This window comes from Felis catus, chromosome X (assembly GCF_018350175.1).
Source record: "Felis catus isolate Fca126 chromosome X, F.catus_Fca126_mat1.0, whole genome shotgun sequence".
Taxonomy (NCBI): Eukaryota; Metazoa; Chordata; class Mammalia; order Carnivora; family Felidae; genus Felis; species Felis catus.
In genome coordinates this window covers 43,511,278-43,623,424 of record NC_058386.1, presented here as the reverse complement: position 1 = coordinate 43,623,424, position 112,147 = coordinate 43,511,278, and the positions used below count along the sequence as shown (strand labels likewise).

Here is a 112,147-nt window from a genome sequence, read left to right as displayed (position 1 = left end):
TTGTTTCTTCCTGCTCTTTCTTTTGGGGTGAATTCCTTGGTTTTGTCATTTTGAAGGGAGAAAAGGAATTAATGAGGTAGAAAAATTAAAATTTAAAAATAAAATTAAAGAAATTTTAAAATTAAACACACACACACACACAAATTGAATAAATGATGCTAGATTCTAGGTGTGTTTTGTCTGGGTGTTGAAAGTGGTTTGACAGATTAGAGAAATAAAGGGGGGGAAGAAAAAAAGGAAATCATTTGAGAATTTGAAAAAATGAATACACTGAAGTAAACTAAAATGAGATGATGGGTATAAAATAGAATTCGAAAAAATATACACAAAAGTAAAGAATAAAGTAGAAACAAATTTTAAAATTTAATAAAAATAAAAAATAAATATGAATCTTTTCCTGTATTCAAAAAGGAAAGAAATGAAAAAGAGAAAAAAAAAGATTAAAAAAAAGAAAAAAGGGGCGCCTGGGTGGCGCAGTCGGTTGAGCGTCCGACTTCAGCCAGGTCACGATCTCGCGGTCCGTGAGTTCGAGCCCCGCGTCAGGCTCTGGGCTGATAGCTCAGAGCCTGGAGCCTGTTTCTGATTCTGTGTCTCCCTCTCTCTCTGCCCCTCCCCCATTCATGCTCTGTCTCTCTCTGTCCCAAAAATAAATAAACGTTGAAAAAGAAAATTAAAAAAAAAAAAAGAAAAAAAAGGAAATCGTTTGAAAATTTGCAAAAGTCAATACACTGTATTAGACTAAAATAAAATGATGGAAGTAAATAGAATTGAAAAAATTTACATAAGAAAAATATAGTCAAAAAATAAAAATATTTTTAATAGAAATTGAAGGTAAACATGAAGTTTTTCTCTTTCTGCATTCAAGAAAAAGAAATGAAAAAGAGAAAAAAAAGAAAAAGAAAGGAAAAAAGGAAATTGAAAATTTGAAAAGATGAATACACTGAAGCAGACAAAAATAAAATGATGGAAGTAAAATAGAATTTGAAAAAACTTACACAAAAGTAAAAATTATAGTAATAAAAATTAAAGAAAAATATTTTTAATAAAAATAGAAAATAAAAATGTTTTTTCTCTTTCTGTATTCAAGAAAAAGAAAAGTGTAAAAGAGTAAAAAAAGAAAGAAAATTGAATAGATGGACCTGCTAACACATTGAAGTAGGACTGAAATTATTTCATTTTCCCCTAGAAGTCAGTCTATGTAGCGCTTTATAGTCCATAAACTAAGCCGGTGGTGAGACTTGTGTTCTTGAGAGCAAAGTTGGCCCAGTTGGGCGGGGCTTGTGTATCGTCTCTGTTCTCCACTCGATGGAGCTGCTAGCCTACTGGGGTGGATTGTTGCAGCGCTAGTAGGTGCATATGCACATGCGCAGTGATAATGATGACACCCAGTTACCTGACACCCAGCTACCCAGTCTGTTCTCCCAGATCAGCAATCGCGCACCTGTCCTCTATCTTCAGCTTTTGTCCACTCCCTGCTTTTTCACTCTCTGTGACCAGGCCCCAGGCAGTACCTCTCTCCTGAGTTTTGTCTCAGATGTGGCTGTCTTCCCTGGCCCCTGACTTGTGAAGGACTGCGGCTTTGACCTTTTCTGCCCCTCTGCGGAAGGGTCTCACCGAGCAATGCCTGAATGAGCAATGACCAAATGTCAGCTGCACCCAGGAATGCTTTCTGGACCCTCCTGCTTCCGGTGCCCCAAGACTGCGGCCAGGTGGCAGCCCGCCCCGGAAAATGTCCGAAAGATAGTGTAGCAGCAGCGTTTCAGGGATTATGGAAAATCACAACACACACCTGGCACCAGGCTTCACCCTTAACGACCCTGTTCCAGCACCAGCGAATGTGGCCATTTTCCGGGGTCTGCTGGGACCAGGTGGCTTCAACAGCCTCTACCAAATGTCCTTCCAGCAGTGGAACCGCTTTTCCCCACGTGGCCCGAGAACCTCCTGGACCCCACTCTGCTCCTGGGGATTCGCTCTTCCCACCAGAGCACCGCCAGGTATCGAGCTGCAGAGTTGCAGACTCTGCGCTCCCCTTGTTTACAGTCTTAATGGAATTTAAACCCTCCTTTTTCCTTTCTCCCTTTTTAGTTTAGTCCCTGCAACTGTTCCAATTTTCCACTTTGTCTCCAGCTGCTTTTGGGGAGGGGTGCTTTTTCCATATTCTCCCCCTCCACCAGTCTCCGTCCTCCCTCCGCTTGCAAAAACACCTCCCTTCCTGTGCCTTCTCACTCCCCAAGTTTACTTCTCCGTGCCTCGTACCTGCTGAATTCTGTGGTTCAGGTTGTGCAGATTGTTGTGTTAATCCTCCAGTGAGTTTTCTAGGTGTGCAGGATGGTTTAGTGTTGATCTGACTGTATTTCATGGACGCAAGATGCACAAAAAACTTCCATGCTCTTCTGCCATCTTGGCTCCTCCTATGACATCTCACTTCTGCTATTAAGTCTATTCATGATGGGATTTTTTAATGTTATTTTTAAAGTTTATTTAAGTTTGAGAGACAGACCACAAACAGGGGAGGGGCAGAGAGAGAGGGAGACACAGAATTAGAAGCAGGCTGCAGGCTACAGGCTCCAGGCCAGCACAGAACATCACATGGGGCTTGAACACACAAACCATGAGATGACCTGAGCCGAAATTGGACGCTTAACTGGCCGAGCCACCCAGGTGCCCCCATGAGGTGTTTTTAAATTTCAGTTATTGTATTCTACAATTCTGAAGTTTCCATTTAATTTCTACTTCCTTATATATTCTATTTATTGGATGAAACTTTGTATTTTAACATTTGTTCCAGGAGCATTTGCAATTGTTTTTTAATAGTAGCTGATTTAAAGTCTTTGTCACATAATTGCTATATCCATATCCTCTTGTAATTGATATCTTTTGTCCTTTTCCATACAAGTTCAGACGTTCATGGTTCTTTGTATGCCTGTTAATTCTGGAGTATCTCCTGGATATTTTGAGTATGACATTATAAAACTCTAAGTCTTGCCTCAATTGTATGGAAAACACATTTTTGTTTTAACAATTTGACTACGTTCAGGCCATATGCTTCCACCAGCCTTCTGTGGGCTGATGGTCCAATGTCAATTCAGTTTTCAATTGCAGTGTTCTTCAGATCTGTCTAGTGTGCATCAGTCTGGAACCTAGATGGATGTCCATTAACTCAGTTCTCAAATTCTTTGGTATGCTAATTAGGACCTAATCAACACATATACAGGTTAGTGTTGCATAGCCAGAAGCACATAAAAAAAAAAAAAAACTTTGAGGTCACTTTCCTGAGTTCCAATCTCTCCATGTTCTCCCCAATACTATCTAATTCCTGGGACTTCCTTTCAGTCCTGTGGTTGGAAATTGTTCATTTCTGCAATTGTGTCACCTCTGAAGACAAACAGTGGAAGGACAGAGATATAAAAAAGCAACAGTGTTTGTGGCTCTATTCACTGTGGCCACAGATCCATCAAATAAAAATGAAAGGTCCTTTGTCTAAGAGTATTGGTTCCAGAAAGTTCCCATTGCCACTACATAATTGCCTGGGGATTGAAATGTGAGGGAAGAGACAAATAAAGAAAAAAATGGGGAATTTTTGTCCCCCTCACTTTTCTAACCAGAACTAGAGCACTCTCCTGGAGTTCTCCGTGTCTGTACTCACTTCCAGGTTTTAAGCTGCATTAAGTTCAGGATGGAGCTTTTGAGAGGGGGTAAGAGTAGGAAACTCTCCACTGGTTTGCTGGTTCCTCAAATTTTGGTGTTCTCCAATCTGCCTTAAGCTGTTTACTTTTCAGAATTCTCAAATAGCTGGGCCATGTACTCTGTCCAGATCTTATGATTGTGTTCAGTGAGAGACAAAGAGTGGCAGGCACTTAACGGTTTTAACCAGAACTGTACTCAAGAAGTGAATTAAAAAAAAAACCATTCTGGTCATTGTATGGAGGGTAAATTTGAAGGGAACAAAATTTAAGATAGGGAGACCAGTTAGGAAAGTCTCATAAGTAATCCACAGAAAAGACAAGATCTCAAGCCTGGGCGGTGGTAGCAGATATTATGATGAAAATGTCAATTCAAGAAATAGTTGGAAGGTGAAATTGGCAAGACTTAATGAGGTCATCCTTTTATAAGGCCATAATCAAAATATGTAAGCAAGAAATTCAAAGTGATCAGGACTGATGGATCCATTAAAAAAATACTTAGGAATGGGGCACCTGGGTGGCTCAGTCAGTTGAGCATCCGACTTCAGCTTAGGTCAAGATCTCACAGTCTGTTAGTTCGAGCCTCACGTCAGGCTCTGTGCTGACAGCTCAGAGCCTGGATTCTGCTTTGAATTCTGTATCTCCTTCTCTCTCTACCCCTCCCCTGCTCACACTCTGTCTCTCAAAAATAAAGATTTTTTAAAAATTTAAAAAATACTTAGGAATAAATAGAATAGAAATAAAAAAAACTTATACTTTGATAACTATAAAACATTGTTGAAAAGAATTAAAGTCCTAAATAAAAGACATACCATGTTGTAATGCAATCCCTAACAGTTGGGTTGTTGTTTTGTTTTTCATAATGCAAGTGCCTGACTTAAACACACTGCTAGTCCCACCCCCTCACCTCTCAATGGTTGATTTTGATAACTGATCATTTCAGCCAATTTTTTTTAATCTTTTTTTGATGTTTATTTATTATTATTGAGACACCAGGAGAGACAGAGCATGAGCATGGGAGGGGCAGAGAGAGGAGAAGACACATAATCTGAAGCAGGCTCCAGGCTCTGAGCTGTCAGCATAGAGCCCAATGTGGGGCTCAAACTCACAAACTGCAAGATCATGACCTGAGCCAAAGTTGGACGCTTAACCGACTGAGCCACCAAGGCACCCCAGCCAAATGTTTTTCTCTTTCCATAATTTAAATTCTTGCTCTTAGGTTTTAAAGTCACCAATAAAGAATGAGCTCACAAAACCCTAGGTTCCCACCCTGACCCCATCAACCTAAATAGAAGCAGAACCCTAGTCCTGTGCACACAAGTGCTCTCCCTTTGCCTCTCCCTCTTCCCCCAGCATCCCTAGACCTTGCTGTGTGACTCTACATGTGCTGTGCAATTTCCAAGTAATAAACCTTGTCTCTTTTGGAGTTTCTTGATGGTTACTGCTAAGGGTGTCTTGTAATCATAATAATAACCACAAGGATCAGAGCAGGTCCAAACACAACACTGGTTATCAAAAGGCTGAGACTGGCACAAAATACACATTCATAGATTAGAAGATGTAATATGGATAAGATGGAAATACTCACTAAATTGGCCCACAAATTCAATGCAATCTTTATCAAAATCCCAGCTTTCTTTTCAGAAATTGACAAACTGATGCTAAAATTCATTTAGAAATGCATAGCCAAAACAATACTGAAAAAGAGGAGCAAAGTGTGAGAACTCACAATTTCCCGATTCCAAAACTTATTAGAAAGCTACAATAATCAAGATGGTATGGTACTGGTATAAGGATAAACATATAGGTAAACAGGATAGAATCAAGAGCCCAGAAAAAAGTGGAGAAAATATTAGTCTTTTAAAGAAATGGTGCTAGAACAACTGAATATCCACATGTAAGAAAATGAAGTTGGCCACCTACATTACACCATATAGAAAAATTAATTCAAAATAGATTTAAGAATTAAATGTAAGAGTAAAACTGTAAAACTCCTAGAAGAAAACATGGGAATAAATCTTCATGATCTTGGACTAGGCAATGGTTTCTGAGATGTGACACAAAAGCCAAAATATCAAAAAAAAAAAAAAAAGGATAAATTTGACTTCATCAAAATAAAAAACTTTTATGTTTCATTTTTTAAATTTTTTAATGTTCATTTTTTTGAGAGAGACAGAGTACGAGCCAGGGGAGGGACAGAGAGACAGGGAAACAGATTCTGAAGCAGGCTCTAGGGCCTGAGCTCTCAGCACAGAGCCCGACGCAGAGCTCAAACTCACCAGCTGCAAGATCATGACCTGAGCCAAAGTCAGACGTTTAACTGACTGAGCCACCCAGGCGCCCCGAAAACTTTTACGTTTCAAATAGAACTCTCAAGACTGTCTTGATAATGACAATATCAAGACAATATCAATTGTGAAAAGACAATCACAGAATCAGAGAAAATATTTGCAAATCATCTATATGATCCAGAATATATAAAGAATTCTTACTACTCAGTAATAGACAAATAACCCAAGTAAAGATCGGTGAAGAATTTGAATAGACATCTCTCCAAAGAGGATAAACAAATGGCAAATAAGCACATGAAAAAAAAATGCTCAACATCATTAGCCATCAGGGAAATGCAAATCAAAACCATAATCACATACCACTTTACACCCAGTAGGATAGCTATAATTAAAAAGACAAACAAGTGTTCAAAAGAATGTAGAGAAATTGAAACCCTCATATACCGCTCATGGGGATGTGAAATAGTGCATAATCCAGCAATTCCACTTCTAAGTATATTGACAAGAGAAATGAAAACGTATGTCCACACAAAAACTTGTTCATGAGTGCTCATAGCAGAATTACTCATAATAGCCAAAAGTGTGGGACGAGATAAAACAAAATGTGGTATATTCATACAATGGAATATCACTCAGCAATACAAAGAAGTGAAATACTAACACCTGCTGCAACACAGATGAACTTTGAAAACATTATGCTAAGAGAAAGAAGCCAGACACAAAGGGCTACACATTGTATTTAGTTTATATGAAATGTCCAGAATAGGCAAATCAATAGAGACAGAAAAATTAGTGGTTGCTTGGTGCTGGGAGTGGGGGAGTCGGGCGGGGGGGGGGGGGGGACTGGGATTAACTCCAAGTGGGTATGGGTTATTTTTGGGGGGGTGATGAAAGTGTTCCAAAATTAGATTATGGCTATAGATGTACAACTCTGTGAATATGCTGAAAACTATTGAATTGCATACTTTAAATGGGTGAATTGTGCAGCATGTGAATTGTATCTCAATAAAACTTTTACAAATACCTAAGGTTACAAAGAAAACTAGTTACACGGATCTAGGTTCATCAAAATTAAAAACAAAATTCTTGGGGCACCTGGGTGGCTCAGTTGGTTGAGCGTCTGACTGGCTCAGGTCATGACCTTGCAGTTCGTGAGTTCAAGCCCCACATTGGGCTCTGTGCTGACAGCTCAGAACCTGGAACTTGCTTTGGATTCTGTGTCTCCTTCTCTCTCTGCCCCTCCCCCACTCACATGTGAGCGCTCACTCGCTCTCTCTCTCAAAAATAAACATTAAAAAATTTAAAAAGACAAATTCTTGATAAAGAATTAGATGTACTTCTTTAAGAAAGAACTAAATAACAAGATCCAGGTCTCATAGCTATCTTCATTTTGATGTAGTGGTAAGTATAAATTTTGAGACATGTGCAAGGACAACACCACAAATGATTGATGGTTTCATTATCACCTCTAAAGAACAGAGTTGAAAACAGGTGTGGGGCAGGGTGGGGGTGGAGGGCAGAATAATCAAACCAGCTCATGTTTTCCTCTGATGAAGCTCCAGCATTAAAAAGCAGGTATAAGACACTTCCTTTCAGTGAGGCTGGAATTTGCAAGAGGGATTCCAGCCTAGTGCTTTTAGCATGTTTATGCCAAGTTGGCTATGCAAGCTGAATCACTGCCAAGCTGCTTAGATCTCTAGCTGTGCCCTGTAGTCACCTTGAATACAAGTAGAACAGGGCAGGTGGGAACCCAGTGATGTCTGGTTGCCAGGGAAAAGCAGGTTTGGAGGGGTAATGGAAAACTGACACAAAGAGAAAAGAAAGCACTAAGACATCTAAAGGTTCCGAATGCCCTCCCTCCTGTCCCCAACCATAAAAGATGATGTGACCAGAATAGCATGGGGCATCTGGGGCTAGAATTGGTGTGGTATTTTCCCCCAAATTTCTCCATGGATTGTCCCCTCTACCAGATTCCTACCCTCAGGACTGATATTCAAACATTTGACAAGTGGTAACAAATGAGCACAGACCAAGACTGGCAAATGCCAGTCATAGTACTAGAATAGGGTCCTAGAGGTCTTCCACTGTGACAGACATTACTTAACTGCAGTCACCAGATTGTGGGGAGGTCCCAGAGGTCTTAGAGGCAGGATTAAGGCAGTGGCTCTTTGTCATCTGGCATGAAGTAGATTCAACTCCTCTGCTAACAACTAAGATAGCTGTACTAATACACATCACCCCAAAGGTAGGATGGATAGGGAGAGAGAGGAGAACCTCCTTAAGGCTTTATAAATTAACGTTGTACAAACGGTTGATGCTTGCATTCATAGGACATCTCACTGATTGAACAGGTGGAAATTTTCCCTCTTGACAGAAGATAAGGTCCAAAAGAGGTTCTGGTGTGCCACTCCAAGCAGCTTTTCAAATTTAGACTCGAGAAAGCTGCTTAACTATGAAAGTAGGGTTATATTTGGGTTAAAAGTCTGTTCCCCACCTTTTCATCATCTAGGAAGAAACAAAGCAAGCAACTTGAGATGGGGACCAAAGAGTACTGGCCCACACTCCCAGCTTCCCCAGATCTGAACACTGAGACCTGTGTGTCCAGTAGGGCTCTCTCTCCTTGGACTGGGCGCTAACCCCCCTAGGATCCTCCTTCCACAGACTCATCCTTCAATTCATACCCTAGGTTCAATTCTTCTTCCCATAAAGAGCAAGTCTCCAAACAGAGAAGGAAATTGGATAAGCTAGATCCTTTAGGCACAGGGAAAACACATCCCTGGACTATGCATGGAGCTCCTGAGCAGTAAGAGAGGAGGTGAGCCATTTTAACGATAAACATTAATTTTTTTATTAAATTTCTAATCAAATACAACAATAATTTCTTTTCCTTCATTAAAAAAAACAACTATTTACAACATTACCAATTTGGGAAAAGATAAACAAAAGAGTAAAAAGAAAGAAAAGTGATTAAAAGACAAATTCCAAGACAGAATAAATAACAGCTTACTTAAATGCCTGCCTGGCCCTGGCTGCTGCCAGAGTGCCAGATCCTCAGCCTCAGAATTAGCAGTAGTTCAAGATATCCTCCAGGTTCAATGTGTCCAGGGGGGGGATTTTGGTGACTTCAAAGAAGACCCTGCAAAAGGAAGAGGGGCCTGCTCAGTGTAAAATGGGCCAAAGCAAACAGGGTCCATGGACTAAGTGGGACATAGGGCTCTTGGTTCGCTATCTTGCTTTAACCCTAAAGCAGAAAGTAAAGTGAACAGTACTAAATCTTTTTCCTTAAGTGAAGCTAGCCTGCCTCCCAATGGCTAAGCACAAACTCATCCTCACTGGAGCTTGGTACTTACCGGTGAGAATACTTGGAATGCACAGTCTTGAGCCTACTGCAAGGATGCAAAGTCAGCAGGATGTTTAGCTGCTTGACCAAGGGGTGAAGATCAGAGGTCTTGTAGCCACTGCAATACTCCAGGGCAGGAGCCTGGAAGAAGCAACATGAACAGTGACTTTTACCACAGGAAGTAGACCCTTCCTCTCTCTCTACTACCTCAAGTCCAAACTTCCTATACATGGTATACGTAGGGAAGATAGTCAAACACTTCAAAAATGCATACAGTGCAGACACTGACCAACAATTATAGAGTACTTCCTAGAAGACTAGGTTCCAGCTGTGAACTAGTGGTATGGCTATCCATAGTACGTATATACCATATACCTATACTTACCAGTTGAACATTAGCCCCGTGGTAGGTATTCATGTAAGTCAAAGTCCACTAAAGAATCTAAGGAACATGACTGGCTTTGTAATGTATTTGCTCTTAGGTGAAGAGCGGGTGGCCAGGCAAACCTCAGAATAAACTTAAGGTCCCAAATCAATAGACCACAGGAATTTAAGGCAGCTCCTCTTCCCTGGCTCTAAGAGCTATCATCCCAAGCATTTATTTTCTCATTCAATTTTAAGGCTTCCCATTATGTGGCAGAAGTAACATAGCAGAGCATTTGAGAGCAAAGGTTCCAGAGGCAAACTGCTTGGGTTCAAATTCTAGCTCTACCAACAGCAGGAACTTGAGCCAGTTATTAATTTCTTGGCGCCCCAGTTTCCCACTATGCCAAATGAGGATCATTACAGTAATTACATCATAGGATTAAATGAGTTAATATACACAATGCATATGGAACAGAGTCTAGCACATAGTAAGTGCCTGAGACATGCTAGCTAGGATTAATATTACCAAGTCCTGTGTAGGCTGCTGTGAATGCAAAGATGACCCAGGTTCCTGCCCCTAAGGAACCTGTAGTGGGGGAGACAGACATGCATGCAGAGAATTACAGAACATGTGGGAAAGGCTATAATGGAAGTGAGAATGGGACACTGGAGGAGCAGAGCAGCAGGACCCATGAACTTTCTCCAGGAGTCACAGAAAGCTTTGTAGAGGAAGACACATCTGCAATGGGTGTTGAAAGTCAACCTCCACAGGTAGAGAAAAAAAGGTTTATTCTGTAAGGCAGTGGTTTTCTAAAAAATGTCTTAAATTATTTTCCCTGAACTCCTTTTTTTTCAAACATCTTATCTGGAAGCCCAAATATCTTACCTGCAATTAGGGGTGGGAGCTGACAAACCCACCAGTTTGTATCCCTTTACCTTTTACATGGCCCCTGAGACACTTCTAAAGGAATCCCAGGGCTCTGCTAAATACTGTTTAGAAACAACTGCCACAGGGAAAGGGGAATCATTGGCATGCTGAGCAGGGGAGTAACACAAGGGGGTAACACATTATATTGAGTGTGTCAAATAAGATCAATGGCCCCATTGTCACTGCACAGGCTCAGGCCCCAATGCTTCATCTTGACTATTATGAAAGCCTACTCACTAGTGTTCCCACTTTTGCACTCTCTCTCATTTAATTCACTTTCTATACTGCTATACCGGTGCTGTTTCCAAAACACAGAAACACAAGTAGGTCACTCCTCTGCATAAAAACTTTCCAACGCCTTAGTATAGAGTGGGTCTCAGCTTGGTATCAAAGGTCTCTCACAATCTGATGACACCCTATTATTCTGGTCTCATCTCTCACTATTCCCTATTAATATATCCTCTGCTCTATCTATAGAAAGTGCCTTATTCTGCCCTGAAAACATCATACTTTTTTCTTATTGCCTTCACATCTTTTCAATTCTCATTCCCTCTACCAAGAATGTCTTCTCTCACACGTTCCTACGAATCTTTCAAGACCCAACTTAAAAGTACCCTCCTCTGTGAAGCCTTTCTCATCTATAGAAGCAGTATACACAGCACAGAGGACTGTGGAGCCATACTACCTGGATTCAGATCAGGGTTCACATTTAGCCAATACTCACTGGTACAGCCATGCCAAGTATTAAAACACTGATATATTTCTGTAGTGGTTAGCAAGCAGTTTGCTTCCCTGAACCCCTCAACTGTCTCCCTCAGCACCTATCACATTTCCCCAGGATCCAAAGGTCAAAGCCTGGCATAGCATGGGGCATCTGGGGCCACAGTTCCAAAGCTATGGCCACATCACTTCTGATTACACAGTAGGTATACAATGTGAACACTACTCCTAATCCCCAAAGACTAGTTCTGCCCCTCATTAGCAAAATCTGGGAAGTTATTTCTTATCTGTAAAGTATGGATAATTGTACTGATTTTGTGAGGATTAAACATTAATAAACAAAGTACTCACATCACTGTGCAAGCACTCAATAAATGCTAGCCATTTTTTTTCTTTTTCATCAACATCACTGCCATTTGTTGAATGCTTTCTCTGTCCCAAGAAATTTCAGTATGACTTGTCGAGTTCACACAACTGTTTATAAGATTCTTTCTCAGTACACATAGCTTTTCCCAACAGTAGTAGTTCCAGGATTTCTAGGTTGGAAGAGCTTAGGAGTTTTATTTTGTACTGGGGAAGAAGGCTTTAGGCACCTTCCTCTTCAGAGAAGAGCACCATACTGTACCTCTGAGTCCCCCATTAGACACATGGACAGTTGCTTTCACAACTCTGTTTTCTGGGTCTGTGCCTCTCAAATTCTGTTCCAATAAGCTCCCTCAGGGAAGTGGAGAGCAACCTTGCTGAGGGGACTGCATGGGGCAGGGATAAAATGGGGCTAGGTGAGAAGGGGGCCCATCCTACCCTCTGCTGCAACCAGAATAACCTCAAACGACTCTGTTTCGTGATATTGGGCTTTCTTTGGAACAAGGGGTACTGTGACTAAGAAAATAAAATAAAATAATTTAAAACCATTGCTGTAAAAGCCCTTTAGGCAGCCAGGCTCCTAACACATTGAGATGTCAAAGAATTTATAACCGTGGGTATGCAGCGGTTTTGTCACTGAGTTTCCCATGACCCTAATTTACACCTTCCTCCTGAATGGACCCTGTGTTTTTTTTCTTTTTAATTGAAGTACAGGCGACATACAATACTACATTAGTTTCAGGTGTATAACATAGTGATTCAACATTTACATACATTATGAAATGTTCACCAGGATAAGTGTAGCTACCATCTGCCCCCATACAACATTATTACAATATTACTGACTATATTCCCTATGCTGTACTATACATCCTATGACTTATTTATTTTGTAACTGGAAATTTTTACCTTTTAATACCCTTCACCTATTTCATCCATCCCCTCACCCCTCTCCCCTCACCAGTTTGTTCTCCATATTTATGAATGTTTGTTTCATTTTTTTTAGATCCCACATATAAGTGAAATAATACAGTATTTGTCTTTCTCTTAATTCACTTAGTATAATATCCTCTAGGTGTATCCATGTTGTCACAAATGGGAAGATTTTATTCTTTTTTATGGCTAAGTAACATTCCAGTGTGTGTGTGTGTGTGTGTGTGTGTGTGTGTGTGTACACACCACATCTTCTTTATTCATTCATCCATCAAAGGGCACTTAGGTTGCTGACTCTGTGCTTTTAAATCTCAACCCCTTGCCCCCAGCAAGTGTTTGTTTACCCAGTGTCCGAGTTTCTTCATGTAGAGGGCCAGGAGGAAGGAGCCAGCAGCTAGCTTGGAAGCCCTCTCCTGGATATAGTCGTATTCCTGCAGAGTCATCTCACAGATGAAGCGGGACAAAGTCAGCGTCTTCATGCTGGCATGGAGGCACTAAAGGTAGCAAGAGCACTGGCTCAGCAACCAATTCAGAAAACCAGCACCAAGCAGAAGACCCCCTGTACCCATTCTCTCTAGTTATCCGAACTCAGGCCTAAATGGTTCTCTGCCTGAACAAGTTACCTGTCCTGCTACCATGACTCATATGAAGGACCCTACCCGCCAAAGTATAGAATCTTTAGCGGGGGTGGGATTCTGAAATCGGCAATAGGATTTGCTCCCTTTAGGGTTTTTAGCCAATTTATCAATTTATCCAACTGTAACTCTGCACCTGGCTCCACCCTAGAAATATTCCATGCCTCAAAAGAACTTCTCTTTTCTTGTTTGACTCTTTTTAAAAATATATATAACCAATAACACACAGACAAAAGTACACACGTGTACTTGTATAATACAATAAATAATTACAAAGTGACCTCCCCTGTAACTAATACTCAGATGAAGAGAGCTTTACCAGCATCTCCCCCAAACTTCCCACATATTCCTTCCTGATCAAGGAATCTTCTTCCCCTCCCCTACGCTGCCTTTACCTAAACTTAAGGGCACGCCACGAAAATCTTCAACTTTGTTACCCCCACACTTCATAAAGATTGCCAATCTAGGAGGACAGATTGAAGAAGAAATTCCCCAGCACCCCCCCCCCCCCACCACAGCCCCTTTCCCTTTTCCTGCCACTCAGGCGGCCACTCTGGGTATGGAAAAGACTAACCCAGTAGTGGGGAGAATGTGGATGTGCCTCCTCCCTCTTACCCTAGCATATCTTCGCAGAAAATGATAGGCAATGGGAATGTTGATATCAAATTTGAGGGTCTGCAGGATGCTGATTTCCATGGTGAGCATCTCATCTCGCTGATAAATATCATCACAGATGTACAGGAAGTCATCCACACAAGGTGGGCAAGATTCCTATGGGTGGAGAGGAGAGACAGTCATAACCAGGCAAAAGCAGCCCACTCCTCTGTGCTTTGAGGTAAAAGGCAGTGGGGGAGAGAAGTGAAGGAGAGGAGGCAATAACATGTCCCAGCATAAACCTTCAGGGTAGCTCTGAGAGCAAACTTCTGTTGACTTCAGTGGTCCATCTGAAAAACAAAATCAGAGACATAGGAGAAGTCTGCCCCCAAACTGTACTACTGGAGAGAGAACAGGGCCTCTTGGGGTATATTCTTACTGTTAGAAGTGGTATAATATGACACAGTAACTGGGAGCAATGATCTCTCTATTAATGAGTGAAAACCTGGAATGGAAATCTAAGACTTGCTCTGGGGAAAGGGGGGGAGGGAGGGAAGGGAGGGAAGAGAGGAAAGGAGACCATGGAAAGTAGAGCTAGAGAGAGAAAATAAGCCCATACTTTGTTTCCTAGTCTAAGAAATTAATATGGATGTTTGGGAGGAGCACTACTAGGGTAGTAGGCAGTGAGAGACAGGCAGGCAGCCACAGAGAGAGCCTAAGCAGAGACTGAGGAAGGACTCAGGGGGTGGGAGGATGTGCTTGGGGGCTAGACTGGAAAGATCCAGACCAGGCCAAGGGTGAGAAGAACCCAGATCCAGGAGCACCTTAACATGTTCTGCCCTCTGCAGGTTGAAACTTGGTTGTGGGGAGAAGACCAGGAGGCAGGAAGACCCCCTGAATCTTTTATGCAGCTACACCTAACTGCCCACCCCAGTGTTCTTCCCACATCTTTCTCTATTTTTATATCTCAGACTAGACCAAGCCTCTAGTCTGCAGACAAGGAAATTGAGGCACAGAAAGAGTATGCAAATAGCTCAAGTTAACACAGCACCTAGCACCAACACCAGGGCAAGAAACTCTCCCTTTCTTTGCTCTACTCACCAGTGGTTCCTTCCTTTCTTCTCTTCTCATACCATTTCCACACCTCCCCTTGCAAAAGTCTTTCTGTATTTCCCTACCCCCCACAGGAGGGGAACACACCCCTTCTCCAAAAAACATAGTGGGGCCCTTCGTCCTGATAACCAGAAGAGGAGTGCTCCTGGTTCCAAGATTTGCTAAGTAGTGCCTCTTTGCACTCTGCTCCTCCTTCTGCTGTTGGCCAGTGATTCCCAACTTCTTTTTAGCCCCCTTGGGGCTGAGGCATGGAGCACTTGCTAAGCCATAAAGATGGCCCTAGGTAGGGGAAGGAAGGAGGAGGGTGAGGAGGGAAGGAGAGAGGGAAAGAGAGCAAGGAATGAACCAGGGAGTGAGTGAACAGGGAAGGAAATGAGCCACACAGGGGAGCAATAAACGAGAGAGAAAGAGACACAGTGAGGGAGGAAAAAAGGAGAGAGGGAGAAGGGAAAGGAGGCTAGGGATAAAGGAAGGGATGGAGGGAGGAAGTGAGTCAGAGAAGGTGGGAAAGAAGGAGAGACCAAGAGAGGGAGGGAAAGAGGATGGAAGGGAGCATGGGTGGGAGGAAGTGAACATGTTAGAGGGAGCTATCAAGAGGTAGAGCTTAGAGGGAGCAGACAGTGAGGGGGAACAAGAGAACCAGGGAGCAAGTGAGTAGGGAAGGAAGTGAACCAGAGAGGAAAGTAGGAAAAGAGCAAGGGAGGGCAGGAGAAAAGAGCGGAGAAGCAAGGGAAGAAGATGAGAGGAGGATGGGAAATAGCTAGAATTAGAGACAGTCGTGGTGCCAGAGTACCAGGGAGCAAGGGTGGGAGATAGGGTGGGAAGGAGCACTCAAGGAAGGGAGAGAAGGCATTTACAGAAAAGGAAGGAAGGGAGGATGGGAGGGGGAAGCAAAATAGGAGGAGGGAGGAAGTCTGAAAGGAATGAGGTGGGGACTAAGGAGAGATGGGATGGGAGAAGAGAGCAAGGGAAGGGAAAAGAAAAGGAGGGAAGAAGTAAGGGAGGGTGAGAAGAAGATTGAGTGGAACAGAGTAAGGGGTTGTGGCAGAAAGAGAGACCAGAAGGAGGGATGGATGGAATTAGGTTGGGAGGAGGGGAGAGAGGGAACTAGGGAAGGAGAGAAACAGTGATAGAAGAAGTGATGCAGGAAGGAAACCCAGTTTGGAGTGGATGAGTGTATAAGACAGGGATGGAGGAATGAGGGAGGGATAGACAGAAGGCTGGAAAAAGGAAGAGAGCTAGAGAGCAAGGGCAGAAGTGAAGCAAGGAGGGAAGTGAAGCAAGAGCTGTAAGAAAGGGAAGGAGAGAAGAGGTAAGGAGCAAAAGAGGGAGGACTGAAATGAGGGAAGGAGGTCCGTGATCATGGTAGGGAGTGAGGGAGTGAAGGAGTAAAGGAGGGAGGGAAGCATGAAGCAAGTTAGGGATAAAGTTGGAGAGGGAGTGAGCGAGGGATCACAAAAACAAACCTACAGCTCTAAAGCTCTTCGAATGCAGTAAAAGTTGCTATCTCTCTGCTTCTAAATCCAAGGTTTCACACAACTAGCCTATCTATAGAAAAATAAGTTGAATAAGATCATTTAGCATCTAAAGAAGAGGAAAGAACCAGATAAATGAGATGGATTATGGTTATAAAGGAAAGGCCTGCTACTTGCTTTTATAATGCTACTTCAAAAATAACTATTTCACCTGGACTCATTACCATCTACACAAGGTCATTTTCTCTTAAATGTCTCCAGCACCCAGGTTTGGAACTGCTTTCTTATATATGAAGTTCAAGACTCCACTAGGTAGAGATGGAGTTGGCAGAAGAAAAAAAGGGTGTGGTAGGAGGGCACATAATTATGGATCAACAGGAAGATTTACAAAGAACAACCTATTTAACTAGGCACATAACCACATACACACGTCTTCAAAGAGGAAATGAAAGAACCCTGTGGACACCAGGAAACAAACACACCATGATTGCCACCTAACACAAGCTTCATTGCTAAGAAAGAGACCAAAAAAGGTAGGTAATATTATTTTTGTTTGTGTGTATGTATCTGTACACACACACACACACACAGGCACACATATATGCAAGTATAAGCATGTATGTGTTTGTGTGCATATACATGTATATGATACATGCACACATATGCCTACATACATACTGATTTTTGTAAACATACACGCACATACACATCTGACTCAGACAGAAACTTGATTAATTATCTCCAGGCTCTATGAACTCGGGCTCACCTCAAATTTTGCTGCAATCAGAAACGCAGTGGAACCAAGGAGTTGGAGCTTGTCCCTCTTGCATATTACCTCCATAAGGTAGTGATCCACCAGTTTCACTGCCAAGTACAGGGTCTCATGACTCATCTCAAAGGTCATCTGGAGTAATACACAAACAGGAATCTGCATATTGTCCCACCCCAAAGCCACACCCAGCAGATCTAACCACCTGGTCTGCAGCATGGTGGACAGTGGAGCTACCAGGCCTGGCCAGCCTACACTCTGCTATGAATGTGGGCACTCCTTCAGCTAGGTGCCTGGCCATATCTCCTGTGCCTTTGAGGACCTGGATAATTCTTGCCTTACACAATGAGGTAGATGATCAGTCTTACAAAAGAGATGGTCTGTCTTCTCTATGAGAACCTCGAGTAAACACACCCTCTTGCCTTGGTCTCCAATACCTAGAGTCTTGCTTTCCCCACTTGCTACTACATTATATGGTGAACTCCCCCAAAGAGATCATGTTTATTTAGCTCTAAAATACAGAGACCTGTTTATTATTCGTTCATTAGTGTTTCTTCCCAATTAGATATACTATTAGAATATATGAATTGGGAACAAGTACCAATAGCACCATTTGGAAGTGAGCTGAGGGACTAGAGAAACCAAGATGAGATTAAAGCATTAGTACTATAATCCTCCTTCCCCTTTTTCTCTTATCTATTCTTGTCTTGCCTTCACCAGCTTGAGGAAACCACCTCCTATAACTCTAGACCCAGTGTTAGTGCTGGCCCATATGGCCTACCTCACAGAGGTATCATCCTCAGAGAACTGCTACTTTCCATTCTTATCTTTTTTTCTTTCAGTAATTATTTGACCTCAATTTCTTAATACTTAAGGTGGTAGTCATTACCTACTTCATTTGCATGAACTCTGTCCATCTCTTTCTTATGATATTGCTTTGGAAAATGTGGTAGGCAGAATAAAATGTTCACATTCTAATCCCCAGGACCTATGAATATGTTATTTTACATGGCAAAGGGAAATTAAAATAGAATATGGAATTAAGATTGTAGTCAGCCAAATTTAAAATAGGGTGATTATCCTGGATTATCTGCATGGACCCAATGAAATCACAAGGGCTCTTAAAAGTGGAAGAGGCAGGAGAGAGTAATGCATTGTGAGAAAGACTCTTCTGGCCATTGCTGGCCTTGAGTTACCTCTGTGAGTAAATGACAAAGCCAATGCGTGCATAGCCTCTTTCCAGTACCTCACATAGGCACATGGTTACCCATGTAGCACACTGTTACAACATGGTAACATCTAAAGTGTAGGTAATATCTGAATGAATGGTTGAAATTTGGAGTCAAATATTCAAATGAGCAGCAGTGTCAGTTATAGTAATCCTCCTTCCTTGAATTTAAGACAGTACTCTTCTAAAATAATTCTACCACCTGGGACTACATAGAACAAGTATAATTGTTCTTGTGACAGCCCTTCAGCTACTGAAGAAACTTATCACATCTCCTATAAATTTCCATTCCAGACCAAATAACTTGACTTCCTCTATTCCTCACATGATATGGTTTTCTGTCCCTCAGCATCAGGAGGAGCCTAACTTTGTGCCAGTTAGAGAAAAGTGGCAGTGCTTTGGATAATTCAAGTAGCTACATTAAACAAAGACAAGAAGCCTTTCAGCACTATAAGCAAGGTTCTCTCCCTCATAACTGCCTTTGGCTAGCACACCCTTCTAATTGTTCATAAATGATTATGCTCCTTATCTGGGGATAAGCAAGAAACAAGAGGGAAGTAATAAATTAAAAAACCTATAGAAAATATAAAGATTACTCTTAGTCTCAAACTAGGAGACAAATCTGACAAAATTTATCACAAATTCCAAAACTCAAAGACCATCTTCTGCAAAGATAAATAAATGGAGAAAATTGCCCAAATATATAAAAAAGACCAACTAATTTTTCAAGGGGAAATGTTCTGAGAAAACCAGAGCAAGTGTCTATTTATGAAGCCTTTTCATTGCAAAGAACTGAAACAAACTTTTTAAAAGCATATCCTCGACAAGATCTGAGAGGACACTGAATCTAAGAAGAGAACACTGTGGGATCCGGAAAGACTAGTTTCTGATGAAAAATCACGTTATTAAAAAAAAAAATGTAATAGAGAAAGCGAACAGTACATTCAGTTATGACAAAAATCAAATCAATTATTCTAAAGGCTGCTTTAAGAAATTCTCCCAGAAATGAGAGGCAAGAGAGAGTTGAAAATATGAAAGAAAAGTTGAGATACAAGAACAGATTATGGAGATACACATGTACACATGCATATACACACACACTCAGAATGAGAGAAGAGGCAGAAGAGAAACAATAAGTAATAGTTAATAGATAGATAGATAGATAGATAGATAGATAGAAATTTCTCTAAGCCAGTCTCTCCTCCACCCATCCAAGATGCCAAAAGGCAAGAAGACTAAGGGGAAGAAGGTGGCCCTGGCCCCTGCTGTGGCAAAACAGCAGGAGGTCAAGGAGATGGTCAATCCCGTTTGAGAAAAGGCTCAAGAATTTTGGCATCAGATAGGACACCCAGCCCAAAAGGGACCTCATTCACTTGTCTAATAGCCCTGCTACATCCGGCTGCAGCAGCAAAGGGCTTTCTCTCTATATAACTATCTAAAAGTACCTCCTGCAATTTACCAATTCACCTAGGCCTTGGACCACCAAACAGCTACTCAACTGGTTAAGCTGGCCCAACAAATACAGACCAGAGACAAAGCAAGAGAAGCAGCAGAGATTGTTGGCCCAGGCTCAGGAGAAAGCTGCCAGCAAAGCGATGTCCCCACTAAGAGGCCACCTGTCCTTTGAGTTGGGGTTAATACTGTCACCAACTTGGTGGAAAACAAGAAGGCTCAGCTGGTAGTGATTGCACATGATGTGGCTCCGATTGAGATGGTTGTTTTCCTGCCTGCCCTGTGTTATAAGATGGGGGTTCCCTACTGCATCAAAGAGAAGGCCAGGCTGGGCGTCTGGTCCACAGGAAGACCTGCACCACTGTCGCCTTCACACAAGTTAACTCCAAAGACAAAGGAGATCTGACTAAGCTGGTGGAAGTTATCAGGACCAATCACAATGACAGATACGATGGGATCTGTCGACGCTGGGGAGGCAACATCCTGGGTTCAAAGTTGGTGGCTGCATTGCCAAGCTGGAAAAGGCAAAGGCTAAAGAACTGGCCACTAACTGGCTAAGTGTATGCTGTTGAATTTTATGTACACCAAAGTAGTGAAAATTCTATTATGTCAAAGTAATGAATTTTATGTACATCAAAGTAATGAAAAAAACCCTCTTTTTCAAAGAAAATTTCTCTGAAGCAAAGACAGATTTATTCTTCAGACTGAAAGGACTCACAATATAATGGACAAAGTTAAGGAAAACAGAAATGTCAAAAATAATTCTTTGTAGGGAAGGTAATGCATTAAACAACAATAATATGGATCTAAGTCTCAATTATCTTGACTACACATAGAAGCAAAAATAAACTACAAGTGTGCAAATTATCTTACTTGAGAGGCAATTAACAGATCAGGTTCACTAAAGGAGTTGATTTTTTTTAATGTTTATCAATTTCTGAGAGAGAAAGAGAGAGTGAACAGGAGAGGAGCAGATAGGGAGACAGAATCAGAAGCAGGCTCCAGGCTCTGAGCTGTCAGCACAGAGCCTGACCCGGGGCTTGAACTCACAGGCCAAGAGGTCATGACCTGAGCTGAAATTGGCCACTTAACTGACTGAGCCACCCAAGCACCCCAAAGAGTTGATTAAATAATAGACTCTATCCATATAATAGAATATTATGCAACAGCTGGAAAAATTGCTAAGACGTTCTTAAAAGAGCAAGTTGCAGAGCAATGTGTACAGCATGACCTATTCATGTAACAACAATATCACAAAACCCACACTCATTAAAAAGTGGTATTTTTAGGGACACCTGGGTGGCTCAGTTGGTTAAGTGTCCAACTTCATTTCAGGTCATGATCTCACAGTTTGTGGGTTCGAGCCCCGCGTCGGGCTCTGCTGACAGCTCAGAGCTTAGATTCTACTTCAAATTCTGTGTCTCCCTCTCTCTCTGTCCCTCCCCCACTTACACTCTGTCTCTATCAAAAATAAATAAACATTTTAAAAAAAATTTAAGATAAAAATTTAAATAAATTTAAAAATGGTATTTTTGTAAGTATATACATGTATATATATGTGTGTGCATTCATGTATTCCTCATAAAATGTAAGATTTTTAAAGAAAGATAGTCAGGGTGAGCTTGAGCCCCCCCATCTGGCCAGCTCGAGCCTCTCTGCCAGTAAGCACAAGCCCCACTTCAGTTTGGAGAGAAGATGGTGGCATAGGAGGACGCTTGGCTCACCTCCTCCTGTTGATCGCTTAGATTCCACCCACATCTGCCTAAATAACCCAGAAACCCGCCAGAATACCAGCAGAATGGAATCTCCGGAGCAAAGTATAGACAAGAGGCCCAGGGAAGAGGGTAGGAAGGGTGGAGAGGCGGTAAATGCTACAAGGACTGGCGGGAGGGAGCCGGGGCAGTGGAGGGGCAGCCCACCCGGCAAGGCAGAGCCCCCAAGTCTGACTTGAAAAAGCAGAGGGGCCAGACGGAGTGAGTTCTGACAGCCAGCAGGACTTAACATCTGGAATATTAAAAGTCAACAGCTCTGCTCTCAGAGAGCAGGGAGGGCGGGAGGACACCAGGAGGGAAAGTTGTTGAGCCCTGGAAGACAGAGCTCAGCTCGGCGGGGAACAAAGGCACTGGCCAGCGCCATCTCCCTCTCCCATCCCCCAGCCGAAATCCCAAACGGAACCATTTCCCATCACCAAACTTGCTTGCACCGTGCAAACGCCCAATGCTGTGCTTCTGTGGATCCATCCCGCTGACAGGTCTGCCTCCCTCCCAGTGCTGCAGGGACCCTCCGGAAGCAGACCACTGATGGCAAAGTGAGCTAAGCCTGCTCCTCCCACCCCTGTGCACCTTGCGGATCCACCCATTCACCCCGGCTAATACGCCAGAACCCATCAAAGCAGAACCACAAGCCTGGCAGTGTGCAAGTAGCCCAGACAGGGGCCTCACCACTCCACAGTGAGTCGTGCTCCTGGGAGAGGGGAAGATAAGCTACACACCAGTCTGACTGCGGCCCCGCCCACCAACACAAGTTACTCCAGAGAGCACAGGGGAAGTGCCCTGCAGTTCCACGCCACCCCAGGGACTATCCAAAATGATGAAATGGAAGATTTCTTCTCAAAAGAAACCCCAGGAAGTAGCAATGCTAACGAATTGATCAAAAACGATTTAAGCAATATAATGGAACAAGAATTTAGAATAATAGTCCTAAAATTAATCACCAGGCTTGAAAAAAGTATACAGGACAGCAGAGAATCTATTGCTACAGAGATTAGGGGACTAAGAAATAGTCATGAGGAGCTAAAAAATGCTATAACTGAGGTGCAAAAAAAAATAGAAATGACAACAGCTCGGATTGAAGAGGCAGAGGAGAGAATAGGTGAATTAGAAGATAAATTATGGAAAAAGAGGAAGATAAGAAAAAGAGAGATAAAAAAAATCCAGGAGCATGAGGGGAGAATTAGAGAACTAAGTCATGCAATGAAACGGAACAATATCCATATCATAGGAATTCCAGAAGAGGAAGAGAGAAAGGGGCTGAAGGTATACTTCAACAAATCATAGCTGGGAACTTCCCTGATACAGGGAAGGAAAAAGGCATTGAAATCCAAGAGGCAAAGAGAACTCCCTTCAGACGTAACTTGAATCGATTTCTGCACAATATATCATAGCAAAGCTGGCAAAATACAAGGATAAAGAGAAAATTCTAAAGGCAGATAGGGATAAACACACTCTAACATATAAGGGGAGACCGATAAGTCTAGTGGCAGATCTATCTACTGAAACTTGGCAGGCCAGAAAGGAACCACAGGAAATCTTCAATGTGATAAATAGAAAAAATATACAGCCGAGAATCCTTTATCCAGCAAGTGTGTCAATCAGAATAGGAGAGATAAATGTCTTCCCAAACAAACAAAAAACTGAAGGAATTCATCACCACTAAACCAGCCCTACAAGAGATCCTAAGGGGGATTCTGTGAGTGAAATGTTGCAAGAACCACAAAGTACCAGAGCCATCACTACAAGCATGAAACCTACAGACATCACAATGACTCTAAACCCATATCTTTCTACAATAACACTGAATGTAAATGGACTAAATGTGCCAACCAAAAGATATATGGTATCAGAATGGATAAAAAAACAAAATCCATCTATTTGCTGTCTACAAGAGACTCATTTTAGACCTGAGGACACTTTTAGATTGAGAGCGAGGGATGGAGAACTATTTATCATGCTACTGGAAGCCAAAAGAAAGCTGGAGTAGCCATACTTACATCAGACAAACTAGACTCTAAATTAAAGGCTGTAACAAGAGATGAAGAAGGGCATTATATAATAATCATAGGGGCTATCTATCAGGAAGAGCTAACAATCATAAATGTCTATGCGCCGAATACGGGAGCCCCCAAATGTATAAAACAATTAATCACAAATATAAGCAATCTTATTGATAAGAATGTGGTAATTGCAAGGGACTTTAATACTCCACTTACAGCAAAGGATAGATCATGCAGACACAAGATCAATAAAGAAACAAGGGCCCTGAATGATACATTGGATCAGATGGACCTGACAGATATATTTAGAACTCTGCATCAAAAAGCAACAGAATATGCTTTCTTCTCGAGTGCACATGGAACATTCTCCAAGATGGATCACATACTGGGTCACAAAACAGCCCTTCATAAGTATAAAAGAATTGAGATCATACCATGCACACTTGCAGACCACAGTGCTATGAAGCTTGAAATCAACCACAGGAAAAAGTATAGAAAACCTCCAAAAGCATGGAGGTTAAAGAACACCCTACTAAAGAATGAGTGGGTCAACCAGGCAATTAGAGAAGAAACTTAAAAATATATAGAAAATGAAAATGAAAATACAACAATCCAAACGCTTTGGGATGCAGCAAAGGCAGTCCTCAGAGGAAAATACATTGCAATCCAGGCCTATCTCAAGAAACAAGAAAAATCCCAAATACAAAATCTAACCACACACCTAAAGGAAACAGAAGCAGAACAGCAAAGACACCCCAAACCCAGCAGAAAAGAAATAATAAAGATCAGAGCAGAAATAAACAATATAGAATCTAAAAATATTGTAGATCAGATCAATGAAACCAAGAGTTGGTTTTTTTGAAAAAATAAACAAAATTGACAAACCTCGAGCCAGGCTTCTCAAAAAGAAAAGGGAGATGACCCAAATAGATAAAATCATGAATGAAAATGGAATTATTACAACCAATCCCTCAGAAATACAAACAATTATCAGGGAATACTAGGAAAAATTATATGCCAACAAACTGGACAACCTGGAAGAAATGGACAAATTCCTAAGCACCCACACACTTCCAAAACTCAAACAGGAAGCAACACAAAACTTGAACAGACCCATACCAGTGAAGAAGTTGAATCAGTTATCAAAAATCTCCCAACAAATAAGAGTCCAGGACCACATGGCTTCCCTGGGGAATTCTACCAGACATTTAAACCAGAGATAATACTTATCCTTTTCAAGCTGTTCCAAAAATAGAAAGGGAAGGAAAACTTCCAGACTCATTCTATGAAGCCAGTATTACTTTGATTCCTAAACCAGACAGAGACCCAGCAAAAAAAGAGAACTACAGGCCAATATCCCTGATGAATATGGATGCAAAAATTCTCAATAAGATACTAGCAAATTGAATTCAACAGCATATAAAAAGAATTATACACCATGATCAAGTGGGATTCATTCCTGGGCTGGAGGGCTGGTTCAACATTCACAAATCAATCAATGTGATATATCACATTAATAAAAGAAAATATGAGAACGATATGATCCTGTCAATCGATGCAGAGAAAGCATTTGACAAAATTCAGCATCCTTTCCTAATAAAAACCCTCGAGAAAGTTGGGATAGAAGGAACATCATCAAAGCCACTTATGAAAAGCCCACAGCTAATATCATCCTCAATGGGGAAAAACTGAGAGCTTTGTCCCTGAGATCAGGAACACGACAGGGATGCCCCCTCTCACCGCTGTTGTTTCACATAGTGTTGGAAGTGCTAGCATCAGCAATCAGACAACAAAAGGAAATCAAAGGCATCAAATTGGCAAGGATGAAATCAACCTTTCCCTTTTTACAGATGACATGATCTTATACATGGAAAACCCGATAGACTCCACCAGAAGTCTGCTAGAACTGAAACATGAATTCAGCAAATTCGCAGGATACAAAATCAATGTACAGAAATCAGTTGCATTCTTATACACAATAATGAAGCAACAGAAAGACAAATAAAGAAACTGATCCCATTCACCATTGCACCAAGAAGCGTAAAATACCTAGGGATAAATCTAACCAAAGATGTAAAAGATCTGTATGCTGAAAACTATAGAAAGCTTATGAAAGAAATTGAAGAAGATATAAAGAAATGGAAAAACATTCCATGCGCATGGTTTGGAACAATAAATATTGTAAAAATGTCAATACTACCCAAAGCTATCTACACATTCAATGCAATCCCAATCAAAATTGCACCAGCATTCTTCTCGAAACTAGAACAAGCAATCCTAAAATTCATATGGAACCACAAAAGGCCCCGAATAGCCATAGTAATTTTGAAAAAGAAGACCAAAGCAGGAGGCATCACAATCCCAGACTTTAGCCTCTGCTACAAAGCTGTAATCCTCAAGACAGCATGGTATTGGCACAGAAACAGACACATAGACCAATGGAATAGAATAGAAACCCCAGAACTAGACCCACAAACGTATGGCCAACTAATCTTTGACAAAGCAGGAAAGAATATCCAATGGAAAAAGACAGTCTCTTTAACAAATGGTGCTGGGAGAACTGGACAGCAACATGCAGAAGGATGAAACTAGACCACTCTCTAACACCATTCACAAAAATAAACTCAAAATGGATAAAGGACCTGAATGTCAGACAGGTTTCTCCTCAAAACCCTAGAGGAGAAAGCAGGAAAAAACCTCTCTGACCTCAGCTGCAGCAATTTCTTACTTGATACATCCCCAAGGGCAAGGGAATTAAAAGCAAAAATGAACTATTGGGACCTCATGAAGATAAAAAGCTGCTGCATTGCAAAGGAAACAATCAAAAAAACTAAAAGGCAACCAACGGAATGGGAAAAGATATTTGAAAATGACATATCGGACAAAGGGCTAGTATCCAAAATCTATAAAGAGCTCACCAAACTCCACACCTGAAAAACAAATAATCCAGTGAAGAAATGGGCAGAAAACATGAATAGACACTTCTCTAAAGAAGACATCCGGATGGCCAACAGGCACATGAAAAGATGCTCAACGTCGCTCCTCATCAGGGAAATACAAATCTAAACCACACTCAGATATCACCTCATGCCAGTCAGAGTGGCTAAAATGAACAAATCAGGAGACTACAGGTGCTGGAGAGGATGTGGAGAAATGGGAACCCTCTTGCACTTTTGGTGGGAATGCAAACTGGTACAGCTGCTCTGAAAAACAGTGTGGAGGCTCCTCAAAAAATTAAAAATAGACCTACACTATGACCCAGCAATAGCGCTGCTAGGAATTTACCCAAGGGATGCAGGAATGCTGATGTAGAGGGGCACTTGTACCCCATTATTTACAGCAGCACTTTCAACAATAGCCAAATTATGGAAGGAGCCTAAATGTCCATCAGCTGATGAATCTGTGAAGAAATTGTGGTTTATATACACAATGGAATACTACATGGCAAAGAGAACCAATGAAACATGGCCTTTTATAGCAACATGAATGGAACTGGAGAGTGTTATGCTAAGTGAAGTAAGTCATACAGAGAAAGACAGATACCATATGCTTTCACTCTTATGAGGATCCTGAGAAACTTAACAGAAAACCATGGGGGAGGGGAAGAAAAAAAAAAGAGGTTAGAGATGGAGGGAGCCAAAACATAAGAGATGCTTAAAAAACTGAGAACAAACTGAGGGTTGATGGGGGGTGGGAGGGAGCAGAGGGTGGGTGATGGATACTGAGGAGGGCACCTGTTGGGATGAGCACTGGATGTTGTATGGAAACCAATTTGACAATAAATGTCATATTTAAATAAAAATAAAAGTAATAATACAAAAAATAAACAATATCTGGAATGATACACGCTAATTTATTGTTGTTACCTCCGAGGAATAAAAGCGTTGTTGATTTTATTCATATACATATACACAAATATATATGAAAACATACACACATATTATAAACATTTATTAATTTTGCAGTTAAAAAATTGTATAGGGCAGAGTTTAGAGTGAGATTGAGGGGTTGAAGAAATGCCAGGACAAATGAACTAAACAATGATTGTCAATGGTTATCACACTGCCCTTAGACTTTGACAATATAAGCAGAAAAATAAGTTAGCATATAAATTATGTAATAATTAAATCAAAAATAATTGATACAATGATCTATGTATTCTAACGAGAATACCTATTTTCTACAAATATCAGTGAATCACTTATAAAAACCCATTATATCTAAAGCCATGAAGAAAATCTCATTAAGAAAAAAAGAAATTATTCAAGTCACTTTCTCAATATACAATACAATAAATCTAGAAATTGGCAATAAAAGAATAAACCAAATAAAGAAAAGCAAAGCATTTGAAAAAAATGGTAAGAACTATTTTTAAAGAAAGAAACAAAACCTAGGTCAACAAGGAAATAAAAATTGCAGTTGCAGATTATTGAGGAAAAAAAACTAAGATAGCTACAATGCTACTTTTCAAAATTAATGGAATGTAATCAGAACTGCTACTCAGAAGAAAACGTATGCCTTTAAAGCTTTTATCATGAAGTCAGAAACAATTACAACAGACTAAGCACTCATTTCAAGAAGATAGGGAAAATAAATTTTAATAAACTAAGAGTAAAATAAAGATGAAAGCAAATGTCAAAAATTTTTAAAAAGGAGAAGTTATACATATATCCATGAGCTGGTTCTTTGACCAGAAAACTGAATGAAAGTTTTGCAGGAACACTAAAGACAGCATGCACATGCATGCAAACCCATGAAAGCAAGCTAACACAACACACACATTTTTAATGAGAAAAGAAATAATTACAAAGGATTAATTAAAAAATACCATAGATAGACTATGATAATGACTGTCAAAATATCTATAAAATAGATTATTTTGGGGGGGTACCTGGGTGGATTAGTCAGCTAAGCATCCAACTCTTGATTTCAGCTCAGGTCATGATCTCGTGGTTTGTGGGTTCAAGCCCTGCACTGGGCTCTGCACTGACAGTGTGGAGCCTGCTTGGGATTCTATCTCCTTCTCTCTCTCTCTCTCTGCCTCCTCAACTCTCTCTCTAAATAAACTTAAAACTTTTTTTTCAAAAATAGATGATTTTTTTAAAGAAAATATAAAGTACAAAAATGACTCATGAGGAATAATAAAACCTTATAGGCCGGGCACCTGGGTGGCTCAGTCAGTTAAGTGTCCTACTTGGGCTCAGGTCATGATCTCGCGGTTCGTGAGTTCGAGCCCCATGTCGGGCTCTGTGCTGACAGCTCTGAGCCTGGAGCCTGCTTTAGATTCTATGTCTCCCTCTCTCTGTCCTTACCCTGCATGTGCTTGCTCTCTCTCTCCCTAAGAATAAACATTAAAAAAAATTACAGAAAAAAACCTCAGTAGGCCAATAACCATCAGTGTTATTAGAAAGAAAGGGTTATCCGAGAATGACTAAATGGTACCATGCATCAATAAATTCATGAGCAAGTTCATCAAGGAAAATAATTCTCATGTTAAACTTAGTATTGTAGGAAAATTTCTCCAATTATGTTAAGCTAGAGTAGGTCTGGCACCACAACTTAACAAACACAGCACCCTTGATCAAACATTTACAAAGGAATCTCATTTGTGAATATAGAAGCAAAAATTATAAATAAAGTAAAAGCATATCCAATCCAAGAGTAAAGTCAATAAACCATGACCAAGTTCAGAAAAGTAGATGAATGCAAAATAAATACAGAAAAAATACTGCTTTCCCAATATATGAATAAATTTAAAAATTAAAAGGATAGCATGGATAACATTAAAAAAATTCCTCAGTACCCAAGAAAAACCTTTTCACATCAGTGAGACCAATACAAAGACGACTTTTTTAAAACTTAAAATTGTAAAAGAAGACCTGGTAACTAAACAGAAACAACATAACTGACTTGGAAAATTTGGTACTGTAAAATCTGTGAATTCTCCATAAATTAATCCGAACAGGCTATTTCTAAAAAGTTGACAAAGCTACTCTACAGCCCACCTGGAAGAATTAATGTGTAAGAACAATGAGGAACATTTTGTAAAATAAGTAAAGAGGTAATAAATGTATTACAAAGCCATAATAATAAAAACAGCATACTACTGATATTAGCATAGACAAATGTAGCAAAGAATAGAATTGGAAACACCATAAACAAACCCAAGTATATGTGATTAAACATTAAGAGGTCCAAACTTCCAGTTTTAAAATAAGTTAAGTTACAGAGATGAGAAGTACAGCATAGGGAATATAGTCAATAATATTGTAATAATGCTGTATGGTAAGAGATGGTGAGTACACTCATTGTAGTGAGTGCAGAGTAATGTACAGAATTGTTGAATCACTGTGTTGTACACATGAAACTAACATGACATTGTTTGCCAACTGTACTTCAATAATAAAAAATACATTTCAAACTGCTAGATAATGAAAACAAATAAATGGTGTTAGAATGACCGGATAATCATTGGGGGGAAGTGTATAGGTGCTAACACCAAAACCAAAATAAATTCCAACTAAAGATTTAAATGTGAACATGAAACTATAAATGTTCTAGAAAAAAATTCAGAGAAATATTTATATAATTGTGACTGGATAAGACTTTTCTAGGCAAGAAACAAATCTTAAAACCATAAAAAAAAAAAAACTGATGGACCTGACTACTTAAAATGTCAATGCATCAACCTAAAGAAACACATTAAGTGAGGGGAAGGTGGGTGATGGGTATTAAAGAGGGCATCTTTTGGGATGAGCACTGGGTGTTGTATGGAAACCAATTTGACAATAAATTTCATATATTTAAAAAAATTATAAAAAAACAGAAACACTAAAATTTTTCATTGATCAGATGGCAAAAAATATAACACCTTATGTTGGTAAGATTGTGAGAAAACAATCACATTCATTCAGTAAAAGTACTATGGGCATGATATTTCAGAAGGACAGTGCCTACATGTATAAAACTCTAAATGTGTACTGCTTTGGTCTAATACTTCTATTCCACGTAATTTATTACAGAAAAACAACAATACAATTATCTACAATGTAAGCATATGCATGTTTACTACAGGGTTATTTCTAAGAGCAAATTTTAGAAATAACCTAAATGTCCATTAATAGGGGGTTGGATAAATAATGACGGTTGAAGAACAGAATACTATATAGTCAACAAAACTGATATAGAAATACATCAATTTAACTGGAAAGATGTCACAATTACATGAACACTGTTACATGAGAAAAAAGCAAGTCACAAAACACTATAAAGAGGATATAACAATCTTCAATGTGTATGTTCCTAATGTATTTTCAAATACACAAACCAACCAATGACACAACTGGAAAAAGAAATACACAAGTTCACAATTACAGTTGAAAATTTCAGTACTATGCTCAGCAACAGAATTAGTACACAGAGGACCCTGAAGGAAGACGGCAGCATAGCAGGACGCTGGGCTCACCGCGTGTCCTGCTGATCACTTAGATTCCACCTACACCTGCCTAAATAACCCAGAAAACTGCCAGAAGACTAGCAGAACGGAGTCTCCGGAGCCAAGCGCAGGCGAGAGGACCACGGAAGAGGGTAGGAAGGGCAGAGAGGCGGTGCGCGCTCCATGGACTGGCGGGAGGGAGCTGGGGCGGAGGGGAAGCCTGCCAGCCAAGCAGAGCCCCGAGTCTGGCTGGCAAAAGCGGAGGGGCCAGGGGCCTGACAGCAAACAGGACTTAGCATCTGGGAGGTCATAAGTTAACAGCTCTGCTCAGAAAGTGGGAAGGCTGGAAGACAAAGGGAGGGAGAGTTGCTGAGCCCCAGGACGACAGAGCTCAGCTTGGCAGGGAACAAAGGCGCTCACCAACGCAATCTCCCTCACCCATCCGCAGCCAAAATCCCAAAGGGAACCAGTTCCTGCCAGGGAACTTGCTCGCTCCGCGCAAACACCCAACTCTGTGCTTCTGCGGAGCCAAAACTCCAGCAGCGGGTCTGACTCCCTCCCGCTGCCACAGGGCCCCTCCTGAAGTGGATCACCTAAGGAGAAGTGAGCTAAGCCTGCCCCTCCTGCCCCCGTGCACCTTGCCTACCCAACCCAGCTAATACGCCAGATCCCCAGCATCACTAGCCTGGCAGTGTGCAAGTAGCCCAGACTGGCCACGCCACCCCACAGTGAATCCCGCCCCTAGGAGAGGGGAAGAAAAGGCACACACCAGTCTGACGATGGCCCCAGCAGTGGGCTGGGGGCAGACATCAGGTCTGACTGTGGCCCCACCCACCAACTCCAGTTATACACCACAGCACAGGGGAAGTGCCCTGCAGGTCCTCACCACGCCAGGGACTATCCAAAATGACCAAGCGGAAGAATTCCCCTCAGAAGAATCTCTAGGAAATAACAACAGCTAATGAACTGATCAAAAAGGATTTAAATAATATAACAGAAAGTGAATTTAGAATGATAGTCATAAAATTAATCGCTGGGCTTGAAAACAGTATACAGGACAGCAGAGAGTCTCTTGCTACAGAGATCAAGGGACTAAGGAGCATTCACGAGGAGCTGAAAAACGGTTTAAACGAGATGCAAAACAAAATGGAAAGACGACGGCTCAGATTGAAGAGGCAGAGGAGAGAATAGGTGAACTAGAAGATAAAGTTATGGAAAAAGAGGAAGCTGAGAAAAAGAGAAAAAAATCCAGGAGTATGAGGGGAAAATTAGAGAACTAAGTGATAACACTAAAAAGAAATAACATACACATAATTGGTATCCCAGAGGAGGAAGAGAGAGGGAAAGGTGCTGAAGGGGTACTTGAAGAAATCATAGCTGAGAACTTCCCTGAACTGGGGAAGGAAAAAGGCATTGAAATCCAAGAGGCACAGAGAACTCCCTTCAGACGTAACTTGAATCGATCTTCTGCACGACATAGCATAGTGAAACTGGCAAAATACAAGGATAAAGAGAAAATTCTGAAAGCAGCAAGGGATAAACCTGCCCTAACATATAAAGGGAGACCTATAAGACTCATAACTGATCTCTCTTTTGAAACTTGGCAGGCCAGAAAGGCATGGCAGGAGATTTTCAATGTGCTGAACAGAAAAAAATATGCAGCCGAGAATCCTTTATCCAGCAAGTCTGTCATTTAGAATAGAAGGAGAGATAAAGGTCTTCCCAAATAAACAAAAACTGAAGGAATCCATCACCACTAAACCAGCCCTACAAGAGATCCTAAGAGGGATCCTGTGAGACAAAGTACCAGAGACATCACTACAAGCATAAATCATACACATCACAATGACTCTAAACCCATATCTTTCTATAACAACACTGAATGTAAATGGATTAAATGCGCCAACCAAAAAACATAGGGTATCAGAATGGATAAAAAAAAACAAGACCCATCTATTTGCTGTCTACAAGAGACTCATTTTAGACCTGAGGACACCTTTAGATTGAGAGTGAGGGGATGGAGAACTATTTATCATGCTACTGGAAGCCAAAAGAAAGCTGGAGTAGCCATACTTATATCAGACAAACTAGACTTTAAATTAAAGGCTGTAACAAGAGATGAAGAAGGACATTATATAATAGTTACAGGATCTATCCATCAGGAAGAGCTAACAATTATAAATGTCTATGCGCCGAATACCGGAGCCCCCAAATATATAAAACAATTACTCATAAACATAAGCAACCTTATTGATAAAAATGTGGTAATTGCAGGGGACTTTAACACTCCACTTACAGAAATGGATAGATCATCTAGACACACGGTCAAAAGAGAAACAAGGGCCCTGAATGATACGTTGGATCAGATGGACTTGACAGATCTATTTAGAACTCTACATCCCAAAGCAACAGAATATACTTTCTTCTCGAGTGCACGTGGAACATTCTCCAAGATAGATCATATACTGGGTCACAAAACAGCCCTTCATAAGTTTACAAGAATTGAAATCATACCATGCATACTTTCAGACCACAATGCTATGAAGCTTGAAATCAACCACAGGAAAAAGTCTGGAAAACCTCCAAAAGCATGGAGGTTAAAGAACACCCTACTAACGAAGGAGTGGGTCAACCAGGCAATTAGAGAAGAAATTAAAAAATATATGGAAACAAACGAAAATGAAAATACAACAATCCAAACGCTTTGGGACGCAGCGAAGGCAGTCCTGAGAGGAAAATACATTGCAATCCAGGCCTATCTCAAGAAACAAGAAAAATCCCAAATACAAAATCTAACAGCACACCTAAAGGAACTAGAAGCAGAACAGCAAAGGCAGCCTAAACCCAGCAGAAGAAGAGAAATAATAAAGATCAGAGCAGAAATAAACAATATAGAATCTAAAAAAACTGTAGAGCAGATCAACGAAACCAAGAGTTGGTTTTTTGAAAAAATAAACAAAATTGACAAACCTCGAGCCAGGCTTCTCAAAAAGAAAAGGGAGATGACCCAAATAGATAAAATCATGAATGAAAATGGAATTAGTACAACCAATCCCTCAGAGATACAAACAATTATCAGGGAATACTAGGAAAAATTATATGTGAACAAACTCGACAACCTGGAAGAAATGGACAAATTCCTAAACACCCGCATTCTTCCAAAACTCAATCAGGAGGAAATAGAAAGCTTGAACAGACCCATAACCAGCGAAGAAATTGAAGCAGTCATCAAAAATCTCCCAACAAATAAGAGTCTAGGACCAGATGGCTTCCCAGAGGAGTTCTACCAGACGTTTAAAGCAGAGATAATACCTATCCTTCTCAAGCTATTCCAAGAAATAGAAAGGGAAGGAAAACTTCCAGACTCATTCTATGAAGCCAGTATTACTTTGATTCCTAAACCAGACAAAGACCCAGTAAAAAAAGAGAACTACAGGCCAATATCCCTGATGAATATGGATGCAAAAATTCTCAATAAGATACTAGTAAATCGAATTCAACAGCATATAAAAAGAATTATTCACCACGATCAAGTGGGATTCATTCCTGGGATGCAGGGCTGGTTCAACATTCGCAAATCCATCAACGTGATACATCACATTAATTAAAAAAAAAAAAAGAGAAGAACCATATGATCCTGTCAATCGATGCAGAAAAGGCCTTTGACAAAATCCAGCACCCTTTCTTAATAAAAACCCTTGAGAAAGTCGGGATAGAAGGAACATACTTACACATCATAAAAGCCATTTATGAAAAGCCCACAGCTAACATCATCCTCAATGGGGAAAAACTGAGAGCTTTGTCCCTGAGATCAGGAACACGACAGGGATGCCCCCTCTCACCGCTGTTGTTTCACATAGTGTTGGAAGTGCTAGCATCAGCAATCAGACAACAAAAGGAAATCAAAGGCATCAAAATTGGCAAGGATGAAATCAACCTTTCCCTTTTTGCAGATGACATGGTATTATACATGGAAAATCCAATAGACTCCACCAAAAGTCTGCTAGAACTGATACATGAATTCAGCAAAGTCGCAGGATACAAAATCAATGTACAGAAATCAGTTGCATTCTTATACACTAACAATGAAGCAACAGAAAGACAAATAAAGAAACTGATCCCATTCACAATTGCACCAAGAAGCATAAAATACCTAGGGATAAATCTAACCAAAGATGTAAAAGATCGGTATGATGAAAACTATAGAAGGCTTATGAAGGTAATTGAAGAAGATATAAAGAAATGGAAAGACATTCCCTGCTCATGGATTGGAAGAATAAATATTGTCAAAATGTCAATACTACCCAAAGCTATCTACACATTCAATGCAATCCCAATCAAAATTGCACCAGCATTCTTCTCGAAACTAGAACAAGCAATCCTAAAATTCATATGGAACCACAAAAGGCCCCAAATAGCCAAAGTAATTTTGAAGAAGACCAATGCAGGAGGCATCACAATCCCAGACTTTAGCCTCTACTACAAAGCTGTCATCATCAAGACAGCATGGTATTGGCACAAAAACAGACACATAGACCAATGGAATAGAATAGAAACCCCAGAACTAGACCCACAAATGTATGGCCAATGAATCTTTGACAATGCAGGAAGGACATCCAATGGAAAAAAGACAGTCTCTTTAACAAATGGTGCTGGGAGAACTGGACAGCAACATGCAGACGGTTGAAACTAGACCACTTTCTCACACCATTCACAAAAATAAACTCAAAATGGATAAAGGACCTGAATGTGAGACAGGAAACCATCAAAACCCTAGAGGAGAAAGCAGGAAAAGACCTCTCTGCCCTCAGCCGTAGCAATCTCTTACTCGACACATCCCCAAAGGCAAGGGAATTAAAAGCAAAAGTGAATTACTGGGACCTTATGAAGATAAAAAGCTTCTGCACAGCAAGGGAAACAATGAACAAAACTAAAAGGCAACCAATGGAATGGGAAAAGATATTTGCAAATGACATATCGGACAAAGGGCTAGTATCCAAAATCTATAAAGAGCTCACCAAACTCCACACCCGAAAAACAAATAACCCAGTGAAGAAATGGGCAGAAAACATGAATAGACACTTCTCTAAAGAAGACATCCGGATGGCCAACAGGCACATGAAAAGATGCTCAACGTTGCTCCTCATCAGGGAAATACAAATCTAAACCACACTCAGATATCACCTCATGCCAGTCAGAGTGGCCAAAATGAACAAATCAGGAGACTATAGATGCTGGAGAGGATGTGGAGAAACAGGAACCCTCTTGCACTGTTGGTGGGAATGCAAATTGGTGCAGCCGCTCTGGAAAACAGTGTGGAGGTTCCTCAGAAAATTAAAAATAGACCTACCCTATGACCCAGCAATAGCACTGCTAGGAATTTACCCAAGGGATATAGGAGCACTCATACATAGGGGCACTTGTACCCCAATGTTTATAGCAGCACTCTCAACAATAGCTAAATTATGGAAAGAGCCTAAATGTCCATCAACTGATGAATGGATAAAGAAATTGTGGTTTATATACACAATGGAGTACTACATGGCAATGAGAAAGAACAAAATATGGCCCTTTGTAGCAACGTGGATAGAACTGGAGAGTGTGATGCTAAGTGATATAAGCTATACAGAGAAAGACAGATACCGTATGTTTTCACTCTTATGTGGATCCTGAGAAACTTAACAGAAACCCATGGAGGAGGGGAAGGAAAAAAAAAAAAAAAGAGGTTAGAGTGGGAGAGAGCCAAAGCATAAGAGACTCTTAAAAACTGAGAACAGACTGAGGGTTGATGGGGGGTGGGAGGGAGGGGAGGGTGGGTGATGGGTATTGAGGAGGGCACCTTTTGGGATGAGCACTGGGTGTTGTATGGAACCCATTTGACAATAAATTTCATATATTGAAAAAAAAAGAATTAGTACACAGAAAAACAACAAGGATAATTATGAAACTAACAACATTAACCAACTGGATCCAACTGACATTTATAGAACACTTCCAACAGCAACAGCATACGCATTTTGTCAAGTGCACATGGAACAATCACCAAGACAGATCATATCCTGAACCCTTGAAATTTTTTAAAGAATTAAAATCATAGTAGTTTCCTTGATCACAATGGAATTAAACTAGAACTGATAACAGAAAAATAACAGTAAACCCTCCAAACACTTGGAAATTTAAAAAAAAAAACAACACTTCTAAATAGTCCAAGGATCAAAGAGGTTGTCTCCCAAGGTGCCTGGGTGGCTCAGTTGGTTAAGCACTGACTTTGGCTCAGGTCATGATCTCGCAGTTCGTGAGTTGGAGCTCCACATCAGACTCTGCACTGACAGTGCAGAACCTGCTTGGGATTTGCTCTCTCTCCCCTCTCTCCCTGTCCCTCCCCCACTTGCGCGCTCTCGCTCTCTCTCTCTCTCTCTCTCTCTCTCAAAACAAATAAATTTAAACAAAAGATAATAAAATTTCCTTAACAAAAGAAAAAAAGAGAATGTCTCCCAAATTTTGTGGCATGCAGCTAAAGCAGTGCTTAGGGAGAAATTTATAGCATTAACTGCTTCTATTAAAAAAGAAGAAAAGTCTTAAATCAATAACCTAAGCTTCCACTTAGAAACTAGAAACTTCCACTTAGAAACTAGAAAAAGAAGTACAAACTAAACCCAAAGTAAGAGAAAAGGAAACTATATAAATTGGAGTGGATGCCAATAAAACTGAAAACAGAGGGGCACCTGCGTGGTTCAGTTGGTTAAGTGTCTGACTTCGGCTCAGGGAATGATCTCACCCTTCATGAGTTCGAGCCCCAAGTCGGTCTCTGTGCTGACAGCTCACAGCCTAGATGGAGTCTGCTTCGGATTCTGTGTATCCCTCCCTCCCTCTAAGCTTCCCCAATTCGTGCTCTCTCTCTCTCAAAAGTAAATAAACATTTTTTTTAATTTAAAAAACTAAAAACAGTAAAACAGTAAGAAAACGAATGGAATGAAAACCTGGTTCATTGAGATCATAAAATTGATAAACTTCTAGAAAGATTGATAAACAAAAAGAGAGAAGACACAAATTACCACATATCAGGAATGAAACAGTGAATAATAATAGAACACATGAAGAACTCTATGCATATAAATTCGACTTAGATGAAATAGACCAATTCCTTGACACCCACAAACTACCAAGTCACCTGAAACAAAATAGGTAAATTGAATCATCTTATAACCATTAAAGAAATTATATTCCTAGTTAAAATCTTTCAGGAAAATGAAAATAGAAAACTTCAGGCCCAAATAGCTTCACTTGTGAATTCTACAGAACATTTAGAGAATAAATAACATCAATTCTACACATCTCTTCCAGAAAATAGAAGAGAGGGATACTCTCAAATTATTTTATGAAGTATCATTCTCATACCAAACCAGACAAAGACAGTGCAAAAAGAGAACACTAGAGACAAATGTCCATCATAAACATAGATACAAAAATCCTCGACAAAATACTAGAAAATAAAATCCAGCAATATATAAAAAGAATAACATACCAGGACCAAATGGGGTTTATCTCAGGAATAAGACTGCTTCAATATCTGAAAATCAATCAATGTAATCTACCATATTAATAGTCTAAAACAAATAAAATTATATCAGTAGATATGGGAAAAAAGCATTTGACAAAATTCAACATCTATTAATGATAAATATACATCAGCAGACTAAGAATGGAAAGCCAATTTCTCAACCTGATCAAGGGTGTCTACAAACACTCTAGAGTTTAAGATCATACTAGTGGTGAAAGACTACCTGCTTTCTTCCTAAGATCAGGAACAAGGTAAGGTTGTCCACTCTTACTGTTCCTATTCAACATTATAATGGAAGTCCTATGCAGTGCGATAAAACCCAAAAATGAAATCGAAAGCATGAATATTGGAAAGGAAGAAATAAATCTGTCCTCATTTGCAAATTACATGATCATCTATGTAGCTAATTTCAAGAAATCTATAAAAAAAAAAAAAAAGAGCTCCTAAGAATTAACAAGTGGTCCAGGTTCAATCTTCTGCATGTCACTGTTCTTACACCATATACAAAAATACTCAAAATGGATGAAATTGCTAAACATAAGACAGGAAGCCATCAAAATCCTAAAGGAGAAAGCAGGCAAAAACCTCTTTGACCTCGGCTGCCACAACTTTTTACTCAACACATCTCCAGAGGCAAGGGAAACAAAAGCAAAAATGAACTATTGGGACCTCATCAAGATAAAAAGCTTCTGCATGGTGAAGGAAACAATCAACAAAACTAAAAGGCGACTGACAGAATAGGAGAAGATATTTGCAAATGACATTATCAGATAAAGGGTTAGTATCCAAAATCTATAAAGAACTTATCAAAGTCAACACCCAAAAACAAATAATCTATTGAAGAAATGGGCAAAAGACATGAATAGACAACTTTCCAAAGAAGACATCCAGATGGTTAACAGACACGTGAAAAAATGTTTAACATTACTCATAATCATGGAAATACAAATCAAAACCACAATGAGATATCACCTCACACCTGTCAGAATGGCTAAAATTAACAACTCAGGCAATAGATGTTGGTGAGGATGCAGAGAAAGAGGAACCCTTTTGCACTGCTAGTGCGAACACAAACTGGTGCAGCCACTCTGGAAAACAGTATGGAGGTTCCTCAAAAACTTAAAAATAGAATTACTCTATGACCCAGCAATTGCACTGCTAGGTATTTATCCAAAGGATAAAGGTGTGCTGCTTCAAAGGGGCACATAAACCCCAATGTTTATAATAGCACCATTGATAATAGCCAAAGTATGGAAAGAGCCCAAAATGTCCATCAATGGACGAATGGATAAAGAAGATGTGACGGGGCGCCTGGGTGGCGCAGTCGGTTAAGCGTCCGACTTCAGCCAGGTCACGATCTCGCGGTCCGTGAGTTCGAGCCCCGCATCGGGCTCTGGGCTGATGGCTCAGAGCCTGGAGCCTGTTTCCGATTCTGTGTCTCCCTCTCTCTCTGCCCCTCCCCTGTTCATGCTCTGTCTCTCTCTGTCCCAAAAATAAATAAACGTTGAAAAAAAATTAAAAAAAAAAAAAAAGATGTGGTACACACACACACACACACACACACACACACACACACACACACAATAGAGTATTACTCGGCAATCAAAAAGAAGGAAATATTGTCATTTACAACAACATGGATTGAACTAGAGTGTATTATGCTGAGTGAAATTAGTCAGAGAAAGACAAATATCATATGACTTCTCTCATGTGTGGAATTTAAAATACAAAAGAGATGAATATAAGGGAAGGGAAGCAAAAATAATATAAAAACAGAGAGGGAGAAAACATAAGAGACTCTTAAATATAAACAACAACCTGAGGGTTTCTGGAGGCATTTTCGGTGGGGGGATGGGCTAAATGGGCAAGGAGAATTAAGGAGGACACCTGTTGGGATGAGCACTGAATGTTATATGCAGGGGATGAATCACTGTATTCTACTCCTAAAATCATTATTGCACTACATGCTAACTAACTTGGATGTAAGTTAAAATAACAATCATTATCATCATAATATAAATAAATAAGAAAATAAATAAATAAATAAGAAGAATTAACAAGTGAATTGTAGCAAGGTCATAGAATACAAAGTCAACATATAAATACCAATATTTCATACTGGCAGTATACAAATGGAAAACTAAATTTTTAAAAATATCATTTATAATAGCTGTAGGAAAAGAAAATATTTTGGCATAAATCTAACAAAACATGTATGATATCTATATGGTAAAAAGACAGAGATGAAAGAAAACCTAAATAAATGAGACACATACCACATTCATGGATTGGAAGATTCAACACAGAAGAGTCAATTCTTTTCAAATCGACCTACAGATGTGTATCAGTGGTCCTCAAGACCACCCCACAGTAAAGTGATTCCTAGACACAGGACTTGGCATATAGTCATACTCATGGCTATGATTCATTATAACAAAAGACAGAAAGTAAAATCAGAAAAGGGAAAAGGAACATATACAAAGCTTGCCAAAAGCCAGAAATAAGCTTCTAAGAGTCTTATCCCAATAGAGTCACTCAGGATGCACTTAATTCTTCCAGGAATGAGATGTGACAATACATGTAAAGTATTGTCTATCAGGGAAGCTCATTAATGATCCAATGCCTAAGATTTTATTGGGAGCTAGTCACATAAGCACTCTCTGCCTAGCATATGCCAAAGTTTCAGACTCACAAAAGGTAAGCAGGTGTTCACAATAAATCATATTGTTTATATAAAGAGTTTAGGCACAGTTATCATTAAGGGAGGGTTTTATAGCAGTGTAGGGAACTTTTTACCACTCAAGTTCTCAGATGCCCAGACAAGGGCCAACTCTGCAAACAGGACTTTTTAAGGAGAGCAGTATTTGGCCTGTTAACTCTTTTCTGCACAAGATATAAGTCACTTCTAACCAAACATTCAGCAGGATTTTTTTGTAGAAATAAAGTGATTCTAAAATATATAAAGGAACTATAATAGCTAAAACAATTTTGAAAAAAAAAGAACAGAGTTGGAAGGATCATACTACCTAGTTTTAAGACTTAACTATAAAACTACAGGAATAAAGACAGTGTAATACTGGCAAAGTGTCATGGACATCAATAAAAAAGAATAAAGTATAGAAGAATAGAAATAGATCCTCACAAATAAAGTCAATAGGTTTTTGACAAAGGTGCAAAAGCAATTTAATGGAAAAACCATATTTTCCCACAAATGGTGTTAAAACAATTGGACATCCATATGCAAAAATATGAACTTTGACCTCAAAAACCTCATAATATACAAAAATTCACTCAAAATGGATTACAACTTTAATGTTAAACCTATAAAACTTTTAGATAAAATATAAGAAAATATTCATGACCTACATTTAGGTAGAGAATTCTTAAAAAGCACAAACCACAATAGAAAACATTGAAAAACTAGACTTTATCAAAATCGAAAACTTTTGCTCTCCTTAAGACTCAAATAAGAGAATAAAAAGGCTAGAGACTGGTAGGATGTATTTGTAAATAACATCCAACACAAGATTTGTATCCAGAATACGTAAAGAACTCTCATAACTTGACACAATGAAAATAAACTACTAAATTTAAAAAGTAAGACTTAAAATACTTCACCAAAGAGAATATCTAGATAACAAGTAAGTATTATATTCAACATTATTAGCCCTTGAGGAAATAAATGCAGATTAAAACTATGATGAGAGGAGAGGAGTTAAGATGGCGGAATAGTATAGGGACCCTGTACTTGTCTCATCCCTAAAACACAGCTAGATAAACATGAAACCAGTTTGAACACCTAGGAAATAGAACGGAGGATTAATGCAACAATCTGCATAATTTGAGCTACAGATCTTGACAAGTATGCAATGCAGAGAGATGAATTGAAGGAGAGAAAAGTTTCAGTGCCAGGTAAGGGTAGGTGTGGGGAATAAGTTCAGGAATTCCCTGAGCTTGCACCAATGGGTTAACAAGGTTTAGGATGAAAGCATCCAAGATTAGGTAAACAGGGTGAAAATGCCCCTAGCATAGTACAAAAGCAGAACGCTGCTTTCATAGGATGAAGGTCCAGTAAAGGTAAATAGGTAAACAGGGCTATAGACCACCGCAGCAGGGTGAAATTGCCCAAAGCAGAGCTAATTAGCAAAAGAAAGGTGCCTTGTTGACCCTGAGGTACCATGCTCTATCTGCCTTATCCCCTAGGCAAGTTAAGATAAACAGACCCATGATTTTGTTTTGTATTGACCCAAACCCCTAATACTGCGTATCTTCAAAACTCCCTTTTTCTCACACACATGAATTAACGTTCCCTGTTTCATTGTCTCTGCAAATGTATCACATTTGTAAGCTTTCTGATCCTAATAAATATGGAGCAAGGAACCTTACTCAGGGCTCTTGTCTCCTCCCAGACATTAGCCTCTCTAGCATTTAATTCTGCATCTGCTCTCTTGCTGGACAAGAGAGAACTCCAGACTCAAATTCTGCAACAGGTAGGGAGCTGTTTTTGTGGGAGAGAGGATAGAGAGAGAAAGAGAAAGGGGGACAGAGAGTATGGCGAGTCAGGAATGTGCAAGAAAAGCACTCTCCAAGAAAGCTAGAGAGAAAGAAAGAAAGAAAGAGTGAAAACAAGAAATCTATTCCCCAAAACCACTGAAGGGGAAAAAAGGAGAGGGTTCAATACTGCCAGTTTTATATAAATAGCGGAGCAGAGTCTGAAGTTTTGGAGCTCAGTGCCTGGCAGTGCTCTAATGAGGGGGCAGAGTGAATCCCCAGGAACAGGTAGCACAGCCTGAGGGGGCCTGTTTGCCACTGGGGGAGAAGCAGTTCCCCTGCTTAGAGTGCATTTGGTATAGGAGAGGTTGCCTCTCCACAGGCAAAAGTCTCCGTGGGACCCAGAGAGTTGCCACTTTTACTGGTATAGGAACAAAGATGCCCACTGAGGGCAACAAAACCTGGTGCCGGCTGTGTTGCAATTTACCATAAACTCTGAGCCTCTGCCACTCCACGGTCTTGTGTATGCTTTCTGGAACAAACCAGAGTTTCTCCATTGCTTGGAGAGACTCTCTCCCAGAGGATCAGCACGGGTCTGAGGCGGGAGTCAAGGGAGTTTCTGAAGCCTGGAGTTTTGAAACACAGTGCCATCTGAGATAAAACTCTGGAAGAAGGCACTGCCTGGGAGGCAGACAGCTTGGACACAGGGTAAAGGCAGGGAGCAGATGGAACCCTGAGACAAAGGAGGCGTGACTGATCATGCATCTGTGAGGGTGTGAAATTCCCACTCCAGAGACTAGAGGGTGGGGTGAAGCAATTTTCACCTCTAGCACGCCCATACTGGTCGACCCCAGTGAGCTAAGCATAGCACCAAGGGGAAAATGGAGCTGTTACATTATGCCCCGCCCACCTGTGCCATCCAGACACATCCCCCAGAAGACCAACACAAATCCCTTCCACCCACTTAGTCTATAGATCATAGTGTGCTACCCAGGTTCAGTTCCAGGGGAAACTGGATCTAGCTTCATTTGGGATTTTGTTTGCTTGTTTGCTCATTTTCTTTGCTTCTCTTTTTATGTTGTTTTTTTTCTTTCTTTTCTTTTCATTCTTGAACATAGAAATCTCAAATTTTTTATTTCATCCTATTTTATTTAAAATTTTTTAAATTTTGGGGTTTTTTTAAGTGTTTTTTTCTTTTCTCTTTTTTCTCTTTTCTATCAAGCTTCTCTTAATTAGCAGACCAAAACACACCTAGGATCTAGATTCCCTTATTCTAATTTTTGTTTTGTTTTTCATTTTTCATTTTTATTTATTTTATTTTATTAATTTTTTTTTCATCTAACAAAATGACAAGATGGAGGAATTCACCCCAAAAGAAAGAACAGGAAGGAAAGACAGCCAGAGATTTAATCAATACAGATACAATACTAGCCAGGGTGGAAAAAAGCATAGAAGACACCAGAGAGTCCCTTTCTGCAGAGATAAAAGAACTAAAATCTAGTCAGGCCAAAATTAAAAATGCTATAACTGAGATGCAATCTCAAATGGATGCCATGATGGTGAGGATGGACCAAGCAGAGAAGCGAATAGGTGATATAGAAGATAAAATTATGGAAAATAATGAGGCTGCAAAAAAGAGGGAAACAAAGGCAAAAGATTACGATACAAAACTTTGTGACTTATTAAGAGTAATAACATTCCTATCACAGGAGTCCCAGAAGTTGAAGAGAGAGAAAAAGGGGCAGAAGGTTTATGTGAGCAAACTATAGCTAAAAACATCACTAATCTGGGGAAGGACACAGATATCAAAATCCAAGAATCACAGAAAACTCCCATTAAATTCAACAAAAACCGACTATCACCAAAGCATATCATAGTCAAATTCACAAAATGCACAGACAAGGAAAGAATCATGAAAGCAGTAAGGAAAAACAGTCCTTCACCTACAAGGGAAGACAGATCAGGTTTGTAGCATTTCTGTCCACAGAAACTTGGCATCCAGAAAGGAATGGCAGGATATATTCAACATGATGAATGGGAAAAATACGCAGCCAAGAATTTTTTATCCAGCAAGTCTGTCATTCAGAATAGAAGGAGAAGGGAGCCAGGGTGGCTCAGTCATTTAAGCATCAGACTTTGGCTCAGGTCATGATCACACGATTCATGAGTTTGATCCCTGCATTGGGCTCTGTGCTGATAGCTCAGAGCCTGGAGCCTGCTTTTAGTTTCTGTGTCTCCCTCTCTCTCTGCCCATCCTCCACTTGTGGTCTGTCCTTCAAAAATGAATAAACATTTTTAAAATTTTTAAATAAAAAAAGGAGAGATAAAGAGCTTCCCAGACAAACAAAAACAAAAGGAATTTGTGACCACTAAAGCAGCCCTGCAAGAAATTTTAAGGGAGACTCTTTGAGTGTAAGAAAAACAAAACAAAAAAATGACCAAAAGCAACAAAGACCAGAAAGGACCAGAGAACATCACCAGAATCTCCAACTCTACAGGCAACACAATGGTAAAAAGTTCATATCTTTCAGTACTCACTCTAAATGTCAATTGACTAAATGCTCCAATCAAAAGACACAGGGTATCAGAATGGATCAAAAAAACAAGATCCATCTATACGCTGCCTACAAGAGACTCATTTTAGATCTAAAGACACATGCAGGTTGAAAGTGAGGGGATGGAGAACCACCTATCATGCTAATGGATGTCAAATTAAAGCTGGAGGAACCATATGTATATCCAACAAACTAGGGTTTAAAACAAAGACTGCTAACTAGGGATGAAGGGGTCTATCCACAAAGAAGATCTAACAACTGTAAATATTTATGCACCCAACATGAGAGCACCCAAATATATAAATCAATTATAACAAAAACAAAGGAACTCATTGATAATAATACAATAATAGTAGGAAACTTTAATAACCCCCTTACAGCAACGGACAGATCACCTAAGGAGAAAATCAACAAGGAAACAATAGCTTTGAATGACACACTGGACCAGATGGACTTAACAGATATATTCAGAACATTTCATTCTAAAACAGGAAAATACACATTTTTTTTGAGTGCACATGGAACACTCTCCAGAACAGATCACATAGTGAGTCACAAATCAGCCCTCAACAAGTACAAAAAGATTGAGATTATACCTTGCATAGTTTCAGACCACAACACTATAAAACTTGAAGTCAAACCATAAGAAAAAATTTGGAAAGACCACAAACACTTATAAAGAACATCCTACTAAGGAATGATTGGGTTAACCAAGAAATTAAAAGAGGAAATAAAACAGTACATGGAAGCCAATGAAAATGAAAACATGACAGTCCAAACCCTTTAGGATGTGGCAAAGGCAGTCATAAGTGGGAAGTATATAGCAATCCAGGCCTTCCTAAAGAAGAAAGAAATATCTCAAATATACAACCTAAACTTACACCTAAGGAACTGGAAAAAGAACAGCAAATAAAGCCGAAAACCAGCAGAAAAAGGGAAATAATAAAGACTACAGCAGAAATCAATGACATCGAAATAAATAAAAACAGAACAGATCACTGAAAATACGAGCAGGTTCCTTGAAAGAATTAATGAAATTGATAAACCTCTAACCAGACATATCAAAAAGAAAAAGGACCCAAACAAATAAAACCACAAATGAACAAGGAATGATCACAACCAACACTGCAGAAATATAATTATAAGAGAATATTATGAGCAATTATATGCCAACAAATTGGGCAATCTGGAAGAAATCATTAAATTCCTAGAAACATATAAACTACAAAAACTGAAACACGAAGAAATAAAAAATTTGAACACACTCATAACCAGTAAACAAATTGAATGGGTAATCACAAATCTCCAAATAAACAAGAGTCCAGGGCTAGATGGCTTCCTGGGGGGAGTTCTGCCAAACATTTAAAGAAGAGTTAATACCTATTGTTTTGAAACTGTTGAAAGCAATAGAAATGGTAGGAAAACTTCCAAACTCATACTATGAGGCCAGCATTATTACCTTCATTCCAAAATCAGGCAAAGACCCCACTAAAAAGAAATACAGACCAATTTCCCTGATGAACATGGGTGCAAAAATTCTCAACAAGATACTAGCAAATCGAATCCAACAATACATTAAAAAAAATTATTCACCACAATCAAGTGGGATTTATTCCTGAGCAGCAGGGGTGGTTCAATATTCACAACTCAATCAACATGATATACCATGTTAATAAAACAACAGATGAGAACCACATGATCCTCTCAATAGATGCAAAAAAAGCATTTGACAAAATACAACATCCTTTCTTGATAAAAACCCTCAAGAAAGTAGGGATAGAAGGAACATACCTCATCATCATAGAAGCCATATACAAAAGGCCCACAGCTAATATCATCCTCAAGGGGGGAAACTGGAAGCATTCGCCCTAATGTTAGGAACATGACAGGAATGTCCACTCTCACTACTGTTGTTCAACATAGTACTGGATATCCTAGCCTCAGCAACCAGACAACAAAAAGAAAATAAAAGGCATACAAATTGTCAAGGATGAAGTCAAACTTTCATGCTTTGCAGATGACATGATACTCTACATGGAAAACTTAAAAGACTCCACCAAAAACTGCTAGAACTGATAAATGAATTCATCAAAATCACAGGATATAAAATTAACATACAGAAATTGGTTGCATTTCTATACACCAATAACAAAGTAGCAGAAAGAGAAATCAAGGAATCAATCCCATTTACAATTGCACAAAAGACCATAAGATACCTAGGAATAAACCTAACCAAAGAGGTAAAAGATCTGTTGGCTGAAAATTATACAATGCTTATGAAAGAAACTGAAGATGACACAAAGAAATGGAAGAACATTCCATGTTCATGGAATGGAAGAACATTGTCAAAATGTCTATACTACTACCCAAAGCAATCTACATGTTCAATGCAATCTCTATCAAAATAACACCAGTATTCTTCACAGAGCTAGAACAAACAATCCTAAAATTTGCATGGGACCAGAAAAGACCCCAAATAGCCAAAGTTATGTTGAAAAAGAAAACTGAAGCTAGAGGCATCACAATTCTGGACTTCAAGCTGTATTACAAAGCTGTAATAATCAAGACAGCATGGTACTGGCACAAAAACAGACAAATAGATCAATGGAACAGAATAGAAAACCCAGAAATGGACCCAGAAATGGCCAACTAATTTTTGACAAAGCAGGAAAGAATATCCAATGGAAAAATGACCATCTCTTCAGCAAATGATGTTGGGAAAACTGGATAGTGACAGGCAGGAGAATGAAACTGGGCCACTTTCTTAAACCATACACAAAAATAAATTCAAAATGGATGAAAGACATAAATAGAGACAGAAAACCATCAAAACCCTAGAGGAGAAAACAGGCAACAACCTCAGCCACAGTAACTTCTCACTAGACTGTCTCTAGAGGCAAGGGAAACAAAAGCAAAAGTGAACTACTGGGACCTCATCAAGATAAAATGTATCTGCACAACAAAGGAAACAATCAACAAAACTAAAAAGCAACTGATGGAATGGGAGAAGATATTTGCAAATGACATATCAGATAAAGGGTTAGTATCCAAAATCTATAAAGAACTTATCAAACTCAACACCCAAAAACAAAATAATCCTGTGAAGAAATGAGAAGACATGAACAGACACTTTTCCAAAGAAGACATCCAGACGGCCAACAGACACATGAAAAGATACTCATCATCACTCATCATCAAAACCACAATGAGATACCACCTCACACTTGGTAGAATGGCTAAAATTAACTCAGGAAACAACAGATGTTGGAGAGGATGTGGAGAAAGGGAAATACTTTTGCACTGTTGGTGGGAATGCAAACTGGTGCAGCCACTTTGGAAAACATTATGGAGTTTCCTCAAAAAATTAAAAACAGAACTACCCTACAATCCAGCAACTGGACTACTAGGTATTTATCCAAAGGATATAGGAATGCTGATTTGAAGGGGTATACGCACCCCAATGTTTATAGAAGCACTATCAACAACAGCCAAAGTATGGAAAGAGCCCAAATGTCCATCGATGGATGAATGGATAAAGAAAACATGGTATGTACACACACACACACACAATGCAATATTACTCAGTGATGGAAAAGAATGAAATCTTGCCTTTTGAAACAATGAAGATGGAATTGGAGTGTATTATGCTAAGCAAAATAAGTCAGTCAGAGAAAGACAAATATCACATGATTTCAAATATATTATTTCACCCATATGTGGAATTTAAGAAACAAAACAGATGAATATAGGGGAAGGGAAGGAAAAACAAAATAAGATAAAAACAGAGAGGGAGGCAAACTATAAGAGACTCTTAAATACAGAGAATAAACTGAGGGTTGCTGGAGGGGAGGGAGGTGGGGGGGATGGACAAAAGGGTGATAGGCATTAAGGAGGGCACTTGTTGGGATGAGCACTGGGTGTTATATATAAGTGATGGATCACTAAATTCTACTCCTGAAACCAATACTACACTATATGTTAACTAACTTGAATTTAATTTTTTGAAAAGTCAACAAACAAAATTAAAAATAAAACTATGGTGAGATTCCTCTACCCAACTGTTACATGGCTAAAATAAAAAAAATACTAATACCAAGTGCTGACAAGGATATCTATCCTTGTGTAGAACTCTTACACACTACAGATGGATCTCAAGGGAATTATGGTGAATAACAAAAGTCAATCTCAGAAAGTTATGTATTGTATGATTCCATCCATATAACATTTATGAAACTACAAATTATAGACACGAACAAATTAGGAGTTTCCAGGGACAGGAAGGTGAGGGGAGAATGATGGCTGTTGATATAAAAGGATAACATGAAGGATCTTTGTGGTAATGGAACAGTTCTATATCTCAACTGTGGCGGTCATGCTTACAAAATTTACATGTGCGATAAAACTATATAGACTAAACACATACAACAAATAAGTACAGGCAAAATTGATGAAATTTAAATAAATTTAATTATGACACTGTATTATAGTTCTGCAAAATGTTATCATTGAGAAAAAGTAGGTGAAGGGTACACAGAACCTCCCTATATGGTTTTTAACAACTTCTTGTGAATCTTATTTCAAATCAAATGTTAAATTTTCATAGAACTATATACCTAAAAGTCCACTTTACTGTTTACTTAAAAATGCAAAAATTAAAGTTATAAAAACACTATGTATATTTTCTAGAACTGTGATTCTCTATCAAAAGGTGTACATTAATATCACTTGTGGAGCTTTATAAAAATATATGTGCCCCTTTACCCAAAACATACAAAAACACTAATTCAAAGGAATACATGTACCCTGAGTGTGTGTGTATGTATGTGTATGTGTGTGTGTGTGTGTGTGTATATATATATATATATATATATATACATATATATATATATATATATATACACACATATATATATACACATATACATGCCTGAGCCACACCCCCACAATTCAATTCTGATTTGACAGTATATGGGACTTGGGCATCTATGATTATATGATTCGTGCACTAGAGGTACACCCCTAAAGTGGATGACCACCACTTTAAAAGTGGAGGGATAGGGTCGCCTGGGTGGCTCAGTCGGTTAAGCGTCTGACTTCAGCTCAGGTCATGATCACACGGTTCATGGGTTCAAGCCCCTCGTCAGGCTCTGTGCCCATAGCTCAGAGCCTGGAGTCTGCTTCGGATTCTGTGTCTCCCTCTCTCTCTACCCCTCCCCTGACTTGTACTCTTGTCTCTCTCTCAAAAATAAACATGAAAAAAATTAAAAGTGGAAGGATAATATACACACACAAATATGAATAGTAGCTGTGAGTTGTGTGATCAAAGGTAATAATTTATTACTTTGCTATAACAAATGTGAATTTTTGTGCAATTAAAATAACAAAAGCTTTTTAAAAATTTTTTTAATGTTTATTTCTGAGACAGAGAGAGACAGAGCATGAGTGGGGGAGGGGCCGAAAGAGAGATGGAGACAGAATCCGAAGCAGGCTCCAGGCTCCAGGCTCCAAGCTGTCAGCGCGGACCCCGACACAGGGCTCGAACTCACAAACCGTGAGATCGTGACCTAAGCCGAAGTCGGTTGCTCAACCGACTGAGCCACCCAGGCGCCCCACAACAAAAGCTTTTAAAAAAAAAGATTCAGTTCATCATTCCAGCTAGTAGAGATATTTTATCTCTGATATCCATTTATGTGCTATCTCTATTCCCAGTTTCATGCCATGCAATATCTGATGAGTAGATCTTTTCTGTTCTCATCTACATCACAACTAAATGTCAATTAGAACAAAGTCCACTGGCAGTCCTTCTTCTACCTTAATAACGATCAGCAACCTTTGGGATCACTTTTACTTACATAAGATCTACCCAAATTCTACTCTTACCTAATTTACTATTCTTCATCATTTCCATAAGATGAGAGGTATTTTCGTGCTCTGCTGATATCCAAATATACCACGTCATCCACATTTTCCTGGTCTGTTACTTTGAAGTGACCCTGAACCACTCCTCTGGTACTCAATAAAGGATATTAAACTATATGACCTTTTCTTCCCAATTACATAGTCAAGACTCTTCTGGGAATAACCTATGCCTTGTAATTCCTCACAAACTCCATAGCAAGTCATTCAATTCCATTAATTCAAGAAATACTTACTGATATTCCACTATGTGCCAGGTACTTCTCTGGACTATCCTTCCTTAGTGTAAAGTGGTAATTAAGTATTCATGGCAGTATTGCCTCAACATCCAACCCTGCACAAACAGCTACCTGCCATGTCTAGTTCTGCCATGTCTGCCACACTGTCCTTCCTGATCCCACCCGAAGCTTGAAAGACTTTCTCACTTACCTCTACCCAAATTACTAGATAGACTTTTACAAAATTTTGAGAATGATTAAACTACCATACCATCATTGCCTTTTCTAGAAATAGTCTCTCCTTCTACTGGGTTCTCACAGTATCTTATATATAACATTCTTATAGTACTTAGGGTATTCTACTTTTTATCATACTTATCTGTCTGCATATCTTATCTTGTCCCCTAGATCATAAGCTCCCTGAAGGCAGGAACCATGGCTTAGTCAGCTCTGTACACCCAGAAAATTTTTACCATGCTTGGCATCTGGTGATGTTGAATGATCAATAAAGAGAAGAGCAGCCCCTTAAAGCAGCAGTTGTCAGGCTTACCTGCACCTCTACCAACCAGTCCACAAGAATGGCCCTCATGCAACTGCTGATATCAGTCTGCCTGTGCATGTATTTTGTAAGTATGAACTTTTCCTGGCAGCAATAAAAAAGAAATATTAACAAATAAGTATTTCTTTTGGTTCAAAAATGGTAACTTAGAAAAAAATACTGCAACTCATTTCTCAGAAAAATAAATTATAATAACATAATTAATTTCTTCACAGTTCTACCTCATTATTTTCAGCTGGTATCAGATGGGGCAGATCAAAGTATCTTTTTCCAGATGAGTTCTAGTTATCCTTGGGAAATGGATGCACATCATATTCAAGTGTCAGGGTGGATAATGAGGAGTCCAGGATGTATATGGAATATGGGCAGGAATAGGCCTATGACTACAGAAAAATACCAAAGAGGTTTTGCCCCTTCTTTGCAATTCAATCCAATGCACAATCCCACACTATGTAGAGCAGTGCTTCTCAAACTTTAACATGTGTACCATTTGGGATCTTTAAAATTCCCATGCCAATTTAGAAGGTCTGGGGTAGGGCTAGGTTTCTGCATTTCTAACAAGATCCCAAGTGAAACTGACAGTGCTGAGCTAAGGCCCACACTTGTAGTATAACAATGTTATCTCTTACTTCCTCCAAGATATACTAGAAAAAGTGAAGGATCTGGAGTCAGTTAATCAAACATTACATCTCTAGAGAAAAGACAAGATATTCATCCTCCCTTTTATGTATGGCCTGCTAAAATTGTTAGCTGGTTGGTAGATAATCTTGGCCCCATATGTTCCATTGAGAGAGAGAAGAAAATTGGGAAATCAATGAATTTTAGTGGTCAAGCAGACTGGCAGATTTCAGAGGAAGAAAACTTCACCAGGCTGGAGAATGATTTTACATATGATGCCAGAAACTTGGATAGAGAAGGGAAAAGATTGCTAAGAGCAGCCGCCCAGAAAGAGACTACTATTTCTGTGTCTGAGACTGTCTCCTTAACAATTACAGGTGCAGGCTTATGGTCTTCAAAGTAATCAGACTTTAGCCCATATCCTAGCTCTACCATATACTAGTTATGTGATTCTGAGCAGTTTCTCCAATCTACAAAAAGGGGGTAATAATACCTACTATCATGGAGTTACTGGGACAATTAAACAAGATAATGTGTATAAATCCCTTAGCATAATGTCTAACTTATAATAAGTTACTAGTAAATGTCAGTTGTCGCTGTTGTTATTTTAATCATCATTACCTCCCCTTCAACTTGCATTTGAAGGATGGAGTGATGAGAAAATGAGACCTAGAAATCCTTCTTCTCCAACAGCCACCTACATACCTCTCTCTCCTTCATGTAACTGAAGATATCCTTGGCATATATTGAGTTGAAAAATGGATCATTATGGTTCTTGTCAATATCCTCCAATGGGGTCATCTGCTTGGAAATCACCAAAAAGACATTAGGAGAAGAAAGATTCCAAGGAAGGCTTAGCACATACACATAAATGATATACTCCTTTATTCCCACTGTCATCTTCTGCTAAGTTTCCTAAAGCCTTATATATCCTGGGCCATAACAGAGCACTGCTTGGTCCTTCAATACTCATACTGCTAACTGACCAAGAAATGTTTAGTCCTCCTTGTACATGTCTACTCTGCCCTAGCAACTAGACACCATTTTTATAAAATGGTAAGTCCAAGACTCTCCAATAAAAACACTTTTATTTTACTATTTCAACTTATGTTGCCTGTCTTCTTAGGTCACTTGTTTTGTCCCAATGCTTTGATCTAACCCAATTCATTTTCTTGGTAGCCTTTTCCTCCCATCTACACATTTACCCAGGTTGTTTTGCCTACAAGAAAGGCATTTCTCCTCCTGCTTGCCAAATCTCATCCCTTCATCCTTCCAATTTACAACTTAAATACCATTTTCCTTGGGAAATACCTCTGTGGACTTTACCCATCTTTGACTGAAGTCCACTGTAAATGCAGATTGCAATTACTAAGAAAGGCAATTTCCTGAAGGAAATTGGCTAACCACTACTGTAAAGACCAGTTTTATACACACACACACACACACACACACACACACACACACACACACATATTCCAGATCCTTGTGGGTATTCTTGGAATAAATACTTTCTAATTGTTTGGGTGTATTTCTATGTCAATTGGAAAGTCAAGAGATCCCACAAGGCTAACTTTATTTACTATAGCTTACTATATACAGATCAATCGCTTAGGAAGGCAAAAAAATCTCTTTACTGACAGCCACCTACAGGATAACAAAGAACACATTATCTAATTTAAGAAGGAAGAGAACACAATACCTCCTTCTGTGAACTCTTGCTCCAAGGTGAGAAAGGTCTATTAGAACTGGATTCACAAGCACTGGACTTGTTTGTAGTACTGAACTTGCCCACACTGGACATGGTAGCATTGCTGGACATGCCTATTCTGGATTCGGGGGCAGTGCTGGACACATGTGAGCTGGTTTCAACTTGGAGGATCAAAAAATCTTCGAGAAAGGTGTCTTCCTTGTGGATGGGATTCTCTTGCAAGGCCAGTGGCTCCTTCAGGGACAACTCCTTATCAGTGGTGGATTTCTCATTCAAGGCACATATCTCCTTGAAATGGAATGCCTCATTGAGAGTAGGCTTCTCTTGTATGGCCAAGGACTCCCTTAGGATGGTCTTCTCAATGCTGGGCTTCTCCTGCAAGGCCAAGGGCTCCCTCAGGGTAGCTTCTTCCTCAATTGTGGGATTATCCTGCAAGGCGAAGGACTCCCTTAGGATGGTCTCCTCAATTCTGGGCTCCTGAAAATCCAGTGGATGCTTAATAAGGGATTCTTCATTGGTGATATTCTCTTGCAAGGCCAACTGCTTCTTCAAGAGGAACACCTCCCCCTGAGCAGTGAGTTTCTTCTTTAAAGATAATTGCTTCTCAATGCTTATTGTTGCCACCTCAGTAGAGAGCTCCTTCTTCAGAACCAACGTTTTATTTAAAAGGGATTCCTCTTCAGTAGTGCTTTTCTCCTGCAAAGCAAACAGCTTCTTCAAAGAGTAATCTTTGGTATCAGTCTTCTTCTGCAAGCCCAAAGCCTTCCAGAAGAGGGACTCATCTTTGTTGGTAGGTTTAACATGCAGTGAAAATGGATCCTGAGAGAGGAATTCCCCCTCAGTTGTAGGCTTCTCCTCTAAGGCCAATGGTTCATTAATATAGGATTCTTCTTCAGTGGTGGTCTTTTCTGCCAAGGCCAATGGCTTAGTTGAGAGCGACACCTCCTGCAGAGTGGTGTGCTTCTCTTTCAGTGTAGATGGATCCTGGAAGAGGAACTCCTCTTCAGTTATAGACTTTCTATGAAAGGTCAATAGATTCTTAAAGGATGACTCTTCTTCAGAGGTGGTATTCTCTGAGACCAGTGGCTTCTTTAAGAGGAACACCTTCCCCTGAGTGATTTGCTTTTTCTTTAAAGATAAAGGTGTCTGGGTAAGGACTGCCTCCTCAGTTGAAGACTTCTTCCTAAATGACACTGGCTCCATACAGAAGGAATCTTTATCTTTGCCAATCATATTCGGCAAGTCCAACAGTTCTTTGCACATGGACATCGTTATTTGAGTGGCACACTTTTTCTTCTTTAAAGATAAAGGCTCCTTGGTGGAGACTGCCTCATTTATGCTATGTTTCTTCCTAAAGGAAACTGGTTGCATAAGAAATTCATCTTCACCATCGATATTCTCCTGCAATGACCATGGCTTCTTCAAGAGAGCCACCTCCCCCTGAGTGGTGTGCTTCTCTTGCAAGACAGAGGATTCCTTGAAAGGAGACTCCTCCTCAGTGGTAGGCTTCTTTTTAAATGTCAATGGCTCCTTAATCAGTGACTTCTCTCCAGAGGTGGTCTGCAATACTAGTGGCTTCTTCAAGCAGGACATCTTAACCTGAGTAGTACACTTTTTCTTCTTTAAAGAAAATAGCTTCTTGGTGGGGGTTGCCTCCTTGATGGTACATTTCTTCTTAAAAGCCAAAGTCTCCTTTAAAAGTGACTCCTCCTCAGTTGGAGTCTTTTGCAAGGTCAATGGCTTCTTCAAGATGGACATCTCCTCCTGAGAGGTGTGCTTCTCTTGCAACATGGACGGGTCTTGGAAAAGGGACTTATCAGTGGTAGGCTTCTTCTTGAAAGACAGTGGCTCTTTAATAAATGACTTTTCTCCAGAGGTGGTCTTTTGCGATTTTAGTGGCTTCCTCAAGTGGTACATCTTCCTCTGAATGGTACACTTCTTTACAGGTAATGGCTTCTTAGTGGAGTTTGCCTCCTCAGTAGTATGTTTCTTCCTAAGAGACATTGGCTCCATAAGAAGTGTATCCTTACTGTCTTTTTTCTCCTGCAATGCTTGTGGCTTCTTCAAGAGGACCTCCTTCTCATCAGTGGTGTGCTTCTCTTCCAATACAGAGGGTTCCTGGAATAGAGACTCCTCCCTAGTGGTAGGTTTCTCTTTAAAATACAATGGCTCCTTAATGAGTGCCTTCTCTCCAGAGGTGGCCTTCTGCAATTCTAGTGGCTTTTTCGAGTGAGTCATCTTCCCCAAAGTAGTACACTTCTTCTTTAAAGATAATGGCCTCAAGGTGAGGATTGCCTCCTTGACAGTAGGTTTCTTCTTGAAAGCCAGTGTCTCCTTAATGAGTGACTCCTCATCAGAGTTGGTCTCCTGCAATACTAGTGGTTTCTTCATATGGGACATCTTCCCCTGAGTGGTATACTTCTTCTTCCTTGAAGATACCACCTTCTTGGTGGGGGTTGCCTCCTCTGTTCTAGGCTTCTTTCTAAAGTTCATTGGCTCCATAAAGAAGGAATCCTCTTCAACACTGATGTCCTGCAAAGCCAAGTCCCCCTGATATGTGCACATCTTCTTTAAGGATAATGTTCCTTTGGTGATGGCTTCCTCCTCAGTTTTATTCTTCTTCCCAAAATTCATTAGCTCTACAGCAAATTCATCACTACTATCAGCCTCCTCCTGTAAAGATGGTGGCTTCTTCATGAGGGATACCTCCCCCTGATTTGTGGACTTCTTTAAAGATAATGACCTCTTGATGAGGGTTGTGTCCTCAGTACTGGGTTCCTCTTCTAAAATTATTTGCTTTTTGAAAAACAAAGCCTCTTCAGTAGTGGTTGTTTTGGAGATGGTCGATATCTCCACGTTTGGTACCAAGGTAGTAGAGACCACTACTGGCAAAGGTTCCAGCTTATAACTGTAAAAGACACAATGCCTGGGTAAGAAGAATGTAGTTCCTAGAATCTTCACCTACCATCTCATTTTGTTGCTGCAGTTACAAAAGGTATAGAAGGGGAAAGGGCTTCAACATCAAGAGACAGATTAAAAGGTAAAAATCAATGGGTACCATACTGAACCAACTAGGTAGCATACTGTATAGTTCTATGGTCTAGGTTCTCACACTTTTCTGAAAAATTTCTCCGAAAATCCATGTTATGTTTTTCCTATATATGACTTATTTACTTTATTTACATACAAAGTCTTTATTATAATACTTACCACATTGTACAAGTTATATACTATATAGTATCAGTCTCCCTCACTAGCTGCATTTATTTTTGTCTATCAGCATCAGGCATCTGGCAAAATGCAGGCTGAAATTAATATTGTTTGAAGGCTTATGAGAGAATTATAAGAGAGAAGCTTATGAGAGGTTTATGAAGGCTTATAAGAGAAAGGTGGGCTGGCACTTAATATTGGTGGTGTCTTTTTTTTAAGTTTGAACTACAGAATATTTTATTTTACATTATGTTTTTATTAATATTTTTCAAGTTAGTTAACATACAGTATTGTCTTCGCTTCAGGAGCAGAAGCCAGTGATTGCACTACTAGGAATTTATCCAAAGGATACAAAAATGCTGATTCACAGGGGCAAATGCTCCCCAATTTTTACAGAAGCACTATCAACAATAGCCAAATTATGGAAAGAGCCCAAATGTCCATTAACTAACATTGGTGGTATTTAACCACATCCCCTTCAACCTAGGCTATTCATGAGATACTTTCCCAGTGGAGATAATAAAAAAAACCAAAATAGACATTTGTTCACATGTGTCAGACTCAAAGCTTTGTTCTAAACAGGATTTCATGACCAAATCACTGGAAGACTCGAAATCAGAATAAAAGAGAATTGCAGAATGCAATAATCAATCTGAACAAAAATAAGTCTCTCCAAAAGACTAGATACCATATGATTCCACTTATATGAAATATCCAGAATAGACATACCCATAGAGGTATATCCATAAAGGAAAGCATATTTGTGGTTGACTATCGCTGGAAAGGGGTACAGAGGAGACTAGAAAGGGGGACTGGCAAAGGAAAGGGACTGCTAATGGGTTCAAGTTTCTTTGGGGTGGGGGTGTTGAAAAGTTCTAAAATTAGATAGTGGTGATGGCTGTACAACTCTATGACTATAATTTAAAAACCTCTATATTGTTTTAAAAAAGAAAGTGTTGGGGCGCCTGGGTGGCGCAGTCGGTTAAGCGTCCGACTTCAGCCAGGTCACGATCTCGCGGTCCGTGAGTTCGAGCCCCGCGTCAGGCTCTGGGCTGATGGCTCGGAGCCTGGAGCCTGTTTCCGATTCTGTGTCTCCCTCTCTCTCTGCCCATCCCCCATTCATGCTCTGTCTTTCTCTGTCCCAAAAATAAATTAAAAACGTTGAAAAAAAAATTAAAAAAAAAAAGAAAAGAAAGTGTTTCGAGAGGTTCCACATGGCCAGATAGATTCCAGGTCCCTCCTGGTGAGAATTTTTAAATGTAGTCTTCGGATAATCTAGTTATGATTAAAAGTATGCATTCTGGCTAGACAGCCTGAATTCAAATCCTGGCTCCTCCACTTACTAGCTGGGTGACCTTGGGCAAGTTGATTGTCTGTGCTTCACTTTTTTAACCCATACCATGAGAATCATATAACCTCCTTTGTAGGGTTGCTGTGAAGATCTACTTAATATGCAATAAAAACATGTAAAACAAAAAACTGTTTGAAACAACTGTATGCCAACAAATCAGGTAGTTTAGATGAAATGGACAAATTCCTAAGAAGACACAAACCAGCAAAACTGACTTAAAAAGAAAATAGGAAGTATGAATAGACCTATAACAAGTAAAAACACTGAATTAATAGGGGTGCCTGGGTGGCTCAGTCAGTTAAGTGTCCAACTTTGTCTCAGGTCATGATCTCATGGTTTGTGATTTTGAGCCCCGCATGGGGCTCTGTGCTGACAGCTCACAGCCTGTAGTCTGCTTCAGATTATGTGTCCCTCTCTCACTCTCTCACTTCCCTGGCTCATGCTCACTCGCTCACTCTCTCTCTCTCTATTTCTCTCAAGAATAAAACATTAAAATTTTTTTTTAAAAAACACTGAATTAATAATTGAAAACTACCCACAAAGAAAAGTCCAGACCCAGATGGTTTCACTGGTGAATTCTACCAAACATCTAAAGAATACCAGTTCTTCATGAACAACCCCAAGAAATAGAAGATATGAGAACAGGTCCCAACTCATTCTAGGAAGCTAATATTACTCTTATACCAAAACAAAGACATCTCAAGAAAAGTATAGTCTGATATCTCTTATAAATATAGGTGCAAAAACATCCACAAAATACTAGCAAACTAAATCCAGCAACACGTAAAAGGATTATACACCAAATGGGATTTGTCCCAGGAGTGCAATATTAGTTTAACATCCAGAAATCAATTCATGGATTAAGCCATATTAACGGAATAAAAAACAAAAGCCACATGATAATCTCAATAGATCCAGAAAAATAATTTGACAAAATACAACACCCTTTCATGATAAAAGTACTCAACAGACTAGGAATATAAAGGAGATTCCTCAACTTGATAAAGGGCATCTACGAAAAACCCAAAGCTAACATCAGACTTAACGGTGAGAGACTGATGCTTTCCCCTTAAGATCAAGCAAAAGACAAGGATATCCAACTCTTCTTTAGGGGATGGGGGATTGGTCAGGTAGCAGTAGATAACTCATATAGCACTGCTGACACTTTAGGACTAAACCCCTCTATTCTCTGAATAAATTCCAAACTCTTTGCCATGATCTGCAAGGTCCTGGTGACCTGGCTCTTATTTGCCTCTCCAAGTCCATTTCTTAAGAAACATTGGCATGGGAAATAAATATTGAATATCTATGATACCGTAAGTCTGGAGTGATCAGAGTAGGCTTTCTTGATAGAGTGAACAATGGTCTTTGTCTGTGACTGAGAGGGTTCCTGGGATGCAAGACTTTCAGTATTAAAATTGGGCAAATCCTATGAAAACCAGAATAAGTTGGTCACCCAATTATTAGAAGACAAGGATGTCCACTATTGACATTTCTATTCAACAAAGTACTAGAGGTCCTAGCCAGGGCAAGAAAATAAAAGGCAACCAGATTGGAAAGGAAGAAGTAAAACTATGTGTATTAGCAGATGACATGATTTATACAGAGAAAATCCTAGGAATCCACATAAAAACTATTAGAACTAATATATAAGTTCAGCAAGGTTCCATGATACAAGATCAATATACCAAAATCATACATATATCTATATCTTTGCAATGAACAATATGAAAATGAAATTACAAAAATAATTCTATTTGCAATAATGTCAAGAAGAATAAAATGCTTACAAATAAATTTAACAAAAGAAGTACAAAACTTATACTCTGAAAACTACAAAAATGTTGAAAGAAATTAAAGATCTAAATAAGTGAAAACACATCCCATGTTTGTGGGTTAGAGGACTTAGTATTATTAAGATGGTAATACTCCCCAAATTGATTTACAAGTTCAAGGCAACTTCTATTAGAATCCCAGCTGGCTTATTAGTGGAAATGGACAAGCTGATTCTAAAATTTATAAGTAATTGCAAGGAACCCAGAAAAACAAAACAATCTTGAAAAAGAAGAACAAAGTTGGAGGAATCACACTTCCCAATTTCAAAACATACTACAGAACAACAAGAATCAAGACAGTGTGATACTGGCATAATGATAGACATGTAGATCGATGGAATAAAACAGAGTTCAGAAATAAACACTAATATTTACTGTCATTTGATTTCTGACAAGGATGCCAAGATAATTAGGTAAAGAAAGAGTAGTCTTTTTAACAAATAGTGCTGGGACAACTGGACATCCACATGCAAAAAAATAAAGTTAGATCCCTAACATACACTACCAACAAAAATTAACTCAAAAAGGAATAAAAATCCTAAGAGCTAAAGCTTGAAAACTCTGAAAAGATAATCTTAAATCTTTGTAACCTCAGATTTGGCAATGAGCTCTTAGGACACCAAAAGCATAAGCAACAAAGGAGAAAATAAACTGCACTTCATCAAAATTAAAAAATTTTGTGCATCAAAGGATATGAAAAGAAAGTAAAAAGACAACCCATAGAATAAATGAAAATATTTGTAAATTACGTATCTCATCAGGGACTTGCATCTAGAAAATATAAAGAACTCTTACAACTCAATAACGAAAAGCTCAACAACCAATTTTTTTTTAATGGGCAAAGGATCAGGGGCACCTGTATGGCTCAGTCGGTTAAGCGTCCGATTTCAGTTCATGTCATGATTTCATGGTTCATGGGTTCGAGTCCCACATCGGGCTCTGTGCTGTCAGCTCAGAGCCTGGAGCCTGCTTCAGATTCTGTGTCTCCCTCGCTCTCTGCCCCTCCCCCACTCGTGCTCTGTGTGTGTGTCTCTCTCTCAAAAATAAACATTAAAAAAATCTAAAAAAAAATAAATGGGCAGAGGATCTGAGTAGACAATCCTCCAAAAAAGTATACAAGTGGCCAATAAGTACATGAAAGATGCTCAACATCAATCATCATCAGAAAAATGCAAATCTAAACCACAGTGAGGTATCACTTCACACCTACTAGCACAGCCATAATAAAAAAAAAAGAGTAAGGGTTGGCAAGGATGTGGAAAATTGGAAGCCCTCATACAGTGCTGGTAGGAATGTAAACTAATGCAACCCCAATGGAATACAGTTTGGCAGTTCCTCACTGAGTTCACCATAGAATTACCATATGACCCAACAATTACATTCCTAGGTATATATACAAAATAACTGAAAATAGGTGTTCAAACAAAAACTTGTATACAAATGCTCATAACCACACTATTCACAATAACCAAAAGGTCAAAGCAACCCAATGCCCATCAACTGAAGAATGGATAAGAAAAGTACAGTATATTCATACAATGGAATATTGCTGGTCCATAAAAGGAATGAAGTACTGACACCCGAAACAACATGGATAAACCTTGAAAACACTATGCTAAATGAAAAAAGGTAAACACATAATACCACACGTTGTATAATTCCATTTATACAAAATTTCCAGAATAAACAAATCTATGGAAACGGAAAGTAGATTAGTGATTACCTAGATCTGGGGAGGATGGGGGAACTGAGAGGTGACAGCTAAAGATACAGGGTTTGGGGGTGGTTTTTTTGAATTGATTAAAATGTTCTAAAATTCACTGCAGTGATGGCTGCATAATTTCAAATATACTGAAAGCTTTTGAACTATACACATTAAATGGGTGAACTGTATAGTATGTAAATTATATCTCAATATAGAAGTTAGCAAAAAAAACCTCACTTAGAATAAAATGTGATTATAGTGAGCTCTCAATAAATGTCAGCTACTAGCTCTAGTGCTATTATTAAGGTCCATTCCACTGAACCCTAAGTGAAGGCAAGAATGTTTATGGTATTTTGTCAGGATTTCTCTGCTAAAGTTAGACTTATAAAAGAAATTCAGGAGAAAATAATGCAGGGAATTAAAGTCAAAATACACATAGAAATCCCAGGAATTTCATTTCAGCAAGAAACTAAGTAGGAATAAATACTAATCTGGTTTGATTTCTTTCTCCTAGGTAATTAGAAAAAGTGACTCATGGACCTAACATGTTAATTTTCTGGAGTTACCCAAGCTTTTTCTCTTACCCTTTGGAACTCATGCTTAGGCCTGCTGTATCTGTTCAGCTAATTTATTCTCTTCTTTCCTGAAAGTAATTCCCACTGGGATGAGGAGAGGTCTCCTCCACTTTCTAACTCACTCCACTTTCTAAGGCCTCACTCCACTTTCTAACTCTTCTTCTAATAAAAGTTTTTCTAGGGGTAAATCCTTTTTCTAACCCAAATAAGAATACTCATACCTACTTGCAAAACCTATGAACAGTTCCCTGTAACATCTGGAATACAAATGTTTTGGGCCTAGAGAGAGAGAGCAATTTCTCTCCAGTAACAAGGAACAAGCCTCTCCCAAAAGCTTCTAATGAGATGAGCAGATTGGCAAACTATCAACCAGCGTCTGAGTATCACCTGAAAAGTTGCCACCATACTCTCAATAGACTAGCTCAAACAGGGACTTAATTACTAAAAGAGAGAAAAGATGAGCCCAAGATCTTTTGGCAAACTTCCCAATGACAACAGCTCTTTCAACATGCACATGCCATGGAAGGAGAGAAGAGGCCTATAACACTTCAGCAACCACAGCTGGGCCTACCTCAGCACCCAGGGGTTAATGTATAATCACCACTGTGGCACACTAAATATGTCTCAATGGGGGACAAAAGGAGGTCAAATGATATCACATACTCTCCTTTACCATCTAAAACAATGCCATCAGAGTCACTTCTTACTCACCTTTCCATATTCATCTCATTGTTTTTGGCCAACCCAAGAGCAGGTGTGTTCCCTTTTATCTTCTTGGAAACATCTTTAACAAACTCCTTACTGGCTTCCTTCTTGAGCTGGGCAGGTTGAATTTGAGAAGCCTGTGAAAAAAATGAGGTGGGGGTGGGCAGGGGAAGAAGGAAGCAAGGAAATCTGGAGAACCACAAATTATCTAATAGGTAGCTCTTATAGGAAATTTTTGACTCACATCCCCACCTTGTTTGGATATTCCCAAGAGTAATAATCGAAACATCTCACAACCAGTGTGGTACTGGTACCAACTAATCACAGCAGAAGCTAGCAGTACAATAGTACTGCTAAATATTAGCTAAATAGCAGCCTTAAATGATTCCAAGATACAAAAAATGTAGTTCTAATCTCCATGTCAGGCATACTGGCTGGCAAATTCCCAGAAAGATGTTTTGTTAATATCACATTCCACTTTGACTCCATAAGATGTTCAGAGGGAGAAAAAGGTAATATAACTGGCTAGGCTGCCTGGGTATACCAAAATCAACTAGTTTTTCAGGTAGACCTCTGCCACAACACTACCTGCAATACATCTATCCCATCTCATTGAGGGGAAATTTATTTAACATGGGGCTTTGGGGAACTCCACCATAAACTCTAATCATGACTAATTCTATTAAACAAAAGAGATCATGAGACTGTGAATATTTTCAGTAAAAATAAATTTAAAAGTTGTGCCTTTAAAATGAAACAAACTGAACATAATTGTATTCCAAATAAATGCCATAACCACATTAAGGGAAAAAGAAAACAGAAGAAAATACAACAACTAATCCAAGTAAACACAGTATTAGACTATATACCCTTAAGATACACATCTTCAGTCAGGATGGGTTTGTGGGGTGGCAAAGAACATTGCAAATAAAGCTGGAAATATTTTTAACAGGTTTATTATGGTGGTATGAATGAAGTAATTTTGAAACCCTTTTAGATGGGTTATAGTATTGAGTAAATGTGTTGATGTCCTTGGTTACAAGAGTTCTCACTGTAGGAGAAAGAAAATACAAATATGGATTAGGGAATGCAAGAAAAATCCCTGTGTATTGGAATAGGAACTGTCCAAATCCATGATTTCTTAAATAGGTGTATGTATATACATCTGAGTATATAGGTATATGTATACATGTGTGTGCATCTGTGTATACAGATATATGTGTATGTATGTTTAAGTACACATATGTATGCATGCATAGGCATATGCAGATATTTCCTAGTTCTGTCTGCTGAAAGGGCAGAAAAAGTAGGTGCTCCAGTAGCACACTTAGCACTGAGATCTTGGTCTCTAATACCATTCCCCACTAAAAGGAACCAGAGTTCTTTGGAGAAATGGTTGAATCCAGGGCTGAGATAAAACAGATGCAAGAGGAACCTAGAACATCTTGCTATGCTGGAAAGAAGAGGCTCAAAAACTTTCTGAGATGGGGTGCCTGGATGGCTCAGTCAGTTAATCATCTAACTCTTGATTTGAGCTCAGGCCATGATCTCATGGTTTGTGAGTTTGAGCTTTGCATTGGGCTCTGTGCTAGCAGCGTGAAGCCTACTTGGTATTCTCTCTCTCTCTCCCCCTCTCTCTCTGCCCCTCCCCCACTCATTCTCATTCTCTCTCTCAAAAATAAACATTAAGAAATTTTTTTAAAAATTTATGAGAATATGTCACAAAGACACAGCAGTCAGATTGAGGGGAACTCTACTGGCCAAATCTGGGACAATTTGAGCACCAAAATAATTAAGTACAATAACGAACAATAAACCACTGAAAAAATGGGAATTTATAAGTCCACACTAATAATAAATAAACAGGGAAGGAGGGAAGGCTCACACTTTAATAGAATACCAAGGGCAGACTGGCAAATGTGAAGTGAGTGCTATAGCTGGAAAAATCAGCATAAAGATTTGGTTTAGACAAAAATCATCAATGGATGTTAAATCTAGGGGAAAATTTTTATGTAGAGCAGGTTATTTGCAGGCTCTTAAGAGTGTGTCCCACAGACCACATATTAGTTGCAAGAGGAAAAATTATAAATAGTAATTACACAGTGGGAAGCCAGACAACATCTTGACTGCAGCTCTCCAAAGCCCCATGTTAAATAAATTTCCCCAGACAACATCTTGACTATCACCAGTGAGGGACAGATGGACATCATGTGCCTCCAGATGTGATATCGTAAGGACAGAACATCACCTACACAGTACCCCAGCCAAGTATGTATAATATCAATCTAGTCACATAGAAGCATCAGACAAACACAAAATGAGGAATGTTCTATTTTTAAAAAGGTGTCTAGGTGGGACTGTATTCTTCAAAAAATGGTAATGTCGATGAAAAACAAAGAAAGGCTATGGAAATGTTCCCGATTAAAAACAGCTAGAGACACAACAAGTAAATGATACTACACTGGATCTTTTACTGGAGGGTAAAAATACTTATAACATTGACCTTATAAGGTTAACTGAAAAAATTGGAATATGAATAGATGACATAAAAATATATCAATGTAAATCTATAAAGTTGTTAATAGTACTGTGGTTATACAATACAATTTCTCTGAGGAACTATACACTAAAGTACTTAGGGGTAAAGGACCATGATGTATATAAACAAATGGGATAAAATGTTAACTATAGGTTAAACCAGGTGAAGGGTATATGTATATTATTTGTACTACTTTGTATTTTTGCAACTTTTTGTAAACTTGAACTTATTTCCAAATGAAATATTAAAAAATATGCCTTTGTATCATCAGATCATAATAAGCAACCACAATTCAATAGGGAATTCTTTCTTAGGTCCCCAAGTCATCCAACTCTGATCCTCAAATAGCTTGGCACTATTTTCATTTTAACTTCTTACCTAAAGTCTTACAAACTCCCTATATGTGCAACCGAGATTCAGTATTAGAAAAGAAATGTATTCTTGGCAGAAGAGAGGTGGAGACCCCAACACTTAGGGTGAAACTCTCTACCTGCCATATGTGAAAGTTCAAAGCACTAATATTCTCAGATTTCAGCTCAAGGGGACCTTAATCTGCACTTCCTTACAATTGTTTCATTTAAAAAAATACAAAAATTGTGTCCTACTGACACAAAATCATTTAGGTAAATGTGGATACAGACCCTATCTCCTTGTCTACTAGCTTAGGACCAGTTCTTACATATCAAAAGTCCTTCCCATGCTTGAATGATAAAGAGGAAAAGAAAAATACAGCAGATTAATTACAACAGATAGATTCCTTTGGCAGGCCAGGACCTCACTGGTGAATGCTGAGGAAAAGATAGATGTATGGACATGGAGACTTAGTAATACAGACAGAAAGAAGCAAATAATCATATAGGGAATCCCCAAAATTCTGAGAGAAAGGAGCCCTCACCCCTCAAATAGATGAGCTCAGACATAGGAATGGTTTAGGCACATTGTAATGATGGAACTTTCTCTGGCAAGTACCAAAGACTATTCAAGGTGACCAAATTGAATCTTCAGAACTTATATGCAAAGGGGAATTCTGCTTTCTGAGTTTCTGGAAAGCTAGGGGTAGAGCTACTGCTGAGAGATGCCTTGCTTCTCCCACTCCAACCCTATATAAGGATGTGGCCTAATAGATAGTGCATCAGTTGGAGACCCAGAAGGATCCTGGATGATTTCTTTTCTATTTGTTTATTCGTGTTTGTTCTTTATGAATTGCAGTATAAACTTCATGGAGGGAAAAAAAAAACGACTGACACACAGCCAGAAATTTTCTCATATGCTGTAAGACCTTGCTTTGCACATTGTCATAACTGCTCTCCCATCAGAGACTCTGGGGGTCAAGAGAAGCCACACTAACATGGGCTGCATCCGCTTCCGATTTGTGTAGCTATCTTATTTCAGCTAAGTTTCTAGAACCATGGCTAAATAAGTCAGGAAACAAATCTAACCCTATAGGTCTGTGTGGGAAGGGTCTTTTTCAACCAATCAACAGTCAATCTGAAATTATTCAGAAAGTCATAACCTAATTATATATGTTGCAATCTGCATGGGAAAAAGACTATACTAGTACAAAGGTGGTCACATAATACCTAAAGAGGAGAGATCCAAAAGAGAGAACTTTGCCAATACTTATCCAATCTTGCTCAAGGGAGTAAAATATTGTCTAGTAGATGTATTCTGGTAGTCACAGAAGGACACTCTATTATGGAGGGCTGGGTTCTCTGTATCCTAGATAAAACAGGCTTCAAAAGCAACATTGGGCAAATCCTAATCTGTATACATAATTATGGTATCTACCTCATAGAAATAAATGAGGATTAAGTGAGTTGATACTGGAAAAAGTGCTTAGAATAGTGCCTGGCACATGGTAAGCACTCACTTGTCATCAGTTATTATTTTCTAAGACCAAAGATTACCTTTGGCCCAATTCTACATTCAATTAGTAACATCTTAACTATCAATTCTGGATTTTGCTACTTAATAACACCAGGAGGGAGGTAACTTGGAAGTGAACTCAACAATTCTCGTCAAAATTGAGTTTCTCAATCTCCATAGTTGAAGACCAGATAGATCATGGAACTGCGGTCCTCAATGGTTCCGTACATCGGGGCACATTTTTTTGTGGTCACTATGAATGGGCTGCTGCTGGAATTTAATGCCAGGAGCCAAAGATGTTATGGCTGAGAACAGTTCTACACAACAGAAAAAAACTACTGTACGAACTGCCCATAGTATTTGAATTGATAAATACTTCCCCGAACGACAATGACTCCATCAAGATACTTACTTCCAAGGCCTAGGCAGCTAGCTGAGCCACCTCTGGATTTTATCTAAATGCAAGATTCCATAGTTTTTATATTTATCTACAATTTCACATCTGATAATCACTGTCTGCTGCTTCCAGACAGCTCAACCAATTATTCCAGATGGTATGCATCAACAGAATAGCTCCTGCAGTTTCTGAAATTGGGTCATCCATTCCAAATAAAATTGGCTCTCAACACTCTAGAGAGGGTCAGGGTCTGGCAAACCAAAAAGGTCCCTTAAGGAAGAGGTTATCTAAGCCTTAGCAAACCACAGCAGAGGATTGAACTAGCATACTCACGTTGGTGAGATCTTCAAAAGCTGATCTCTTTTTGCGTGGTCTCTTAGGTGAAAATGAAGATATCTTTGCTTGGTAATTCTCCCTTCTCTAAAAAAGTAAAAGAGACAAATAAGTATATCCAATCATGAACACTTTTCAGGGACTTTGGATCATCTTTAGAGCTCAGGGGGAAGCTCCAGAATCTCCAAGCAACCAAGGATATATAGAATAAACCCTAGTGAACTACAACAAAATGAAATTTTGGCACTCGCTGATACTTAGAGTCCCTGAATGAGGTAATCACTGATGATAGGGACGAGGCTATGACGATGACCTTTAGTGTAACTTAGAATGAGCAAAATAGCTTAGTAAAGCTAGTTTTCCCTCTTAGTTCTCTGATCTTTACGGTTATCCAATCTAAGATTATCAATCACCACCACCACCCAGCTACTCCCAGTCATTCCTTTAATATGGATGCTCTCAAGCAAATTAGTTCAATAGTTTAACAAATAAGTGTCTCTTATGTTAAGTATTTAAAACATTCCCAATACAGACAATAACACATTATCTCTAGATCCTGGTCTAGGATGCCTCTCTACTAGCTATTGACATTGGACAACTCACGTAATCTCTCAGCCTCAGTTTTCTTATCAGTATAACTGGAATGATAAACTTCCTTATTTGAAGATCAAATAAGAAAATACATGTTTTAAAAAGTCTGTATAAACTTAAGTGTACATAAATCATATTTTTAAATAATATAGCCCAATATGATTTTAAGCCTCGTAAAGAAAATTCTGAATTTTTTAAGTATACATTTTCATGATTTAATTTTATTATTTTTTTAAGTAATCTCTATACTCAACATGGGTTTCAAACTCACAACCCTGAGATCAAGAGTCAGATACCCTACCAGCTGAGTAGACCAGGCACTCCAAATTTTGTATTTTGAGAAAGGAGTTTGGTAATCCATATTAACCTCTAATTTGTTAGTGTATATGAATGAGGGTTAGTAGAAGGAAGGAGAGGTGGATATTTTGGAGCAGAGGTGGCTTTCTTTCTAGCTATTGTTTACCATGCCTTACTCAACTCCCATGTGAATAAGGCCATCTCCATGGGGCTAGAGGTTAGGATGAATTATACCGTAGGACTCTTCTGCTCCCTAACAATTTTTATTTGGTAAAAGTCTCCTAAGTCTCAAATTTCCTTTATGAAATGAGAACCCTGCCCTACTTATATCAGAGAGCTGTTATAATGGGAAGCAGAACATTAGGGTCACGCCATTTATTTGCTCTGTTCCTCATCTAGGCCATGAAAAGTTAGTACATGACACAATAAGTGATCAGAAGTTTAAAGAATTGGATTAAAAACACAATAGACCCATCTAGTACAGCAAAGCAATCCTGAAAGAGAAGAATTACTTCTGCTTTCTAATTGATTAAGCTTGGAAATCAGAAAACTATTAGTCTTTTATCTAGTTCTTGATAAATAATCCTAGTGGAAATAATTAGCAAAACTAAAATATTTCGTGGTTACACAAATCTCACAAATTAGCTAATAAATTGTCCCAATTCCCATTTAATATTACCAGTAGAAACAATCAGCCCCAAATGAAATTCACAAGTGAAACTGAACTCAATAAAATGTAGATTTACAAAATGTGCCCCAAGAAAGTTGGATTTGGAAAAATAACCACCACAAAAGAAAACTCATTATGGCAGAGCTCTAATGTCTAATATTGACAAAAATCTGATCAATGTATCAAATCCTTCTTGCCAAATTTACATATGAAAAAAAACATTTAGCCCCTTCATGAAAATCATTTTAGTAAACCAAAAAATGAAAATCATTGGAAAATGTTTATCTGTACTGCAAGAAAACCAATCAAGGAAATTAAATTGGCCTAATGATGTTTGCTCTAGGAAATACTCCCTTAATGACAATTCATCAGTGTTAGTAAAACTCTGATTAAAATATGTATGATGAGGAACAAAGAACATCACAGGGTTGGAATGACACTGTCAAACTATCCACAAGGTCAAAACAGCAAAAGCAAAATGGATGCATTATTCAAATTTAATAGCTGTAAAAAGCACGATAATCCATTTGTTGATCTAATCTTCATATTCTCCCCAGGAGGTACTAAGCAGCCTCCTGGCAAGGTGCTTTGAACATCTCCCAGAAACTAAGAGTATAGATGTGATCATTAATGAGAGCTCAGTACTGTTTACGTTTGAAGACTGTGAAGGGTGTCCTTCATTTTAGGTATGCATTTATGGAAAAGTAGAATTCATGCTTAGAACCCAAGTTCTAATTTGCTGGTCTTCTTCAACTACAAGGGCTACCATTCCTTCCCAATTTCTCAGATTAAACAACACATATTCAGAAAGATTAGGGGTGGGGATAGGGACTGAGCCAACACAGGAAGAAGCTACTCAAGACACTGTTGGGAGAGACGGCTTGCTCTAACCTTTCCATATTGGCCATGATCGCTGGGCACAACGTTGCTGGACTGAGATTTCTTCATCTCAGGTTTGGAGCCTCGGGATGGTAGTGGTAGTGGCATCTCTTACAGATTCAGCAGTGTCTATCCAAGATAGGGCTGCAAGCAGAAAGCGACTCTTTAAAACATCATTCACCAGAAACATCACAGCATTCTCTGGAAACCCGTGAGAATACCCAAGCTCTCTCTAGCATCTCTAGGAGAAAACATACTTTGAAGTAGGCAAATCTGGGTTCAAATACTGGTTCTACCATAATTAACCTTGGGCAGTCTAAAAAGCCCAGCACAGTGCCTGCCATCCTGTGTGGGCACTGGAACTATGGCCTACCTCCTAGTTTAGGCCTGGGAATACTGGGAACAAATCACATGAACATTTTGCATTAAAAACAATCAAGAACATGACAGATCACATAGTATGGAAGCCAGTTGGAAGGGTTAATGTTCTTTAAAAGGCACAGGGTCCTGGCACAGCAATTATAATGATGCTACAGAGAAGACACAAGAATATACTGCACACACATATACATGATAGGCCAAAGTATTCAAACACTGCATTCCATCAGAAGAAACTGTAATCCAGTTCCAGACACGTGGCAAGAAAAAAATTCAAGATGAGATAATGATAGAAGGAACTAACTTATTGAAAAATCACTTGACATAAAAATTTAACCGTCATTACAGCCCTTGGGAGAGTCCTATTTTTGTCCCATCTCAGTGGTGGACCCCATTCTACATTCCTTAAAGTTCTTTGTGAGTCCTCAATAGTTAGGATACACTTATGTGACTCACAAGCAAATGCATTGTCAGGAGGAACCAGTTTTTGGATATACAGGAGACCTTTCCCACTCAGATACAACTGCCCTTCCAACCTCACCCACATTCAATCTCCAAGTTCAACTGCATTTGACAAATAATAGGCTCCTCTAAGAGAGACCCTAAAGGCAATGCAACAAACTTACCTGCCACTCTGTACCTGGTATTTCAGGCAATGGAGATACAAACACAAATCATTCATCTTATCCTATAAGTATTCACATGCACAGCTCTAACAGTAACATAAAAATGTGGCAATGATTTAATAAGAGTAACAAAGTACTACAGCAACATAATAGAAAGTCAGTAATCTTGTAGGGGGGATAAAGGGGTGGAAGAAGCCTTCATAGAGGAAGTTATATATGATCTAGACTTAAGTGACAAAGGGGATCCCAAGCAGACTGGGGAGCTTTTGCAGGCAAAGAAAGCCTGAGCGCAGGCAGAGGCTTGCACATGGCAAGCACAGCAGGTGCAGGGACTTCCCAGTTGTCTGGAGCATGGATACAAAGAGTGTATTGGGGAAGAGTCAGAAAGGGGCGGAATGCTAGGCTAGGGCCAGGCTGCTAAGAAAGGTTAGCAGAAAAGACTGCAGCTTGAGAGGAAGGTTTAAGAAAGGAGAAAGGCTGATTTGGGTTTTGCTTTGGATGGAGAAGTATTAAACATTTTGTCAGGAAAAATCAGTACAAGTATGTGCCTCCGCATTTATTACTTCAGTTGGTCTCACAACAAAGCAGTAAGGGTACGCAGTACAGATACAATTCGTTCCACTGTAGAGCCCCAGATGTGTTAAGTAACTTACTACCCAGGACAAAACTATTAAGCAGCATAGATCACCCAGCTCTTTCTAGGGCTCTTTTTAAAATACCATGAAGTCTCTCCAATCATACTCAAAAGCACTCTAAAACAGTCCATGGTCCAAAGCAAAAGGCTTTAATGTGGAAGTGTAAGGAGACAAAATGAGCCTAAAGATCTTTTAAAGAAGCCACTGGGTTTTTAAACCAGCCAACTTAGCATCTTTGAGCCTTAATTTTCTCACTTGCAACAGAGCAATACCACCATTTATTTGTAGAAGCATCATATGGCTCAAAAGGAAATTTGTATGTGCAAAGCCTAACATATGGTAGGCCCTCAAAGTAAGTGGTGCATCTTATTTTCCTTTTCATCCCCCAAAATCCAAACCTATTTTCTATCTCATCTCTCAAAACTCAGCCAAGCAGGAATAAAGTTAAATTGGGTGCACCCACCCTTAACCACACTGTCTGAAAAACCACTTACCTCCCTATTATTATTATTAACACCTCATACAATTTTTTTAATGGCTGACCAAAGATTCATGTTCTGAAACTTTTATCTTTCAAGGGGGAAAGAAAAAAATAGCCTGGAGTCAACAGGATAGAAAGCTTTCAGTTGATTACATCACAGAGTAACTAAGCCTGAGAGAATAAGTTTATTCAGATGATAATCACACACCACCTTCATTTTCCTGAACACTAATCACTTTCTTTAGGGGACACACACACTGACTTAAGTATTCTCTGCCATTAGGAGGGGGTAGGGGCTTGGCACCACCAAAAACAGCTTTCATTAAAGGACATTCTGCAGAACATTCTCGACTTCTACCACCTACAGAATGGAGCCTTGCTTGGACAAGAAAATCAGAATCCTTTCCACTTTCCAGACTTTCCATATTCTCTACATACACACTGGTAAGTGTTGGAGACCCCCTGAGCATCCCAGGGCTGATGATAAAACCCAAACAGGGGCAAATTGGCTCATTTAGAAGCCCAGGTGCTTAGACTCCAAAACTGTAGATCAAGACAGTCTATAGGAAACAACAGCAACTTCATTTTATATATAAATGCAGGTTATAGACAGCAAGACACTGGGGAGACAATGCAGCATGGTGTGCATGAAAGCAGTACCAGGCTGTGAAGGATGCCTAGGGTAGAACTCTGACCTTGCCCATAGCTGGCTGGATGACACTAGGCAAGTCTCTTTTCTTTAGGCCTTGTCTCCCCACCTTAAAAAATGAGGCAATGGGACCAGAACCTCCTAGCTATTCACCATGGTTTGAACAGACCAGCAACATTAGCATCACCTGCAAGCTTATTAGCAATTTAAAATCCCAGGTCCCAAACTAGACCTACCAAATCTGAAAGTGCAAGTTAGCAATATCCCTAGGTGAGTTGTATGCACTTCAAAGTTTAAGAAGCACTGTTCTGGGTCCTTTGACTTCTGACATTCTAGGATCCTAAGTGGACCAAAGCAGAGAGCAGTGGGAAAGCCAGCTGCAGCGGTTGGAGTAGGGGATAGAAGACAGCCAGTGGAGATCAAAGGAAGAACAAGGGAGAGAGCACACATTTCCATCCTCCTTCATATCCTACCACCTGTAGTTCAAAAGACATCCTGCAAGTAGCATTCTCTGACTTAAATAAGGGTCAGTGAAACTAATCTTCCACACTTCCACTTGTGAAAAGACGTTCTGTAAATGTACTCTGATTCAGGCATGTGTACTGGTCACTCTATCTAAAAGCTAGGACCTAGTCTCACTCGTTTTGCCATCTCATCCTCTAAAACACACTCCTGCCCAACTTCGCTCAGACTGCTGACATCAGAACAAAACAAAGGTTTCAAGGCAAGGATGCCGCGCTTGCGGGCGAGAGAAGACAGCGTGTTAACCAGGAACAGGAGTGGTGCTGAGGCATCAACCCGCGTGCGACTGGGCCGGACATTCGAGCGGACAGTACAAGCCCAAAGACGCCTACCTCACATCGAGACTGAGGGCAGAACAGGAAAGATCATGGACGCACTCCTAGACCAGGAGAGGCCCGGGAAATGAACGGAGCTCCGTGTTGTAGCGACCCGTGTCCTTCTCAACCTGGACTGTGCGGGCTGCAATCTGCCCAGTAGCGAATTTTGAAAATTACAGCCCCAGAAGGAAGCGCAGTGGTGATTGGCCAGAAGGAGCCAATCAGCGTGCACAGTTGGGACGCGTGCTCCCCCCAGCCAGGAGAGGCGGGGCTGGGTATTTTTAAATTGAACTCTGCAGCTAACAGACTTCGCATTGGGGCGTGGTTTCAAATACAATTGGTTGAACTAGGCAGGCCTGACCAGCGGAGTACTGGGCTCTTTAAAGAAACGTTTTCTTTAAATAATCCTGCTTCTAGGATGGGAGGGAGTGGCTGCATAGTGCAGATTCAAACTAACTAAAAAATTAATACTAATAACCCTTTGTAGAGTCAAATGTTAACTCCTGCTGGCTTCACAAATGGCCTTGTGAGGGAAGGGCAGTAATTTATTGCCCCTATTTTATGAATAAGCACCCAAAGTGCAGAGAGCTAATAGTAGTTAGCATTAATTTACCAATAGCTCTGTGCTAACTGCTACAAATTTTTGTTTTAAATCCTGTCCAAAAAGAGAGGTACCTTTATTATTGCCATTTTACAGATAACAAAATTGTAACTTGCTAACTGCTCAATGTCACAAACCTACATTGTGGCAAAGCAGGTATTACAACTCAGATATTCTTATTCATTTTACTCATTCATTCATTCATTCATTCAAGTTACTGAGCACCTGCTTTGTTCCAGGAGCTAGAAAAACTATAGATGAGTAATTGACAAAAGACTTGAAAAATTGATAGCCCTGCCCTATCCTCTAAGGATGCAAAGAGTAAATGGAGATACCAAAGATAAAATCCAGGACTTCCTGCATATACAGCAGATACCACTAAACTACATCCCTGCCTTTATTATCAGCCCATTCTCCTTTTAGTATCTCACAGCTTCTACATTAAAGGTGGAGTATTCATATGATCCCAGACCTTCTTCTCTTTTTAATCTCCCTAGTTTATTTCATCCAGATCCACGACTTTAAACATCATCTAAAAGCTGACCCTGAACTCCAGATTCATAAATCCAACTGACTACTCCACATCTGTACTTGGATGTCTGATAGATACCTCAAATTCAACATGTTCACAACACTTACCAAACCTGACCCTTCTTCCGATATCTCCCATTCCAAAAAATGGTACCACGTCAAAACTGTTAATCAAGTCAGAAACCTGGGTATCATCCTTGATTCAAACTCTCTTCCATAACCTTACCTTCCTGCATCCAATCCTTCAGCAAGTCCTGTACCTTAAAACTGTACCTTACATCCATCCACTTCTTTTTATCTCCACTGCCACCACGGTCTCTCATTTGGACCACTGCCATGAGCCTCCAAGCTGCTCTCCCTCTTTACAATATTGATCTCCTTTAATGTGAATTAGAGATTACAAGACCACTCGTTTTTAAAAAGAAAAATTATATCCCTTTTCTCTCATGCCTTAGTGGTTTCCCACAGAACACAAAATCCAAACTCCTTACTCTGGTCTACAAGGTCCTGCCTATACCATTAACCCCATCTCATACCACTCTTTCTTGTTCTCTACGTGATAGCCATATATGTCTTTCAAAATTTTCCATATAATAAAATCCCTCTCCTCAGAGTCTTTGCACATGATGTTCCCACTGCCTAGAACATTCTTCCCTCCATTCTTTAAATTGTTTTTTTCTGATGCTTCAGGTCTCAACTTAAATGCCCCCTCTTCAGAGAGGCCTCCCCTGACCATGTTATCTAAAATAGGATTCTTCTCCCACTCCTTTATACTATCCCAGCCCCTTACATTTATTTTAGACTAAGTACTGCTATTTGTAATTTTTTAACCTATCTCCTCACTCAAGAATGCAAGGTCCTTATTTAAAGACTATTACACTAAGTGAAATAAGTCTTACAGAGAAAGACAAATACCATATGATTTCACTTATATGTGGAATCTAAAAACCAGAAATGAACAAATAAAAAAACAAACAGATTCATAAATAGAATCAACTGATAGTTGTGGGGGGTTGAGGGGAATGGGAAAATAAATGAAGGGATTAAGAAGTAAAAGCTTCCAGTTATAAAATAAATAAGTCATGAGGATGAAAAGTACAGCATAGGGAATATAGTCAATAATATTTTAATAACTTTGTATGGTGGCAGATGGTAACTACACTTATTGTGATAAGCACTTTGTGATATATATAACTGCCAAATAACTATGTCATGCACCTGAAACTAATATATGTCAACTATACTTTAATTGCAATTTTAAAAATTCCAAAAAATCAAAAATTAAAATGTATAATAAACAAAGCAAAATGAATGCAAGGCCCATAACTATAAGGATCATATCCACTGTGCTCTATCTCCAGTCATTAGCATTGATAATAGTTCATATCTATCAATTGCTTACTATAAGATTGATGCTGTTCTGAGACTCACAATAATACAATGAGGTGTTAATATCCCCATTTTGCAGAAGAGAAACTTGGAGTACAGAGAAGTTTAGTAACTTTCCCGAGATCACACAGCTAGTAAGTTACTGGACTGGGGTTTAAATTCAAGCAATATGATTCCAGAGGCAAACACATAATCATTACCCTATACCTGCCTCCTTGACAAATGATTTAAAAATATTTGTTAACTAAGCAAATTAGTATCTTCTTTTAAGGGTAATCATTGTGAACAAGTGGCTCACTGGGATGCACTAAGAAAGAAATACAGTATTAGCCCAAGTCACTGTAAGTCTTATTTTCTTTAATTTTTATTATTGAAGTATAGGTGGCATACAATGTGATATTAACTTCAGGTGTACAATATAGTGATTCAACAATTGCATACATCACACAATGATCACCATAATAACTGTACTTACCGTCTGTCAATACACAACACGGTTATATTATTGACTATATTCCCTGTACTGTACTTTTGATTTCCCTGACTTTTTTATTTTAAAACTGGAATTTTGTACTTCTTAATCCCCTTCGACTATTTCACCCAGCCCATCCCTCCAGCAGCCACCAATTTGTTCTCTTTATGAGTCTATTTCTGTTTTTTCATTTGTTCATTTGTATTGTTTTTAAGATTCCACATATAAATGAAATGATATGGTATTTGTCTTTGACTTATTTCACTTAGCATTGTACCCTCTAGGTCCATTCATGTTGTCATAAACGGCAAGACCTCATTCTTTTTTATGGCTAACTAATATTCTGTTTTGTGTGTGCGTGTGTATACAAGATCTTCTTTATTTATCTACAGATGGACACTTAGGTTGCTTCCATATCTTGGCTATTGTAAATAATGCTGCAATAAACATAGGGGTATAAATCAGTGTATTCATATACTTTGGGTAAATACTCAGTAGTGGAATTATTGGATAATATGATATTTTTAAGTTTTTGATGAACCTCAGTGGCTGTACCAATTTACATTCCCACAAATGGCACATGAGGGTTCCCCTTTCTCCACATTCTTACCAACACTTGTCATTTTTTTGACACTAGCCATTCTGACTGGTTGTGAAGTAAGATCTCAGTGTGGCTTTGATTTTCTTTTCCCTGATGATCAGTGATGTTGAGCATATCTTGTCTGATTTCTATAGCTAAGACTTCAAGTACTATGTTAAATAAAAAATTGTAAGTCCTTCTTTAGTTAAGAGAGGAAAATTTCCATCCACTAATAGCAATATAAAAATTACAAAAGAAGCCATTTCATTTTTCCTATTTCTTCCCAGCTTTTCACAAAAACAAAAAGTTATTGACCAAAATTATGACATTTCCAAACTTTTTAAATTTGTTTTTCTCTCACCCTTCACACCTCCAGTTGACTTAACCTTTCCTTTATATTGAACTCAGAGAGAACACAGACAAAAGAGGAGATAGCCCTTTGAGTCTACCATTTTCCAATATTTTCCTACTCTTAGGCATATAACATTCTCATAAACTCTCCTTTCTCCTCCACCTGTATTAATACATCCCTGTGTTAAAACTTGATAGAAAAGATCTGTTATTGCCTACTTTACTTTTACATGAAAATACATTCCAAATGGATCCAAGATTTAATTGTGAAAATGAAACCATGGAAATACTAGACAAAATATAAAAGGATATTTTTATAATCTTGTTTTCTAAACAGGACAAAAATTTAAAGATAGCAAAAGACTCCAAAAATTTTAATAGGTAAAAACTGAAAATTTATTTGGCAAAACAAACAAAAAACAAAAACAAGCTTAAAAACCTAAAAACAAACTAGCAAAAAAACATTGGCAATACAAATGATAAAAGAATAATTTCCAAAATATACAAACAGAATTTCATGATCAACAAGAAAAAGATGAGCCATGCAGCAAAAAAGCTGTCAAGAAAATGAACAATTAGGAAGAAATACAAATGATCAACATAAAAATATGCTTAATTTTACTAAAAATAAATACAAACTAAAACAGCAATGCATTGTTTTTGTTTAGGACATTGGCAAAGGTTTAGTAGCTTAACAATAACTTCTGTTGATAAAGGGATGGGTAAACAGACACTTTAATTCACTGTCAGCAGGAGTAAAAATTGCTATAAACTTTGGGAGAGTTATTTGAAAATACCAATCAAATTTTATTTTATTTTATTTTATTTTTTTATTTTATATATGAAATTTATTGTCAAACTGGTTTCCATACAACACCCAGTGCTCATCCCAAAAGGTGCCCTCTTCAATACCCATCACCCACCCTCTCCTCCCTCCCACCCCCCATCAACCCTCAGTTTGTTCTCAGTTTTTAACAGTCTCTTATGCTTTGGCTCTCTCCCACTCTAACCTCTTTTTTTTTTTTTCCTTCCCCTCCCCCATGGGTTCCTGTTAACTTTCTCAGGATCCACATAACAGTGAAACCATATGGTGTTTTTCTTTCTCTGTATGGCTGATTTCACTTAGCATCACACTCTCCAGTTCCATCCACGTTGCTCCAAAAGGCCATATTTCATTTTTTCTCATTGCCACGTAGTATTCCATTGTGTATATAAAACACAATTTCTTTATCCATTCACCAGTTGATGGACATTTAGGCTCTTTCCATAATTTGGCTATTGTTGAGAGTGCTGCTATGAACATTGGGGTACAAGTGGCCCTATGCATCAGTACTCCTGTATCCCTTGGATAAATTCCTAGCAGTGCTATTGCTGGGTCATAGGGTAGGTCTATTTTTAATTTTCTGAGGAACCTCCACACTGCTTTCCAGAGCGGCTGCACCAATTTGCATTCCCACCAACAGTGCAAGAGGGTTCCCGTGTCTCCACATCCTCTCCAGCATCTATAGTCTCCTGATTTGTTCATTTTGGCCACTCTGACTGGCGTGAGGTGATACCTGAGTGTGGTTTTGATTTGTATTTCCCTGATAAGGAGCGACGCTGAACATCTTTTCATGTGCCTGTTGGCCATCCGGATGTCTTCTTTAGAGAAGTGTCTATTCGTGTTTTCTGCCCATTTCTTCACTGGGTTATTTGTTTTTTGGGTGTGGAGTTTGGTGAGCTCTTTATAGATTTTGGATACTAGCCCTTTGTCCGATATGTCATTTGCAAATATCTTTTCCCATTCCGTTGGTTGCCTTTTAGTTTTGTTGGTTGTTTCCTTTGCTGTGCAGAAGCTTTTTATCTTCATAAGGTCCCAGTAATTCACTTTTGCTTTTAATTCCCTTGCCTTTGGGGATGTGTCGAGTAAGAGATTGCTACGGCTGAGGTCAGAGAGGTCTTTTCCTGCTTTCTCCTCTAGGGTTTTGATGGTTTCCTGTCTCACATTCAGGTCCTTTATCCATTTTGAGTTTATTTTTGTGAATGGTGTGAGAAAGTGGTCTAGTTTCAACCTTCTGCATGTTGCTGTCCAGTTCTCCCAGCACCATTTGTTAAAGAGACTGTCTTTTTTCCATTGGGTGTTCTTTCCTGCTTTGTCAAAGATGAGTTGGCCATACGTTTGTGGGTCTAGTTCTGGGGTTTCTATTCTATTCCATTGGTCTATGTGTCTGTTTTTGTGCCAACCAATCAAATTTTAAACGTTTGAATCCTTTTACCCAGAGATTGTACTTCTAGTATGCTTGCCTACAAAAATACTTATTCCAAGTAATAAGGCTCAAATTTTTCCCAAATTTGAGAGAGACATAAACCTACATATTCAAGAAGCTAAGCAAACTCCAAATAGGATAAACCCAGGGAAATTCAAACAAAGACACATCATAATCAAACTCCTGAAAACTAAAAGACAAAAGAACCTTGAAATGAGCAAGAGAGAAATGACACCTTTCTAATTGGGCAAAATGTTTTTGAATGACATTGGATTTCTCAACAGAAACCATGGTGGCCAGAAAGATGTGACACAATATTTTCCAAGCACTAAAAGAAAAAAATATGTAAACTCAGAATTATTTTTTTTAATGTTTATTTATTTTTGAGAGAGAGAGAGAGAGACAGAGCACGAGCGGGGCAAGGGCAGAGAGAGAGAGGAAGACAGAGAATCCAAAGCAGGCCTCAGGCTCCAGGCTCCAGGCTCCGAGCTGTCAGCACAGAGCCCAATGCAGGGCTCAAACTCACAAACCGCAAGATCATGACCTGAGCTGAAGTTGGACACACAACTGACTGAACCACCTAGGTGCCCCAACTCAGAATTCTATATCCAAGGAAAATATCTTTCAGGAGTGAGGGGGAAATCAAGTCATTCTCAAATGCTCACCTTAAAAGAACAGAAAATTCACAAAGTAGAAAAAATAGTAATAAAAGGAATCTTGTAACATTAAGGAGAAAGAATAGTGAAAAGGGCAAAAATATAGGTGGACATAACATACTCTCCTGATGCTCTCTGTTCTCAATGTATGTGAAGGAAATGTTTAAAAAAAACAATATAGAGGATGGTAAAAGAATGCACAGTTTCTACACCTCCTTCAAATTGGTAAAATGTCAACTGTGATAATTTTACATATATAATGTAATACCTCAAACATGCATTAAAAACACTATAGATACATCAAAACTGAGTTCAAAAGAATGTTCAAGTAACTGGGTGGCAGGTAAAAGTAAATACATAAATGAGAAAGAGAAGTAATAATCAGAAAACAAAAAATAAATTGATGGATTTAAACCCAAACAGATCAATTATTACATTAAATGTAAATTGTTTAAGTAGAGGAATTAAAAAACAGAGATTCACAGTGGATTAAAAAAAAAACATGATCCGGGGCGCCTGGGTGGCGCAGTCGGTTGAGCGTCCGACTTCAGCCAGGTCATGATCTCGCGGTCCGTGAGTTCGAGCCCCGCGTCGGGCTCTGGGCTGATGGCTCAGAGCCTGGAGTCTGTTTCCGATTCTGTGTCTCCCTCTCTCTCTGCCCCTCCCCCGTTCATGCTCTGTCTCTCTCTGTCCCAAAAAATAAATAAATAAACGTTGAAAAAAAAAAAAACATGATCCTATTCAGGTCCTAGGGCCATTTTTTAATTGAATTATTTGGGTTTTTTTTATATTGAGTTATTTGAGTTCTTTATATATTTTGGAAATTAACCCCTTATCAATCATATCATTTGCAAATATCTTCTCCAATTCAACACGTTGCCTTTTCATTTTGTTGATCGTTTCACTGTACAGAAGTTTTTATTTTGGTGTGGTTCCATTTGTTTATTTTTGCTTTAGTTGCCCTTGCCTAAGGAACAGATCCAAAAAAATATTGATCACACTGATGTCCCAGAGTTCACTGCCTATTTCTTCTAGGAGTTTTATGTCTTTAAGTCTTTAATCCATTTTAAGTTTATTTTTGTATATGGTGTAAGAAAGTGCTCCTGTTTCATTCTTTTGCATGTATGTAGCTGTTCAGTTTTCCCAAGACCATCTATTGAAGAGACTGTCTTTTCTTCCCCACTGTATATTCTTGCCTCCTTTGTCATAGATTAATTGACCACATAAGTATGGGTTTATTTTTTAATTTTCTACTTTGTTCCATTGATCTATTTTTGTGTCAGTACCATATTGTTTTGATGACTATAGCTTTGTAGTATAGTTTAAAATCAGGGAGCATGATACCTCCAGCTTTATTCTTTCTCAAGACTGCTTTGGCAATTTGGGGTCTTTTGTGGTTCCAAACAAATGGTCAACAGACACACAAAAAGATGCTCAACATCACTAATCATTAGGGAAATGCAAATCAAAACCACAATGAGATAACACCTCACACATGTCAGAATGGCTAGTATCAAAAAGACAAGAAATAACAAGTGTTGGCAAGGAAGTGGAGAAAAGGGAACCCTCATATGCCATCAATCACTGTGGAAAATAGTATGGAAGTTCCTCAGAAAATTAAAAAGGGGGGTCACCTGGGTGCCTCAGTCAGTTGAGCATCTGACTCTTGATTTTGGCCTCACATCATGATCTCATGGTTATAATATCAAGCCCCATGTGGGGCTCCATGCTGAGTGTGGAGCCTGCTTGAGATTCTCTCTCTCTCTCTCTCTCTCTCTCTCTCTCTCTCTCTCTGTCCCTCTCTCCCCCTTGCTCACTCTCTCTCAAATAAAATTAAACATAGGAATACCATACGACCCATAAGTCCACTTCTGGTTATTTATCCAAAGAAAACAAAAACACTAATTCGAAAAGACATATACACCACTATGTTCATTCACTGCAGCATTATTTACAATAGCCAAGATATGGGAGCAACCAAAGTGTCCATCAACAAATGAATGGATAAAGAAAATGTGGTATATACATTTTTACAGTGTGAATACAGTGAAATATTACTCAGCCATAAAAAAGAATAAAATCTTGCCATTCATGACAAGAATGGATCTAAAGGGTATTATGCTAAGTGAAATAAGTCAGAGAAAGACAAATATCACATGATTTCACATATACATGGAATCTCAAAAATAAAACAAATCAACAAACAAAGCAAAACAGAAGCAGATTCATAGATACAGAAAACAATCTGGTAGTTTCCAGAGGTGGGGAGAGGGATGGTTGAAATAGAGGAAAAAATTAAAAGGTACAAACTTTCAGTTATAAAATAAGACATGGAGATGCAATGTACAGCATAGGGAATATAATTAACAATATTGTAACAACTTTGTACATTGACAGATGGTAGCTAGATTTATCATGGTGATCACCTTGAAATCTATATAAATGTTAAAGCACTATGTTTTACACCTTAAACCAATATAATATTTTATGTTAACTACATTTCAATTAAAAAACTGATCCAATGATACACTGTCAACAAGAAATGCACTTCAAATATAATGATATAAGTAGGTTGATAATTTAAAAATGGAAAAAGATATACATAAATTTTTAAAAAGAAAAAGGCAAGAGTAGCTATATTCATATCAGATAAAATAAACTTCAGAACAAAGTAAATCAGTAGGGACAGAGTGGAATATTACATAATGATAAAAGGATCAATCCACAAAGAAGATACAGCAACCCTAAATGTGTGTGCACCAACCAACAGAACTACAAAATACATGAAGCAAAATGTGATAGAACTGAAAGAAGTAGAAAAATCCACATTTATAGTGGGAGACTTCAACACCTCATCTCAATAATTGATAAAGAACTATATTAAAAAATCAGCAGGGATATAGAAGTACTTAACAACACCATCAACAAACATATCCAGTCGACATTTATAGAGTACCTCTCACCCAATATCAGCAGAATACACATTCCTTTCAAGCTCTCATGGAACATAAGCCAAATGACCATCCCCTCAATCATAAAACAAACCTCAGCAACTATAAAAGAATTGAAATCACAACTGTGTTCTCTAACCACAATGGAATCAATAACAAAAATAACAGGAAAATTCCTAAACACTTGGAAACTAAGCAATACACCACACCAATCAAAGAGGAAGTCTTAAGGCAAATCAATAAATACACTGAATTTAATGCAAACGAAAATTCAATGTATCAAGATTTGTGGGATACAGCTAAAGGAGTGCTGAAAGGGAAATTTATAGCACTGCTTATATTAGAGGAAAAATCTAAAAGTCAATAATTTAAGCTCCACCTCAAGACTAAAAAAAGAAGAGCAAAATAAAACCAAAGCAAGTATAAAGTATGAAATAATAAAGATAAAAGCAGAAATTGGTGAGATTTAAAACAGAAAAACCAATAGTGAAAATCAATGAAACAAAAAGTGGGTTCTTTGAAAATATCAATAAAATTAACAAATTTCTAGTAAGACTGACCAGAAAAAATACACAAATTAGCAATATCAGAAATAAAACAGAGGATATCACTACAGACCCTACTGACATCCAAAGGATACTAAGAGTATACTATAAGCTCTATACACATAAATTTGACAAATTAATTGAATCACAAACTACCACAATGCACACAATATGAAATACATCATTTGAATAGCTCCATAGCTTTAAAAAAATTTAATTTATGATTTTAAAATTCTCAAAAAAAGAAGTCTCTAGGCGCATATTATTTCACTGGGGAATGAAACTAAATGTTTAAAGAAAAGTTCACACTAATTCTACACCATCTCTTCCAGAAAATAGAAGAAGAGGGAACACTTCCCAACTCATATGAAAACACTTCTACCTTGATACCAAAACCATAAAAAGAAAGTACAGAAAAAGAAAGCCATATACTAATCTTCCCTCATAAAAGAGATGCAAAATCTTTGGTAAGATATTAGCAAACAGAATTTAGCAATATATAAAAAGTATTATTTACCATGACCAAGTGGGGTTTGTTCCAAGGATGCAAGGCTGGTTCAAAAAATCAATCCATGTAATCTACCATATTAACAGGCTAAGGAATCCATAAAAAAAATAAGAAAGCTATTAGAGCTAATAAATGAGCTCAACGCTGTAACATACAAAATCAATATACAAAACTCAATTGTATTTCTATACACTTGCAAGGAACAATCTGAAAATAAAATTAAGAAAACAATTCCACTTATAATGGCATCAAAAGGAATAAAATACTTAAAAATAAATTTAACAAAAGAAGTACAAGACTTGTACACTGAAAACCACAAAACATAATTAAGAAAAACTAAAGACTTAACTATATGTAAATACATCCCATGTTCATCGATTGAAATACTTAAAATTGTTAAGATGGCATGCCCCTCAAATTGATCTACAGAATCAACGAAATCCCTATCAACATCTGTGTAGAAAAGAGTTAACATAGCTGACCAGAGAGTGTTATCATCCAAAAATCCTGCTGGCAAGGTTGGCCCTTGGCTAGGATCTGGAAACTTGGATTTGGGAAGGGTTCCCACCACCCTAATGGATAAAAGTCACTGTACTTTAACTGTGCAAACAATATGGCTTACGGTGATCACCAGATTTCCTCCTGGGACTTTAGAGTTCCAGTAGGTACTAGCTAGAGGGTGCCTGCACCACCAACCTCCAGAAAAAATCCTTGGCACTGAGTGTCGAAAGAGAGTCACTCGTAAACATTTCACACATGCTGTCACAATTCCATACTGGGGAAATTTATGCTAAGTGAAAGAAGTCAGTCACAAAAGACCCACCTACTACATGATTCCATTTATATGCAATGTCCAAAACAGGCAAATCTATGCAGAAAGTAAATTAGTGATTGCCTAAGCCTGGGTAAGTATAGATTTAGTGGAGGAGCACCTGGGTGGCTCAGTTGGTTAAGCCTCTGACCTTGGCTAAGGGCATGATCTCCCTGTTTGTGAGTTCAAGCCCTGCATCGGGCATTGTGCTGACAGCTCAGAGCCTGGAGCCTGCTTTGAATTCTGTGATTCTCTCTGTCCCTCCTCTGCTCACTTCCCTCTGTCTCTGTCCCTCCTCTGCTCATGCTCTGTCGATCTCAAAAATAAGTAAACATTAAAGAAAAAAAATTTTAAAGCATATGGTTAGGGGAGATGGGGTATGACTTTTTTTTGGTGATGAAAAAGTTCTCAAATTGATTATGGTGATGGTTCCACAACTCTGAATATACTAAGAATCATTGAGTTGTACACTTTAAATGGGTGAATTATGTGGTATGTGAGTTAGATTTCAATAAAGCTGTTTTAAAAATAACTAGCTAATAAAATATATTGATTCTTTCAAAAAAAAAATTCTGTTTAAGAGTAGCAAGGAAAGACTCAGTAGAACCAGTTAGGAACTTACTGCAACAAGCCAGGCAATTTGGACAAAGGTGGCTCAACATTCTTGGCCATGGCAATTCTTGAACAACTGTTACCACTAATTTTCGTTATTTTTTAATTGATATATAATTGGTAGATAACATATTAGCTTCAGGTGTACATACTGATTTTTCAGTTATGTAAATATCCTTAAGCATATCCTTAAGCATATACGAATCTAGTGCTATCCCTTGCAGGGTAAATGAAAATCAGTAAAACACAGTCATTCTCCTCAAGCATTACCCCGTCTGGAAAGATAAAGCTCATGATGAAATACAATAGTCCCTGATTTCCTGGAACCTATAAACAACTTTTTTGAAGGAGACGCATCAATAAATATACACAAAAAGTGAGGTTTTTAGGATGGAGAGTGATTCTATGAGGGCAGGATCACCAATTTCACCTTTAATTTGAGGAATGCCTTGGCAAAACGGGTTTCTCTAAGGGATGATCTCACACTGTGTGGAAACATGTTTTCCAAGTTGCTGCGACCTCCTAGTGGCCACATGAACTCATTACCCCCATTTTACCCTCTTGATTTTAGAGTAACAGGCACGGTCTCAGCCTGACACCCCCACGGGGCAAGTACAAAACAAAGCGGAAGGAAGACTAGGCCAGTCTTCACCCCATTTTAACATTCTTCAAATCAACGAGAACCTTAAGAGAGTCTGGTGGTGGGGGACGGTAGGGGGTGCCCACCAATGCCTCGAGGGAACCCGAAAAGATTTATGCTTCCATATCCCCTTCCTCTCCTCCAAGGGTCTTTGTTTAAAACGTTCATTCACTGACAAAGATACTATGGGGGGGGGGGGCCTAGTAAAAACGTTGTTGCCAGTTAATGCTATATTTAAGTACTTTCCATCAGACATTGGAGACAAGTTTGTCGGTTTGATAAGAAAAAAAAATCCTATTCACAACCTAGCTCCCTCACCTAAATCTCCAGCTCGGACACAAAATATGTTTATATATTTACACATATAAGGGAAAAGACCCGTTTAATGCCTAGAAAAACAAGTTTTACTTTTAACAAGCTATAGACGGGCTGGAACAAACGCTATGTATTGAAAAGGGACTTCCCAAGTAGTAGGAAACGGAAACAAAACAAAACACAAAACAAAACACGGATGGGGGCAAAAGGGACTAACCGCCTCAGAATAACTTCCTCAGAGCAATCGCCTCAGAGCAACCCCCTCCAGAAAAAGTCGCCTCAGAAAATGGATCGCGGAGACAGGCGGTCCGACCTCACCATTCTCACCAGCGGGGGGGGGGGTAACAGATCAGCACTTTGTTCAGACTTGAAACCACCAGATGGGGCCAAAAGATCAGAGGACGTACCCCCTTATACTTTTCTTTTCCTCAAGAAATCTCTCTTGGGCGTTTTCAGCCCCTTCGAAGAAAGAAAAGGCGTACCACTCTGGGCGCGCACACACATACGCCCACCCAACCGTTAAATAATGTAATGGGTAGTGCCTCACCTAGCCTTACACCCAGCCAAATGGCTTCCCCCATTGATCCAGCCCCCCATTGAGATGAAATCGGGATTAAAATAGTACCCGTTTCTTAAAGCTGTGTGACAATTAAATGAGATGATGCATGTAAAACACAGTACCGGGCAAATTTTCAGGCCCCACTCCAGACCTGCAGAATTAAAACCTCTGGGACAGAGCCCAACTAGCTTCACAAGTCCTACAGGTGATTCTGAGCCGCACTAAAGTCTGAGAGTTACTTCTCTAAGAAGTATACTGCCCACTGAAATATTATTACAGATTCCCAGGACTCCGTGGCTTCTGAATTGTTTGCTACCTGAAATTCTAACACCATCATTTGTTCCCCGAGCCCAGCCGTGGGCTGTATTGCAGCGAATACGATGAGAGATGGGAAAAATTGGCTGCCTGCCCGGCTTTTGAAGCAGGTGATCCAGGAATAGAAAAAGTTAATTAACTCTACAAGGCCAGATCTAGTAAATGTCAGATGAATTATACAGACAAGAAGCAAATGTTCTAGGAAATCAGAGGAGGGAAATTTCCCAATTATAAGAGGGAGGAGCCTGACCAGAAATGGCAACTGTCAAGCCAAGCCCACCTTTCACAAATAGCTAATAAGTCATTATCTACAACAAGGCCACAGAACAGACCTTAGCTGCCTAATTAAGCCTCTGCCTAAAAGGAAACCCCAACATATCTAAGAACCTTCTTTTCTTTAACAGCTTCCCTCTGGAATAAAAAAAGAGAGAGAGAGAGAATATTTATAGCATTTTAAAGTCCTTTATTTTCTCCTTCCACTACTTCAATCACTCATAGGAAAGGCCAGGTATACCCAGTACAGATATAACATAAATACTTGACAGAAGTAATTATGCAGCACCGGTGCTGAGATGTTCAAAATAGCTATCTAATATTTCACTTTAGCATGGTTGTGAGAAGGTGCTGTAAATGACAGTGTGTATTCTCATGTCTGAAAAATAATTCAGGAGAACAGGAGTTACATTTATATTGCTCCACAATAAAGAATGTCTGTAAATCACTGGTATCACTGCACATTTTCCAAATGGTCACAGTGCCATCTCATAAACTAAATTAGGTAGCCTAATCTGAGACTGGAAGATACTTAGTGAGGCTAACAGGCAGACAGTGATTTCATGAAGGCTAATAGTTCAGCTCATTTAAATTTCATTTTGCCATTATTCAGAACAGTGACAAACACAGGTCCCATTTTTACTATCTTAATAGCTCTTTCAAAACAAATGTAGACTGAAAGCATATTTAAAGTGTTGATTTCTACAATTATTCACAAGTTTGTGTGGAAGAGATGTTTGGTTAGAATAAGCAAAGTTAGAAAATGGATGATGATGGTTTAAAAAAAAAAGACAATCAAAGCTTCTATGTTTAACTTCTCTATGTTCGGCTCCTAAAGGCTGATCTAAGTGCATGCCTTGTACCTTACAAATATTCACACACTGACACACCATATTCCTTCTTCTGACTCTTTCAACATCCCTTCTACCCCACCCATCTGTTGCCATCTCTAGTCAGTATACACTGGTCTGAGAATCTCAGGAGCTTAAGAGAAAGAAGAGGCAGAGGACATACCATAACCTATGACTGAGCCTCCTTACATTTTTGTTGTTGGTTTCCCATCCAAATGCTGCTCTTGTTTGCTCCTGGGTAGCCTCCAGGATGACAGGATTGGGGCACTATGGGACAGGGCTCTAATCATCCATAATAGTTCTCTTTTTGTCATTCAGGAGATTTAGTAAGACATTTTCCAGGCCCAGATCACAGTTGTTCCCTTCTGGGCTGAGAGACATAGAGGTTTTGGGGGCGAGGGTTTTTTTGTTTTTTTAATCTTAGGGATATACATTCTTGTGCTTGGAGAATAAATACAGTTTTATTCTTTGCTTCTTATTCCACAGACATGAGCCAGACACAGGAGCTCCAACTTTTTCTTTAATAATCAAAAGTCTTGACAAAAAAAAATGATACAGGGAAAACAAGTCTTGTACTGTGGATTTAATTCATCACCACTGACTTACAAAGACTCCCTCCTTGACCAAAATGCATTTTTAATAAAAATTGTATATATTTAAAGTATACAACATGATGACTTGTTATAGTCAGGCCCCTACGAAATTTCTTCTCAACTAGGCCTCAACCATAGCTGATAAGAACTGCAACTTTGGGTACAAACAGTATCATCCATTCCATACATTAAGAGACTTGAACAAACACTAACATAGTTTCTATCAGCTCAAGGCCATATCCCTAGGATGATGACCCCAGCATCCTTAAAAGACCTGCCTACGGAAGTTCAACACTGCCAGAAGAATTTACTGTTTGTTTCAGCCAAAACCTGATTATAGGCCCCTGACCTCCCTTTTCTTAGAGCATTTCTTTAGAAAACCTATCATTGTAAATCCTTTATCTGTTACTTTGAGATATATCTTCTACAACCCAGAAATATTTTTCTCAAGGACCTAGGAGCCATCCCTTTGAAAGGTAATTATCAAGAAAGATAGGACCCCTGTCTCCTAATCTCTGTGAAAGGATAGGAGCCTAACTTCGATAAGAACCAGTTAGCAAACACAGTTGCCCTAATCACATTGATCACCCCCCCACACACACACACAGGCTTCCCTCAGCATTTTTTCCTTTAGCACACCCCAACATTTAAAAAGCCTTCTGCCTCTTGTTTCAGTGGAGTTGAGCTCTGTTCATTGGAAGATTCTATTCCTTACTGCAGTAGTCTGAATAAAATCTGTCTTGCCACTTTTAACAAATGTCCAGTTCTGTTTCTTTTTGATGTCATAAACTAACAAGATTGAAATTGTACATCAGGGTTAGGCAAGACATGCAGTCTCGGGGGTAACAAGAAGAAATTGAAGTAGAATCAAGAATACAAAACTCTATTATTTAGGGGATCATCTCGACTTATAATTAGTTCAGATGCATTTATTCACATGTATGAGGTTAAAGTGGAAACATATGGAGGAAGGAGAGGAAAAAAGATGAGACTTGGGCACAGTGTGAGCCATTTGGTTATGGACTAATGTTGTGAAACTGAGGCTAACCTAAAGGCACCTCAAAGTCTAATGGATAATCCTTTAAAGAATATGGTAGCCAGAAATCCAGCACGGGCCATATAATGAAAAAGAGTAAGTGGGGCTCAGGTCCTTTCATAACTTAAAAAGTCTGTGCAAGGCTGACCCTGTCCTAAGTAGACTAGCCTTTTTTTCTTAGAAAATTATGTCTCATGATGAAGGTTAGAGTTTGCTAGACATGCATAATCCTAAGAATAAAGCTCCCATTTTTGTGCTGTCACTGTTCTCCATAGAAACAGTGATGTCATTAAGTAGGAGTTCTGGGGCCAGCTGGTGGGGAAGGCTTTAGGAGAGTATGGAGGGTTGAGGAAAGAAGCAACATCCTGTGTCAGACTAGAAGGGTCATCACAGCATCCAAATTAACAAGAAAAAAATCATCCCAAGGTCCTGTGAAACAGCCTACTCTGATACTACCAAGGTAGGGGCATTTTCTAACTTCTCCTTGTTTTAATATAATTTATTGTCAAATTGGCTAACATACAGTGTATACAGTGTGCGCTTGGCTTTTGGGGTAGATTCTTGTGGTTCATCGCTTACATACAACACCTAGCACTCATCCCAACAAGTGCCATCCTCAATGCCCATAACCCATTTTTCCCTCTGACTTCTTTTTGACTAGCTAAGGGGGTGTCTTCGTGGTGAGGTGAAATCACAGAAGCTATTAAGGCAGCCTCCAACTTTCTATTTTCATACTTTTATTCAGGATATCTGGAAAGGACTTCAACATTTTTTGTTTCTACATAAATCCAAAGATCTCTTGCTACATAACTCTGAATCTCTAGTGGGAAACCCAAAGAGAAATAAGCTAAGATGTGAAAATTAATAGTTTTTTATTCATTAAGGCTGGTGGCAATTCTCTATGTGAAAAATACAGACCCCCACCAAACGGGTAACTAATATGATTAGATTGTTCTGGAAACAAGAAGAGGAAAGAGAATGGAAGTCTCAAGGGATTGTGAGCTGGACAAAATGTGAAATAAATATGTGTACCTTCCTAGAGAGAACAGAAAAGGGTTGTTGTACAGCAGACAGCCTGATGTGCTTTTGATGTGAAGGGCTACTGAGTTTGCCATATTGCCACACCTTTGCTGAGGTTGCTAGTCTCAGGCATTGTGACCCAACCAATTATGTTGTCACATCCCCGGGTCAAAGGCAGCAGGGAAAAGCCTGGCCCATCAGTCTCATCCAACAGCTGACTGGGGTGGCAGCCAGCCGCAAGTGCCCAAGAACTTGGCACTGCCCACTTCCATCTAAAGGGGCACATCTCCCTTCTGGGTGGCACAATTTCAGCGAAAAGCCTAAAATAACTTCATTATCAAGGTAATGAGTTCACAAATTTTATTTTTTTACAATTCTTTTGGATTTGGACTAAGGCTATATCCAAATCATATGAGGGACCTCTATGACTTTCCTTCTTTTTTCCTATGCTAGTGATCTCTAGTTTTTTAAAAAAGAAACTCCCTCTTATGAGTGGGTATGGGAAGCCCTTTCCTAAAACTTTTTCAGGGGTGTGTAGACATTCTTGAAGTGAGAGCCCGAAAAGATCTGGGGGCAGGCAGTTGGGAATGGCAAAGGGTAGAAATGCAGTATCGTGTGAAAAGATAACCATCAGAGGATAGCTGTTATAAAAATGTTGAGAGAGGGAGAGGGAAGGAAGGAGGAAAGAGGAGGGCAAGGGAGGGAGGGAAGAAGGAGAGAGGAGGGAAAGGGAGGGAGGGAAGAAGGAGAGAGGAGGGCAGGGGAGAGAGGGGAGGGAGGGAAGAGAAGGGATGGCAGGGGAGGGAGGGAGGGAAGGAGAGAGGAGAGGAGGGAAGGAGAGAGGAAGGGAGGGGAGGGAAGGACAAAGGAGGGGAGGGAAAGAGAGAGGAGGGGAGGGAAGGAGAGAGGAGAGGAGGGAAGGAGAGAGGAGGGGAGGGAAGGAGAGAGGAGGGGAGGGAAGGGAGGGGAAGGAAGGAGGAGAGAGGAGGGCAGGGGGGAGGGAGGGAAGGATGGAGAGAGAGAGGAAGATAAGTAGGGAAGGAGGGAGAGAAAGGAAGAAGGGAGGGGGGAAGAAGAGTAAAGAGAGGGAGGGGAGGGAGGTAGAGGTTAAAAGGGTCTAAGTTTTTAAGGGAGTTGGGGAAAAGGAATTCAACTGCCCTCTAATAACTTGGCAAAAAGGCTTCTCCTGTTACATTTTAAAAAGAAATCAAATTCAAGCTCCAGAAACCAAAACAATTCTACTGAGCTCTTAACGTGTCTTCCTGAACATAGATCTGAGGTCTTACATAGCAAAAATCAATCAGTGGCCTCTGCCATTTCCTTTTTACTTTTAGTTCCAGGCCAGGGTGGGAGGTGGTGGGGGGTGGGGGGTTGGAAGAAGTTGGCAGAGATTCTTTTTTCTTTCAAACATAAAATTAAACTTGGTCTATGGGATCAGGGTCTGGTCTTCCCTCAGACATCTGTCTTTTGGTTATATTTACACCTATTAGGCAGTTTTCTCAGCATTCATAAACTTGTTTTATGTTGGAATCTTCTATGTTGTTTTGATTAAAAGGGCTATTTATTTACTCTACTGGTGTTGACTCTAGTCTTTTCCAATGGCCCTATGTAATAAGTATTACAGCTATTTACCTAATTTCATTTTCTTTGATGTAATGAGAAAGACTCTGGTTGAACTGGAGTTAGCTAAAATTCAGTTAAATAGGATGAGATGAGCTTTGTTCTTTGAGGTAACCTAGAGTGGGTAAACAGAAGTGGAGACACATGAGATCTAGTAGAGTTGGGTAGAAGTAAATCATTGAATTTAATTCCTATAGTCCCTAGACCTCCTTTAAATTTGCTTCACAGCCTGCCATTTTTCCTGACTTGTTTCTCACAAATTAATATGATACTCCCATGATTCCAAATACTTGATGTGGGAAGTCTAAATTAAAGGAGACTATGGACTGTGCTAAATGATCCTGATTATCAAGTTCAAACATTTCATAGTTCCTTCCCCCATTGTTCACCCTTCCAGTTCCTAGTCTAAACCTAATTGAAACATACAGATGGGTTTCAGGAAGCCCTTCAGAGATTCTTACCCAAACTCAGCCAGTTTCTAAAAGCATATATATAGTTATATAGTTATATAGCTTAGTTATATAGTTATATATGGCTTTTAGAAACTGGCTGAGTATATATATATATATATATATATATAGTTATAGTTATAGTTATAGTTATAGTTATATAGCTATATAGTTATATATTCAGATTTCTTTCCTTTCTCTTTATAGATGTCTGATGATATTGACTGGTTACATAGCCGCAGGGACGTGTGCAAGGTTGATCTCTACAGCCCAAAAGGACAGCAAGATCAGGACCGGAAAGTCGTAAGTATAAAATTACCCCTACCAAGGAGTGGAAAGGATCAGTGTAGGAATATAGATATATTGGAGCCCAGAATAGACTAATGGAGAGTGATACTGTGATGTCTCCAAGCAACCAAGCTCAATGACACAAGGACAAAGGGAGAGTCAGGGCCAGGAGTGATGTAAAGGACCGGGGCAGGAAGGTTAGGGGGGAGTCTGAGGGGGAGGGAGAAGTGATGGTTGCCTAGTTACCAGCCCTTATTACCTAACACTTCTGAAGTCACAATGTCATCTAGCTACCAGTCAGTTACACTAAAGTGGGACTCCCTCAGGAGGGCAAAATACTTCATGCTCTGTTTCCCAAACTTCAAGTGATTTGCATAGTACTTCACATTTTTTTTATCTTGTTCCAGCACCACTCATACTATTATTTACTTAATACATATTTCTGCTATGTTTTTAAAAATGAATTTAAAATTCAAATACATTTAAAAATTACCATCACCCTAAGCATTATTGTCTGTAATACCACAGGTTTGATGTTTTAGTATGTATTTTCCAAATAAACAACAGCAAGTACACCTATTACATACAAACATCTATTTACGTACCACCTAAAATATTCTATATCATCAGTAGTAAAAATGCCACATTTGGGGAACACTATAGCAGAAAGTGCTGTAAACTGGGAATCAATTAGAATCAACTTCTAATGAAAGTTCCACCTTTGAGTTTGTGTCGGTTGGGCAAGCCACCTCTCTTCTCAGTTTTCTTAATAAATGTGGATATTATATTTTGGGCTTCTGTCTGACAGGTAGGTATTCTCATTTATGAACTACAGGAATGCTTAGATTCTGTCTGCCTAATAATAATCATATTAACATCTATTGAGTACTTACTGTGTACCGGCACTCTGCTAAAAGCTTTACATTCAGTATCTTAATTAGTCCTCACAAGAATCCTATAAGGTAAGTGCTATTGTCATCTCTCAGAAAGAAATTACAGTCTTTAGAGTTTTTCTAAATTCACCCTCCTAATTTGATACAGATATGCTTTGTCGATGTGTCTACCTTGAATGTGGAAGGTAAAGATTCTAAGGTGGGTATTCTCTGCTCCCCTCCCTTGGAATGGGTGGGAAACTGCTGAGTGGGTTTTATCAGCCATGGCATGAGAAAAGCGAAAGGCTGTAGCAGAGTGTGGAAAGGTGGAGGAGATTCAAATGGAAGGTCATTGTTCTTGTGAGCCCAGGATCCCTGGTTCAGAATTTACTGTCACTCTAGATACCAAATCTCATTTTAGAAGACACTTAAGTTGTTGGTAGGGCTGAAAGAATTAACACATGGAAAATAGCATGTCAGAGAAGCGAAATTTAAAAAAAAAAAAAAAAACCTGTCCAAAAGTTTGATGATTAACAGAATATGATTCCTGAGACTGACAGCTTTGTGAATACCTTCTGTGGGGCTTGGGAAAGAGGAGTAGTAATTTGTGGAGGGAACTTTATCATTCTTCAAAGACTAGAGAGCACTACAGTCCTACCTCTCCTTCAGAAAGAAAAGCATAATAGGAGACATAACATTCATACTTTGAATGGTAGCCTAGGAGGGCAGCCTAGAGAAGTCTCAAAAACCAACTGTTCATAAAAATCTTATCCCTTAATTCCATAGGATACTGCTGGTTCCAGTTCAGAAGGTGACTTAAACCTGGGGAATCTAGAAGAAAAAGAGATTATTGTCATCAAGGATACTGAGAAGCAAGACCAGTCTAAGGTATACTTAGTCTCTGAGCTCACCCTTTCTAATTCTTAGACCTGAATGCTGAGTCTGAGGACTCTGGTTCACAGATAGTAAGAGAATTATTGTCAAACATGCCCATAAATTTGAATACTATGACATTCTAGAGAACACAGTCCTAAGTTCAGAGTAACGGTAAGTTCAATGCTCAGGTATCTGACAATGGCACTAATCACAAAGGCTCATAATGCCCTTTCCTGATTTCAGGTACGTACTCCAAACATAACTTTGCTATTCTTATCCTAATTAGGGTGTGGGCTTATAAGCAAGATCCTTTGCATTATTGTTTGCTGGCTTGTAATAGACTTGTGTGCCCCACATTGCCCAAAGACCAAGAAGGAAGAATGAGGATATGGAGCAGAGAGAATCCACAACAGCCAAGAACTGTAGTTGCCTGGTTCCTACCCTGTTGTCCAAGAGATTACCTAGGCTATTGGATAGCATAAAGTCAGAAACAATTAGAATTGTATGCCTCTGTCACATATAGAATCCTTTTGTTTTTGTGTAAGGATTATATCTGTTGGGCCTCTGGTTTGGGGTAGGCATTAGAGTACATGACAAGTCATCCCCACAGTCCTACAAGCTCAGAGCGGCTGGTATTGGCACAGGATATTTGGCTTTAGTGCAAAACAGTCAAATATTTCTTGTTCTATGTTCCTAGGCTCGTGTTATAATGAGAAACATCATTTCTCGCCCCAGGCACCTTTTGAATGATGAGTGTAACCCCTAAGGAAGGAAAAGCCAGTTGCAAAATATTCTCTAAATAGTTTTGAGTTCAGTTGGGGGTGGCCAACTCAATTTTGGAGCCTCAAGAAAGGGATAAATTATACCTGGTGTTTATTTTTAAAAGAGCAGCCCATATTTCCTACACACAAGGCAGATACTCTTGATTGTATCAAGCCCATTTGAAAAAAGTTGAACTTATCATGACCTCACGTTTCCAGGAATTCCATGAAAAGACAGATGAAGCAATCAAAGGGGCAAAGAGGGCCATGGCACTTAGCACTGAGTAGAAAAAGTATATAATACATACACACATACCCAGACATGGGCATACACAGTCACAAGCATATAAATCTACACAAAGTGACATATACATTGATACATACATCTATATACATTAACAAAAATGAATTTATACAAGCAATGACATACTCATGCCTGGCTACCTGTGACATTGACAAACACACATAAGCACTAATCTAATAAATTTATGCATTTGGCCTATTCATAAACAGTGACTTACACACATACACAAAAATATACAGTCATACAGAGTCAGATACCTTGACACGCCCACATGTGACACACATAAACATCCACATATATATATATCCATGCACACTATGCATAAACATATACTCACACACATTAACACCCATAACCCTTGATCAAAACATTGGTGACCATACAGACTCAGGTATAAGCATACACACCTATAAATATGCTTCATGTTGATACACACCCATACAAACTTTTTTTTTTTATGAAATTTATTGACAAATTAGTTTCCATACAACACCCAGTGCTCATCCCAAAAGGTGCCCTCCTCAATACCCATCACACACCCTCTCCTCCCTCCCACCCCCCATCAACCCTCAGTTTGTTCTCAGTTTTTAACAGTCTCTTATGCTTTGGCTCTCTCCCACTCTAACCTGTTTTTTTTTTTCCTTCCCCTCCCCCATGGGTTCCTATTAATTTCTAAAGGTCCACATAAGAGTGAAACCATATGGTATCTGTCTTTCTCTGTATGGCTTATTTCACTTAGCATCACACTCTCCAGTTCCATCCACGTTGCTACAAAAGGCCATATTTCATTTTTTCTCATTGCCACGTAATATTCCATTGTGTATATAAACCACAATTTCTTTATCCATTCACCAGTTGATGGACATTTAGGCTCTTTCCATAATTTGGCTATTGTTGAGAGTGCTGCTATGAACATTGGGGTACAAGTGGCCCTATGCATCAGTACTCCTGTATCCCTTGGATAAATTCCTAGCAGTGCTATTGCTGGGTCATAGGGTAGGTCTATTTTTAATTTTCTGAGGAACCTCCACACTGCTTTCCAGAGCGGCTGCACCAATTTGCATTCCCACCAACAGTGCAAGAGGGTTCCCGTTTCTCCACATCCTCTCCAGCATCTAGAGTCTCCTGATTTGTTCATTTTGGCCACTCTGACTGGCGTGAGGTGATACCTGAGTGTGGTTTTGATTTGTATTTCCCTGATAAGGAGCGACGCTGAACATCTTTTCATGTGCCTGTTGGCCATCCGGATATCTTCTTTAGAGAAGTGTCTATTCATGTTTTCTGCCCATTTCTTCACTGGGTTATTTGTTTTTCGGGTGTGGAGTTTGGTGAGCTCTTTATAGATTTTGGATACTAGCCCTTTGTCCGATATGTCATTTGCGAATATATTTTCCCATTCCGTTGGTTGCCTTTTAGTTTTGTTGGTTGTTTCCTTTGCTGTGCAGAAGCTTTTTATCTTCATAAGGTCCCAGTAATTCACTTTTGCTTTTAATTCCCTTGCCTTTGGGGATGTGTCGAGTAAGAGATTGCTACGGCTGAGGGCAGAGAGGTCTTTTCCTGCTTTCTCCTCTAAGGTTTTGATGGTTTCCTGTCTCACATTTAGGTCCTTTATCCATTTTGAGTTTATTTTTGTGAATGGTGTGAGAAAGTGGTCTAGTTTCAACCTTCTGCATGTTGCTGTCCAGTTCTCCCAGCACCATTTGTTAAAGAGGCTGTCTTTTTTCCTTTGGATGTTCTTTCCTGCTTTGTCAAAGATGAGTTGGCCATACGTTTGTGGGTCTAGTTCTGGGGTTTCTATTCTATTCCATTGGTCTATGTGTCTGTTTCTGTGCCAATACCATGCTGTCTTGATGATGACAGCTTTGTAGTAGAGGCTAAAGTCTGGGATTGTGATGCCTCCTGCTTTGGTCTTCTTCTTCAAAATTCCTTTGGCTATTCGGGGCCTTTTGTGGTTCCATATGAATTTTAGGATTGCTTGTTCTAGTTTCGAGAAGAATGCTGGTGCAATTTTGATTGGGATTGCATTGAATGTGTAGATAGCTTTGGGTAGTATTGACATTTTGACAATATTTATTTTTCCAATCCATGAGCAGGGAATGTCTTTCCATTTCTTTAAATCTTCTTCAATTTCCTTCATAAGCTTTCTATAGTTTTCAGCATACAGATCCTTTACATCTTTGGTTAGATTTATTCCTAGGTATTTTATGCTTCTTGGTGCAATTGTGAATGGGATCAGTTTCTTTATTTGTCTTTCTGTTGCTTCATTGTTAGTGTATAAGAATGCAACTGATTTCTGTACATTGATTTTGTATCCTGCAACTTTGCTGAATTCCTGTATCAGTTCTAGTAGACTTTTGGTGGAGTCTATCGGATTTTCCATGTATAATATCATGTCATCTGCAAAAAGCGAAAGCTTGACTTCGTCTTTGCCAATTTTGATGCCTTTGATTTCCTTTTGTTGTCTGATTGCTGATGCTAGAACTTCCAGCACTATGTTAAACAGCAGCGGTGAGAGTGGGCATCCTTGTCATGTTCCTGATCTCAGGGAAAAAGCTCTCAGTTTTTCCCCGTTGAGGATGATGTTAGCTGTGGGCTTTTAATAAATGGCTTTTATGATTTTTAAGTATGTTCCTTCTATCCCGACTTTCTCAAGGGTTTTTATTAAGAAAGGGTGCTGGATTTTGTCAAAGGCCTTTTCTGCATCGATTGACAGGATCATATGGTTCTTCTCTTTTTTTTTGTTAATGTGATGTATCACATTGATTGATTTGCGAATGTTGAACCAGCCCTGCATCCCAGGAATGAATCCCACTTGATCATGGTGAATAATTCTTTTTATATGCCGTTGAATTCGATTTCCTAGTATCTTATTGAGAATTTTTGCATCCATATTCATCAGGGATATTGGCCTGTAGTTCTCTTTTTTTACTGGGTCTCTGTCTGGTTTAGGAATCAAAGTAATACTGGCTTCATAGAATGAGTCTGGAAGTTTTCCTTCCCTTTCTATTTCTTGGAATAGCTTGAGAAGGATAGGTATTATCTCTGCTTTAAACGTCTGGTAGAACTCCCCTGGGAAGCCATCTGGTCCTGGACTCTTATTTGTTGGGAGATTTTTGATAACCGATTCAATTTCTTCGCTGGTTATGGGTCTGTTCAAGCTTTCTATTTCCTCCTGATTGAGTTTTGGAAGAGTGTGGGTGTTCAGGAATTTGTCCATTTCTTCCAGGTTGTCCAATTTGTTGGTATATAATTTTTCATAGTATTCCCTGATAATTGTTTGTATCTCTGAGGGATTGGTTGTAATAATTCCATTTTCATTCATGATTTTATCTATTTGGGTCATTTCCCTTTTCTTTTTGAGAAGCCTGGGTCGAGGTTTGTCAATTTTGTTTATTTTTTCAAAAAACCAACTCTTGGTTTCGTTGATCTGCTCTACAGTTTTTTTAGATTCTATATTGTTTATTTCTGCTCTGATCTTTATTATTTCTCTTCTTCTGCTGGGTTTAGGCTGCCTTTGCTGTTCTGCTTCTAGTTCCTTTAGGTGTGCTGTTAGATTTTGTACTTGGGATTTTTCTTGTTTCTTGAGATAGGCCTGGATTGCAATGTATTTTCCTCTCAGGACTGCCTTCGCTGCGTCCCAAAGCGTTTGGATTGTTGTATTTTCATTTTCGTTTGTTTCCATATATTTTTTAATTTCTTCTCTAATTGCCTGGTTGACCCACTCATTCGTTAGTAGGGTGTTCTTTAACCTCCATGCCTTTGGAGGTTTTCCAGACTTTTTCCTGTGGTTGATTTCAAGCTTCATAGCATTGTGGTCTGAAAGTATGCATGGTATAATTTCAATTCTTGTAAACTTATGAAGGGCTGTTTTGTGACCCAGTATATGATCTATCTTGGAGAATGTTCCATGTGCACTCGAGAAGAAAGTATATTCTGTTGCTTTGGGATGCAGCGTTGTAAATATATCTGTCAAGTCCATCTGATCCAATGTGTCATTCAGGGCCCTTGTTTCTTTGTTGACCGTGTGTCTAGATGATCTGTCCATTTCTGTAAGTGGAGTGTTAAAGTCCCCTGCAATTACCACATTCTTATCAATAAGGTTGCTTATGTTTATGAGTAATTGTTTTATATATTTGGGGGCTCCGGTATTCGGCGCATAGACATTTATAATTGTTAGCTCTTCCTGATGGATAGATCCTGTAACTATTATGTAATGTCCTTCTTCATCTCTTGTTACAGCCTTTAATTTAAAGTCTAGTTTGTCTGATATAAGTACGGCTACTCCAGCTTTCTTTTGGCTTCCAGTAGCATGATAAATAGTTCTCCATCCCCTCACTCTCAATCTAAAGGTGTCCTCAGGTCTAAAATGAGTCTCTTGTAGACAGCAAATAGATGGGTCTTGTGTTTTTATCCATTCTGATACCCTATGTCTTTTGGTTGGTGCATTTAATCCATTTACATTCAGTGTTATTATAGAAAGATACGGGTTGAGAGTCATTGTGATGTCTGTATGTTTTATGCTTGTAGTGATGTCTCTGGGACTTTGTCTCACAGGGTCCCCCTTAGGATCTCTTGTAGGGCTGATTTAGTGGTGACAAATTCCTTCAGTTTTTGTTTGTTTGGGAAAACCTTTATCTCTCCTTCTATTCTAAATGACAGACTTGCTGGATAAAGGATTCTCGGCTGCATATTTTTTCTGTCTAGCACCCTGAAAATCTCGTGCCAATTCTTTCTGGCCTGCCAAGTTTCAAAAGAGAGATCAGTCACGAGTCTTATAGGTCTCCCTTTATATGTGAGGGCACGTTTACCCCTTGCTTTCAGAATTTTCTCTTTATCCTTGTATTTTGCCAGTTTCACTATGATATGTCGTGCAGAAGATCGATTCAAGTTACGTCTGAAGGGAGTTCTCTGTGCCACTTGGATTTCAATGCCTTTTTCCTTCCCCAGTTCAGGGAAGTTCTCAGCTATTATTTCTTCAAGTACCCCTTCAGCACCTTTCCCTCTCTCTTCCTCCTCTGGGATACCAATTATGCGTATATTATTTCTTTTTAGTGTATCACTTAGTTCTCTAATTTTCCCCTCATACTCCTGGATTTTTTTATCTCTCTTTTTCTCAGCTTCCTCTTTTTCCATAACTTTATCCTCTAGTTCACCTATTCTCTCCTCTGCCTCTTCAAGCCGAGCTGTGGTGGTTTCCATTTTGTTATGCATTTCGTTTAAAGCGTTTTTCAGCTCCTCGTGACTGTTCCTTAGTCCCTTGATCTCTGTAGCAAGAGATTCTCTGCTGTCCTGTATACTGTTTTCAAGCCCAGCGATTAATTTTATGACTATTATTCTAAATTCACTTTCTGTTATATTATTTAAATCCTTTTTGATCAGCTCATTAGCTGTTGTTATTTCCTAGAGATTCTTCTGAGGGGAATTCTTCCGCTTGGTCATTTTGGATAGTCCCTGGTGTGGTGAGGACCTGCAGGGCCCTTCCCCTGTGTTGTGGTGTATAGCTGGAGTTGGTGGGCGGGGCCGCAGTCAGACCTGATGTCTGCCCCCAGCCCACCGCTGGGGCCACAGTCAGACTGGTGTGTGCCTTCTCTTTCCCTCTCCTAGGGGCGGGATTCACTGTGGGGTGGTGTGGCCCGTCTGGGCTACTTGCACACTGCCAGGCTTGTGATGCTGGGGATCTGGCGTATTAGCTGGGGTGGGTAGGCAAGGTGCACGGGGGCAGGAGGGGCAGGCTTAGATCGTTTCTCCTTAGGTGATCCTCTTCAGGAGGGGCCCTGTGGCAGCGGGAGGGAGTCAGATCCGCTGCCGGAGGTTTGGCTCCGCAGAAGCACAGAGTTGGGTGTTTGCGCGGTGCGAGCAAGTTCCCTGGCAGGAACTGGTTCTCTTTGGGATTTTGGCTGGGGGATGGGCGGGGGAGATGGCGCTGGCGAGCGCCTTTGTTCCCCACCAAGCTGAGCTCTGTCGTCAGGGGGCTCAGCAGCTCTCCCTCCCTTTGTCCTCCAGCCTTCCCGCTTTCTGAGCAGACCTGTTAACGTATGACCTCCCAGACGCTAAGTCGCGCTTGTTGTGGGAACACAGTCCGTCAGGCCCCTCCGCTTTTGCCAGCCAGACTCGGGGGCTCTGCTTGGCTGGCGAGCCGCCCCTCCGCCCCGGCTCCCTCTCGCCAGTCCGTGGAGCGCGCACCGCCTCGCAGCCCTTCCTACCCTCTTCCGTGGGCCTCTTGTCTGCGTTTGGCTCCAGCGACTCCGTTCTGCTAATCCTCTGGCGGTTTTCTGGGTTATTTAGGCAGGTGTAGGTGGAATCTAAGTGATCAGCAGGACGCGCGGTGAGCCCAGCGTCCTCCTAAGCCGCCATCTTGCCGCTTCTCCACCCACACCCATACAAACTTAAACAAAATGATACATAGTCACTAACTCTCTTTGAATGCATTGATACACACATCCATACAAATGCAATAACATACCCACTCATGTATTCACACACAAACGCAAATGCAAGGGTGTGTGTACTAATACACACTCTCACGCACTGACCTAGCATATAAATAGAGCATAAGTGATACCCAATTTATTGACAGACTACATAGTCATTATTCAATCACCTATTTCCACACAGTCATATTTTAACATACACATCTATTAATATAGTATGCATTAATTATACATGGATATATTAATGAGTGTGTATGTTACTATGTGAATGTATGCAGCAATATACACAAATGCATTTATGGCTGCATGATACATGCTACTGGATTTATATCATAAATATATGCATATCATTCAAATTGGCACTTGCTTATTTACGTATTCTCAGATACACTGACATACACACTCTCATGTTTACATTCCCACACATGTACAACATATACACAGTAACATGCACATGTGGCAGTGGGTATTGATGTCAACATATTACACATCCTTATACCTACTCAAACATGTACACTGACATACACATATACACACACAGATACACACGCACATCTTCACACAGAATACAGTCTGACACATTCTCACATCTATTGAGATGTGCACACTTATGAATTGCTATATTAATATGCATATGCACACAATGGATACATTTTTGACACATATTGAGATAAGCACACATACACAGATGAAATTGGCAAATATATTGCTAACACTCAGGTGTAGTTAAGTGTACCAATGTATATACTCTGATCTTTTGTGGCTGCCACTTGTGTTTGAACATTTATTAATGGTTATAATTGTATGTTAAGTTCCCATACAAATTCTGAAAGCCAAATCCCTAATCTGTGTGGTTTAGAAGATATATCTTCTAAAAAAAATGAGCGAAAGAAGTACCCTACCCAAACTCTTATGGATAGGTGTTCTTCCTTTTTTAGATGGAGGGATCTGTGTGTCTTTTCAAACAAGCTCCCTCTGATCCCATAAGTGTCCTCAACTGGCTTCTGAATGACCTCCAGAAGTATGCCTTGGGCTTCCAGCATGCTCTGAGCCCCTCAGTCTCTAGCTGTAAACACAAAGTAGGAGACACAGAAGACAAAAATCACAAATTACCCTCTGAGAACTGCTACAGCATCTATGCCGACCAACTAAACATAGATTATTTGGCCAACGGACCTCAACGGCTATGTCTAGAAACTACAGCAGCCAAAAACACCAACAATAACCAGAGTCCTTCCACTCCTCCAGCCAAATCTCCTAGCAATCAGAGGGCAGTTATTTCCCCTGATGGTGAATATTCTATGGATGACCTTTCCTTCTATGTCAACCGACTATCTTCTCTGGTAATCCAGATGGCTCGTAAGGAAATCAAGGAGAAGTTGGAAGGTGGAAGCAAGTGCCTTCATCATTCTATCTATTCATCCCCTGGGGAAAAGGGGAAAAACAGCCCTCAAAGTGCTGTGAGGAAGATCGCTTCTGAAATGGCCCATGATGCTGTGGAACTGACTTCTGAAGAAATGCGGGGCACTGGGGAGGAGTGCAGGGAAAGTGGCCGGAAAACTTTTCTGTATAGTGAATTGTCCAACAAGAACAAGGGTGGTGACAAACAGATGTGTCAAAGAGACAGCAAAGAATTTGCAGATTCTATCAGCAAAGGGCTCATGGTTTATGCAAATCAGGTGGCATCTGACATGATCGTCTCTGTTATGAAGACCTTGAAAATACATAGCTCTGGGAAGCAAGTTCCAGCCTGTGTGGTCCTGAAGAGGGTGTTGTTAAAACACACCAAGGAAATTGTGTCTGATTTGATTGATTCCTGCATGAAGAACCTGCATAATATCACTGGGGTCCTGATGACTGACTCAGACTTTGTCTCAGCGGTCAAGAGGAATCTGTTCAACCACGGAAAACAAAATGCTGCAGATATCATGGAAGCCATGCTGAAGCGTCTGGTCAGTGCTCTTCTTGGGGAGAAGAAGGAGACTAAATCACAGAGTCTGTCGTATGCATCCTTGAAAGCTGGGTCCCATGATACCAAATGCAAAAACCAAAGTCTTGAATTCTCAGCTATGAAAGCTGAGATGAAGGGGAAGGACAAAGGCAAGATGAAACCAGAGCAGTGCAAGTCATTGACCAGTGCCGAGAAAGTCGGTGAACACATCCTCAAGGAGGGCCTGACCATGTGGAACCAAAAGCAGGGAAACCAAGGCAAGATGCCTGGCAAAGCATGTGCCAATATGGAGGAAAAGAGAGAAAAGATCAGCCCTTCCACAGATTCGCTGGCAAAGGACTTGATTGTGTCTGCCCTTATGTTGATCCAGTACCATCTGACCCAGCAGGCCAAAGGCAAAGATGCATTAGAAGACGAGTGTCCTAGTTCCACCATGGGCTATATGACTCAGAATGCCCAATATGAAAAGTGTGCAAGTGGCCAAAGTGCCAAGGCACTTTCAATGAAACGTCTAGAATCTCATGAAGCTCCTGGACCATCCACGTCTCTAAAGGAAAATCAACAGCTGGACTCCCAGAAGCTCGATATGTCAAACATTGTTCTAACGCTGATCCAGAAATTGCTTAGTGAGAGCCCCTTCAACTGTGATGACCCATGTGAAGGTGAGAACAAGCATTCTGAGCCCAGAACAAGCAAAGCCGTTTCCATGTCCAAGAGACCTGACAGACGGGAAGAAAAATACCAGGACAATCAAGAACTTGACTCTACCACTGGCATGAAGCAAGTGAACCACCAATTTATAGATCAACTGGTAGAATCTGTGATGAAGTTGTGCCTTATCATGGCTAAGTATAGTAATAACAGGGCAGCCCTTGCTGAGTTGGAAGAACAAGCAGCCTTGGCAAACAACCCCAATTACCAGGTTGGTGGCTCCAGATATAGTCATGATGGTGTGATGCCACAGACCCATCAACACTCAACTGGGCCTGAAGTCATAGTTAATAATCAGTGCTCAACCAGTAACTTGCAGAAACAGCTCCAGGCTGTCCTGCAGTGGATCGCAGCCTCCCAATTTAACGTGCCCATGTTGTACTTCATGGGAGATGATGATGGACAACTGGAGAAGGTAAGCAATGCAACAGACACAAGAAGAAAAGAGGGTTGGGATTGGCAGGGGCAGGGAGGCAGCATTGTACTTAGAACCCAAGAGCAGCCCAATTTTTTTCCAAGCCTGTTCTTTACTGTGCACTTCATGAATTACTTTCATTTTGTAAAAAGACAGAAGTGGTGAATCATTAAGTGGGGCTCTGGATATCTCAAGGCCTGTGCACTTCTACCAAGAGGAGGAGAGTAAAATTAGCTCATTTTATCAGTGATCCTTTCAACAAATTATTTGGTAACACATCAGGGAACAATTTTTGAGTCATGTTTTGAGTTTGAAGGCCCTCAAAGGATTAGAGACAGAAAAAAAAAGAAAAAGGGAGCTACGGAGCTCCTTCCCAAACTCACAGGTCCTGCATTTGTCCCAAGAGTACTTGCCTCCTTAAATTTTTTGCCCTAGGCACCTCACTTACTTCATCCTAGTCTTGGTCTTGCCTTCCAGTCTCACAGAAGCCAGCATTCATACACATACTGTTTCTCTCTCTCCTCTCTCTCTCTCTCTCTCTCTCTCACATCTCACAGCTGTGTTTCCTACATTAGATGGGCTCAAGAGAAATAAAACACTGAACCAAAATTATTTTCAGTCCAAGACCAGGAGATTGTCTCTACTTCCAATCACATACTTTTTCAGGGAAGCTGGGGAATGGCAACCCCTAACACTGACCTAGCAATCATCACAGACTAATTGAAGGATCTAGCACCTATCAGAAGTATTTGGTGAACACAATTGATTCCAGAGTTTGTTTTCTGAAGCTCAAAAAGAAAGTCCTGTGGCATTTTGATCTATGTCATTAGAGGAGGGCTGAGGTAAAAGGAAAACCATGTCAGAAGCCTCCAGTACTGCATCTGTGTCAGACTTTAATCCTAGAATCATGGCTCACTTTATCCATCTAGGTCCCTTCTCCAAAAGCATCACGTGACTCAAGCTACCTCTGCTCTCTCCACAGCTTCCCGAAGTTTCAGCTAAGGCAGCAGAGAAGGGGTACAGTGTAGGAGATCTTCTTCACGAGGTCATGAAGTTTGCCAAGGAACGACAACTGGATGAAGCCGTGGGAAACATGGCTAAGAAACAACTGCTAGACTGGTTGCTCACTAACCTGTGAGCTAACAACTCCTTTGACTCCTCTCCTTTACTCCCCTAGCAGCATTCCATCCCAGCCTGAACATCCCCACCATCAGGCCAGTGAACTGCACACCACATGATTGTATTTCCTAATACATATGAGCAGTTGGACTGTGCAAATACAGGGTGTCCAAAAGCTGGGCAATAACATGAATTAAAAAAAATTAAAAAAAAAGTGTAATTGTTTTCTTGATCAGATAGACCTGATGCAAGGTAGGAGAATGGGTTTAATTCCAAGGACCTGGTGATACAGTGTTGGACATGTGTCCAGATCTCACCCTGACTTCTTTTCTGAGCACCCAAGACACAGGGCTATAACATATGTCCCAAGTCCCCAAGTAATCTGGTTTGTCCAAATCTCAGTATACAATCTCTTTAGAGTTTCCTCACCTGTGGTCTCCCTATTTCTCTCAGAATTTCATACCTAACTTGATAATTCCTCTTCTAATCCCAAGGATGCAACCTTCTTGGGTTTTGTTAAGATTTTGAAGATGGGCTATCTTACATGAAATCTAACTGAAAAAAGAAAGTATATTACCCATGGACATTGCTCCCCCTTGCCTCCCACACACCCTCACTGTTTACTGTACATGGATAGATACTATCCAGAACTACAATGGGATCTGATCCTCCCCTACATGTGAATAAAGCTTTCTTAGAAGTCATTTACTTCAATTGATGAGATTTCCTGGTCTTCCATCAGTCTGAGAGAAAATCTTTCTGAGAATAAAGCTACAGGATGGTAAATTCATAGCCACCCTATGTGAATCCCAACGTCTCTTTTGAGACCAGCACTAAATCCTCAGATTGGTTGCATGCTTCTCAGAGGTCAGTCATAATGCTAGAATTCATTACAAGTAAGATCAAGACAGGGGTTTCGGCTCTGTGGTCCTCTGTTAGCTAGTTTGCTGTAGCACACTTTGGTGCCTTTGAGATGCTGTGGCTTACTTACAAGTGCAGGATGTGACATCCTTCTGGATTCAGAAGTCAATACTTTTGCCTCTTACTAGTCACATGGCTTTATAGAGTCACCTAGACCCAGCTTGTTTATCTGTAAAGTATAGCTAAAAATTACCTTCACTGTTTAGAGGTTCAAGTAGAGAAATGGATGGGAAGATGCTTTGCACAGGAGAATCTTGTTACAAGTGTAGCTATATGAAGGAAGCTGTACCCTGCAAAGCCCATCTAACACAGTTTCAAGTGCTATTGATATGCTTTCAAACTGAAAGCAAGGTTCTCTGATTTCAGAGAGACCTACAGAGGCACTTTTTGGGGGAGGTAAGAGGCACAGAGGCAAACATTGCCAACTTCTCCACAGTGTCTGGACCGGTTAGAAGTAAAGGCAGGCCTCTTCAAAGCAGGACTTTTGAAACTCCCCAATTCATATGAAAGCTAATAAAACCTTTTCCAGTCACACCCGCCCCATGAAAAAGCTTTGGAGTTGAGCTACCACAGATCCTTCTCCTTCTCCTTGAAGAAAATCCTTAATAAACAAATCCTGGGACCAGGGCTGGATTTCTGATGACTCAATCCTCCTTGAGCACAGCTGGGTCCTATAGTAGTTTACTTCCTTGATTAGCTTGGCTCTTGACTTGCTCCTGATTTTTATTATGAGCTGGCCTTGGGGATTCCTTAGAACATGGAAATAGAGCAAAGGAAGTTATATGTTCTGCTAAATGAGGGGAGTTGGGGCAAACAGTCTCTAAGGACCCTTCCAGTTCTGACATTTGAGGATTCTAAGAAAGTGTTTCTCTTCCATAATATCTCAAGGAAACTTGTGTGGATGAGGTAAGATCAGGGTGAGGAAACTTGATTTTTGCCAGAGCTGACAGACTCCAGCAGAAAGAAATGCTTTGGACCACAGAGGGCCCTGACAAGGGTCTGGAGGAGCTCAACAGTCCTTGGGATTTATTTCTGGAGGGTGAGGCCCTGGCCTTTCACCTCTAAATGGAGAAGTGATCCCAGGCACCCTATTGGCAATGTGGCCATGCTCAATGGCAGCAGTTGAAAATAGACAAGGACTTTGGCTGAGCAGAGAGCCCCACATGTAGTAGTAAATGGGTTATAGAAGCAGAAAGAGGACTACCTGAGCATCTCCTGGTGAGTGATGAACTGGCTTGAAATATCTGACAGTTGTAGTGTCTCTGAACATCAGGCCTTCATTTCAAATGGAAGTTGTGAGCAAACATCATCCCGAAAGTTATAGCAGGGCCAAGACTAGGCTGAGGTGAGGCACAAGACTAGGCAAGTGCCTCAGGGACAAAATTTAAGGGGGAAACCAAAATCTCAGTAATCAAAATAAACATTTTAATGCACTATTTTGAAAAATTGAAATTAATGACCCCCAAATCCATGCTGAACAAAATACAAAAAATTCTAACAGGGAGGATCAGTAATAGTGCCATGCCAAATGATAATGGAGCATGAGGTAAAAGGAAAAATTGGTAAGACTGACTTTATGGGAATAACACTTCCTGGGAGATTTCCAAGGCAATAGAGAATGTATTGCCCCAAAACCCTTATCAGTACAAAAAAGCAACAAGGAATTAAGTCCCTGCTTTAAAAACTCAGGAAGAGAACAAACAGCAGATCAAACAAGTTTGGGAAAAGAGAAATAAAATTTGGATCGAGGAGGACTAAACAAAGAAAACAAAATTTCACTTAAACCTCAAAAAATTCAGGGGTGAGGAGAGGGGTGTTTCAGGGTATTCTCCCTTGCTTAACCTGAGAGTACATTGTTGCAAACAAAAGCTCATATTATTTTAATTCTGGTTAAAGACAGGAATCACATAAGATTTTCCCTGTTAAAATTCTATAAAATAGTTCTATAATGAAGGAAGAAAAATAAGTAAAAAGTATAAATATAAGAGAGGAAGAAATAAAAATGCCACTTCTCCATAAGATATATTTATTCATCCATGAAAAGCATATTCCCAAATACCAGAGGTAATGAATGAGTTTTGCAAAGGTATAGGATAAAAGATACTTGTGAGTTGTAAGAATCTGCTATCAACTAAAATAATTCCAGCTGGTTTCTCCCCGGCACTTAGAGACATGTTCCCCAGCAATAAAGTGTCTGTGTTGTCAGAACATGAAAAAAAATCTGAAAGAATCTGTCAAATTTCTATATCCTAGAGCCACCCAGCCGAAAAGGGGAGAGTCTAATTGCCAC

At 39.5% G+C, this 112,147-nt stretch overlaps 2 protein-coding genes and 1 pseudogene across 8 annotated transcripts; 2 read left to right on the top strand and 1 right to left on the bottom strand.

Moving 5' to 3' along the window:
* Window positions 1-8,849: 8,849 nt before the first annotated feature.
* On the bottom strand, window positions 8,850-88,817 carry CCNB3 (cyclin B3). 4 transcript variants are annotated; one of them, XM_045050913.1, is made up of 12 exons: window positions 88,710-88,817; window positions 71,689-71,820; window positions 69,240-69,326; window positions 64,111-64,241; window positions 54,715-57,631; window positions 53,721-53,816; window positions 52,389-52,481; window positions 17,208-17,345; window positions 13,875-14,030; window positions 12,969-13,118; window positions 9,325-9,455; window positions 8,850-9,110 (listed from the first exon to the last, which is right to left on the bottom strand). In XM_045050913.1, exons 2-12 carry the CDS (start codon window positions 71,782-71,784, stop codon window positions 9,038-9,040), a joined length of 4,068 nt encoding a protein of 1,355 aa, XP_044906848.1. In that variant the 5' UTR covers window positions 71,785-71,820; window positions 88,710-88,817; the 3' UTR covers window positions 8,850-9,037. The 4 variants fall into 4 exon arrangements, with proteins under 4 accessions (XP_044906848.1, XP_019679380.3, XP_044906849.1 ...); XM_019823821.3 differs by lacking the exon at window positions 88,710-88,817 and adding an exon at window positions 75,300-75,461; XM_045050914.1 differs by lacking the exons at window positions 52,389-52,481; window positions 88,710-88,817 and adding an exon at window positions 75,300-75,463.
* LOC102902245 lies at window positions 19,655-20,462 on the top strand (annotated as a pseudogene).
* A 3,605-nt stretch (window positions 88,818-92,422) lies between the features above and the next one.
* On the top strand, window positions 92,423-109,151 carry AKAP4 (A-kinase anchoring protein 4). Of its 4 annotated transcripts, none has more exons than XM_023249171.2 (6): window positions 92,423-92,579; window positions 95,416-95,511; window positions 96,538-96,588; window positions 97,155-97,256; window positions 105,679-107,817; window positions 108,800-109,151. In XM_023249171.2, the coding sequence occupies exons 2-6, from the start codon at window positions 95,416-95,418 to the stop codon at window positions 108,953-108,955; spliced, it is 2,544 nt and encodes an 847-aa protein (XP_023104939.1). In that variant the 5' UTR covers window positions 92,423-92,579; the 3' UTR covers window positions 108,956-109,151. The 4 variants fall into 4 exon arrangements, with proteins under 4 accessions (XP_023104939.1, XP_044906961.1, XP_023104938.1 ...); XM_023249170.2 differs by lacking the exon at window positions 92,423-92,579 and adding an exon at window positions 93,324-93,481; XM_045051026.1 differs by lacking the exon at window positions 96,538-96,588.
* Window positions 109,152-112,147: the final 2,996 nt, after the last annotated feature.

Bases quoted from the DNA above. Each gene is read 5' to 3' on its own strand.
- CCNB3 (XM_045050913.1), bottom strand. From the start codon at position 71,784: ATGCCACTACCACTACCATCCCGAGGCTCCAAACCTGAGATGAAGAAA. The intron at 64,242-69,239 runs GTGAGTATGCTA...TTTTTTTCACAG, and splicing joins CTTTTGAAGATCTCACCAAC to GCTTCTCAAATTCAACCTGC. The intron at 14,031-17,207 runs GTGAGCCCGAGT...CTCCACCCATAG, and splicing joins TGATTGCAGCAAAATTTGAG to GAATCTTGCCCACCTTGTGT.
- AKAP4 (XM_023249171.2), top strand. From the start codon at position 95,416: ATGTCTGATGATATTGACTGGTTACATAGCCGCAGGGACGTGTGCAAG. The intron at 95,512-96,537 runs GTAAGTATAAAA...AATTTGATACAG, and splicing joins AAGATCAGGACCGGAAAGTC to ATATGCTTTGTCGATGTGTC. The intron at 107,818-108,799 runs GTAAGCAATGCA...CTCTCTCCACAG, and splicing joins ATGATGGACAACTGGAGAAG to CTTCCCGAAGTTTCAGCTAA.